The sequence below is a fragment of the Ursus arctos genome, unplaced genomic scaffold, assembly GCF_023065955.2.
Source record: "Ursus arctos isolate Adak ecotype North America unplaced genomic scaffold, UrsArc2.0 scaffold_15, whole genome shotgun sequence".
Lineage (NCBI taxonomy): Eukaryota > Metazoa > Chordata > Mammalia > Carnivora > Ursidae > Ursus > Ursus arctos.
In genome coordinates this window covers 36,087,185-36,231,363 of record NW_026622819.1, presented here as the reverse complement: position 1 = coordinate 36,231,363, position 144,179 = coordinate 36,087,185, and positions in this window count along the sequence as shown.

Here is a 144,179-nt window from a genome sequence, read left to right as displayed (position 1 = left end):
ATTCACTATGATTCACTCTTTTAGAATTTTGAGAAGAAACAAACTGGTGGAAATTTCTTTACTACATTCATTACTCAGAAAGCTCTGTGAATAACAAGATAACTGAAAATAAGATCAAGGTGGGTAAAAGTCAGAGTACATATTAGGGGACTAGAATCCAAGCTGCATTCTAACATGATAGAGATCAAGTAATCAGTTACTCCTAGAAAACAATGGAGGTAGGCTTCTCCCAAAGATGTCAAACTGGGTGAAAGATTAGAACTCTAGCTCCTAAGTAACATCGGGAGAGACTGTAGAAACAAAAGCATAAACATTAACCTCCCATAAAACATCTGCTACTGGAGTAAATGGACACATCCCAAAGTAAAGCAAATATGACCAAAGGATAGAGATAAAAGGATAGGCTTATCATATTACAATTCTAACTTGTGGAGAAGGCATAGATGGAGACCGGATGTCAACGGGACCCATAACATTATGAAAGGGGATGCATTGACTTACATACCCTTTCCTGGGGAAAAGATAAAGTATAGAGACATTTGTATAGGCTCAAAATACTCAGCTGGAAAATAAAGTAATGGTTTAACTTTAAAAGGCAAATTGATAGATACAACTCTTCATTCTATGAAATAATGAGGAAAATGTATGTGGATAGGAAGATAACTATTAACAGAAGTTAGAAAACTTAAGTGAAATATGTTTAACTTTCTATTATCAACATGAATATCCTCTCTGACCTTCTACAAAGTAGCTAGTTATTTCCAGAGACAAAATATCAGATTAGATGGACCTTGTTTACTCAGTATAAAATTAACTATGGTCTATGCTTCATGTGTATTTCAATTTTATTTCCATCCATAATTCTGTGAATTCCACCCCAGGAATTCTTTTAGATTTTACACAAGTTATAGTTGCTTTGATAAGGTGAATTACAAGTATGTAAAAAGTGATAAAATTATTAAAGGATGGGGATAGATTAAATAGATAGATGATAGATAGATAGATGATAGATAAATGATAGATGACAGATGATTTATATATGACAAAAGTGAGCAATTAAAGAATATTCATCTTTTCTATGAGCAACACATTTTTATTTTAAGATAAGATAGCAAATTGGGGCACCTGGGTGGCTCAGTCGTTAAGCGTCTGCCTTCGGCTCAGGGCATGATCCTGGGGTCCTGGGATCGAGCCCCACATCAGGCTCCTCCGCTGGGAGCCTGCTTCTTCCTCTCCCACTCCCCCTGCTTGTGTTCCCCTCTCGCTGGCTGTCTCTCTCTCTGTCAAATAAATAAATAAAATATTAAAAAAAAAAGATAGCAAATTGATATATATGTTGCTTGCCATTGATTGTCAAGTTTTTCAAAATTATGTAGATTTCTTTTTTTATTTCTCTTAACAAATATTTTGTTAATAACAGGCTAGCAAATTCTTCTAGCTACTTTCTACTTGTAATTTAAGTACTTTTACAGGCTATATTGATTTTCAGGTCACCAGGATACCACTTAACAAATGGAAATTTATTCCATCATATTCTAAATGGATTTAAGTATAATATATTTGATGATGATTTAAAGGTGTGAAAAGGATATATATGTGTATATATATATATGTGTGTGTGTGTGTGTGTGTGTGTGTGTGTATATATATATACTTTAGCATTCATCATGTAAGAAGTATATCTGTTAATGAAAGGAATATTGTACCTGGAAGTGTATCCGGTAGACTTTTTGTATTTTCTGTGTAAACCACTAACTTGACACATAATCTTCTTGTTAGTAACAGTTAGTGTAAAGTTACATAGCTTTACAGTATTACTGAAATGATGATAAAGCTATTTATAAAACACTACCCTCATTCCCATTCTCCTTAGTCTCTTCTCTTTATTCTTCCACTGCTGCCCTCTTTTTCCATCCTGCCCTCTGAGCCCAGATATAATTTTGAACAAAATATTTTTTTGATTGTTACCCTCCTCTCAGACTACCCCCCCATCACCTCCTCTTTTATCTAAAGCTTAGTTTGTCCTAGAACTTTCCCCCACCCTAGAGTCAGGATCTTCTTAGTTCTTACTATGGCATCTCATCTTTTACTCTTATCCCCTCTTCTGGTTCCCTATGTACTCCTCTGTGTTACTCCCAGACACTTAACCTCATCATATCACACTTGAAACAAGCTCATCAGTCTTCTTCATTGCGAGGCTACCATTGTGTGCGAACTTTTGATAAGAAGGGCAGTCAAGGTATATAAGGAAATGGCTTTGGGGTTGTCATCATAAAATAAAAGTAGTTAACTTAGTAAATTCAACCAACTGGACTTTGTGGAAGAAGAAAGAACTTTCAGGTATTCTCATCTGTGAGCTCTCCTCTGACTTTATCCAAAATTATCTTTAGATAACAAATAATATGGTCTTTTATCCATTGTTTTAATATGTTGGCTTTGGTATTACTACATGAAAACAAACCACAGTACACACGAACACAAGACAAATTGAGTAAGTGCCCTTTACCCTGTTGCCAAGGGTTTGGAATCATCCTGCACACTACTGATTCCACTGCTTTTCCTGCTTAGCCACCATGGGGAGCATTCCTTCTTGTCTTCTAATGCCCCTTATCTTGGCTGGTCTTGAGCTCAAGTTTTGTGACTTTCTGGACACCAGTGTCCTTCCGTCCTTTCAAACCCACTTTTGCCATAGCATTACTTATTGAGTTCCTTCACTTTGTTTCCTTCTGAAATCTGTTCCAGCACCAGTCTCCAACCACTGCCTCCCTTCTTTCCTAGTCTCTAACACTCTTACACCCAGAATGCCCTTTTCTCAGTCCATTGTTACCCCTCTAGTGTTTTTCTTTTCCCATTGACCCTACAATAGTTCTTCAACGATAAGCACCAGTATGTTCAGGTTATGGCCCTTATATTTTCCAACTGCACCCATAAGACAAAGCTTCAACGTTGGATCAATTGCTCCATTTGCCTTTCCATTTTCATACCTCAGCTACCTGCAGGTAGGGCAAACAGTATTCTAATGGAAGAAATGTTAGCCAATTACTTACGGTATGCCAAATAGCAACCAGGAAAAAACAATATGCCCTGCCCTAAAAGAATTTATGATAACCCAGTCATGCAGATAGAAGCTGAACTTTACTATTCTATTTTACTGCTTCTTTATCTGTATTTATTAAGTTCTCTCTCTTCTATTCATCACAGAAACATCACCTTTCTTTAAACTATCAATATCTCTCAAGAAATAACCTTTTACCCTTCACCGAGAAGATCAAGGTCAGTATATATGAACATATTCAACTTCTTTCCCATCTTTTTGTTCAAGGTTAATCTTTTGATATGTTTTAAGTCTCAGTTTCCTCCCTCCACACTCTACCACCAACCTTTACTTGATCAGTTATTTCTTAGCTCTATCTTCAATTTTTTTCTTAATATTGTTCTTTTCTCATCAGAATGTATTTATAAATATTACATTTTTTAAAAGAGTCCATTTTCTAGCTAGTTAATTGAACACTTAGTACATGCCAGTCTCTGCGACAAGTCCTTTACATATCTTATTTCATTTTCATAATAACTCAAGAGACGTAGAATATTATCATTATTTTGTAGATGCTGCAACTGGGATTACAGAAGTAAGCCCACACAAAATAGCAAAAATGAAATTTGAGCCCAGGCCCTTTGTTCCAAAGGCCAAGCTTTTAACCACTTTGGTATTTACTTATTCTTTTGTCTCCTTGATGATTTCATCTACTAGTGTGGTGGTTGGTTTTACATCTCAACTTGGCTAGGCTGTAGCACCCAATTATTTAATTAAATACTAATTTAGGTGTTGCTGTGCAGCTATTTTCTAGATGTGGTTAACATCTAGAATCAGTCAACTTTAAGTAAAGTAGATTACTCTCTATAATATGCATGGCTCTCACCCAATCATTTGAAAGGCCTTAAGAGCAAAAACTGAGGTTTCTTGGAGAAATAGAAATTGTCCTCAAGACTGCCCTACAGATTCTGGACTTGCTACACCCATAATTATGTGAGCCAATTATTTTTTAAAAATCACATGCACACACACACACACACACACACACACACTTCACTAATGATTTTATTTCTCTCTGGAGAACTCTGATACATATAGCAATGACTTTTATTGATAGCTTCAGCCCTTAATTCTTTCTTGCTTCCATATCTAGTTATTTAATTCTCTATTGTACTTCTCCATATAGGTGACCAAAGGAAATTAAGCCCATGTCCAAATTGTGTTTTTATCTCCATTTCTTTCCCAGTATGTTTCTCCTCCTATGGCTCAAACTTGGTGAATGGCAACACCTACTTGACTGTCAAACCAGACCCTCTCTCTTGCTCTGAATCACTCATGTGTTGTTTCAACAAACATTTCTCCTTTGTCTCTTTTTTATCTGTTGTCCAGTTTTCAGTCAATTTGCCAATAACTTTGCTTGGACCACCACCATTTTTGTCTTCATTATTGCCATGACACCCTCTTTCTTAGAATGGTTTCAGTTTTCCTGACTGAATCTGATTTAATATACTTTTCAAATCATCCTCAGTTTGAGACAGTTGCTCCTTCTGGCTTATATCTCCCATGGTTTACATCTATCATAGTAATTATTACGCTGGCTTATAATTGCACCACTAAGAGTTTCTTTTTTCCCTAATATACTGTAAGCTTCATATTTTGTTCATCTTTTTACCACTAGTGCCCAACACAGTCCTTGGCATCCAGAAGGAACCAACAAAGATAAATTAGCAATGAAAAAATATTATTTAATATTTAAGTAAGAAATAAAGAACAGATTATACATTTCAGTGAATGTCTGTAATATCCACACAGCTAGCTACCCTCAAAATACTTGTTCTCCTTTATTATTTAAAGTTGCTTTAAAGTTGCTATGTAGCTGGCACCATATTCCCCGGCTTCCCTTGCAGGTAGACATGGAAATGCAATTACTTTTTCCCAAGAAGCTGTGGGTTTTTTTTGAGAAATAGGTAAGACTTCTCGATGTTCTTTCTCTCCTTGTTGTATATGGACCCTGATCATGACAAAACTATACATTGGAAGGATCCTAGAGCTCTGAATCACCACATGGAGGAAAGCAGCTGCTGACTGCATTGTAAGTTTATGTGTGCAAAAATCAAACAGAGGTATCTGTTACAGCACTGAAATTTTGAGGAACTACTTGTCAGAGCAGCTATTTTTTCTAAATTAGTATAATATTCAACCTAAAATTTAAAAATCATACATTTATAATTTTTGATTCAATGACATTGCAGATATAAAAGTGTCCCCCAGTAATCAGCCTTCATAATGTCAATATCACCATCTCATTCAACTTTATCTAAACTGAATTTAGAAGGTTGAAAAGCCACTGATTTTGGTAAAGGCATCTGGATGTACTCCCATTCTTTCTCCACACCACGTGGTTGTTATTAGCTTTTGAGAGCTAACACAGAATTTAGCCAATGTCAGAAAACATAGTTGAAAATTTAAATTTTGTCATTATCAGAAATTACCTTATTTCTAAAATGATAAGAGCTATCCTGATTGGTTGTCCCCAAAACGCCATTTTTAAAACTCTATTTGAAAATTTATTTTGAGAGGTTTCATTTGAATCTTTTCTTTAGTTCAAAGGATACTCTTTTATTGAATTGTTACCAAAGGAAAAAATAAATTTTATAAAATTGAAGTAAAAATGATGAACTATTCAGAATGAGTAATTTACTGAGAAGGTCAGTAATGAAGTTAAACTTCATTTAACTTGCATATATTTCTTATATCTATGAAATATCAAAGGCAGAAGCCCAAAAAAAATGCTGTCAATATAGTTTCTATGTATAAAACCTTATAGAAACCCTTGTGCACATATCACTCAATACCTATAAGTTATCTTGATATACGGTTCCAGTGAACATTCAAACAAAATAAAAAGATTTAGGAAAAATTGTTAGTGGATCAAGGATGTTCTACTATTTGTACTAAGAATTTGCACCATATTCTAATAAATACCTGGTGAATCATTCAATCTCATCTTTGAACAAATTTTAAAAGAATGCCAAGAAAAATAAGAAAGCTTGTACAAGTCTGTTTCTTTGACTGAGTCAAAGACCATTTTTTCCAAATTGAGATGTCATGATTTCTCAAGGTAGTTTTTAGGGGAGAGGCACCTGGAAATATTGCATATGTTTTGGCTAAAACTACTCACGATACATGTTCAGGAAAAGGTCCTGAGAATAGATTGCCAGAAACTTCTTCTATAAATATCTTACTTTTCTCCAAGTCACTTTGTGGTAGAAGCCCGAATGGCAATCTTGACGGACATAGGCAGCTAACTAATGTATTGATGTAGGATAGACCAGTGATCCTGTGCTTTACCTCTTTTCTATTGAATTTAGAAGATATAATGCATGTAAATCCCTTAAAACTGTTCTGGCAGAGTAAGCATTCAATACTGGAAGAGGCCATATATCATAAAGTTTAAGTGCACATGCTCTGGAGCCAGACTGCCTGGGTGTGAGTCCCAGTCCTACCACGTCTCCCCATGTGACTCTGAGCAAGTACTTAACCTCTTTGTGCTTCAGGTTTCTTTTCTTTTTCATCTGTGAAGTAAGGATAATAATCTAACTACTTCAGAGGCTGGTTGGGAGGATTAAAATAGTAAATGCATGTTAAGTGTTTAGAACAGCACCGGTCCCATAAGGGCTCAATAAATTAGCTATTATTACTTAGTATGTACATGATGCTTAATAAATGTTAGTCTCTTCCTCCTATCACAAAAAGAAGTCATTTTATTAATTGTAAATGTAAGTCCTTGTTTTCTTTTATACTTTTTTTTTTTAACATACTTAAATGCCATTTTCCCTTGGCTACTTCCCAGTGGTCTTTTTTTCTTATCACACCTTAAAATAAATTATTATTTTTCTATACATGAAAGATGTCCTAAACATTTAAAGGAAATAATTATATACATTTAAAATAAATGATTTCTATTAGAATCTTAAAAAATTAATTAGATTTACATTTGAAATCAGACTACATTTTTAAGGCAGCTTATTTCTCCTTTAAGGATGATGATATAGAGAATTCATTTTGAGCCTTCAGGGTATAAACAAAGACACTATTCAAGTTTCATAAATTCTTTTAACATGCCAGATGTAAAATCAATTAGCTGTAGTAGAAATATGGCCTCATATTTTAAGGGCTGCAACATTCTAATTGCTTGGTCTGCAGTTTTGGGGTTTTTTTTAAACAGTAATATAAGGGGATTTGGGCTTAAACATTTTTCATTTCTAGAATGTTCCTGGTTGACTTTTGAAAGTACCCTAACATAAATGCACTGAGAATCTTCTTTGGACATTTAAAAACAGAAAAACACATCTATAATTTCAAAAGAACATCTCAGAAAGTCCCTTACCCCATAATAAATAAAGGGCCATCAACAGGATTCATCTATGATCCTTAAATATTTGTTATGAGTGTTCAAAATTGTAAAAGTCTATTCTAGAGACACTCTAAAATTTATGTTTTAGAAAGATTTCAACAGACTGAGATTGTTCAGGTAGATTAGACCTTGCCTAAGAAAAGAGAAAATAATACTCTTAAAAATATAATCATAGGCAGTAATGATGAGACAGTAGCTTACTGGAGTGGCCAATTAATGATTTTAGACTGGAGAGGTCAGGGGGTTTGACTAGACTTAGTTCTACATACCTAGACTATGTAAACCTCGGTCACATTATCAGAAAAATAAAGCATGGACAAATTGCTTGACTTAAATGGGTAGCTCACAACTAACATCTATTAGCAAAGCCTGTTCTAATGGACAGGTCTGTTTACATTAGTTTTTTATCAGCTCCTCACTGCCCTTTTCCAGATCAATTACTTGCTGATTTTTAGACAAAATTCAAAGTACTTCCTACCAAAGACACTTTTAACCATGCCTCTAATCTAAATCAAAACCAAGACATTTATTTTTCTTGCTCAAATGTGATATAGTTTGGCAATCACTTATCTGAAATATCTGAAGCCAGTTATGATTGGAAATTTGGGGTTTTCTACATTTTAGTTCTAAAATGTAATCTATATATAGTATACTTCATACTACCTTCAGCAGAGTGTGAAGCAGGATATCCTAAATAACAGCATTAATATATCTTCAGCATAAATATGTAGATATTCACAGTAATTAGAATAAATAAATAAATAACATAAAATAACTAAGTCAACTAGTAAGTTAACTAAAAATGTTAGTTTTATAGAACATTAGAGATTTTGGAATTGTAAATGAATTATTGTGGATTATAAATAGTGGATTGTATAGTATAAAAATAGTGAACTAAAGTGATTCCTGATAATAAATTATGGTTGCTGAAATCACAAATTTAATAAATCAATAAAAGAATAATGCAAGTGTAGTTTTTATTATAGTAACCATCCCACTAGTAATAGTTCTAAACTCTGGACAAAATGTTTTTAAAAGAAACTTTACAAAGGAACTGGAAATCAACTAGCAGTAAACAGACCTGGAGGTAATATGACCTTTGAAAGGAGGGAACCAACTAGGTGAGATGCACAATTATACATGTTTTGGTCCCATAGGGACATTGGCTGGCTCTTATTTTCATGCAGAATGAGTCTGAGGAATCAGAGGTAGAGTTTGGGCTATCTAGACTGGCTGGAAAATGACTGGATAATGCCAGAAAAGAGATAGCCACAAAGAAAAAAGGGATTTGAAAACAAAAAACAAACAAACAAACAAAAAAACACCTCTCTTCAAATCCAAAGCTGATACTTGAATGGTTTATGCATGGAGTGAGACTCCAAACACCAGAAAAAACAAGAGCTGGATACTTGAGAGCTGAAAAGAGACTTCGAAAATCACCTGTCGCTGAGGGTTTGGATTTAAAGTTCTACTAAACTAGAGGACCCTAATAAACTTGGCTTTACATTGAACTCTGGAAGGAACATGAATAAGAAATAAAGACCGAATCCTAAGAGTAGGGACTTTGGCCTAAGAATAAGGGCACAATATAAACAGACCTTCTCTAATAAAGCCTAAAGCAAACCTTCACAATATTATGGTACTCTATCAGTAATTTAATGGTGTACCAGAATAAAATTTGCTATTTTTTTATTCCCTATTCTGTACCTTTTATCCTCATGACTTATTCATTGCATAACTAGAAGCCTATACCTCCCACTCCCCTTGACCCATTATGCCAACCCCCCCCCCACACTACTCCTTGGCAACCACCACAACCACTAGTTTGCTCTCTACATTTATGTGTCTGTTTCTGCCTTTTTTTGCTCATTTTGTTTGTTTTGTTTTGTATTAGATTCTGGATATAAGTGAAATCATATGGTATTTGTCTTTCTTTGATTTATTTCACTTAACATAATACTCTCTAGGTTCATCTATGTTGCTGCAAATGGCAAAAATCGCATTCTTTTTCAGGGCTGAGTAATATTCTATTGTGTATCTATACCACATCTTCTTTATCTATTTAACTATCAGTGGACACTTGGGTTGCTTGCATATCTTTGCTGTTATAAGCAATGATGTAATCAACATAGAGATACATGTATCTTTTTAAATTTATGTTTTCATTTCCTTTAGGTATATACCCAGTAGTATAATTACTGCATCATATGGTATTTCTATTTTTAATCTTTTGAGAAACCTCCATACTGTTTCCCACAATGGCTGTACCAATTTACATTCTCACCAATGGTGTACAAGAATTCTTTTTTCTCCATATTCTATCCAATATTTATTACTTATTGTCTTTTTGATTCTAGTGACTCTGACAGGTATAAAGTGATATCTCATTGTGGTTTTGATTTGCATTTCCCTGATGATTAGTGATGCTGAGCATTTTTTTTTTAAGATTTTATTTTATTTATTTGACAGAGAGAGAGAAAGCCAGCGAGAGAGGGAACACAAGCAGGGGGAGTGGGAGAGGAAGAAGCAGGCTCCCAGCAGAGCCCGATGCGGGGCTCGATCCCAGGACCCTGGGATCATGACCTGAGCCGAAGGCAGACGCTTAACGACTGAGCCACCCAGGCACCCCGATGCTGAGCATTTTAATGTGTCTCTTGGCCATTTGTATGTCTTTGGGGAAAAAAATGTCATTCAGGTCCTGTGACTATTTTTTAATTGGATTATTTGTGTTTATTTGGTGTTAATTTGTATAAGTTCTTTATATATTTTGGATATTAACCCCTTATTGGACATATCATTTGCAAATATCTTCTCTCCTTCAGTAGATTGCTCCTTCATTTTGCTGATGGTTTCCTTCACTATGCAAAAGCTCTTTATTTTGGTGTAGTCACAATAGTTTACTTTTGCTTTTGTTTCCCTTGCCTTAGGAGATATATCTAGAAAAATGTTGCTAAGGCCAATGTCCAAGAGATTAATGCACATGTTTCTTCAAGGAGTTTTATTGTTTCAGACCTCATCGTTAAGTCTTTAGTCCATTTTTACTTTATTTCTGTGTATGGTGTAAGAAAGTAGTCCAGTTTCATTCTTTTGCATGTGACTGTCCATTTTTCCCAGTACCATTTGTTGAAGAGACTGTCTTTTCCTCATTGTATATTCTTGCTTCTTTTATCATAGATTATTTGACCATATAAGCATGGGCTTATTCACTATTTTTCAAAGGAAGATAATAGAATTCACAATTTCTGCAACATATCTTCCACATTGTTTAAAATACAACAATAAAAACTACCAAACATAGTAAAGAAACACAAAACCTTAACCCCCGTAGACCAGAGTGGAATAGGGTAAGGCATGGAGAGAGAATACAACAACAATAAAAGCTACCAAACATAGGAAAGAAACACAAAAACTTAACCCCATAGACCAGAGTGGAATAGGGTGAGGCGTGCAGAGATTTCAAAGATGTTGAAATTAGAAGACAACATAACCAGTATGTTGAAGTTGGCAGACAATATTTCATAATTACTTAGATGAGAATATTAAAGAATTTACAGGAAAAGATGATATAATGGTGAATTTCAGGACAGATATGGAAGCTATAAAAAAGAACCAAGTGAAAATCCTAGGGCAAAAAATATATCTCAACTGAAAAAATTATTATATAAGCTTTATAGCAGATTATATGCACATACACACAAAGAATCAATAACCTGTTTATACCAATCTATAGACTATACAAGTGAAAGCACAAAGAGAATACAAAACTAAAAAGAAAAACATAGAACCTTTATGATCTATGAGATTGTATCAGGAGATTTAACACTTGTGGCAATGGAGTCCAGACTAAGGCAGTGTTACTTGGGATACACTGGAAGGGAAACATAAAAGTGCTCTTAACATACCAGAGTTGTCAACAAAAGTCTTTCATTTATTAAGTCCTTACTGTGTGTCACTGATTTTGACTTTGGAGATACAGTAGTGAACAAAAATGACAAGATTTCTGATTTCATGAAACTTACATTCTAGTTATGGAAAACAAACACTGAACTAAAAATTTAAATCATATGTCATATAGTAATAAGTTCTCTGATGAAAATAAAATAAGTTGATATCATGGAGAATAGCCAGTTACTACTCTAAATAACATTCTGAAAGGTCTCTCTGAGGAGATGACACTTGAAATCTGACACAGAGAAAGTCCTGTGATTACGGGGGTAATTTAGAAAGAGAAAATAACTAATGTAAAAGGTCTTAAAGTAGAAAGAAGTTTCACATGTTTTAGGAACAGAAAGATAACAAGTGTACTTGGAGAGCACTAAGTTAAAGAGACTGTCATAGGAAGTGAGGATGCAAAGGCCAATCAGGTCAGGCCAGGGAAAGGAGATTACAACTGCTTTCTGTATGCAATAAGAAGACATTGAAGTGTTTTCAGTAACAGAGGTGGGTACCTGCCATGCCATGCCATGATTTCTGCTTTTAAAGCGTCAATATGGGAGGAAAAAATGTTACAGAGGGGAAAAGTAAAAACAGGAAATTTGATGTTAATTACACAAGGTAAAGAGGCATAAATTTCTAACGAGGAATAAGGAAAAACAGGACTCAAGAATGAGTTTAAGTTTGGGGCTTGAGAAATTGGCAGATGGTAAACGTGAGATAAAGAAAACCATGGAAGGAGTTTGAGGTAGAAATTAAAAGTTCTATTTTGGAATACTAAGATTAAGGTTCCTTCTAGGTATCCAAGTGGAGAAATCAAGTAAGTAGTCAGGTATATGAGAGTAAAGTTCAGGAAAAAGTTCAGGACTATATTTGTAAATCAGGGAGTCCATGGAATAAATATGTTCAAATCCATGAATCTAGGTAAGATCACTTAAACTATGGTTACAGAAGAGAAATAGCTAAGAATTCAGTCCTTGGGCACTGTGAAATTTAAATGTGACTAAGAATTCATGGGCAGTAAGGTAGAAGCAAAAACAATAGAATATAGTAAAAGCCAAGAGAAGCAGGTGTTCACAAAGGAGTTCTTTTATTTATTCAAATATTTATCAAGTATTTACCATGTAACAGCCAGTGTTTCAGGACTTGGTATACATCAGTGGATATTAAAATGTATAAAAATCTCTATTATTATGAAGATTATTTTCTCGTGGGAAGACATACAAAACAATAAGTATAATAAATTTTAAAATCATATTATAGAAGATGATTTTTATGAAAAAGATTTTTAATTAATTTATTTTTAAAGATTCTGTTTATTTTTTGAGAGAGAGAGCGAATGAGCAGGGGGAGGAGCAGAGGGAGACGTAGACTCCCCACTGACAGGAAGCCTGATGCAGGGCTCAATCCCAGGACCCGGGATCATGACCTGAGCCAAAGGCAGATGCTTAACCAACTGAACCACCCAGCCCTCCCCTCCACCCCCCAAAAAAATATTTTTTAAAGTAGAGTATGTTAGCAAGGGTATAGAGCACTAGGGGTAGTAGAAGAAGCGGTTTGTAATTTAAAATATTGTGGTCAGAATAGGAAATTCTTAACTTGTCAAAGACTACTGGAAGATTAAAAGAAAAACTGAAGACAGAGCAATGACTTCTAGATCTGAGGTAATTGATAACTTTTGATGAGAGTGGTTTTAAATTACGATGTCGATGGAGTGGGTTGAGAAGAAATTTCAAAATGAGAAGATACAGATAGTTACTGTAAAAAATCTTCTCAAGATTAGCTTCCAAAAAGAAAAAAAACTGAAGAAATTATTGAAAAAGGATGTAAAGCCAAGACAACACTGTCTAAATTTGGAAGTACTGAAGAAGGGGGGGTATGCTGATGGAAATGATCCAGGGTGGATAGAAAGAAATTGATGATACAAAGCAACAGGAAAAAAAATGCAGAAGTGAAGCAGTTGGGACACTGAGAACAGATGGTATCTCAAAACATGGTGAAAGTGATTGCTTTGGATACAAGTTGGTACAAGTCATTATGCCCAATTATTGTAGTCTGGTAGAAGGAGAATATGGCAAATTTGAGTAGGTTAGTAGGTATAATATGGTTGGAGAAATTGGATGAGTTCATTTGATTATGTTTACTGATCCTATGGACCATGAATATAAGCCTGTGAAATAATTTCAAGAGAATTTCATGGTATGCTCATTAGGTATCAGTCATACCTATTTTCTTCTGGATTCTAACCCAGAAAGGACAGAAACAAGAAGCCAAATAGAAAAAGAACTATCAGGGGTTTTTTTTCGTTCAAACAGTGAAATGATACAGTATGTACAGTTAGATATTTGGATCTAGAGTTCAAAGAGAAGCCTGAGATGGAGACGAAGAGTTCATAGTCAATGGTTAAAGCTTTGGATTCGAATTAGATCATCTAGAAAGAAGATATAGTGAGAAAAAAGTAGAGAACTGAAAATGGAACTCTAAGAAAAATTCATATTTCAGGTGCAAAAAGAAAAAGCAGGTTTCTAAGAAATAACCAGAAATTCAGTAACTCAGAATTTAACATATTTAGTTATAGTAGCAAATACCAAAGAAAAATTAACTGAGATAAGAGAAGATAACAATTGGAAGTAAGAATTTTAGTGGACTAGATCTAAAGCTGGACTCCAATAGATTGAGCACTAAAAGGGAGGGAGGGAGAGTAATGATGTTGAGGTGGGTCTATTATTTCAAGAATCTTGATTGTAATGGGGAAAAGAGGGAAATGAGAATAATTAGATGGAGTTGACTTTTTGTGTAGGTTTTATACATTTTTAATAATAGAGACTCAATCTAGTTTATTCTATAAGAGCAATGAAAAGTAGCAAAAGGAGTTTACAGACATGAGAAAGAATAATCAATAAAACAAGTATCTCAAGGGTATAGAGGAATGGTGGCCATAGCAGAAGGTGATAGATTGAGTCACAGACAAGTAATTGTATTAATTTGGTATGTATTGGTAGAGGAAACAGTGATCTCTTGCCTGAAATTTTCAGTTTTCTTGGTGAAATTGGAACCAAGTGAAAATAGAACAGATTAAAGAAAGGAAAATAAAATCAAATGAGATTCTTTTTCCTAAGTGGTCTACTCAACCTGGCCAGAACCCAGGGTAAATAGAACAAAGAAATGAACATACAAATCTATGAAATGAGATACTAAACAGAAAGATACCTGCAGAAATTAAGATTTTCAGGAAGACAATTCTTATTCCACAGATGAAAATTACTTTCCCATCTCCAGTCCCCCATGAAGAGATCAACACCTAAGAATCTCTTAGATGAATTCAGATTTTTTTATAAAAGAAGAAAAAGCACATGCAGGCAGTACAAGACACATGATTAACTAAGGGCAGGAGAAAACCAATGGCTCATGTTTATGAGTTATGACTTGAATAAACTTTTAAAAATGAGAAAATAAGGAGTTCTTTTCCTTTTCTGATCACTAAAAGAAATCACACCAAATTAGCCACAGTTTCTGGTATGGTCCTAGTAGATTAATGCCATACATAAAGTATATGAAATACAGGCATTTGATGGAGACTTCAGTGAGATTCTTGATGCACTGAGAATAGTGAACTTGACAACTAGATTTATCCAGGGGAATTGGTAAGTAACAGAAAGATTGCCAATTAATGGATTGATACTGGCCGGTAGGAAGGTCTCTAAGTGGAATGTTAGGAGTGAAGTTTTCAACCTTACCATTGCAAACATCTTATCGATGACTTGGATGCTGTAACACATGGCAAGTTTATGATGGGAAGAGAAAGCTAACAAAAATGCATGTGAGTGTGTGTAAGATAGAAAAAGAGAGAAGGAAGGAAGGAGGGGAAAAGAAAAGGAAGACACCAACAGAGGAAAGGATATCTATCCACTCGTCTTCAAATCTACTGCCATCATTCTGATCATAGTTATCATAGTTATAATTCTTGTCTGAAGGGCAGCATTACCAACCTATTTTCTTGCCATCACTTTTACGGTTGCCAAATTTATGGAAATGTAAAATCAGAAGGCAGATAAAAACAGGATGGTGGCATAAGAAGGATTAGTGACAGCATGAAAATATGTGAAGATGGTGACCTTTGAAGCCTGACAAACGTGGGCTTAAATTTTGACTCTCTAGTTACTAACTACGTGACTTGGTCAATTTATTTAATCTTTTCGTGCCTCATTTTCTTCCTCTGAATAAAAGACATGTCTATCATAGATATCCTGATTGAGGATTCAATGAGATTATGTAGATAAAGTGCCTGGGTGATTTGTTCCTATTAAGTTGTTGCAATGAATACATAAAAAACTGTTGTAGGAACTGACAGTGATTAGCTTCAAAAGGGAAGGTGGAGAGGACAAGAGAATTGTCTTCAAAAAAGTAATTGTCTTAATACCTGAATACTTATTGTTTCAAGTATCATATATTTTAAAATTTGGTTTATATAAAAACAATGGCCTACAGAACAATGGGTAATATATCATAGAATAAAGATTTGGACTCAGTATTAGAAGAATATTTTCTGACACATAGAATTGTGAGAAAATATATAAGCTGCCAGGGGATATAGTGAAATTCCAGTTATTGAATGTATTCTAGCAGAGGATAGAAAATACCAAAGCAATCATTCAGGAGCTGCATGTGTATGCTAGAAGACAAGATAAGATGGCTATAAAATTCCTTTCTACAATTTGACATTTTAAAAATTCTACAATAACAATATAATTCCTTCTCATTTGGAGTAATTCATATTAGAGATTGGACTATAAAATGCATTTTTATCTTAAAACAGCTGCAATATCACTATGCACCTATAACAGAGGGTTTGATCACAGGTACATCATATATTTGAATCAAGGAATTTTGATGCATTTAAATTTTTTATCATCCACTCACTAGATACACACATTCACACACACATACATAGTAATAGCAATTATTTTAACCTATTTGACATATACATCTCTCTGAAAAGACTATCATATTGCTGATAAAATCATAAACAATTCTTTGGGCTTATTTTACTTTTGGAAAATCTTAAAATAGAGGATTATCCATCTCATCTGTATGTACTCTTTAAGTCTAAATTCACAAAGAATTCACGGACTCAGAGTTCTATTTTCTTTAAAGCTTGTAAGTGCGTATTTAGAAAAGAATAGAAATGAAGAAATTTCTACTTCTGTTTTTAAATTATTTTTTCCTTTTAAATTATTGGTCTGAGAGGGAGAAAAATAATCACTGCTATGCTTGGCATTTCTGCTTACTGATCCATAAAAGGAAATTGTGTTGAATTTTTTTTCCAGCCTAAAAAATAGCAAATCTATAGCTGTGTTCCTTCTTCTGTTTACCTCTCTTTTATGACAAGAATGAAGATAATGACCAAAATATATGCAATACTTAAATGTTGTCAGATATTCATCATATTTATATTCTTTACCGACTCCACTGTCCATAGTGATTTAATACTACATTAAAGTCAAACCTGGGAGGACATCATAAACAGCTCTTGTTTAAAGGGCATTGTGAAGGAGAGCCTTTAATCTGATTGATGAAATAAATGGAAAGTAATCTATCCTCTATTCAACAGCTTGTTGATGATATGAAAGAATTCCTACTCAAGCAAGCAAGGCTTTAAAGAGAAAGACCTCTTTCATCCTGTCAGCCTCTCATTTTTAGAAAAAAGTTAAGTTTTTCATCATGGTTCAGGGGAGTCCTTGTAAAACGTTCATTGAAAATTTAAGAGCAATTACAGTGTCAGACAGCTAGAAAAATTGCTTTTACTGAGTGAGAGTTCTCTGACAGATGCATTGTGGGAGAATTGATTCTTTCTAAGGGATAAGTGAATTGTCATTGTTAGGCTCTTCTCATGACATCTAGCTAGATGTCATCTGCTTTGTAACAGAAGATTTGAATCAGACAACTGTACTCAACACTAGACAGTGTCTAGATTAGTTCTGCAAAGAAATAAGGCTTTGCTCTGCATGGCATCAACTGAGCTTTTAAAGATTACAGATGAGCAAGGGTTTCAGAAAAAAAGTTAGAAAAATCAAAAACAAAGCTTTATAGCCACTTCAGAAAGCCTGGATGTTTAACCTGTAAGGAAGTCTGTCAAATCCTTGTGGAAACCATATAGAGAAAAGATCAATAGGATACCTACTGGCTCCATTAGCTTGATGTAAAAGGGGGAGAGGGAAGCTGCTCTTCCACAAGAGAAACTACATTATTCCAGGGATTATGCGGGATCAGTTCACTTTGCAGAGAAGAAGAAGAGAAAATGAATGAAGATTCTTGGTGGGCCAGGACTGGAGAGAAAGGGCTTGTCAGGTAATATAACTGGTGATAAGAAAGCGGCTTATTGACTGGGAGGTGTCTCTAATTAGACGTTCATTTGCATAGGGGAAGGTGCCAGTTCTAATCTGGAGTGAGGCTGGAGGAGATGTGCAGAGAAATGGCTGTCACCCAATCTGCTGCAAGCTAAGTCTAACATAATTCGTGAATTTTGTACTCGCTCGTTATTTACACTGACTTTCAGAGTGAGGGAATATACTTGCTGTGGAAAAATATGCATTTTAATGAATAAAATAGCTCTCTACATGTCATAAATGTTTACAACCTCATGCACGTTAGCCCTTGAATTAGGACCAAAATATTTGGCTCTGTACACACGAATAAAAATATTTGGTACAACTTGATGGTATAAAATGAGAATGAGAAAAAAGTTTCAATGTTTGTAGAAAGATTATTTCCACAGTGAATTTCTTTTTATTTGTTATTTTATTCTTTTCTCTTTATGTTTTATTATAACACTTTATATTTAAATAAGTTTATTGTTAACAAACATTTTTCACAAAATTAGCTTTTGAATATTTTCAATTAAACTCAGTCTAACATAAACAATACTATCCGGTAGGTAAGCCACGGGTAATTACCGTTTGGGGGACATGGTTGGCACTGGCCAAAATATATCTGGCTATTCAGAGAATGGTTTGGAAATTCTTAAATTTTTGTACAATTGTGTTTCTAGTTCCCAGTAACATTGTGCACTTAAAATCCAACAATTTTAAAGTAGTATTTTTAGAAATTTATCTCAGCTTTATCAAAATTGCAAGAGATTAATTTATTTAACTTTCTCCTTTGTTTAACTTATTTCATTTGTCTTAAGTTTTTTATGGATTAAAACATTCATAAGAATCTGTAGAGACACAAAGCGTCAGCACACCCTTTGCAAGAAAAGCTTTTGTCTTCCCCAAACAGTGGCCTGTGTCTGTATTCCTGTTCCGAGCATTCTTGCCATTTATGTTTCCCTGGAGCCCTTTATCAATGTTTATTTGACTCTTCAAATGAATTGATAATGATTCAAAAGGGCAAACTTGAATTCCGCTAGTAGAGTGCAGTTAAAATTAAACAACACACAAATCTGACAGCGTTCATTTCTGTATTTTCCTTTTAATATCCCCACACATTTGTTTCACTCAGGTTGGCAAAGTGCGTTTAAGTAGTTTACTAACAACTGAATTATTTCATGTGTCTCCACCCTAAGCAGTAATACATTATTCAGTGAATTGCATACATGGAGAGGAGTATGTTATCCAGTCAATGGTGTTACAATTCAAAGTGTTTGGCATGATCAATATCACAATATATACTAGGTTTAAAAGAACTTACTTGATTGCATAGAATTTTGTAAGTATAAATCTGACAGTGAGATAATGTGGTTAAACTAAATGCCACAAACACACAAATGTTGCATCTATCAGATATTTAAAAACGAATAGGCAACAGAAATTATGTTTTTTCAGCCTTCATAGAGTGCATTCCTATAGGATGCTTGTGTAATGAGATCATTTACAGTTAGCAAATGGCAGAAATAAACTGAATAGAATATTTTACAATACATTATAAAAGATAAGCCAATTCCAAAGTGTATAAATAGAAACATGCTATTCTTGTACATAAAATTTGTTTTTAACTTGTTAGAAAACATTGTAAGGTATTCTCAGTCCCAAAGTAAAGGCACTTGAAAAGGGGTAGGGCTGTATTTGGTCATGTGATCTAAGTGCTCCTTAACTCAACGATGTGAAATATAGAACAAGCACAATCAAGAGGCATTTATTCATCAACAATTGAGCAATCTAAGGCTACTCATGAGAAGACAGATGAATGAACTTTTGAAATCAATTTTATCAGTGCTCTTAATAATCCATGTAAAATATGTTATGATCATACATTCTGTTAAATGGCTATTTTCCAGTGGAAAATAGATTTCACTTCCGTTTTGCCTATTGGCTCATTTTACCCAAAATTATTTCTGACTAAAATTGACAGCAATTAAAGAGTATTATTTTTCTCCTTTCAGATGCATTTCAGTATACATAAGTGGATAGAATTCTTGAGTTTTAAACACTTTATGAGGAAAAAGCAAAATTTTAATTGAGGAAAAATGTAACAGAAGATAATTATTTTAATAGTCACCTTAAAATTTTCAGAGAATTGTAAAAATTGTTCATTTTAATCTATCACTCTTAATGCATAGAAAGAATCGGGGCCCCTGGGTGGCTCAATTGGTTAAGCATCTGATTCATGATTTTGGCTCAGATCATTATCTCAGGGTTGTGGAAACAAGCCCCAAGACAAGCTCTGCACTCAGGGGGGAGTCTGCTTGAGGATTCTTTCTCTCCCTCTTCCTCTGCCCCTCCCATCTACTCAGACTCTCTCTAAAAAAGTAAATAAAGAAATAAAATCTTTAGGGGCGCCTGGGTGGCTCAGTCGTTGAGCGTCTGCCTTCGGCTCAGGGCGTGATCCCAGAGTCCTGGGATCGAGCCCCACATCAGGCTCCTCTGCTGGGAGCCTGCTTCTTCCTCTCCCACTCCCCCTGCCTCTGTTCAGTCTCTCGCTGGCTATCTCTCTCTCTCTCTGTCAAATTAATTAATTAATTAATTAATTTAAAAAAGAAATAAAATCTTTAAAAAAAAAAAGAAAAAATGTATAGAAAGAATCAATAAGTATCAGTTGATGAGTCATTCCCTTATAAGTCCAACATCCTTTATTACAATAATCACCATTGAGACTAGATATGTTTCACATTACCATTGTTATTAACAAGCTATTGTATTATATTGGGGAGAATCCTCTGCAATTTCTGAGAGGCAGGTCAGAAAAAAACAAAATTCCTAATATTTATTGTGAGATTTTTATGGTGACTCCATGTTTATAAAGAAACAAAATAAATGCTGTCTTACATTTATGGTGGAATGAATGGCTTTACTCAGCAATCAGCTGCCCTAGTTGAATATGAAATAACTTGTCTGTATCTATGTTTGTATAACTTTACCATCTGTGGCAAAGTTCTAGTGTCACATCATGAAAGTCTCAGTAGAGTAGGCTTTTTTCTTCCCCAATATGAGTACAAGAATTACTTTAATCTTTTTTCTTCTATGAGAAAAGATAAATGTTATCTGCTGTATATACCTGATGAAACACTTATCTATTTTGATAATTAATGAATCCATTTTAAGCACATGTTATACTATCCATCTTTTGCGGTTCAAAAATGGATGACAGTGTGATTATGTCTTTGTGAGATAAGTAAATGTGTGTATTCTTAGATCATCTGGCTTTTAAAATACCAGCAAAGTAAAACTGTGGCAAATTAGTTGTTTTTCTTAATCTGGACTTCAAATTTGGAACTTCTGTCTATCTTATTGAATGAGGATATATTCCATCATAGCTAAAAATCTAAAAAAATTGAACTACACTGAAGTTGAATATACTAATGATTTATTGTTATTTTATATGTTTATCTATTTTTCTAAAATGTGTAACATAATATATTTCTCTGGGCAAGGTTGATGTAGATATGAGCAAAAGATGTAGTCAACCCTATTTACTCATCTGGGAAGAAAGTGTTGAGAATGGAAGCCACATGGACCCCCTCAGAGTGCCACTCATGCCAGTGGTTCTAATGAGCAGGGACTTAGAACAGTCAGCATTTGTTAATAATGCAGCCTTCACTCTAAGTGTGCTAAACTGTATGGTTAGCCAGCACAGTTGTGACCTCAGCTTGAAGAGGCAGGATGAAACTAAAAATAGTGCTTTGAAGAGTTTGAAAATATTTATTCTTAAACTTAGAAAATTAAAGATAAACTTGACACTATTTGATATTCCTATAAAGGAATACCACAACTAGATGAATGAAATTGTAAAATCTAATACCACCATTAGACATATCTAGGAAACCTGTTTATATATTTAAGATAATAAAGACCCAAAAAGTATTTTTGTAGGATCCAGTCTCTCCTCATCCCATCCATTTAAGTCCTATGTAAAATTTTGAAAGTTCTTCCCTAAATTCTTAGAAACACATTGTCCCTGGTCACATACCCTGTACTTGAAGTTAAAAAAAAAATATTCACCACTGGAAAGCATTATAATAATGTTCCAAAATACAGTAAAAGCAGATGGTGTAAGAGGTAAAAGTATGTCAAACTAAAAATTGTACCAAGAACTGGTCATCAAGTTTTGAACAAGTTGGAATTAATCAATTAAATTAAACTTTAAAAAAGTAAATTTTTTCCTTCTTTTAAAAAATATTTCTCAGTGTGTAATCTGGAAATTTCAAGTTACCAAGCCACATAGTCACATAGGATGTGCTACACATGTCCACATCACAAGGCAGAGCAGCATGCACATAAATCGGTTGAAAGCAAAGACAAAAGGTGAAACATGCCCAGCCTGTCAATTTGTGTTTAATATATTATAGAAGTGGCAATGTCTTTTCACTGAAATATATTTTATGTGGGGAGAGGAGAGAAGAGGACTTAATATAGTCCAAGACTTACTGAATGTCTCTTTCAAGCTACTTATGTTGAGCTCACTCACTCACTTTGTTTTTTTTTTTTTTTAATTTTAACTAGTATGATGGATTCTTTTTCTTTGAATCAGTTAGTTATTTTACAACGTTTAGGCAGTAGAGTGGGAAATGGTGAGAGCAAAAGCAGTTTAAACGTTGAGCGAACGCCTTTTTGTTATCATCTTCTGTTGTAATGGTATGCTACCATTGGGATTTGCTTTCCCAAAGTGATTAAAGAAATAGAGAGATAGAAAGAGGGAACTGGTTACAGTGGTGATAACAGGCTATCTCTATGGGTTATATTTAAAGCTGTGATGACACTAAATTCTTCTCTTAAAAATACATTGTTCTTTGTGATGTGTCTTACAGACATTAAGAATGACAAATAGTGTATCATATCAAGAATTCCTTATATAATTGTGAATTACTTTATTCATTGAAAATTACTATCTAATTAAAGAGAGCTTGGTATAGTTTTAAATTATGTGTATGATCATATTGAAGAATGTCCAATATTTTAACTGCTGATCAACAAGAGCTTCGATTATGCAGCATTTCCAAAAGTCATTTGACTTAGATATTTTATTCAAAGAATGACTAGTTGGACAATATTTCAGTGAAACACGTGTTGGAAAATGCTATCCTATTATAGCAGTAGATGACAAGGTCTATACCTTGCAAGAGACACAATATGCACACATAAGGCAACTTGGGGGGAAAAAACCAAAGCATTCGATCACACTGCAGATGGTTCTAAACTTTAGAGAATACGCAAAAAAAAAAAAAAAAAAAAAAAAAGAATTTTCCAAGGTCTTGACTTTGCTATGGAAAACGTTCCAGAAGTTCTGAAAGAACTGGCTGGCATGCTTTAAATTCTATGTTTTATGAGTATAAAATTCTATAGAATTCATAGAAATATTCTTTTTTTTCCTTCTTCCAATTCTCTTCATCAGGTACTTAGCACTATATGCTTTAAAATAGTCTCTTTGCTTCCAATTACTTCCTCATCAAAAACTGTCTTACCTTTCATCATATTAAACTTCTGAAGATATTTTAAGATAATAAATAACCAAGGACTAAAACAAGTAGTGAAGATTATAAGACCTCTAAGGAAAATAGAAATTACTGTGCCCGGAATGCTTAGCAAAGGTCCTTAGGAAGAGTGTGAGTGAAGGTACTACACAAATGCTAAAGTACAGGATATCATGGTCAGGAACATGCATGAGGAAGTTGTCTAAAGACTGTCCGTATATAAACTAAAATGGTATGACAATGTGACCACAGTGTGGTTTTTGGTGTTGTCAATATTTGATCACTAAAGCGATCTTGAAAATCTGAGCTAAATACAGATGAGAAGAACGTCTCTATGCTTCCTGTTCCTTGATTGTCCTTTGTATTCTCCTTTATCCAAGAATACAATAGGTTCCTATTACTCTGATCCTTGGATTGTGTTGAGAACAAGACATCGGATGGAAAGGATTCTTGTCTAAGTCTGCAAATGTCTATGCTTGAACTTGAACTCTGTTTCTATAGCCCTGCTTATGTCTGTCCCCCGAATTATGCTGAGCTATGATAATGTATGCCTGACCCTATTTATTAGGAGAGATTTATAGAGTGCCCTGTTTCTTAGGAGCAGAACACAATCTGGACTGAACCCTACCACAAAGAATTTTTCCCTTTCTACTTATTTACTATGCCACACTTTCAAATGCTACTCACCGTCCACTCTACTCAGCCATTAGTAGTTTGAGGTTTTGTTCATAAACCGTCCACCTTAATTTATATATTGTTTTATAATCACAGCATTGCTTTATAAACTATTGACAATTAAGCTGTGTTTAAATGAACCACAGAAATTAAGGTAGTAAATAGTTTCCTATTTAATTAATTTAATTAATTAAGACCTGAGTAATCTTGGCCTTCAATCCCTAAATTTCCTCATTTCTCTTTTGCTATGCCTTTCATTTACTACAAACACACACACGCACACACACACACACACACACACACACACACAACTTGCTGGCTAGCCTCAGTCTTCAGAAATTATCAGGTTTCCAGAATCAGTTTTACATAAAAACAACGTAATAAGAATCTTGATGGTTGATATGGTCCTAATATAACCAACAGTTACAAATATAGTTCAAAATGGTAAAAAAAAAAAAAAATGGAGGCTATATTTAGTGAACTCTGATCAATATTCTTTATGGAATAATGTGGTGGTAACATCCTATGTGCAACAGCTACACATCATTACACAATAGAGTTTTAAGAACGGAGAAAAGTGATCAACTGGTATGGTAAGCTACAGAGATGAGAAAGTGGTGGCAGCTGTGACCACAATGAAAGTGATTTGCAAGAGGGTTGGTGGCAATAATAGCAACAACTGTTTCTTATTCCAACCAGTGCCAGGCAGCAAATTGCAGACACTCAGACAATGGAAAGTGTTAAAAAGATAAAAGATAGAGCAGCTTGGCACTTGAGTAGATAACTGGATGCTGGGAAGAAGCAGCCAATTGCAACCTGATACATATCCCCTAAAAGGCTCCAGTGTGTCATCTGTGGGCATGCCAATCACTGGAATTCAGAAGCCTTGAAGATACACAACAGTGCAGTGAGAGACAACGAAGTACTTAGTAATGTGAACCTGGGTTTGGAAATGAAACTCAGTTACTTTACTAGCTTTGTCGCTTTGGGCCAACCTCTCAAGCCTCAGTTTCCAAATCTGTAAATTAAGATCAATTTATATGCCTCTTCCGTTTATTATAAATACAAAATGAAACCACATATACATAGTACAAAGCAAAAAAGCAAGTAGTAAATGCTTAAAAAACAGTATTATAGTGTCATTTAGCTCTGGGCTCCCTGCCATTTATTAGAACTATTGATTTTTCTTATAGAAAATACTTTAGAAACTCCAACAATAAATTCCTGTTAATAAGTGTGTTAATTAGAAGTTATGTTGAACATCTACAATGTAAATTATTATTTAAACAAAAACTGCAGAAATTCATTTATTCATTCAATACCTGGTCGTAGGTACTCAATGTGAATAATTTAGAGATAATTGGAGGTTATCTTCTTATATTTATAATATATTTTGGTCTTTTGGTATGACAACCCCGTAAAAGTGAACTTTTCCACATTTACCTGGAAAAAAGTCAACATAATGAATTAGATGTCTGTTTTGGACAAATAATGCCATAAATAGCTACAGATTACTGCCATTTGAAGGATTTTTAATTTTTTTTGTCTGATTCCAGGATTTTTTTTTTCTTTGTCTCTAGTCTTTGCTTCTCACCAATCGTCAAGTACTACTAAGTCTATGCCTCCAAAATGCAACTCAATAAAACTCCAAAGCACACATACAAGCATTCCACTGACACAAACATGCTCCTTCTCAGTAAGTGGGATCCATCAGCTACCAATTAGAAAACCATAACTTGTTTAGATTTTTGGTAAAATACAAGTTCACAGGATTCGATGAACAGAAATGTGAAGACATTTTTAGGAAGTTACACAAGCTTTGATGTGGAGAATTAGGATTTTTATTTGACGTCTCACACGACATTTTTTTTTCTTATCTGTGGGTTCTTCGCTGTGTTCCAGAGAAGCAAGTATACCAGATGAATAACCTTCAGGCAGGTGAATTACAACTATCTATTTGCTTTGGTGTAATAAAAATAATTTGCTTGTCTAAAAACTACAACATTATTTGTTTATTAAAGCAAAAGTCTTCCTCTTATATTTGTAGAAAAGGCTAAATAATTCTGCACACATTTTCATACATCAGCTTGTACATATGTTTTTCCAAGTGTTTTTTGGGGGAAAAGCAATTGGCAAAAAATGTGCAGCCTATAATCACCCAGACAGTTTGGGAATTTATGTGATTCTTCACAGTAGGTCAGTTGACTGTGTCAAATTGAATAGAACAAAAGATAAATCTTCAAGATTGTCTATAGGGCATACATAGATTACATAATATTCTGCTGAGCTTTTAGAGTTTCCATTTGCTGCTTAGAAGGTCCCTTGACCTTAGGATTTGGCAGCCACTATGAATACGTTTGTATCACATCCATATTGAGTCACAGAAATTGAACCTGTGTGGGTGGACCAGGTTAGGGCCTTCGACTTTCTCGGACACATTCCTTGCATCCTGAGTAATATAGCGCAAATTTGTTGTTTCTAAAACACCAATCTGATCATGTTATTCTCTTTCTTAAAATCTTATAAAGATGAAAAATGGTAGAAGAGTTCCTTCATTCTTGGCCACAGACGATCGTCTAGATCCATTTCTCACTGCAGCTCCCCTCCACACCCGCCTGACACAGGTCACACAAACACCTTACTCTCCAGTTACATCAAAGCGCCTAGAGTCGCTGAACACTGAACACTATGTCTAGATGCTTTCAAACATGTAGTTTCTTATTCCTAGAAATCCTTTCATTCTTCATCCTCGTTCTTTCCTCACCTTGCTATGCTCCACTCCTGTGCCCCCTTCCCCTTCTACCTATGACTGACTATTCTCTATCTGTCTTTTGAATCTTATCTGGAAGGTCATATTGTCTAAGAAGGCTTTCTAACCCATTCCCAATTGCTAGCTGGATTCAGCGATTCTCCAATATTCTGTAATTTCTTATGCTTAACTTCATCATAACACCCAGAACAATACAATACAGCTCCATTGGTCTTTCTTGATTTTTTTTTCTCTATTAAACTGTGAGTCATCTGCAGGCAAGGACCACATTTCAGTATTTTTATGTCCCTTACGCAGTGTATGCAATGTAGTAATGTTCAGTAAATGTCTGTTGATTGAGGGAGTGAATCAAGAAGAGATTTTTGTTAAATGCCATTGAAGGTGTCTTCTTTCATTTCTTCCTTCTTATACTTAACCCAATCAGATTTTCTAAAAAAGATTAATTTGTAAATTACTGTCTAGAGTTTATATTTATTCATTCAGAATGGCTAGTGGTCATTTTCTAAACCTTCGTATTCTCTCTTTCCTTTTAACATGTTCTCATTTTAGTAATTATAAAAGAATTTCAAAGGTAGTGTTCCCTTTCTTCTAGAGTGGATTAGATGCTTACAATTCTAGGAAAACATAAATTATATCTGCAGCAGTCAGCCAAAGGAGCAGTGAGGAATGAAAAATATAATCCTGTTAACCTCACAGCCAAAGCTAGGGTCAAATAAAGTAGTACCTGTGTATATTACAAATGCCCTTGGAATTATTAGCCTAAAGCAAGAAAATAAGAAAAACTCTTTGGAGAGGATGATTTTGATCCATATCTGAAGAAGAAAATGTTTGTGGATGGGAGAAGAATAATGATGTTTTCTAAGCCAAAGAAATAAAGATTCTAAAAAGTTGAAGAAAGATGGTACAGAATGAGATTAAATTAGTTGCATGATGAAGGGGGTTGAAAATTTCCCATCTTTTACATTCTTTTTCCATTTTTATAAAACTCAGTACTATTCATCATATACACAATGCATATTTCACTAGATTATCCATACTCATGCTATTAGTCACTCAGAGTCCTAAAAAGCTTTTGGCAGTACTTTTGTATATAGCTTAATGATGAACACTTATTCTAAAGTGAAAGCATACAAAAGGAAGAACAAATACCATATATTAATTTGTTTTTATCTTGGGGCAAAATAAATTTATGTAACTTTCACGTCCAGAATACTAATGGGAGTTGATCAATACACAAGATATGTTTTTTTAAAGATTTTATTTATTTATTTGACAGAGAGACAGCCAGCCAGAGAGGGAACACAAGCAGGGGGAGTGGGAGGGAAGAAGGCAGGCTCCCAGCGGAGGAGCCTGATGTGGGGCTCAATCCCATAACACTGGGATCACACCCTGAGCCGAAGGCAGACACTTAACGACTGCGCTACCCAGGCGCCCCATTACACAGGATATTTTTGACACAATAGGCATAAGATGTGCAAAAGTTCTCACATTCATATCCCCTACTTTTCCCACCCCCAAATCACAATCTTCTTGAAAATTAAGATGTTTGAATTTCTGGAGCAGTTCCACGGTATGTACTCTTGGAAGAGTAGAAAGTCCCCTTAACTCATAAATTCTGGTGGCTCACTCCACCATGACAATAAACTGCCTGTGAGATTTTCCTTCCTATGTCTGATCAGACTGGTTTCAAGGGGCTGCTTTCCAGAAATTCCCTGCTAGAACAGGATCACCTCACACTCAAGTCTGGACACAGAACCACCAGACCCAAATTTGCTCAAGAGAAATAGTCATTTGGTCTAAGTGCAGACAGATGAGATTGAACACTATCTTCTATGGTAAGAAAAGAATATAACTAGGGAGAGGCAGAAAAATGCTGTAGAATTCAAATGATGTCATAAGCCACTCCACATGTGAAGAAATTGAAGGGTAGACTGTGGGGCACAGAGTGAAAATCCTCCAGGAGAGAAAATCTGGAATTAAATGAATACCAGTGACAGCTCTGAAAGGAAAACAAAGTCCCAGAACAGAATCCCCCAGAAGCAGAGATGAAGTCACTCCTGTAAAAAGCGCTTTGCTAGGGTCATTTAGGTATTTGTCTGTATCCTCTAATAGACTAAGACCTGTGATGACAGAAAGAGTGTTCATTTTGTTCATTTTTGTACCTTCAATACTTAGCACAGAACCCAGCATATGGATACTGTTTAGTACATATTAAGTGAATCCATGAATGAATGAAGGATAGATTCACTTTAGCCTGGAAGTCTACTATGGGTGGGTTCTGTGATAAAAAAAAAAATTATAATGACAATTATAACAATCAATTCGCACGCACTCTTTTTTATTGCCAAGCACTGTGTTAAGCACATTAAATGCATTATCTGACTTGACCTCACAGGGATAAGTTAAAGACTATTAATATCCCCATATTACAGATGAGAAAATTGAGATTTAGGGAGTTAAGAGAAATTCCCTATATCACACAGCTTAATAAATTTGAAAACTGGGGAGTGCCTGGATGGCTCAATCAGTTAAGTGTCTGACTCTTCGTTTCAGCTCAGGTCATGATCTCATGGGTTGTGGGATCAAGCCCAGAGTCAGCCTCTGTGCTCAGCGGGGAGTCTACCTGAATATTCTCTCCCTCTGCCCCTCTTTTTCTGTCTCTCTCTCAAATAAATAAATAAATCTTTTTAAAAAATTGGAAACTGGTGTTCTGGTGGGGATCAAATAATTTCAGAGGCTGAGCTCAACCTTAGTTTAATACTAATCGTTTCTGGCAATTTCTTGATATTCTTAGATATATTGATAAAATAAAATAATTATTTGTTAAGAACTTACTACGTTTGAATAGCTGTGCACAAGATTTTATTCCAGCGACAATAACTGCCTTTCCTCCTGTATTTACCTTTACTGTTGTACAGTTAGGAACTGTTGTCACAAACCTGGCTACAAGATCATCAGCATGAAAATAAAAACAGTTCATGCATCAGTAGGGATTAAAGTATAAACTTTTATTCATTAAAATTTAATTCAAGATTATACTTCCAAATTGCTGATTCTTTTTACTAATGAAAGGAAGACACCAAATGGGGGCCCTCTGATGACTAGGTCCTGAGCAGCACTCCAGCGGTGTGTGTAAAATGAGTGTATTAAAATAGTGGAATTTCAGCCAAATCTGAGTGTGAAGTGAGAACAGCTCCAGTCCATATGCAACCATTCATTCTGGTGTCAGAAAGATGGCACGAGAGCAGGCACCAGGGTAGGTCTCAGCAGGAGCGCCTCCCAGCCCAGCTCAAGGCTGGTTCTTTCAATATTGTAGTCTGAAGGGAAGTGCAGAGTAAGGGCTCATCTACCACCTGTTGCCTGGCACAGTAAGTGATAGCGAGAGCCTTAGGGATTCTGATTACTAACTCTCTTTGGTAGGAAGTATTTGAACAGAACTTTTTTGTTGTCTTTACAAAGAGATCTGTTCTGTCGATTCTTATTGAACTATACAGATGAACTTGGGTATCAGGATTTCGAAGAAACAGAATCTTCAGGGCTGGATAAAATAGGTACAGGAATGAAGATGAAGCAACAGAGGAAAGAAATCTCCAAAAGCAAATCTCCTTATTCCAATTCTGGAGTTTCAGGCATCCAGGTTAGTGGCAATGCTATTATCGCAGCCTCAAGCCACGTGTAGCTCTTGAAAACCTGAAATGTGGCTTGCTTGAATTGAGATGAACTCTAAGTGAAAAATACACACTGGGTTCTGAAGACAGTATGAAAAAAGAAAAAGCAAAATATTCATGAAAATGTTTTCTGGACTACTTGTTGAAATAATATTTAGGTATATTTGGTTAAATAAAATGTTATTAAAACTAATGTCACCTGATTCTTTTTAGCTTTTAATGTGACTGCTATAAATTTTAGATTTACATATATGGCTTTTATTTGCAGCTTATTTTACATGTCCATTAGCTAGAACCAATTTATAAGATGGTTATATAAGTTGTGTTTAGGATGCTGTATTACTTTTATTTAATCTTTCTTCAGCGGGATCTTGAATCCTCTTTAATCTCTAAGTTTTGATTTAGGCAGTCATTAAATCTTTAAATGAATTGCAAATGATGTTATCGATCTTCAAAAAAATCTACTTCTTTAGGGGCACCCAGATGGCTCAGTTGGTTAAGCATCCAACTCTTGATCTCAGCTCAGGTCTTGATTGTAGGATTGTGAGTTCAAGCCCTGCACTGGGCTCCACACTGAGCGTGCAGCCTACTTAAAAAAAAAAAAAATCTTTTTAAACTTCAAAATGTTACATAAAAGGATTATTCCTCTTGTATTTTAATATTTTTTGCTTAATGTAACTTTTAAAAACTGAACTCCGCAATTGTAAACTAAAGGATGAACACTTGATAACATCTAGTGTGAAAAATTTTAGGCACGGAGACCTTAGCATTACGTTAGTCCAATCCCTCCACTTTTAATCATTGGAAAAACTGAGAGATTTGATATTAAACTGCTCACCCAAGGCCATGCTACTGGTCAGTTGTTCAAAAGATTAAGCACTAACTCCACCATTGTGCCAACCCAAAGATCTCTTAATGTAATGTGAAGGTACTCAGACCAAGAATGAACTGAAAGTTTAAAATCACAGTCTCTTTTATACAAATGATTTTGGTATTGTCTAAGACACTGTACTGGTCGAATAATGTCACCCAAAATTTATGTCCACCCGGAACCTCACAATGTGAACTTATTTGGAAATAGGGTCTTTGCAAATGTAATTAGTTAAATTAAAAAAGGTCATTCTGGATTAAGATAGATCCTAAATCCAATGACTGGCCTCATAAGTGAACACACAGAAACACAGACACACAGAGGGAAGAAGGTTATATGAAGATGGGGACAGATTTGTGGGTGATGCTGCCACAAGCCGAGGAAAGCCTGAGACCATAAGAAGTGGGATGAGCCAAGGAAGGATTCTTCCAAGAGTCGTCATAGGGAGCATGGACCTGCTGACCTTTTGATTTCATATTTCTAGTCTCCAGAACTCTGAGAGTATCAATTTATTTTAAGTCACTTTGTTACAGCAGCCTTAGAAGAGCAATACAGGATATGGCACAAAATAATATTTAAATGTGGTAGATAATGACAGAAATTCTGTTCACTGAATGTATTTTCATTTCACATAATCATTTTATTATGATATATATATATGCACACACACATATGTTCTCTTTTTCACTATAGTCTTTGGATTTGAATTTTGAAGATGCCAATACATAAAGAACTGCTAAAATGACCCTTCTTCAAAATAAACTGTAACTTACTGTTTACAATTATGTATTTCTAGAATCATACTCCCATTATATCTATGCAACATAGTTACTCTCTTTAAAAAGGAGTAATAGTCAGATATTAGGTGGTAAGCATCACAGACGCACGGATGGTAGCACATTGAGAACTGTTGGGTGTATTTCACTAACTTAGAGAAAAAAAACCCTAATGTCAGACTTGCAAAAACTTAATATAAGAAGCCACAAAAATAGATTCTGTAGTATTGATATTTTACATTGTTATAATAATAACTGTTAATTGTACGTATATTTATATTTAAACTATTACAGCTATACCTCTGTTTTCTTGTTATTTAGGGACAAATACACAAATACTGGTGTTTTTCCACAACCTTATTTTTGTGCTAAGGTATTTTTAAAGAACACTTATAAATTTAGTGCTTCATGAGGGAGCCTCTTCATAAGTCTCATTGTTGTTCATGCTTGAGCACGCCCCCAAAAACAGATTCATTTTAAGCATGGGTGGTTCCTCTTATCAGTCATGTTAGAGTCCAGAGCTATAGTTATGTCTCAGTTACCTTCCAAGTAGAAAGTTTTATCTAACACCTTTTACATCAAAAACCGAGAAGGCTGTTTTAAAGAGATAATAGAATAAAGCAAAACGTTAAAATGAAACTACATGGAAACAAAAACATAATAGTTAATGTAAAGCTATATTGAAGGGAAAAATGATAAGCTTGATAAAAAATAAAATATCAAAGTCACAAAGTAAAGGTGGGTTCATAGATCTACTACTGAGTCAGAAACTCAATACAAAATTGCCTTTGGGCATGCATGTATGTGAGAGAGAGGGAGAGAAAAAGAGAGCAATAGAACTTTTCTAAAAAAAATTTCCACTAAAAAAACTCTGGAAAAAAATATTTGCAATATATCCATCTGACAAAAAAAATGTAGTTAGAATTTATAAAGAATTTCTACAAATCAACAATAAAAAAGTGAGCAACCATTTAGAAACTAAGAAATAACTTGAAAAATTACTTTATAAAAGAAGAAATGAAGTGCCAATAAGCTCTTGAAAATGTGGTCAATATTATTGGCATAAGGGAAATGGAAATTTAAACCACAGTGAGAGATCACTCAACACCCATCAAATGCCTGAAATTCAAAAAGACTGACACTAAATAGTGATGGTGTAGAACAGTTAGAACTTTCATATACTGTTGGTGGGAGTAAAGCCTGGTACAATATTTTGGAGACTTGTAGGATAAGTTCTTATTAAGTTAAGCATACATCTATGTTATAACCCAGCAATTCCACTCATAAGTATCAATCCAAGAGAAATAAAAACATAAATCCACAATAAAGACTTGAAAAAAAAATGTTCCTAGCAGATTTAGTCACCATAGTAAAAAACTATAAACTTGTGTGTGCCCATTAAGGAGAAGAAGGGTGAATAAACCATAGGATAGGCACACAATGAAAGACTGATCAGAAGTGAAATGGAATGTCATACTGATATATGAATCAACACGGATGACTCTTACAACAGTATGCTGAGTGAAAGAAACTTGACCTAAAAGAATACATTCTGTATGTTTCCATTTGTATGAACTTCTGGAATTGGCAAAAGTAATCTATGTTAATAATGTAAGAAAGAGACATAAGAATTTTTGACATATATTTTGTGTGACAGTTAAATTATTGAATACTAAAGAACTGCACATTTTAAAACATCCCAATAATACTTTGATAAAACATGTTAATTATAATAATATTTAAAAATAAAGAGAATATATATAAAATAAATCAATTATAAAAAATATAAAGAAAATTCACTGATCATATCTTCAAAGAAAAGACTTGAGATGGAGACTAATAAACTTTCTTATATTTACTGCATTAAGGAAAAAAATAAGGAAAGGATATTCACTTTGGGTTAACCTAATTATTTAACATGTAAAGTGAAAAGTTTCTTCAACACTCAACAACAACCAAATGGTATCTCACAAGATAAAGAGAATGTCAGGCTGACTTCCAATTTTTGGTCCATATTAAATGCAATAAGAAACTGGAATCATACCAATAAAACTTAACACTAATATGTCTTATATTCTACATCGAGCCAAGTTATAATTCCTATATGAAAGCAATGCAAAGATATTCTCAGATACGTTTGAACTCAAAACATACTCTTTTCAGATGCTTAAAAAAAAAAACTCTCAAGAATGTCCTTTAGAACATTTTTTTTTCCTTCCAAACAGGTAGCAATAACAAAGAAAAAATTCTTGGGTCTTATCCCCAAGTGGAACTACTGAGGAAACGTTAGGGAGGGGTGGAGTTTGGGGGTGGAGGAAAGTTGTTTTCGAAAAGGGGGGCAAATTAGTATGGTGCCATTCTTAACTTTGATAAATTGGTGTAAGAAAACTTCACAGTTTTAATATAACTACTTATGAATATTTACCTAACTGGCCATATTCTGAGATAGTTAATAAATGAAAAGAAAATAGCATCAACAAAACCCAAACACTTGGAAATTTTTGTATGCATCCTTGTAAATAACAATCAGTCAAGGAGAAAATTGGATTAACACTAACAGAATAAGTAGGAAAAAAACCATACCCATCAGACTTATGAGTGCAACCAAAGCCACATTCAGAGCAACTGTTATTTTCATTATTTTTTTTTTAATTATTTATTTATTTATTTGACAGAGATAGAGACAGCCAGCGAGAGAGGGAACACAAGCAGGGGGAGTGGGAGAGGAAGAAGCAGGCTCCCACCGGAGGAGCCTGATGTGGGGCTCAATCCCACAGCACCGGGATCACGCCCTGAGCCGAAGGCAGACACTCAACCGCTATGCCACCCAGGCGCCCCTATTTTCATTATTTTTAATATAATGAAATATTCTATTAAGGAGTTTTCAAGAGATAGCAAGAAAAATAAGCAAAATCTAAGTAATTCAGAAGTAAGTAAGGAAACTTCAAGCAGAAATAACTGACATAGTAAAGGAATGGAAATAATAAATATGAGATTTTTATAAGCAACTATATAGAAAAACTCTGGTTAATCAAATTACTTCAAAAATTAGAAAAGAAATATTTTAATAGCTATAGAATACATTTTAAAATTAGAAAAATTAACACTGATATATTTAGTAATCTCAAGAAAATGGACAATTTTTTAATGGAAAACATATAAGTAGCAAAACAAATTCAACAAGAACTCTAAAAAGAAAAAATAAAGCAAAAACAAAACAACAACAAAAACAAAACTGGAAACTGTCAAAAACTTAGTACAAACAAAAAAGGACCTCCAGAGACAGATACTTTTACACTTGACTTACTCTTAAGTTTTCAAAACACAGATAATGTCTGTGCTACAAAAATTACTGGAAAACATAGATTTAAAAAAGGAAAGTTACCAAATTCACTTTACAAAGCAAGAACAATTCTGAAAATAAAAGCTGACAAAGATACACAGAAATCTATATATCCAATTATTTATGACTATGACCATAGAAGAAGCAAAATCTTAAACAGACTACAGCAAAATGGTCTTTAGTCCAAGAATCAAGCTATTCATCATTATGAAATCTATTAATAAAATTTATCACATAGACAAGCTGAATATAAAAAATAATAGAATCTTTCCAATTGGATGCCCAAGACTATAACAAAAATCCAAGAACCATTAACTAGTATAAGTTTTAATATACAGAAATAAAAATGCTTCCTCAACATGATGAAGACTATCAAGCTTGATCCAAGAGACACTTAATCCAAAGCTGCAGGAAGACACTGTTACTATTGAACATTGTCCTAAGTCTAGCTAGTGAAACCCGGAAAGAAGAAGGCAAATACTTATTTGCAGATGATATGATGTTAAATCAGGAAAACCCAAATGTATAAAAGATGTAAAGCAATGTAACACTTGAACGACACTTAAAATGAAACATGCATAGAAAAGGCTTAAAATACAAAGGGTATCTTTATAGAAGTGTAGTATCTACTTTTTTGCCCCCTTTTGCTGATTCCCAAAATTTCTTAATGTGCATATACTGAGTAGGCAATGTAAACACAAACAACAACAAAATTATCTGTGAACGATAACACTAAAACATATGGAAAAGGGGTGGGAAATAAGCCATGATGCTGAAACTGTTAACAGCCTTGTGTACAGACTTGTACATTGTGTGTATGATACACATGCATGCACACAGGGAACTAGTAATGTAAACGTATCTGTGTGTGTGGACTCAGACTATATAAAATGCTGTTTTCAACTTGGAATGTTATTGACTTCATACATCATGGGCATCACTTTATATAAATATATATATATTTAGCCCAATCATTTCAACAGCCATATATATTGCAGATTCTGTCTTTCTTTTTTTTTTTTTAAGATTTCATTTATTTATTTGACAGAGGAGAGACAGCCAGCAAGAGAGGGAACACAAGCCGGGGAGAGGGAGAGGAAGAAGTAGGCTCCCTGCAGAGCAGGGAGCCCTATGCGGGGCTTGATCCCAGAACCCTGGGATCATGCCCTGAGCCAAGGGCAGACGCTTAATGACTGAGCCACCCAGGCGCCCCCGTATTGCAGATTCTTATATGGATTCATGAATGTATTAACTTGTCCCTTATTAATGGAATTCAAATTGTTCACAGGTTTTAATTTTTACACTTAATGTTTCAATGAGCATTCTTGCATATATGTCTTTTTGTGCTTGTTTTTACAGTCATCTATTACCGTATAACAAACTACCACAGAGTTTAGCAGCTTAAAAGAGTGAGTTATTTTATCTCAAGGTTTTGTGTGTCACAAATTCATGGGTTGTTCTTCTGTTTCACATGACGTGAATGAAAGTCACGCAGTGGAAGTAGGTGCCAAATGTGCTGTCTGGGGTTTGAGGCAACTTCCCTCTTATGATTGGTGGCTTGACAAGGACGATTAGAAAGCTGGGCTCAGATGGGACTGTTGACAGAAATGCCTACATGTAGGTGATTCGGCACAGCTGTCTCAGTGTATTTGGTCATCTGCGTAGCAACTTGGAGCTCAAGATAGAGTCTTCCAAAGGGCCCAGGTGGTAGCGGCAAGATGTTTTATGACCTAGCTTTAGAAGTTCCCTAACATCACTTTTGCTACTTTCTACTAGTCAAGGAATCTACTACAGCCAGCCCAAAGTTAAAGGGAGAGAAATTAAACTCTAATCTCAACAGCAGTACTAAATAATGGCAGCCATCTTTAATTTGACACCGTGAGTAAATTAGAGTTCCTGGAAGTGTAATTACAGGATCAAAGAGTATGTGCATTTTAAGTCACTTTCCAAAAAGTTCATTACAAACAAATTTTAAAGAAATTTTAGTGTGTACTTTTAAAATAGGCAGGTACTTTGAGAAGTTAATTGTCTCTGAGTGGCCTTTAGAGACAGTATTTTCTATTGGGCTTTTCGTTAAGAGTCAGTTGATGGTGTCAAACATGCAGCTGAGCAAATGAACTATGACTTCTGATATAAAGTATCAGGAAATTAAGAAACATCTTCAAGATACACAATTAAGAATTCTCCTTTATATGTAAAGTTCAATGAAACTCTAAACACACAGATGGTTTGGAACATTGTTCATGAGTACCTTTTAAAGGCAAATAATTGATCTGTGCTGGCAGGGAAAGCTTTTAATGGTAGGATTAGCAATATTATAATTAGGCCTATACCAAGAAAATAAATCTCTTTACTCTCTGAATCATCTTTAAATCATCTCCATGGATTGCTTTGTAGATTTCCATATATGTTTTCCCCTTCCCTGAAGCTGGTAAAGTAAGAATTGGGAACCTTCCTCCACTTAGGTGGAGATGCTACTCACATGCTTAACACTTCATCAAAACATGTCATTTAGAAATGACAACTGCTAGGGGCACCTGGGTGGCGCAGTCATTAAGCAGCTGCCTTCGGCTCAGGGCGTGATCCTGGCGTTCTGGGATCGAGCCCCACATCAGGCTCCTCCGCTGGGAGCCTGCTTCTTCCTCTCCCACTCCCCCTGCTTGTGTTCCCTCTCTCGCTGGCTGTCTCTGTCTAATAAATAAATCTTAAAAAAAAAAAAAAAGAAAGAAAGAAATGACAACTGCTACAAGCAATAGACTTAAAACATAACATTTATTGTTAACAACAAACCCGAGATGTGTGGTCTCAAGATAGGTCAGCAATTCCATGATATTCTCAAGGGTTCAGTTTCTTTCTCTCTTTTCACTCCACACTATTCTTAAATGTTGGCTTATTGTCCTCATGATTATTGCCTCAAGGGGGAAAAATGGCTCCTTTAACTCCAGATACAATATTCATATTTGAAATTTTAAAAATGGAGAAGGAGGGGCACCTGGGTGGCACAGTGGTTAAGCGTCTGCCTTCGGCTCAGGGCGTGATCCCGGCGTTATGGGATCGAGCCCCACATCAGGCTCTTCCACTATGAGCCTGCTTCTTCCTCTCCCACTCCCCCTGCTTGTGTTCCCTCTCTTACTGGCTGTTTCTATCTCTGTCAAATAAATAAATAAAATCTTTAAAAAAAAAAATGGAGAAGGAGCTCTTCTGCCATGTTATTCTCTTTTGTAAGGTAGCAAAAACCTTCTTAAAAGCTCCCCAGTAGGCATCTTGCTGGTCATATGTGGTCATCCTAGTTCCCAAGGATGCTGGGAAAGACATTACCTGACTTTTCAGTCTCTTTTGTGAATTGTTAAGAGAGAAAGAGATTAGAGGGCATGGCTTTCTATTAATGAACCAGCAATTCAGCCACACAAGATAAAACAGAAAGCAGGTTAAGTCTTGGGAAAAGTTTGAAGAAGTTCACTGAAGAATGCTTCTAGAATAGAAATAAGAAGTCTTTTTTTTTTTAAAGATTTTTTTTTTAACTTACTCATTTGACAGAGACAGAGAGAGTGAGTGAGAGCACAAGCAGAGGGGAGGGTCAGAGGAAGAAGAAGTGGGTTCCCCACTGAGCAGGGAGTCTTATGTGGGGCTTGATCCCAGGACCCTGGGATCATGACCTGAGCTGAAGGCAGACACTTAACTGACTGAGCCACCCAGGTGCCCCAAAAATAAGTATTTGCGGGTTACATATGGTCCAATCTAATTTCCCAATATAGGTCTCACAAGTAATGGAATTCAAGATTTTTTTTAAAGATTTTATTTATTTATTTGACAGAGATAGAGACAGCCAGTGAGAGAGGGAACACAAGCAGGGGGAGTGGGAGAGGAAGAAGCAGGCTCATAGCAGAGGAGCCTGATGTGGGGCTCGATCCCATAACACCGGGATCACGCCCTGAGCCGAAGGCAGACGCTTAACTGCTGTGCCACCCAGGCGCCCCTTCAAGATTTTTTAAAAGATTTTATTTATTTATTTGAGAGAGAGAGATAGCAAAAGAGAGCAGGAGCGGGGCGGGGGGAGGGGGCAGCGCAAGGCAGGAGAGGGAGAAGCAGGCTCCCAGCCGAGCAGGGACCCTGATGGATCTAAGCCCCTGAGCCAAAGGCAGATGCTTAACCAACTGAGCCTCCCAGGTGCCCTGGATTTCAAGATTTTCTTAGTCCTTAAGGCTCACTTTTCTAAGAGACCCAACAAGGGTAGATTTTAGTGAGCTTGTTGTGAACTAGGGAATTTAGAATTCTCTCTCTTCCTTTTCTTTCCTCTTTCTCCTTTAAATCTGGCTTTAGTATCTGCTTTTCATTTGTAAAATTTATGTTTTTTTTTTTTTAATTGTTGGAGCAAAGAACAAAGAAAGTTGTCAGGGAAACAACACAATGTAGAAGGAAAAACAAGAATTTTGGAGACCCTGGGTAAGGAATCAAGGCTTTATTTCTGTATCTGCTTCTAATTATAAAATCTGGGGCTCTTTCCTATCTTATTTAAGTCTTAGTTTCTGCATCGGTAAATGAGGAAGTGGCAAAAGATTGCATTCAGGGCTGTATTCTATTATTTCGTCATGACTACATCACATAGTAGCCAAAAGCATGATTAAGCTTAAAGAAAGTTGGCTTATTACTAACTGGAGTCACATCAATCATCATCTCCATCATCTTCGTCACCATCTTCACTGAGCATGAAGTGCCAGGCAATATGCATAATATTTATGTGGATTATATCATATAATTCAAACCTTACAATAACCTCAATGCTGAAAATTTTTATCTCCATCTTTAGAGATGATACAGTTTGCCCAGAGTTGCTTGGAAATTTACAAATCCTAGAATTAAACAAAGTTATCATTGATTACAGAAGCTAACTACACATCGCACCATTGATTAACTGAGGGGGATCTCAGTGAGCTATAAGATTAGTGTAATTGTTTTGACTTTCAAACAAAACTTGCTTATTAAAATGGTACCAAAATAAGAACATACAAGCCTTTGATATTTTGCCAGCATACTCTGGCCAGAATGATTCAACACCGGGACCTGTGTTCATTTTGAATGTTTGCAAGCCATCCACACAGGATCAGGAGATGCAAGGACACCCAAGAAAGGCCATTTACAAGGCTGCCTAAATATTGATGAGTAAGACAGACTGATTTTTTGGATAGTTTTCTAACTCTCAATACTGAGAGATAAACTTAAAAAAAAAAAAGTGGCAGAACAGCCTATGATAAGATAAAGTAATTGAAGGATTTGTTATATTCCCCTCATGCGCTAAGTAGATTAAAAGGTAGACCTGGTTGGAGCAGAATGATAGGCAACAAATCGAATAGAACAGATACAACAGGAAGCTTGTAATAGCCTTAGGTTGAGAAAGAAACAGATCCTTTGCCAAAGCAAACGGCTGCCAACGCTACTTCTGCACAAAATGGGTTGGCAGTGAGCCTGCAGTGTGCTGTTGGGGCCAGGCTCCCATGAGGGGATGGTGTGGAACTGCTACTTACATGCTCAGAAAGTAGAAAAGGCAAGCCTGGTTTTTTTCTCTTTTTCTTTTGTTGCTATAACTGAATAGGAAAATATTTTTATTTTCTGCACAAGGCTTGGAAGGGTGCTCCAGACAGCTGTGCAGAGACATTTGCACCTGAACACAAAAGAAACCAACCCCAAAGAGAGAAGGGGTGCTGATGTGAACAAAAATTTACCCCCTGTTTAATGACAATTTGGTGAAAATATCTGTTTTCAGAGACAGCGTCTCTTGAAAAGCTTGGAAACCAGCTGGGCCCAGGAGTATACACCTGAAACCTAACAAGCAAAATAGGAAGCTAAACAATTTGTAAATAAAGGTTTTTCTTTCCTGTTTAAAGCAAGATTGGCAAATATTTGTATTTTCCATGAAAAAATAAATGCATTCACTGAATGGTATTTCAAAGCATACTGGATAGAATTGCAAGTTTAAAAGCCATGTACACCCTTGTACACCATAAGAGCAGTTCATTTACAGCAAGAGCCACAAATCTTTAATGAGTTTGAATTTGAGGATGAGAAAACAGAAGAACAACTGGTGTCTCCATAGGCATAACCATGGTGTAGATCGGCCAACACCGGCACTTCGGAGGTGTGTCTAAACAGTGACTTCACCTGCCAAGGCATACAGGACTTAGATGTGGGAGCTCTTGCCTCGAGTAGCAAGCAGATGGGCCCTGAACAATCAGCAGAGGAGATGGAAGTGGAGAGAAAAACATATAAGAAGAGCGGGACTGAGAACTTTCTCCTCCACTTTCATCAGTGTTCTGCTTGCTTATTTGGAATCCCCTAGTTGGAAAAAGAAATAAGAAATGAGTCAAAAGCTCACTTTCCATCAATAGAGATAACAATAGTCATTATCTCTAGAGACTGAGCTACTCCAGGCAGCGCTGTGTGTAAGGGGCGGGGGGGGGGGCAGGGCAGCGCTGGCGGGGTGGTGGTTGCACCGCATGCTGAGATCTTGAGGTAGACTTAGGCCACTAGAAGGATGATGCAATGTCGGTGACCAAAGGTGTAGTAACCTTAATAGGTATTTTCCTGAAATGGAAATCCTACAAACCAGGATTACGTAGATAATTTCCAGGGGTACTTAATTTTTTACAACCTGCATTGACATTTTCTAGTACTTGTATTTTACAACCCTATTGGGAAACTGAGGTGATTTCTTTTTCAAAAACTAAACCCCATACATTTTAAAACAACTCTGAGTTCATTAGTTTTTTCCAACTATTAAAACACATTATTTATTTGGTGGAAATGACCCTATGTCTCCTTTTTATTGGAATGTCTCAATTTGGAGAACCCAAATCAGAGCCAGTCTTTTGTATATGTTAGACAGGTAATCACCCAAAGGGTATGATTTGAAGAATGCCAGAAGACTCCCTAAAAAAAAAAAAAATGCTACCTTCTGTACTGCCTGAGTGTCCACTATGTGGTGATTCGATGACCTCCATAGTCCAGCCTCCAAATGTCCTCAGTTACAGAGCAATTACCATTTCTGAGATAGGTAAAACCTTGGCATAAGAGAAGTTAGCCAGTTATTTGGTGTCTATGCTGTCAATACAGAAACAGATGGCCTTTTCCCACTACTCCAGCGGGCAAAATCATTTTTGTCTTTCAAAATCCAGTTCAAGGGTATGACCTCAGCATTTCTGCTTCAAGAGAAATCAATTAATTATTCCGTTTTTCTTGGCACCACAGACTTTATATTCACCATTCTCACAGTATGAATCCACATGTTTTATAACTTGTTGTTTATTTGTGTCTGTTATTCCCATAGGATTGTGACTTCTTACAGGCTAATGTGTAAAACTGGGTGTGATTCTTATTTATCTTTATATCCCCAGGATCTACTGTAGCGCTTTAATATGTAGCAGTGTTTTCTAAAAAGAATTAATGGTGTAAGAAGTGCTAAACACAGGTTAATTCTTACTTTACTCTCTTGTCTAGGGTATAAGTCAATCTTACATCTAATCTTGTGTGAGTTCAGTCAAAATGGTTGACTTTCTATTCCACATACATTTACTGAGCAAAATTCAAGAAAACACATTCTCCAGATATTAGATAATCAAAATACAGTTGTGTACCAAAAGAGGAGGGATGGAATTAGTTTACTTGGGAACTACTCATTAGTTTACCTGGGATCTACTCATTATCTGGGTTTGCATTATACGTAGAGAATTTTAAAACAATAATGAACCATCTAAACACAAGTCTGTCTTTTATTATAGTTATCATGTGCTGATAATTCTAAACAATCTTAGTATTAAAGTTAGCCTCCCCACTAGGGAAGACTATGCCCTTGACTCTTCCTCCTTGTTACACCAAAGTGTACTGTTACCATTTATCTGTTCATTTCATTACATTTATGCTTATGTTCCAAGGCCGACTCTAATTTCTCAACTTCATCACCTGTATAGTAATTTCAGATTAGGTTTTTAGGTATTTTATTGGATCTTCTGTTCCACTAGGTTTAAGATTTGGTTGGGAGATATTTTGAATCTCTATTTTAAGGTAATTTTACTAGGCTCCATTTTCTACTCCAACTTGAGTGAATTATACGATTAATTAGAAAACATGAATTAAATTAGTTCTCATTCAGTCCCACTAAAGTCACTATCAGCAAGTCAGGGGTTATGGGTCCAACATTTCTTCAGTCATATTTTTGTTTATAATCTATCTTAATTTTTAAAAAATTCCCATTAAACCGTGTAAGTCTCATTTATATTGGCAGGGTAAATCAGTTAGTTGACAGAAATGAGTAAGTATAGGAAATGTTGGTCATTAGGGGCTGCTCAGCGATCTCAACTTGGACAGTCATTCCTCTAACAGTGGAAACCATAAGTGAAAATGTGCAAAATATTTTCAAATACCTACATATACTGTCACCAGATTACATGTTTAAAGGAGACAAAGCAGTGTCTCTTTACCTTCAAAAAACGTACGTCCTAATGGTAAAGATAGAGAACATGTATTTATCAAATAATTTCAAGACAGAATTTGAATAAAGGGAATATGTATGGCTCACAAGAATTGCCAAACTGAAGTCATCCAAGCAGTTGTTTGGTTGCCAGCTAAGGATATTTCGTGAGAGGATTTTGGCATCTTTGTTGATAAGAACCTTATGGGTTAAAGATGTCTTCTTTCTTTGCAAGTCCTTCATGTATCTTTTCTTCAAAAAAGTAGTTCAAACACTGGCAGGTTAATATTTTGATATATTGGCCAACAGGATCTCTCCCTGTAATTATGTGTACCTCATGACCTTTCCCAGAGCTCTTACAGCTAGGGTCTTCCAAGTTCATTTCTCAGGGAAGAGATATAAGAAGAGAAATCCAGAGCCAATGGAAGAGTCAAATTACCAGCTTTTGAGGAAGCCTGGATTTACGAATGGGAGTGAGAGGCATGAGTCCAGAAACTTCAGAGACGTAAGAAATGGCAACTAGTTTCGTCCAGCTGGGACAGAGCGCTTGCTCTGGAGTAATCAAAGCTGTACATTGAATACCTTGTGTATCAGTGTTTGAAGGCTAATGTAGGTAGATTTGGATTTAGTAGGAAAAAGAACTAGGATCATATGCATAAGCAAGTGCAATTATTTAAACAAACTATCTAGTTCTGAAAAAGCCTGAGGGCAGCTGGAATGCTCATTCTCAGCCAACTTCTTTGACTATTCTGTGACAAATATAACTATCCTAAAATGCTGGAATCTGGAGGAAAATTCAGGTATATCTAAAACACAGACAGGGTCCTCAGGATGTTAGGTACAAGTTGGGTGTCACTGTTTATACTTAGGGGAAGTTCTGAGAATAGGCTTCTGATAAAATGCCTTATATCAATGATGACAAGCTCCCTGTGCTGAGGAAGGTATCCTGGAAAAGAGCTAGTACTGGCTGAGGACAAGCTTTATCTGTTTCAGCCTGTGAACAGGGTAGTCCTAAACCCAGATGCCTGAGCATTTGACACCAGTCCACAGGTAAAAGAACCTCACTTTAAAAAAAAAGAAAAAAGGAAGAACCCCACTTAATTATACACTGATTGTTAATCTGTCTGCTCTAAGGAACCACAACAGCTTGAAAAGAACCATACTCAGGAGGCATTAGAGTGATTTTGTTAAGTCAAGGCTTCTGGAATCTAATCACCAGACTTGAAATCCTAGCACTTTTCTAGAATCACGGTGGTGTGATCATAGGCAATTAATTCACCTCTTTGTGTCCCAGTTTTCTCATCCAGGAAACTTTAGAGTGTTATCGTGAGAATGAGAAATATGTGCACATGGGAAGGGCTTTTGGACATAGGACTGTGAGCTCCTGCTCTTCAAATTGCCACTATGCAGCCTTTGGCTACCATGAATAAGATGGAACCTCATAGCTCCTTTTAGTGGGCTAAATAATGCCCCTCTAATGGGTCCATGTCATAATCTTCAGAATCTGTGTGACCTTTGAAGGGGACCTTTAAATTAGATTTTTTAGATGTGATTAAAGTAAAGATCTTGAAATGGGGGGATTATCCTGGATCCACTGAGTGGGTCAATATAATCACAATGGTCCTTATAAGGGAGCCGGGAAGTCAGAGTCGGAGGGGTAAGCAATAAGATGACAGATTCGAGATCGAAATCATGCTCTTGGAAGAATAGCCCATCAGCCAAAGGGTAGAGACCCCACAGGAAGCTAAGAAAGGCATGAAGATAAGTTATCACCGGAGTGTCCTGAATCTTCAAAGGAAGCCTAGCAAGGTATTTTTATGCCCATTTTATACAGAAGATAATGAATTTAGAGAGCATTTGTAACTTGCTCAAGGTTAAGTGTCTACAAAGTGGGGAACGGGAATCACTTTGGGATTGCCTGATTCCAAACACGACACTTGTGATTCGAAGGTGCTCCTATGGAGACTCTATCTCAAGGTCCCATCTTAGGGAAAACCAGTTACTTTATTACAACATATTAGCATATCTATAAATGGAACATTATTCAGTCACTTACTTCCAAATTCCAGCTTATTTTCACCAAATTAAAAACAGGCATCAAGAGGAAGTCTCCTATTAATACATCAGCAGCTCTGAGGATCAGGGGCTATAGTCAAAAGATTTGAGGTCAGAAGAAATTTGATTCCCAAATTGGCCACACCTCTGCTATGTAAACAATAATTCTCTTAATATCCTAGGTAACGTAATCATGAGGATTTGAGAAAAATTAAAGAATTTCATCAACATTAAAGTTGTTTATGTGACATGCACATAATTGCAAACATGTTTAACCTTTACTGAAAGCTGATTACATGCCTGAAACTTTTCTAACCACATTACATGGATTATCTCATTTAATTTGCATGTAGGCATGCCTGAGGCAGTATAAATAATGATTTATTTTTTATTTTTTTATAATTTTTATTTTGTTATATTAGTCACCATACAGTACATCCCTAGTTTTTGATGTAATGTTCCATGATTCATTACTTGTGTATAACATCCAGTGCACCATGCAATACATGCCCTCCTTAATACCCATCACCGGCCTATCCCATTCCCCCACCCTCCTCCCCTCTGAAGCCCTCAGTTTGGACCACAAACTCACAAGCCAGACTGTGGACTTAGACTACTTACTTAACTTCTCTGTGCCTCAACTTCCTCATCTATACATCGATGATAATCATTCTTTACATTGTAGGGCTGATGTAGAAGTGTGTGTGTGTGTGTGTGTGTGTGTGTGTGTATTCAGCTTTAAGAACTATGTATCTGCCACAGAATGCTTACTGTGTACATGTTTGCAGATATTATCAACCCTCGACTTTACAGATGAGGAAATGACCCTCAGGGTAATTAATTACTCCTCCAAGATTGAAGGGCTTGTAGGAGCTGGGGTGCTGGAACCAAGATTCAAACCCACAACCTTTCCATGTTTTTTCCCAGTATAAGAAAAACACCTAGTGTTAATATAATAAATATGTTATATATTAAAAGTGATATCAAGAATTATAAAAAGGAATTTAAAATGTATTTACAATGAGTAAACGGTGTGGAGTCTTTGTACAGGATTTCTCTCACTAAAGACTTTGAATTCCACTAATTCATTTATTTGTGACCATTAGAAATTCTAAAAAGAAAGGCATCTGTACACAGATGTTTATAGCAGCTTTATTAGTAATTGCCAAAACTTGGAAGCAACCAAGACACCCTTCAGTAGGTGAACAGATAAATAATCTGTGATACATCCAGACAATGGAATATTATTTAGCACTAAAGAGAAATGAGCTATTGAGCCATGATAAGACATGAAGGAACTTTAAATGCATTTTACTAAGTGAAAGAAAACAATCTGGAAAGACTATGTACTGTATGATGCCAACTACATGACATTCTTGAAAAGGCAAAGTCACGGAGGCAATAAAATCAGCAGTTTCTAGGTGTTTGGGGGAAGAACAAGATACACAGGTAGAGTGCAAAGGATTTTCAAAGGTGTGAAATGATTCCGTAAGATACTACAGTGTTAGACATACGTCCTTATACATGTATCAAAACCCTTAGAATGTACACTAATAGTGAACCTTACTGTAAATTGTAGACTTTAGGTGATAATGATGTGTCAGCATAGGTTGTGAATGTATTAACGAATGTACCACTCTGATGGGAGATGTTGGTAATGGGGAAGGCTGTGGTGGGGGGGCAGAGGTTTATGGAAATTCTCTGTACTTTCTGTTTAATATTTCTCTGAACCCAAAACTACTCTAAAAGAAAGTCTATTTAATTTTTTAAAGCCTTTTCCGTTTAACATCTGTTAAATTTTCCCTACTTTTAAATTATAATTGCCCTAATTTGGGGCTTCTGTGTTGTGATCTATAATAATATCAGGTCAAATGCTTATGATTCTTTTTAAACTCTATTTAGGGTACTGGAAAGCCCTGTTGAGTTAATAAAATATATTTCACATTTTTAAATGTATATTTATAAATAAAATATAATTTACACAAAAGTTAAAAAAAATTAAATCCTTGGATGTATTTGCAATCATTATCATTCTGGAATTAAAACAACTCAAAGAAAATATTAATAATTTGGAAAGGCATCCAGATGTAGCTGCTGCCAAATCTGATCTGATTTTACTTCAAATTAAATTACACCCTGAGTCCTACGTCTAGAATGTTAGGTTTAAAGGGATTATAATTTATACTAAATTCAACCACTTCTTTGCTGTTTAAACTCGTTTGTTTCATGATGTCACACTTCCAGAAAAAGGGGAAAGCCAGTGACAGTCAATTCTATGCTTTATCACCATCATTCCTTCTTCTGCTCTCAGGAGTATCACCTCAGCACATGCTCATCCCAGGATCTTCTTTTCCTTCCCTTTCATTAGGGATGGTATCAAATCCCATAGGGTCATTTCATTATATTCTTCTTCATTAATTCTGCCATCCTTTCAGAAGCATCTGTCCTATGCCAATACTACAGTAGGTGCCGAGAAACGTTACCATTTATCCACTCTATCTTTGTCAATCATCTCCACTAGATTTTGAAGAAATGCTTAGGATTTGTTTTTCTATCCCTTGTTTTTAATTCACAAACTACTTACTGGTAGGGCAAATGTCAAAGCAGATTTGGTCATTTTTCCAGCACTGGATTTCCATAACTAATTCTTTTTTCTTCTTTCTCCCTTTCATTTTCTTCTATTTCACACTCGTCTTGTTTCTCTACCTCTGTTTTTTCTATTCCTATAATTTTTTTTTATAATATCTAAGTTTGGGAGCCACGGAATTAACAAAAAATTTTTTAACTTTACCAACTCTAATGGAAGACTGTTCAGTGATTCCAAGGATAGAAACCTCTCCTAAAAAGATGGTCTGCAGTGTGGTCATATGTGTGTCTTGGTGTGCCCCTTGGGTACACCAAGGGTAACACAATTACATGTGGTTGATATAAGACTTGATACAGAGCTAGGGAGAGCTCACACTTGTATAATGTCATTTCTCCAGTTTTTTCTTGAATTCTTCAAGTGTAAACAAAAGATACACAAAGTTCTGTCAAGGTGTAAAGAGAAAATTTACCTTTTTTTCTTTATAGAACCAAGTAGGGAAACACATTCTTCCAAGGTGAGATGGAGCTATTAGGAACTGAGAGTGGCAGCATTCCTCAAAACCCAAGAATACTTCAACTTTTCAGAAGACTTAATAAAGGGACAACTTGGGATGGTAGGACATTTTTGTACTAACACCTATTTTCATTCAGAAGAAGTTGACAGGCTATTATCATTTTTGGCTGAGACAGGGCAGCATATCTCTTGTTGCAGCCGGCAACACACAAAGATGGCTGAACAAGATGTTTAGCTCAGCTGTTCACCTGTAGCAACATGTCTAAAAGCATCACTTCTGACTGAAAGAATCACTTAACCTGAAACATTTCCTGGAAATAGAAATCAAGTGGTTAATTCATGTATCAGTTGAGACCACCCACAACTTTTTCTCTGATTGTTGTGTAGACAAAGATGTAGTGACCACCTTAGAATATGAACCCATCAAGAAGTAATATTAGCAGCAAGTTAACAGAATTTAATATAAATGAGATTAACTAGGAATATATAATTTTTTTAAAAAGCCACTCTTTGTAAAATGTAGGCAGACTACCTGATTCTTTTCCTACAGCAATGTTGACTATTATACAGAATAGTAAAAACAAAAGGAAAAAATCAAAGAATTGGCCAACTGCGGGCAAGAAAAAAATCAAGTTAATTAAACGGAAATTATAAAACTGGGTTTGTTTTCATATGGCAGTGTCTAAGCAAATGCTGAGTTCACAATCTAGAGACCTTTCTAAAAGTAAGGTTTATAGGTTTGTAAGAGACTAAAAAAAGTGATATTAATACATTTTTAAAAATGGGTAAGTAATAATCATATCCTTGGGTAGTCTGAAGTATGAGGGTATATTATAATTTAAGCTATTTACAATTTGAAAATCCGCATGCTCTGTGATGAGAAATAAACAGCCAAAGAAATATTTGAAAATTCAATGAGCTCATTCGTCCACCGTGAAACTGCAATACTTTAAAAAGTGTGAAAAGTGGAATTGGAAAGCATGTGAAACCTTTTTTTTTTAACTTTTCATAAAAGACACACTTGCAAAGAAAATAGAAACTTTGGACTGCAAATGGCTAAAATTAAAAAGACAACAACAACAACATAAAACCAAGAGGCTGAGTAGGTGCAAAGCTATTTTTCTCTTTCTCCTAAAGCAGATTAACTAGTTGGGTATTTCTTTGAATAGCTTAAAAGGTTCAAGTTATATCTGGCAGAGTGAATAGGTAATGATATATGCCTCATTCACCAAAGAAACAAATGTTTTGTTTCCCAACTCTAATTCTGTATTTTGTAGTAAGCTAGAGTGATATAATATACACTAGTATTATTGTAAAACAAGAGTTTATTACTCGGCTAAGTAAGTTGATCTTTGGAAAAGTGTACAAGTGCTTTGAAATAAAATAAAAACTACTTAATCCAATCTTCTCTCATACAATTTCTTTCAAGGAGAACAGACACAGCCTGTTAAAATAACAAAGAATGTAGAGTTTCCATTCATGGCCAAAGTGTCCTCATTCAAAGTCCCACTCTAAAGCTACCTTGCCCTCCTTCTCAACTTTCTTTGCAGTAGGGAAATGTGATTCCATGAAACCTCCGGGATTTTTGTTTTATGTTAACTGGCAGAGCTTTTCACGTCTCACAGACCCGATGACACCTAAATGACACACACTTTGGATTGTCTTGTTGTGTGGAAAAGGCAGATAGAGGGAGGAGGCGAAACCTAACACAGGTGGGCACAGGCAATGTGGCTGTCCCAAAGGCTTGCTCCTTAGATGGGGGCCAGGCTTAGGATCATTTGGGAGATAAAACAATCGCTTCAGTGAAATGATTTCACAAGAAGTGTTACTTTACAAACCTGAGAGTTCTCCAAAATCTGGCAGCCCTGGAATGAAGTTTGCAAAGGGAAAAAAAAATTAAATCTTCAAAATCTTTAGCAAGGATATAAGCAGAGAGTCCCATCATTTAAGTGGGATTAGAAGACCGTGTCTTGTCTGCAAACTGAGTGTGGAATTGTGTCCACTTTTTACACGTGATGGAGACTCGTGTGAAATGCCGACATCTCCAGCTGCACTGAGGGATGAAACTGAGTATTTTGGAATGGAATTCTATTTGGCCAAGCGTCTAGGTCACTGCTCCAGTTTAGCTATAGACTTTTACTTGGTGGTATATATCTATTTAGGTTCTTTGTAAGAAATCATGAATGATGTATGTTTTCTAGTTTCGGAGTGATTTACAACAATAGATTTCATCCTGATTTGGTCAAAATATTCTTATACCTTCTGACTTTCTAGCAATGTCTTTAATGTATTCATTAAAGTCATTCGGGAATGACTTTTTTTAAAAGTGTGTTCAAATGAAAAAATCATAAAAGGTTGAGATGTGATTTCCGCAAGATTACAGAATGTAAAACAAATGTCAAAGTAAATTTTTGCAATTGCTTTTGATTATAGCATTTTGAGATTCTAGAGCCTTTTAGGAAATTCTTAAACCAGCATTTTTTTTTTTTTAACTAAACATAACCTCCCTTGAACCCAGCCACATTTCTTTCCCCTCCTGCCACTCAGTTCCTTGTACTTCTTTGGAATCAGGATTTGTAAGACAGGCCCCTAGGGCAGAAAGCATTTGTTGGGCTAGCTCCCATTATAAAAGGACTTTTCTGAGGGATCCTCTTCAGCATTAAGAAAGTAAGGCCTCTTCTAGGAGGTCTATTTTATCAGTCTCCTCGCTCCCACTGTTAATGTGAGCAGCTCACAACTTCTGAGAGAAAGAAGGAAAGCAAGTGTGAACCAAGGCTACAAACCAGAGCTTTTATAGTAAATGAGAATATTTATTTCCTTCTCTGAAAGTTTAGTGATGGCTAGAATTACTAATGGTACCGATCATTACCAAAACACATCTGTATCATTAGCTGGGGGTTTTTCCCCCAAGTTAGGAACACAATTGTATTATACTACAACAATAAAAAGCCTCCTTTCAGCTAATGAGTTCAAAATGGAATCTAATCTTAGTAGCTATATGAGTAAAGCAGCGTGGCTCACTCCCTTTTAGGAGAGTGTTTCTGTGTATCACAAAAGAAGGGCCAAGTGGGAATAAAACGCATATCCACCGAATCCCTTCTCGGTATTCCAGCCACCAGGAAGCACTAGCTCTGAGTTCCACTCCATCGGCTGCTGATTTGACATCATGATTATACACATAAAGTTATAACTTTCTGTTTATCAAACACCATAGATTCCACGAGGATTGTAATTTCAAACTTGGTCTATTTGTGCCAAATTGCCTGAAAATAATAATTAGAGACAATTTAACATAATGAGTACAGTAGTTTCAGATAAATTACCCCTACAGAACATTAATTGTATTCATTAAGCAGAAAGGGATAAAATTCCAAGGTCATATCTATTATGGTTTTATTTTTAGAAAGCATCTTCAGTTTCTTTCTTTTAACTTATAAGACATTAATTTAGACAGAATGAAGAGATATCTAGCTAGTAGAATGATTGCATTACGATGTTATTTTTAATTAAAATTCCACTTAAATTCACCAAAGATCACATTCTAGTTATGTTCCTATGATGTTTCTTTTTGCATTGCTTTGGGTTTAAAATCTTTTTAATATCTAAGCAATAAAAGATTATTCAAGTTTGAATTTTTCCCGTTTTCTAGTTTCATTAGCCTTAATGAATGAATATAAAAGTAGATACATTGAGAGAAGCATACTGAATACCACATTGGGAAGTCTAGCTAGAACATCCTTTTGGAAACTAATGATTAAAAAAAATTGAAACAAAATGAATGTCCTTAGACATCCATTAAGTTAATTTACTCTTTTTATTATTGTCATTGTTGAACCTGGAGGATTTACCAAAGTTTAATCAATGTCAAGGTATAGCCTTAATGACTAGACTGAAATGTGACTTTTACAGTGAAAGCTGTGAATTGTGTCTCTTTTGACCTGAGGTCAATCTGTATTGACACAACACAAGGAGACAGTATATGTTATAAACTGAATATATTTGGCACTAGGAAGTTTTAGAAAATTTGGTACTGAAGCAAAACTAGTCATCCATGCTTTTCTTAATGAAAAACCACATAAAATCATGAGATTCCCTTTTCTCACATTGCAGATTCAACCTGTGGCCTTCTTGTTGTTAATTCAATTATTGCTGCTAACTAACTAGCAATGTGGAATTCCGACCACTAGTCCTCAGTTTTAGTTTTTAGTTCATTCTTAGGAATTGAGTTAATATCTACTGAAATGCTTTGTCTTATCAACTCAGACTGACACGTTAATATCACGGTGTATACTTGCAAACCCGGACCTTTTAACTCCATCAAAATGTCTCTTTGCTTCTAGTCTGAATAATATATGTATTTGCTTATCCAATAGGTATCACAAATTAATATGGCAAAAATAGAAATTTTGGCTTTCGACTCCAGATCTGTTTCTCCATATAAGAAAGTGGCACAGCCATCCAACAAAAAGCAAACACACCAGAAACTATCCCTGATTCCTCTCTTTTGCTCACTCTACGTAAAATCAAGCAGTCTTGAGTGATTCACCTTGCAAATATAACCCATCTCATCCACTTGTCTCCATTGGTAACTCTCTTGTTCAAGCCACCACCATCTGTTTGGTGACTGGACTCCTTCTATAGCCAACCAATAGTCTCCCACATCCTTTCTTGTCCTCCACTCTACATACTCTATGGAATGATTACTTCCTAATGTAAGTCATGTGGGAACTTCCCTCTGTTCAAAAACTTCCAGGAGCTCCCATGTCATTCTTAGCATAAGTGAAAGTCTATAGTGCCTTACATGATCGACCACTGGCTCCCTCTGACTCAGATTTCACCACTCCTTCGAGAGCTCACCATGCTCCAAGAGCCCTTGCCTCCTTGCTCTTCCCCTCTAATGCCACCACCTGTATGCTTCATATCTTCTGTCTTTGCCATTTTAGCAGTCAAGATTGCTCTTTTTCCAGAGAACTGCATCTTCCTCCCTAGGTCTATTCACACGTCTACTCAGACTTTCATCCCCTCACAGATTTTCATCCCTTCCATGACCACTCCAAGTAGAATAGCAATCCCCTTTCCTACCTTTCCTTTACCCTGCCTGTTTCTCCTCAGAACACTTACACTGCCTGAAATAGCAAGTGTTTATTTGCTTGTTTTTGATCTGTCTCCCACACTAACTGTAAAGACTATGAGAGCAGGTCTTAGCCTGTTGTACTCAATGCTCTATTTCCAATAGTTAGAACAGTACCAACTTTAGAGTGTAGGTGATAAAGATAACTGTTTAATAAGTAAAATAATGATTTGTTCAAATGGACCAATGGGTCTGGCCTGGGCATTTCTAATCTGATGATATCACTTGGCCCACAGAGCATTTTTTTTCCCTGCATTTCTTTATCGTTCATGGTAATGTACAACAATAGGTCCTTATTTAGGTCTGGTGCTTTGGTCAAACCATGCTGAGTGATTTGCGTGTCCCATTACTCCTGATATGGTTTATGTCCTCTATGAACCTCCTCAGGAACCAGCTGTCTCCAATACCCTCCTCAGTCTGGGTCCTCCTGGCCAATATCTCCCAAGTTACCTTTTGAAACTCAATTCAACAAACTTCTCTCGAGTAAAACTGATGACTCTTCTTTGTAACCTTACAAGCTCTATTCATAAATTTTTAATACCACCAGAATACATACTGCTCTTATTTGTATACTGGTGCATTTCTTTCTACTGGGCCATAAGTTTCTGGAGATCAGAATCTGTGTGTTAGTCATCTTTTAATACTTGATCAAAGAAGTACTTCATTTACTCCACAAATAACCATTATGAAATATGTTCCCCACATGAGTTTGCTGTGTTTAAGTGATAGAAAGAACATCAGTGTAGCTCAGAGAAGAGACAACAAAGCGGAGGTGGTAGAAGATGGGACAGACCAGAAATCAATCATATTGAGTATTGTAGGAAAAGATAAAAAGCTTGTGTTTCATAATTCTATGTCAAATAAGAAAGTTTAGAGGTTTCAAGAAGAAGTTATGACCAGATTCTTTTTTTTTTTTTTTTAAGATTACTCTGGCTGACGTGTGGAGAATAGACTTTAAAGGATCATGAAGTTAGGAGATGTACCAGAAAGTTCCTGAGGAAATGAAACCAAGAGATACCAGTAGGTCAGAACAGGGTAGAAGTATAGGAGATGAAGAGATTTTGGATTTGTGCTTTGGAAGTAATATGCTAGATACTGGAGATGAGAGAAAGAAAGAAATCTAAGATCACCAATAGAATTTTTGGTTTGACCAACTGAGTGTATTATGGTGTCATTTACTAAAATGACGTACGTAGGAGAAGGATGTTGGGCTGTGTGTATGGAATTGAGAGGTGTTTCTGTTTTGTTTATGCTGCCTTTAATTTTGTTTCCTTTTTGAACATCTAAGCAAAGATGTCAGACAGGCATTGGATATGGAAATGTACAGTTCAAGATTGATGAATGAATGATTAATGAATGAACACCTTATGGAAGGTTCTCAATCTACTTTTTATTAGAACACCAATGGGTTTTTGATTGTACAAATTATATAAATGTAGTATTTATTCCATAATCAGAATAACACATTAATGAAAGAATTTTCTCAGGTGTAAATTTTATCCTAATATATTTTTCTTAAAGTTCCATATCTATAGTATATATGTATTTATATACAGAGATACATATATATACACACACATTTATACATATCATTTAATGCTTTTATTATATGTTTAATCTTTAGTTCTTTATGACTTTCTACCAAGATAACAATGTCTTTTAAGTAATAAATCACTTGAACACATTAGAGGACCACTATCCCAGGGAGTTGAAGGAGTGTCCCAAGTACCTAGCTGTGATAATCTACATGATTCCTGCTTTCTACTCTGTATTTATTCCCTTTAAAGGCTTCGGAAATGAGTTGCACCAGATCCATCATTAAAGACAGTGTGCCCTTCCTAATGATCCTGAAAGGGAAATGATGGAGACTGGGCCAATTTTCAGAATGTCTGTAATGGAAGTTGCCATTAAAAAAATCATTGCTTCAATCACTAAGATCTTACCAACCATATGCTACCATCAAGATACAAGAATTATATTCAGAATTAGAAATCAAGAAAGGATTTTTACAAGGAAAAAAAATGCTACCCAGGGGCACCTGCATGGCTCACTCGGTTAAGTGTCTTACTCTTGACTTCAGCTCGGGTCATGATCTCATGGCCTGGGATCAAGCCCCACATCAGGCTTGGCACTCAACAGAAGAAGGTGTGGGTCTGTTTGAGATTCTTTCTCCTCTCTGTCTGCCCCTCCCCGCTCCTCATGCCCCCCCCACATCTCTCAAATAAATAAATCTTTTAAAAAAATGCTACCCAAAGTCAAAGTGAAAGTAGAAGAGGAGAGAGTAGATAGATTTATTTATTTATAGGCTTATTTAACTGCACATTGTTAATTCTAAACAAAGTTGTCCCCCACCTCATAATGTTCACACCTGGTGTTGTAAAAAATTCATAGAATTTTCTGGGCTATGGCTGTCAGTGCTTCAATAATTTTGATTCCTCTATTGTTGATGTTATTGTTTGAATAGAATTTAGGGAATATTTACATCTTATTCAGCAAAATTTTATTTCCACATGAATTTTCCAGTGGCTTTAGACTATGATTAATTTTCTTGTTGGGAGATTTCTAAAAATTTTCCATCAAAAGGGGGGCAATTATAAAAACTGCTAGACATTGACACTGATCTCATTTGTTTCAGTAAAAAACAGATAAATCCAGGCAGTTTGATTTGAAAAGGCTAAGGAACCTATTTAGAAGCTATATTAACAAAAAAGAACAAAACGATGGGGTTTATATATAAAGGTAGTCCATCAAATTGAGTCCTAGATAACATGTCCACATGAAAGAATGTGAAAGTGTAAAGAAACTACTGCTTCCTCATTTCCTGAGCAGCAAAATGATGTATGTCATTCTTAGATACATTTTAAATTATAAAAAACAATTTTATACTTGTTAAAAATTATGTACATATTAAAAACAAATAAAACACTAAAGAATTATGAAGATTAATAATAATATTCCATCCCATTTGTCTCCTAAAGGTAATCATTCTTAATATTTTTATAAGCATTCTGCTAGATTATTTTTAGGTATTTAATATTATCTGTGACACAATGTATGTATAAATATCTTTATAAAGGGAGTATATTATACATGTTGGGTACCCTGTTAGTTTTCAGCTTACCAAAATATCTTTTTATTTTTTATGCATACGTCAATTTTTGCATTTATTACACAGTTTTAATAACACATAGTGCTTTTTTGCAAGTAGTCTGTGGTTCCAAATCGGTGATGTATAGTAAACAAGGCTGCTACCATTTAAATCCCTTTACTTCCTCAGTTATGGAGACAGGCTTATAAAGAAATATATGTTATGCTCTAACCAAATACATTTGGACAAACAGATGGACAGATAGACAAATAGTGGGGCAGATGTCAGGATTCAACAGTTGCCAAACTTTTTGTAAAATATTTCTCAAAAAACTGAGATAATACAGAGTCCAGATGGAGTTGAATTAATCACTTTTTTGATATTAGATGTTCGTCAGCACAATCATGTTGTTTTTCTAGATATGCACAAAGTTATTAATTAATACTTGGGCTAAACATTTATACTTGTCATGATTAGCCCAATTCTTAATCCTCTTTGTAATTAAGCATCTGTCTTGCTCAAATGTCATGGTCAATAAATATCTGCCCAGAAAAGCAGAATTTCTCTATATCGCTGTATGGTGTCAAACACATAGTGTATAATGATTAAGATAATGTACAGTCTAAAAGGGGAGCATGGGTAGGAATAAGCCATGTAAGATTATTCACCAAGGAAACTCTGATTCAATCTTACTCCCAGAGCAGGACTTTTTGTAAATAAAAATTAAATCCAGAAATTGTTAACAGGCCATTCTCTACAAATTGTGTAAACATCACTAAAATGAAAAAACAGGCATGCTATAGAAGCACCTCTTTTATCTCCAGATACAAGCAATGGTGAAGAAATAAGGTTAAAAACAAAAGATGAGATGTTAAGCTAAAAATCAGGAATAAAGCAAGCATTGTCTTTAGGAATGCTTGCTTTATGCAGAATATTTTATATTTCTTTTATATTTCTTATTTAAAAGTAGGTAGTAAGCCATTTGGGAATGTGTTGAGGGTGAAATAATACAGCAACATTATGGGATGAATGTCTTTAGTTTAAAGATAACTTCTGTTGCTCTCCCACAATGATGTAGCTAGCAGTCTTGGTCATAATATCAACATTGATGTAAGGTTTTTCAAAGCAAGAACTATGAGAATAATACAAATGAGAATGGCTATGTGTCTTGTGGATAACAAAATCAAATTAGGCCATCCACACCAAATGTGAGGTGGCAGAAAACACAGCAGATTCAATGATTTCTCAGTTAAGATGGTGAAAATTTATTACAGCTGCTATGTGGATCACTGAGTGTTAAAGATATAAAAACAAGAAATGGACTTCAACTGTCATAGAGAGATTTCTTTAAGACTGATGGCAAAAGCTATTAAATTCTGAGTTTCAGAAAAAAAACTTGGAATTTCCTTCCTGAGAAGAATTTAAGTACATGGGGGATAGCTGTTTGTAGTGAGTATTTTTGCCATAGCTTTGCTGTGAATGCCACTTCCTACTTTATCACTGTATTACCCCATGATTTCTCTTCTTGCTCTAGGTCCTTTCAACCTAGCAGCTAGTGTGTTTTTAAAATTTTTTCATGTTTATTACAATCGAACTTTACAGAGTTCTTAACTATCCAGTGACAACTTACTAGCAATATCCATCTGTGAGAGAGTGGAAATGCTCAAAATTCAGACACCAAGTCCTTGCTGATTTTGCTAAATGGGTTAAGAGAGAAAAAGGAATTGTTTCTTAGAGAATGTTCAAAGAGACTGAGTTAATCATCATGTTAATACTCCCAGTGTTCAAATCCAGATTATTCCTAAAAATTTTGGCAATGACTTATCTTTGAACCATTAACTGATATTCTCAGAATTTCCTTAAGAATTGCCCATCCATATACTGTCTTAATCCAAGATCAGAAAGGAGAACATCACAAGAGGATATGGCTATAAACCAATTTATATTCTTTTTATGTTATTAGAACTATAGATGTATACTTGTTTAAGGAACTAAGAAGGTAGTTGAAATACTAAATAGTCTACAGATGCATAGAGTATCTTTAGAAGAATGTCTTGTAAATCCAAAATAATATCATCTCACATGCTTCAGAGACATTACATTTTCACAAGTTTATGCACATCTGCAAGCTGTTAATCATGAATTTGGTTGTGAACTGGGAGGATTCCCACCTCAGTATCAATGTTCTTTCATAAGTTGAATGTATTTATTGTGAGGTTCAGAGGCAAGGGCCATCTTGTTTTTATTATGCTCCCAGTAGTAAACAGTATGGTTTTCTCTAAACACTAGATGTTTAGTAGATCCATATTAAAATTAAATGACTTCAGTTTAAGAATGTATGAAATATACCTCTTGGGGCACCTGGCTAGCTCAACCAAAAGAGCATGCGAACCTTGATCTCAGGGTCATGAGTTTGAGCCTCATACTGGGTGTAGAGATCACTTAAAAATAAATAAATAAAACTTAAGGAAAAAAAGAAATGTACTTCTTCATTTATCATAAACATAAATGTTGTTAGTTCCCAATATTTTAACCTACTTTTTTTCTTCAATGTTTCTCAGATTTTTTTTGTCTTAGGTTGGGTTTCTCGGGAAGAGTATCACATGCAGCGAGTTTATGGAGAGAGACTTCAAAAGCAACACCAGAGGGAAAGGAAAGTTAGATTGAGTAAAAGGACTAGATGATTTTCAATGCAGTCATAGCAAAAACCTCACTGGGTACCACTAATGGCTCCAGATCTGGGATGGTCCCGCACAGCTGTCCCACTTTAAGGCCTTCATATCTCCTTATTGACTAGTTTTGGATGCAACCTGCTTCCAGAGGAGGCAGCATGACCTTGGGAGGGTGGGCATTCTTCAGCCAGGGGCAGTTTTAGGAAAGAGACTCAACTAAGAGCTGTCAACCACCAACATTGTCAGTGGCTGGAAGAGTGAGAACTTCAGTCCTGAAGGAGAGTGGGGTGGTATACTGCATCATTCTCTACACTATTTTTTATCTTGATCCTGTTTCTTCACTCACTACTCTACAAAAAAAGGGGGGGGATTCAAAAATCATTGATTTTGATTTCTTCTCCTCTTTATCCAATAACCAGCCTTTAGATAACAATTCTTTCTTTGTAATTAGTCTCTTTTTTGTTGTGTTCCATTTCCTTTTGTCCACAAGATGTTATAAATTACGATAACACACTCCTACAAGGTCTTCTCTTCTTAAACCTTTGCAACTTTCCAGTATTCTGTATACTTAAACCATAATTTGGGAAATGAGTCTTCCTACAACACATCTTTAGCATAACTTTTACTGTCAAAAGCTACCACACTCTTCCAAAGCCAAGCAAACAGAATTCTTTCTTTGGCCTACTGCTCAGGGCTTTCAAAAAACATTAAAAAATAAACGAATATTTATTGAGCAATGACTATGTGGCATGAACTCTTTTAGGCACTGGGGTACAGCAGTGAGCAATGTGGACAAAAATCGTTGCTTACATCTAGCCAGGAGGTAAGACAACAAGTCAAATTAAGTAATAAAGCTATACAGTATATGTAAATGATACATTTCTAGTGAGAAGTGCTAAGAAGGAAAAATAAAGCAGGGAAAAGGCTGTTCAGTGTTGAGATGAAGGTGAGATTTTATACAGGGTAGGACTGACTGATATGGCGACTACAAGTAAAGCCCTGAAGGAATTAATAAGAGCGCATGTCCTATGGATATCTGGCGAAAAGGATATCTTTCCTGTTTGGAAAGAAAAAAAAAAATGGCAAGACCAATGTGACCAGACTAGAGGTGAGTGAGGGGGAAACAACTAAGAGATGAGGTCAGACAGACAAAGGGTTCTAGATTAACAGAACCTTGTGGGTCCTTGCAAAGAATTCAGTTTTTACTCTGAATGAGAAGGAAGTCTTTGAAAGATTTTGAGCAAAATTGTGACATGATCTGACTTTCATCTTAAAAGCAGCTTTGCTGAGAATGCACTGAAAGGTAGAGGCAAAAGGACAAGTTGGGAGACCACACTAATCTAGGAAAGAGATAATGGTGCCTGGGAGCAGCGGGTATAAAAGAGAGAGAATGGGTTGCATTCTGAATATATTTTGAAGGTAGATCTAACAGGATTTACTGATGGATTGAATGTGTGACAATGAGGGAAATGGAAATCAGAAATGAATCTAATTTCCTGAGCAAATGTAATAATAGAGCTATAATTTAGTGAGAGGAGGATACTACAAGCGAAGGGGATGGTGGTGGAGACATACATTTGGAAGAGTTCAGCTTATATATGGCATATAAAGCAATGCACTTGAAATTACACTACTGTTGGAATAAGTATAGAAGAACCAGGAAAGAAAACTAAGGAGGAACGTCCAGAAAGGAAAAAATAAAAACTTGGCATGCATAGTGTCTTGGAAGCCAAGTGATGAATTTGTTTCAAAGGGGAAGGAGGGATCAACTCTATCAATGGCTGGTGATAGGTCAAGTAAGATGAGGGCTATAAACTGATCTTTTAATTTAGACTGTGGAAGTTATTAGAGGCCACTAATGACAAACCAAACTCTCATCCAAATTATTTCATAAACATTTACATACACAGTTCTTTTTCAGTCAAATTTGCTTACTCAGTGTCTTATGAAAATGACATATTTGCTTATTTTTTTCTGTACTCTTAGACATAATTCTCCAATTGAAATAGTTGCTTTTCTGCCTATTCAAAAGCTATCCATCTTTAAAATTTTAATTTTATCATCCATTGACCCTTCTCTCCAGCATACTTTATACTCCATGTCCAGGACATCAGAAGGTTTGATATCATAATCACATGTTTCAATTATTATAGAATGTACTCTTTGATGGGGTATATATTTATGAAGAAGTATAAGTAGTAAATTTCAAGAATATTTAGACAGGATTCCTGCATGTTGTTGACCTTGAAGTCCTTTTCTTTCCCCCTAAGTTTGCATCTAAATCAGAAGACCCATTTCATTTAAAAATTTTTAAATTTAAAGAAGTTCTTATTTGTATAAGTCAAGCCCTGCCTCCTTTGAACTTAATCTATATTACTAGTGAGTCTCTTTGTGACAAAAAGAAAAAAAAATCCTCTTTATTTTGTTGGTCCTGTAAATGTTTAAAGATAGATGGCTATCATGTTCCTCCAACCAATCCACAGCCCCATCATTCTTTCCTTTTGCAGACTAAACATTCCAGTTTTTTCTAAACATTCCTTATGTGACACCATGTCTAGCCCTTTTACTATCTTGGTTGCCCTATGTATTAGATTCAATTTGTCAATGTCTCTCTTATAGAATGGCAAACAAAACTAAGCCCAGCACTCCAGCATGCCTCTGGTCAGTGTGTACAGGAGGAATGGGAATCTGCACCTCAATATTCCAATCACTCAAATTGGCGAAGGCAGTCTCAGAGTTAGCTTATTATTGGCATGCTAATAACTTACTGTTGAATCTTTCCACTGACTTACAGTCAACTAACATAATGAGTGCATTCCAATATCAGTGACATTTAATTTTTAATCATAGATGGAGGAAACTACACTTGTATACATCATTAAATCTCCCTTTATTTATTTCTTCTTTACTCTGTGGTGTTTGATGACAGTTGTTAGTTGTTTGTAAATTCACTGATCACAACATCGAAAACATTGTAAACTCAAATAATCATTCTTACAGTCATATAACATAAGGTCAATATAAAAATAATACCTTAAAGAGAGGATTTAAAGTGTAAGTGATAAGATGTAATACTCGTAGTTTAGGTTCAAATCCAAAAGTCTTTTTGGTGATAGAAAAGAGGAGGACATAAAAATATGTAAAATTCATATCTTTCAATAAATGAGGAGCTCCTATTGGTATCTGTAAATATATTTTTAAAAAGCTTGATTTTTAACTACAATATAATCATAATCATAATGATAGTCCTACACCTCTAGAAATTTAATAAGAATCATTAAATTGTACACTTACAATGAGTAAATTATGGCACAGTAAAGCTACAAAAAAAGCATTTTTGACAAAAGACTTGTATCCAAAATGTATAAAGAACTCTCAAAATTTATAATAAAAAACAATTAAAAATGAGAAAAAGATTTAAACAGAGCCTTCACCAAAGAAAATATACCAATGACAAACACATCAAATAGTCATTAGTCATTAGTCATCACAGAAATAAAATTTATAAAACAATAAGATATCACTACAAACCTATTAGAATGGCTAGAACAAATAAAAACTGAAACCAAGAAGTGGCAAGAATTGCAGCCCCAATGGGACAGTCAGATATTGCTGATGAGAATGCAGTATGGTACAAGCACTTTGAAAATGAGTGTTGCAAACTTACATCCACACAAAAACCCACACGTGAGGTTAAACATAGTTGTATTCTGCAATTCAGCAATTGTTCTCCTAGGTATTTACCTAATTTGAAACATGTCCATACAAAAACCTGCAAACAAATGTTTATAGCAGCTTTATTCCCAAAACTGGAAACATTGAAGATGCCCTTCAAAAGATGAACTTATCTTGGGGCGCCTGGGTGGCACAGCGGTTAAGCGTCTGCCTTCGGCTCAGGGTGTGATCCCGGCGTTATGGGATCGAGCCCCACATCAGGCTCTTCCGCTATGAGCTTGCTTCTTCCTCTCCCACTCCCCCTGCTTGTGTTCCCTCTCTCACTGGCTGTCTCTATCTCTGTCGAATAAATAAATAAAATCTTTAAAAAAAAAAAAGATGAACTTATCAGCAAACCACTGTGCATCCATATAATGAAATGCTATTCAGTGATAAAAAGGTGTGGAATCAGAAGCCATGAAAAACATACATGAATTTTAAATTGATGTTACTAAGAGAAAGGACAGTCCCAAAACACTACTTACTGAATTATTCCATTTATATGACATTCAAAAAAAAAAACCTGGAAAGATTGTGAAAAGGTCAGTGTTAGACATGGATTTGAGGAACTGGGAGGAGTAAGTAGATGGAGCATGAAGGTAAAACTACTCATTATGTCACTGTAATGATGTGTACCTGACACAGCATTTTTCAAAGCCCATGGAACTGTATAACATAAAGTATCAAAATTAATCTATGCAAACTTAGAAAAATTAAATCATTTAGCAAGTTAGAAGATATCAGGATGGAATGAAGAATGTGACAAAATAGTCTAATTGTATTATTAAAGATTTGTTTATTTATGAGAGAGAGTGTGTGTGCACGAGTGGGAGGAAGGGCAGAGGGAGAGAGAGAATCTTAAGCAGACTCCCTGCTGAGCACGAGCCTGACTTGGGGCTTGAACCCATAACCCATGAGTTCATGGCTTTATCTGAAATCACAAGTTGGACACAACCAACTGAGCCACCCAGGCACCTGAGAATCTAATTATATTATAAATTACATAACATAACCTCAGTAATGGGGTTGGGGAAAAATTGCTGACCTGAGTAATTTTGAGGATGAGTGGAGATGGTAAGACTAAAAGCAAAAGAAACTGTACATAAAACTATATTCCACTTGATAAAGTTGTTTCCCATAAACATACAAGTTAACAGTTCTAAAACCACTATACACATATGCTAGAACTCAGTTAAGTAAATGAATGGAGGATGATGGGAACCAGAGTTCTCACTTTGGGAGTGGGAGGGTATAGAAAATAAGGACAGTAGGCTAGAAGGATCCATGCAATACTGGATTATGGTAGGGGATATCACAATGAACCATGCTTAGCATAATAGAGACAAAGATAGTAACAGGGGAAGTATTTATAGACATCTATATACACAGGGATTAATATACGTGTATATATATCTTCTTGCCCTGTCAGCTAAGGGGACCTATAAACAATACCCCAGGAGCAACTAGATTTTGGTTTCAAATACAATTTTCTTTTTCTTTTTTTTTTTTAAGATTTTATTTATTTATTTGACAGAGAGATAGAGAGCACAAGTAGGCAGCGTGGCAGGCAGAGGGAGAGGGAAAAGCAGGTTCCCAACACGGGGATCAATCCCAGGACCCTGGGATCATGACCTGAGGCAAAGGCAGCTGCTTAACTGACTGAGCCACCCAGGCGCCCCTCAAATACCATTTTCTAATTAAAAGAACTATGGTTCCTTGGGGAAACAGCTAAATCTAAGACAGGGCAGGGAATATACAAAATAAACTGGGAGCATTTTGTAGTACCAGAAAGCAACAAAGTACCAAAAATCCAGCAATGGGAGTATGTCAGAAAAACACAGGCACCAACTAGAAATGTTCTTGGTGGCTACAGCAGGGACAGTGTAGTAAGGTAATGTAGTATCGGATCATAATCCAAAGTATAAAATAGATATTCATGAACCTATACTGATATAAATAAATAACTGAATAAGTAAATAAACCAGAGGAAATAGACAACGCTTCTATGGAAAAAAATCTCTAAATAATGTATGTAGATACTTCCTGTCAAAGAAGCTAAGCAAAACTCCCTACCCCTTGAATGTGGACTGGCATAGTTACTTCTTTCCAAAACGTACAGTACATAAAGCAGGTAAAAAAGAGAAATTTTATAGTGAAGAAACTCAACAAACCTCAGCCAGGTGATCAACAGTGATACCGTGTTAATAATCTGTACTCTTGATATAATGAAATGAAAAATGATACTTCACCTGTGTTGTCTTTTTCCTCAAAACCCAATAACTCCTATTGAATCATGAGAAAAACATCAGACAGTCAAACCTGAAAGACATTCTATAAAATATCTGACCAGTACTTCTTGAAACTCTCAAGGTTATCAAAAACAAAAAATCTGAAAAATTATCATAGCCTAGAGGAGCCTAAGAAGACATGATACATGAAAGTAATATGATATTCCAGATAAGACCATGGTCAGTAGAAGGACATTAGGGAAAAGGTCAAGAAAGGGTTGGGTAGTAGGGAAAAGGGTGACAGTGAGTTCATTATCATTAGTGCTTCTTCAACTTCACAATTGTGCCTCTAGAACCCCTTTGCCATTGTGGGGAGAGGAAGGTCATATTTAGGAACTGCGTGTCCTTTTTTGCCAGCAACATTTTTATAGCCAAGTTTCAAAAAATCAAATCCTGCTCTTTAATATAGTCTATACATACCACTTATAATTCAACTAGAAGGAGAAAAGACAAATGTCATTGTCCAGTGTTCTTCTCAGTCCAATGTCCTAGCATAATTAAAAGTCAAAATACTCAATTCCTTCCACATTCTCATGGTTTCACAAGTGTCCTGCAGTTAGAGTCCTTGTAATTTCAGAATGGAAACGCTGGATATTTTATGACTTCATTGAGATGTAACAGGGAATAAGATTTTATTTGCCTAACTATATGAAAATTTGTCCTAATCTATTTTTAAGTAATGTTGTTTCAGTGAAACAAATCATTTCCATTTGACTACTATAGAAAAGTTTTTTTAAATTATTTTAGAAGTTCTGGATGACTTACACACAATTATACAGCAGAATACTTGAAAAGTGTTAACCAGAAGCAACAGGTGAAAAGGTTATTAGTTTTAATTTACTATTGAAACTTCTTGATTCCAGAATCCTCTCCAAAATGAAATAGTAGGACTTCTTGATTCACTTTGTAGTCCATTCCCACGGCTAAGGAAGCCCACCAGTCTATTTTGTTCACAATATTGTGTTCATGCAAGCTAACCAGTACTTCGTTTATATGATCCTTCCAAGCAAAAACAAATTTGTACATGTTTTTCAATCTAAAAGTGTACATCTTTGTCTGGGACATTTTAATTTGGCTTTCACTGTGATTAACAGAAGTGGTATTCCAATAATGACATGTGGTCCTAGATCAGAACCACTGCTGGGAGGAAGCAGAGGCTTGAATAGTGCAGATGGGGGAAAATGGCTTTTTTCCAAGTAAAATCTCCCTTAAACACATACTCTCAGAGCATATTAAAAAGAACTAGAATGTCTGGTTAGTGTTAGGTCACCTTATAAGGTCTGACGTGTAGGCTTTAGATTTTGTCCAATAGTAGCCCTATAATAAATCCACTGGCAATTTTAATCTTCCTTAGGTTCATTCTTCTGCCCATCATTCAGAGGATCTCACTTGATTTCATTTATAAGGCCACTGTGGAATCTCTCCACTTCTGGATGCCTCAGAGTGGGTGGAGTTTCAATTGAAAAGCCAGGAAGCAGCAATGTATGTGACAAGAATCTTCTGTTCAGGGGTGGCTGCGTGGCTGGGTGGCGCAGTCGTTAAGTATCTGCCTTCGGCTCAGGGCATGATCCCAGCGTTCTGGGATTAAGCCCCACGTCAGGCTCCTCCGCTAAGAGCCTGTTTCTTCCTCTCCCACTCCCGCTGCCTGTGTTCCCTCTCTCGCTGGCTGTCTCTCTCTGTCAAATAAATAAATAAATAAATAAATCTTAAAAAAAAATCTTCTGGTCAAAGCCTTGAAAAACATAACTCTACTACCATGATTGTTAATTTTCAGACAGATACTTGAAACATTTTCAAATTTGATTCCTCTATAGTAATTTCAGTTAAATTTAGAAAGTATTTTGTGACACTTGGTCATTTCATAGATATGTCATAAAATACTATAATCAGTGAAGTGTGTATTTTGGTATGGCCATGAGTTGTCACCATAATAAAACAGATAATCTTTAAATTTTTTTAAATTTATCTATTTCAGTGTAGTAATATTTTGCTCATTTTCCAAAGGTAAGGAAAGTTACTTCTTTTTAAATTAATTTTCAATATTTTTTCCTAATTTTTAAGTGAAATTAAGTACAGAATCTTCATACAAGTTAGCATGAACTTTTAGATAAAGATCTAATCCCATTGGGGTTTTATCCAAACCTGCAAATCTTCAAAAGTTCATGTATCCCCACTCTTTAACTTGAATTGGAACTTCTAGCCAGGAGCAGCAGAGGACAAGAGCCAAATGAATTATAATACCTAATAGTTATTACACTGGGAAGAACTGGTTGAAAAGCTGGGCCTGGAGCCAGGCAGCTTTTAGACCCTAACCCTATACACACAATGGTCCATATTTTCAGCACAGGCTATAGGAGTATACAGTAGAGCTTACAGATAACTCTCCTGAAGAACTAAATCAAGGTTGGCTTATCTCTAATTAGAACTTGACAGAAATCATTCTGTTTCATCTGCCAGTTTTCATGCTATTTTAGTATTTTAGGAAAGTATACTGATGATTGTTAGCTCTGATGGGTCCAATGTCGTACCTAAGAAGTATTCATAATAGCTCATGCTTCCCATTCAAAACCATTTTACTAGCAGTAAGCAGTTATTACATTCGAACCTTCTGGTTTTAAGGACAAGTGTCCTTTTGTGGACAGAGATACTAGTTGAGTATCATAAACTAATGGAATATTGTAGGCAAATTAATTTATAAATAAAGAAAATACTACATAAATGTTTGCATAAAGACTCAGTGGTACAGTAAGATATGAAGTACATTTCCCCACTTTGAATTAAAACCTCACTATTATATTTAAGCAGGACTGATAAGATGTATGAGATCTTTTTGGTTTTGTATTACATATTTTTGGCTTCCCACCTCATTTACCAATCATGCAATCACAAGAATTCAGGCCTTCCCCTAAAAATATAGCCATGAAAGAAGATCAAACCATAGTGCAGGCACATTGATACTTATTTAGTCATTAAGCAAAGCAAAAGCTTTCAATGTTCAAGAAAAAAATAGTGCATACTAATATTAAAATATTAGACATAATTTAGATAAAAACATTTAGACCACAATGAATTTGGATTCTATTCATTTCTCATCAAAAAAAAAATTTTTTTTCCTTACCTTGATACTGTCATAGGTAAACTATATGTATAAAATGAAATCAGAAGTATGGTACTGTTTAACTTAAAAAAAAATAATCCTGGGTGGCAAGGTTTTTCCAGGAAGATATCATGGAAACAATTAAAAATTTATTACAATTTTTTAAAAAAATTGTATGCAATAAGAAATATACTTGCAATAAGAAATGCAATAAGAAATAATACTTTCACTTATGAGAGGCAAAGTGCTACTGTCCTTAATTTTAAAAGACAACTTGCAATTTAATAGCAAAAAGATGCTCAATACAGTAGAAATATGGGCAAAGGAATAAATAGGTAATGGGAAAAGAAGAACCAATGGCTAGTAAACCTGGAAAAAAATGCCAATACTCTCACAATTAAAGAAATGCTCTTTAAAGTGCAATACTCTTTTTATCTATCACATTAAATTTCATGAAGGAATAGGAAAATAGGTGTTTTCATACTACCTTAGTAATTGGTACAATCTCTATGGAAGATATTTTGTCAATATCAGAATTTGAAATACTTGAAATTTTTGACCCAGTTTCCAATTCTAGTAATTTATTCTGTGAATATGTTCCCCACTGCTACATATGCAAGGACTGTGAAGACATAATTCAATAGTAATAACAAAAAGTTGGGGGAAGAATTTATTCGCTGATTAAGGAACTGATTAAATTAGTCATGGTACATCCATACATGGGTTTCTAAGCAACAGCTGAAAACAATGAGTTATATGTGTTAATGTGAAAAATAACCAGAATATATTATTGTGTTAAAAAGCAAGTTGAGAACAGTATACACTGTAATTATATACTATAATCCAATCTGTAATAATATTTTAAGAGGTATGTGTGAATATGTGTATAAAGAAGAATCTGGTAGAATAGTACATTTGAGAATTGGGACATGAAAATATTCTATTTTTTTCTTACTTTCTTCAGTACAGTTGGTATATTTAAACATCTCTTGTACAAATACTGTTTCATGTCATACTTGCTATTTAAAGAAAGTTTTAAACAGAAAAATAATTTTTCTCCACCCTGACTTTATTTCCAAGTATAGACAAATATTTTAACATTACAAATAATTAAACATCATGGAATCTGTTCAAAATCAGTCTTTGCCCTTTTTTGAGCTTTCTATAGAATGCCTACATGCCTTTTAAAAACTAGTTTCTCTCCTCAAGTGCTATATTTTGTTATATATTTTTTTCTGATTTCCACAGTAAAATAAAACTTGAACCATACATGTGTCCAATTTTGACATTACGAATTATTTTTTTATATTAGTGATTAACTTTGGAGTCCATGATTTGGAGCAAATTTGTAATTCAAGGCATCTAATACTGAAATATCGTACATATAGACTTTAATGTAATATCAAATAAATAAACAAATCCATAACTGAGTATGTTTATATTTTAAAACATTCTCCCTGGTTTTATTTTGTCACATAGGGACCATTTTGGTTCACATAAATGCCATTCATATTAATTATGCAATAATTTTATTTGAACATAATAAAATTAAATACCTTGATATGCACATTTCTCTACCAATCATATGCGATCATATAAAGATAGTTGCTCTACTTTTATTTTAGGTTATACATTGTGTTTCCATGTTATATTAGGCCTTCAGTCCAGGCCGTACCATTTTTGCTCACAGAATGGTCTCCTCATTGCTGGGGACCAATACCAAGTGTAGTCCTCAAATGCCACCATGTAATGTTCTTTTAAACAAGTGTCTGCATATATTCTTTTCTTAATATTTTTTTTTGAATTCACATGTATTTTTTTTAGAGGTTTATTTATTTATTTTGAGAGAGAGAGATAATGCATGCACACAGGGGGAGGGGCAGAGGGAGAAGGAGAGAGGAGCTCAAGCAGACTCCCTGCTGAGCACAGCACCAAACTCGGGGCTCCATCCCACGACCCTGAGATCATGACCTGAGCTGAAATCAAGAGTCATATGCTTAACCAACTGAGCCGCCAAGGCGCCCCTCTGCATATATTCTTAATGAACATTTCATGGAATTAGAAACTAAGATATCGTAAAATAGTAAACAAGTTATTTGTAAAAAAGGATTAAAGTCATGTGATGAATATTTAAAACATGGTGAGAAACTCTTTGTAGTATGCGATGACCTGACTGCCTGCTGGGAAATTTACCCAATGAAAAGTATGACGAGGAAAGTACTGTGCTTATTCAGTACATAGTTTAACAGAATAATAACGAATATTTCATAATAGTAACTGCTGTGTATGAATTGTAAAACCTGTATATTGATGCTCACAAGAGACCTATTAGAACATCTCTTTACAATAAGAATTTATTTTAAAAAAGAATTTATAAAGAACCCCTGTATATTTTTTTCAGGTTGAACATTTATTTAAAGGGCGTGATGGGTATTAAGGAGGGCACATGTTGTAAAGAACACCTTTAAAAGAAAATTTTATTTTTATTTTAAAATATAACTACTGTTTTTCAGATAAAGAGAATAAAGACTAAATGAAGTGTATCTGGAAATCCTAATCAATACTTGTCTGGATTTCAATTGTTAAAGAAATGACAAATAATGAAGCTAATTATCTTCAAGGATATAATAGCATTTTAGATTTTTCTCAATATTCACGTTACACTTCAATTTATTGGACTCAGCTCTGCACAAAAAATCTTGATAATGATGTTGGCTTTTGACAACTTTCTAAACTTTTCTCTATTTTTTAACTACTTAGTGCTAGACATATACTCGCAAATTGTTAGATACTCATGGAGTTTTATTTTATTTTTTGAAAAATTTTTATTTATTTGAGAGAGAGAGAGCACCAGTGGGGAGGGGGGGAGCAGAGGGAGAGGGAGAAACAGACTCCCCACTGAGCAGGGAGCCCAACACAGGGCTTGATCCCAGGACCCTGAGATCATGAACTAAGCTGAAGGCAGATGCTTAACCTACTGAGACACCCAGGCACCCCTGTACTCAGGGAGTTTTAAAGCTATTTCTTTCACCTCTAGCTACAAGCACCAGGAGGAATTATGCAGTATACAAAGCATCACGGGAAATGCTTCTGAATTTTAGTTTTTGAATATGGTTTTTAATTTAATTTTCCTTTCTTTAATACAATCAAATGCATTTGGTAAGAATATGATGTGCTTTCAAAAGTTTTTTGAGCTTTCTGGATCTTAAGGCTCATTTATGCAAATATATATGAATCAACCTGAAAATTTAACACAATCAGGTCCACCCATGCAACATCCGGTATTCCAACCCTGACAAGAAGCTGGGACAGAAAACAGTGAGGATTGAAGAGCTCGTAACCTTTTTGGAGTCAGACACCTTGGTTTACAAGGCCAGTTCCTCCACCTACTAGACCTCTCACTGAGCCACAGGTTCCTTATTCATGCAGTAATTAATTATGGAGTGTCACTATGTGAAAGCATCTCATAATTACACTTTCTAAACAACTTTATTGGGGGGGTTAAATATCAAAAAGGTTATTGATAAAGCACTTCACACAGTCTGGCTCCCAGTCAACATTATACAGGGTTGATACTGTAATTTCACTGTAGAAAGTGATTTCATCCTTCTTGCAATCAATTTTACCTAGTCTATATGGCTTCAAAAAATCATTTTCATTTGCTTTCTAATCTAGCATGGACTTATTGGGCATAAATATATCTGAACATTTTAAAGTTAATTTATTTTCAGTCTACAGTGTCTCTGTGAGCAAGGAATCTAAGTTTATTATTCACTAGATAGATTTGTTTTCTCCATCAGATGCTTTAGCTCCCAATGATCCACCACTGTATGCTTAGAATAATTGAATTCAAGGTCAATAGACAGTTCCTATTGACTAATGCTTATTGAGTACAACATGCCTCTCTGTAGGCTTATACATACATAGGCTTATTCCATACACTGAGTTTTAGTTTACACTGAGTTCTAGGCTTATACTTTCCATACACAACTTCCTCTGTGTGAGTGTGGCAAAGACTGACCCAATGGAGGGTGTCAATTCAATAAAGTGACATCATTTAACTTTTGATGTGTCTTCTGATTATCTTTGTCCCCAAATACACTTTGCTACACTTCGAAAGTAAACATCAACCCTGAGTCAAGGACAGCATTACAAAGTGACAAATACTTGTGTTACTAGGAATAAACTGGTGGCAGAGTGCTAACTGGGAGACTAGATCATCATATTAGAAAATACTGTAATATTTCTTAGAAACTGGAGTGGACAGCAAGAGATCTGAGTTCTAGTCCTAACTCTGATAGTAATAACTGTGACCCTTTTTGACCTGATCCAGAGATTTTATATCTATGAAAACAAAGGTTTGGATTAGCTGAATTTGAAGATCTCATTTTGATTTAAAAAAAAAATTCTCAGATCTTTAAAGTGAGCAGAATTGTTCTCTGAATGTCTTAGCAAACAGCTAAAACAATCTATAGACCTAGATTCTTGAACCTATGTCTATATTGCTTCAAGAATTTCTGAATAAATACAGAACTACTTTTGATTAAAAGCTATTGATTATTAATAGACCATAAGGCAATGATTAGAAATGATATATTTAATAAATAGAGAGCTCTCCTAATTGCCAGACACTCTTTTAAGTACTTTATAATTGTTCATTTATTGAATTTTCATAACCACTCTGTGATGTACTACGATAATCTCCATTTTATGGATGAGAAAATTGACATAAGTAACTCACCCAAGGTCACACAACTAGTAAATAGCAGAGCAGAGATACAAGTTAAGGCAGTGCACTTCAGCATACACACTCTTAAACACTATTCTATGCAGCCTGCTCAGGCTTAACAAGAAGCAATTCCCTTTCCTTTATCCACTGTGTTAAACCAGAATCCAAATCCACAGAGTTGGGTGGTTACAAAAATCTGTGGCATTTCCCAGAAGTTTTACAATCTTCTTCTGACCACTTGGAAAGAAACCCAGAGAAGGAAGATTATACAGACTATGGAAAGAAAGCCTTCAGCAACGGACAAATATTTTCTGGACCAAGGTTTTTGCAAATAAAACTCATGAGGGGCACCTGGGTGGCTCAGGTGGTTGAACGTCCAGCTATTCCTATAGGGTCAGGTCATGATCTCAGGGTTGTGAGATCGAGCCCCCCTTCAAGCTCCACCCTCATTGTGGAGTCTGCTTGGGATTCTCTCTCCCCTCTCCCAGTGCCCCTCCCGCTGCTTGCACTCTCTCTCTCTCTAAAATTAAATAAATCTTAAAAAAAAAAAAGCTCATAAGAAGTGTTAGTAGGGCATTTTTGGTATAGTTGAACCATTTTTTCCCCCATGATGTCAGACTACCAGGTATGGTAACATTACACTACAAAAAACCAAATCAAATCAAAACAAAACAAAACAAAAAAGTGGCCTTGTATATTGGTCAGTTAGGAAGATCCAATCTATTGAAATGATTATTTATTCAGGGAAGGTCAATTTTAAATGCGTTGAAATACATAACAATTTTAGGGGACAAAGGGGAAGATAGAAAGAGAAAAAATGTAGTAAGTTAAATTATATTGGCTATTTAGTTATTTCTTCTGATATTTTTATGGCATTAAAGAAATTTAAGTTATTAATTTTCTCTCACATGGAACCCCTTTCTGCTGCCTTTACTTACATGATCAGAGGGAAAACATGCCTTTCTATTTATGTAAGTGCAAATAATAGCAATAGAGCAAGCTTGCCTTCATGGTACCCTTTAAAAGACTAGGATTTTAAAAAATTGTCGTCATTTTCTTAAGTCATTTATGTAGCAGTTCACAGCTTAAAAGACTTTCCTACACTTTATCCCCTTCATTTGAGGACAAGTAAAGATCACCATAGAGTCCTACTTTCCATGCTCAGCCCAGAACTCTACTTTCCTGAAGGAGTCCAGAGGGCATCCTGTTACTTGAAGGTGACTAGGTTTTCCAATGGTGAGAGACACTATAAAAGAAAAATAATTTTTGAGAGGGTGATTTGACACTCAGGATACTAAGCTTAATCTTCCCTCGATTAATGGAGATTTTGAAAACTGTCCCAATGGGAGGGAAGAAGCAAAAGGACAGGCAGGAAACGGCATGGTTAAATCTGAGTCTGGAGTCCCAGCATTTCTATTCAAATCTTGGCCATTTACTAGCTGTGTGAACCTTATCAACCCATTTAATCTCAATCACTCTTTATCCTCTCATCTGTAAAATGGAGATGACAAGAGTGCTATTAATCAACAAATGAACATAAGCTGCCCATTCAGTGCCCAACCATTGGTTAGGTATAAGTTATTCTTAAGCTATTATTCAGTCAGCTCTTCTCCCTCCAAATCCAGTGCTCTTCTCTGCACCTTAGAATTGTTTCTTGCAACAGTCACTACTCCAACATATATGGTGGTTAAAGAGGAGCAGAAGCTTATACTTCCATCCATTTCCCTAAGGTGTGGACTTTAATTAATATCATAAACATGATTATAATATAAAAATTGATAGAGTATTTTACCAAATAGATTGTTTCTGTGTAAATAAAATGTCTCTTTATATCCCATGTTATAATTTATCTAAGACAGTACATATTCTCTGGAATTGGGCCAGGTGACCAGTAGTAAAGAAAGACTCATGCTCCTAACTGGGAAGAGCCAGCTTTTATGTTTATTAAAGGGAATGGACTATGGCTTCCCTGCTGTTCCACTCACAGTGGTGCAAATGACAGGGCTTACACACAAAAACTAATGTGGGTTTAACCAGAAAGGAGTTGGGGGTTCTGAACTGGGTCAAATTAAAGGAGATGAGTAGCTTGGGAAAATGATCTTGTAGGGACATTGGTTGAATCTTACTTCGGGGATCTTCTAGTCCTTGACAGGGAAGGCAAGACTTTGCCTCCCTTTGACTGGTCACAAGTTTTAAGACAGACCGGAATTGATAAATTGGATTGTTGTGAGGCCTCAAATGGAGGTGGTTATGATGTTACAGGAAGATAAAGCATAATCACTTGGGAAGGCAATAAAGGGACTCCAGAGTGGGCAGATCAGGTTAGAGACCCAGCTTCAATATGTGCTAACTGTGCATCTAAGCAAGTTAAAGTACTGCTTTTAAGTTCAGTTTTCTCATCTGCAAAATGAGGATAATTATGGTATCATTTAGGAATGATGTGAAAATAAATAAGATACTGTTTATAAAATGCTTACTACAACACTCAGGAAACAGTGAGTGTTCGATAAATGCCAGTGTAATTGTAAGGTTATTGTGAAGAGTGCTCTAAAATGCTTATTTAAATGTTTCTATTTATCTTTTTTTAACAGAGAGCACTCTCGAGTGTTGGGGGGAGGGGCAGAGGGAGAGAGAGAATCTTAAGCAGACTCCTCGCCCAGTGTGGAGCCCCACTCAGGGCTAGATCCTACAACCCTGAGATCATGACCTGAGCTGAAATCAAAAGTCTGACCCTTAACCAACTGAGCCACCCAGGTGCCCTGGTTTCTACTTAAATAAAATTAAAATTCTATCTTTATCCATGTCCATTCTAAACCATGTCACCATCAACTTCGTCTGAGCTATTGATATCTCTGCCTAACTAGTTCTTGTGCTTCCAGCCCTATTTCCTAAGTCCATCCTCCATGTAGTGATCGGCAGGACTTTACAAAACCCTCCAATGCCTTCTTACTGCTCTTAGAATAAAATGCAAATTCCTTCCACTAGCCTCTAAGATGCTTCATTTTGTGTGTGGAAAACTAGACTGAACCCTGCTTTGGGATCGTCACACTTAGTTTGTCTCTTTACCTGTGATAGTTCTATTCCAAGTTATCGTTATACAGCGGGTTCCTCCCAGTCACACACATCTCAGTAAAAATGATCTCATCCCTTCACTTACGTTCTTACAGCAGTTTATTTGCATCATAGCACCTGATTATGTCCTTAATTATATAACTTCTAAATTACTGTATCTCATGTCCTTCATGATGGGAAGGATTGTGTCTCTAAAATTTCCCACCTTTAGTGGATCTTTCTGATCCATCTACAAATATGTTATTTTTACCAATCTTGAAAAAAAAATCCTTTCTTGATTCTTTACTCTCTTTTACTTTATGGCGAAACTCCTTGAAAGAAAAGTCCAAACTCATTATCTTAAATATCTCTCATCCCATTTCATTTTCTCTTTAACGTGTTTGAATTGGACCTTTCCCCCCATGATTCTATTGCTATTGCTTTTTATCAAGGTCACTAATGACCCCCATATTTTAAAATCCAATGGTGATTCCCAATTTTTCTGTTACTTGACTTAGCAGCATTCAACATAGTTTGTCATCCCCTCATCCTTGAAATAATCCTTCACTTAACTTCGAGGACAATGTACTATTCACTTTATTTTCCAGGTACCTGATTAGAATAACCTTTCTCACTGTCATTCACTGGTCCCTTCTCATCACCCAGACCTCTGAATGTTTCAGTCGCTCACAGAGCAGTTAGGAAAAGATTTCTATTTTCAATCTACTCTCATCACCTTGCTGATCTCATCCAAACACATGGCATTAAATATTCTTATGCTCATGATACGGACATTTTATTCTCTAGCCCAAATGGTCTTTCTGAATTCCAGAGTCGTAGCTAGCTACTCCAACTCACAATTAGCATGCCAAAGCTAAGCTCATGATTTTCATGCCAGACCTGTTCCTCTCAGCGTCTTTCTCATCTCAGGAAATAGTAAATTCATGTATTCAGTTGCTCAGGCCAAGATCTTTGGAATCACCCTGCCCCTCCTCTGTTTCCGTGATATCCCACAACCAAATGGCCAAGTTCAGTTTGATACTTTACCTTTTAAATATATCTTGAACCCAACCTTTCCTCTGCACTCTGGTCTATTCTACCCACATCTTTCCGTGAATTATTAAAATGCCTTCTAAATGGACTTCCTGTTTTCACCATTCTCTCTTCAATCTATTCTTGACCCAGCATCCAGAATGATCCCATTAAAATAAAACTCAGATCTTATCCTTCTGCCACTCAAAGCCCTTCAGTGACTTCCCACTGCCCTCTAAGTGAAAGCTAAGTCCCTATAATGCACACAAAGCTCTAAGGAAGCAGCTGCCCCATCATTTACTCCTATCTCTCTCCGACTATCCTCTAAGACATTCAGCCTTGTCAGATTGGCACCATACTGATGCCTGCTTTGGGGTCTTTGCTCTTGCCCTTCTTCCTGAATAGACTTCCTTGCTGCATTTCCCTGGCTCATTCTCTCATATCTCTTCCCAGGCCTTTACTCACATTTCATATTCTCCATGAGGACTTCCCTAACCACACCATCAAAAATGGCAAACCCTGTCACTATAACCACTACACACTCCCTACACCCCTCCCTTGCTTTATATTTCCCCCTTAACCCTCACTATCATCTAACCACTTATATTTTATTTACTATCTTATCTATTTTCTACTTTCCTTCTCACAACATACACACAAACCAGGCTGAGATTTTTGCCTCCCCCCACTGACCCTGCTATTTAGCCCCAGGGCCTATAACAATGTCAGGCACATAAAAGGTGCTTCATAAATATTTTTGAATAAATAAATGTCTTGTTCAATGCTATGTAACTAGAACCTAGAATAGACTTCACCATTTGGAAGGCAATAAATAAATTCCTGTCAAATAATTACAGTTCTCCCATATTGGAGGTATGCTGAAAGTGAACCTAGAAATGTAAACCCCACTTCAATGTGTGAAATCAAAATAGTTGGAAGTGCAGATTTGTCACAAACCTAAGCTTCAATTTAACTGGAGTATTTGGTACGTTTCCATTATGTTTGAGTTCAGTTTTAATTTAGGATGGTATATTACCATTTGGTAACAAATTTTAAAGGTTTTAAAGATCTGTGTAGCTATTTTTAAATTTGTCTTTGCTTTAGGTTTTATTTTCTACTCATAGATAAATTTTATTTTACCGTATCAGTATTCTACTTCTTATAGATGGTATTTCTTAATGAAAGAAGAACCTCTTTATAACATATATGTGAAGGAATAGTTTTAAGTGAATGCATTCTGCCTAATGAAATAATTTCAATAATCTAATTAGTGTGTCAAGTGCAGGCATTTGCAGTTTAGTTGCTTCCTAAAAGCTAGTAGACCATATGTAAGCCTAAATTTTCCAACATTCCCTCTAGCTCCATTTTAGTGCTCTCAAACTTGAACTATACGGAAGGAGGAGAAATATAGTGTCCCTCGTGATACGTTGTAATTGCCAACTTTTACCTTTTAGAGATGGGCAATGAATAGACTAGTCTTCAAAATGGCTCCACTCTAAAGGAGTATTTTAAGACCCTCTAAATAGATTCATGACAACGGAATCCTCTTAGATATTAAGTACCCTCACACCACACGGCCAGACAGGAACCTCCATTTTAAAGTATTTAACAGGGAATCAAATATCACAAAACAAATAGAGTATCACTTTCATGGATTAGACAGTTATAATGCACACTCAGCTAAACTTGATTCACTACCTCACGGCTCATGCCTGAAAGCTTTTAAAGGAGACTCATATATTTTTAAAAAATCAAAATGCTCAGGACAAGGACATCCAAGTGATATTTTCCTGAACTCAGAGCCAACTTACACAATTAGAAATATACGACTCTATGACCACACAATTTCCCAGGCTGAAAAGATACTACTCATACTTAATCCACTTGCCTCCCTTCTTGCTATATAAAGAACAAATCTGATTTGAGATCCAACATGAATTATTCTTTGTTGTATTGTTATAGTTATTTTCCTATTTACAATGTTTGTCGATTAAAGAGATTATGTGCATTTCAAATAATGAAGGAAATTTTCTAGAATCAAGCACCGTTTTGGAGAAAACTTCAAATAGCAGGAGGATTTTCTAATAGCTACATAAATCTGTAAGATGAGAAGATATGTTTCTAAAACTTTCGATTTTTATAATAAATAAAAACCTGAAAATTTTATGTATATTTAGAGTATGCATTGGTCATATCAAATATGTTTTTACTTGCTAATTCATTCATTCAAAAAATACTTAGGATTTTTATTCTTCCCACCCCCACCATTGAATTTTACCTGTTTTGGAAAGAAGTAAGGAATAAATTTACATTAAGTAATTATATATTTACCAGCAACCTCTACTAGCAAGATTTAAATATATATACTTTTTTCCATTTTATGGAACAATCAAAAAAAGATAATGTAGGTTTAAATAACTTACCCAAGTGAAACACATTGAATTAGTTATTGTTATGGGACTATAACTTACTATTGATTTTGTGATATTAGAAGCATCTCATTCAAGGTGAGTTTATTTGTTTCTATCAGAAATTTTACCTGCAGACACTGGCAAAAAAATAAGACTGCATTAAATTATTCACTCTTACAGCACTAAATTTCAGGTGCTAGGATAAGCAAATTTAAGTGTGAAGTAATTATATTGTTCTTTTACTTTTTTACATTCATCAGTATACTCAGTTTCTATTAGCAAAAACGGTGCAAGGTATTTTTGTAAATATTATAATATTAATTAATAGATTTATATTTATATAAATTAGGTTCATGTTTTTGGCCTTTAAAATTCCTTTTGACAACATGCACAAAACCTTTCATACAATGCATAAGTGTAACTAAATTCAATTTTGCCCTTTACATGAAAAAAAAACACGCTTTCATTAAAAATGTGCAGTCCTTTTTTTTCCTGAATTATATTTTCTCCTCAGTTTCCTAAAGGAAAAATGGTTTTTGCTATAATAGCACTCCTGCTGAAGTTGTCACAGGTACTTAAATAAATTAATAGGCATGTGAAATATATTTCATGTACATTAAAAAATACATTGAAACAAGACAAAAAGCCTAAGGGAGACTGTCAAGTCACAGTAGAAAGCCAGAGACCACAAACTGGAATAATAAACAGGAAGGGCTGATCTTGATCCAGGTTCTGAAGTTAAAGTCCACATACCAACTGGAATCGGCAATTCAGGGCAAGGACAATATGTCTGTCCTCACTACTGTAGGTCACAGTTTATTATAAAAGTAATCTATCCATGGAACTAATGAAGATAAAGTAGCAAATTACCATAAAGACCAAATTATAAGAGAGTTCCACCTATACCTAGTTCCTATGGGAATGGATAGTGAAGATGGTATTTTAGAGAGACTCTAGAAATGTATCATGATATTTACAATGAAATTATATTTTAAAAAATCCTACTATTTGAAATATTGACTTAAATTGGGATAATAATGCCAATTGATAAACAGATATTTAATAAAAGCCTATGCTGTATACTGAATGTAGGCATTTCATGAAGTATTAGACACTGTTTCTGCCCATAGAAATCTTACACTCTTTTTGCGTATGTATTATGTGAGGACACGTACACACATACACACACACGCACACACAGATAACAAGCAATAACTCTTCTGGAGTCCTGTTAATGCTGGATGAATATGAGCCATAAATATCAATTAACCTTTAAGAAGCAAGAAAATGTGTGTCCTACTTTTGTCTTCCATACAGAATTAAAAATCAACATGATCAAAAATGTTCCCTTTTCTCAAGCCCTTGAATCATTCTAAATTTCTCTTTCTCCCTCTCAGAACTAATCACCACGTTTTGTTAACCTTTAATTCCTAGCTAATTTTCCTGTATGCATATCCTTCTTTTTTTTTTCTCCATTCTTTTTTTTTTTTTCACAGCCCTGGTTCAGGCTTGTCTTTCTCATCAATAACTCCCAAACTGTTTATTCATTCATTTATTCAACAAAAATTCATGGAGCACCTGCTTAGTTTGCAAGTGGTTGTGCCAAGTATTGAATGAGATGTATAATTTTCCTGCAGTCCTAGAGCCTAGAATCTTTTTCCCATTACTACACAGACCAACAGCACACTGCAGCTAGACATCAGTTTAAAATACAAACACGGGGGCACCTTGATGGCTCAGTCGGTTAAGCATCGCCTTCGGCTCAGGTCATGATCCCAGAGGCCTGGAATCAAGCCCCACGTTGGGCTCTCTGCTCAGCAGGGAGCCTGCTTCTCCCTCTCCCTCTGCCTGCCACTCCCTCTGCTTGTACTCTGCCTCTCTCTGTCAAATAAATAAATAAAATATTTTAAAAAATAAATAAAATACAAATGTGATTATGCCCTACCTCTCCTGAAAACCATTTAATGTCTCAGTAGCTGGTGTACTAACTCCAAACTCCATAAGATGAAGATAAGCCCCCCTCTGTTTTGACTGACCCCTGTCTAGCTCCATAGCTTCAACCTTCTAGGCTCCTCCATTCACTTCATACTTGACACTCTAAGAATTTCAAAATCCGTGTGTTCCTGCAAATGCTACAGATACTCCTGCCTTTTGCTTAGTCTCTTTCTACTAAAGGGTGTTGACTCTTTATTCTTCTCCACTGAGCTGAGTGAGACCTCATCCAAGAAGTCTTGCTTAAATGCCTGGAAGACCCTTCCCTGTGCTCGCAGGAATCCTGCATGTGGTGGTCCTTTCTTACAATTTCCATTGGTATTTTGAAGTTATCTGTTTATTTCTCTACTTTGGGAGGTCATAAAAACCTCAAGGTAAGAAGTAGATATTATCCATATGTGTACCCCTGACTTCTGGCTCTTAAAATGTACTTAATCAATATTTACTGAAACTCTTAGAACCATGTCGTATATTCTCTCCCAAAGAGTGATTGCATATCTCTCTTTTTTAAACTTTTTTTTTCTTTGAGTATAGTTGACACACAGTGTTACCTTAGTTTCAGGTGTACAACACAGTGATTCAACATCTCTATTCATTATGCTATGCTCACCACAAGTGTAGCTGTCATTTGTCACCATCCAACGCTATCACAGTATTATTGGCTATATTCTCTATGCCATACCTTTCAGCTCCATCGCTTATTCATTCCATAATTGGCTGTTTCTCCCACTCCTCTTCACTCATTTTGTCCATTCCCTCATCTCCCTCCCCTCTGGCAAACATCAGTTCATTCTCTGTATTTATGGGTCTGTTTCTGTTTTTTGTTTGTTTACTCATTAGTTTTGTTTTTTAGATTCCACATATAAATGAAATTATATGGTATTTGTCTTTCTCCATCTGACTTATTTCACTTAGCATAATACTCTCTATTTCCATCCATGTTGTTGCAAACAGCAAGATTATCCCTTTATTTTTTTAAAGATTATTTATTTATTTATTCAACAGAGACAGAGACAGCCAGCGAGAGAGGGAACACAAGCAGGGGGAGTGGGAGAGGAAGAAGCAGGCTCATAGCGGAGGAGCCTGATGTGCGGCTCGATCCCATAACGTCCGGATCACGCCCTGAGCCGAAGGCAGACGCTTAACCGCTGTGCCACCCAGGCGCCCCATGATTATCCCTTTTTTTATGGCTGCAAATAGCAAGATCTCATCTTCTTTTTGTATGTATATATATCCCACATCTTGTTTACCCATTTATCTATTGATGAACACTTAGGTTTCTTCCATATCTTGGCTATTGTAAATAATGTTGCAATAAACATAAGGGTATATGTACCTTTTTGAGTTCATGTTTTCATATTCTTTGGGTTAATTGGAATTATTGGATCATATAGCATCTCTATTTTTTTTTTTTTTTTTTTTTTTTTTTAGGAAACTCCATACTGTTTTCCACAGTGGCTGTACCAATTTACATTCCCACCAGCAGTGTGCAAGGATTCCTTTTTCTCCACATCCTTGCCAACACTTGTTATTTCTTGTCATTTTTATTTTAGCCATCCTGACAGGGGCAAGGTGATATTTCATCGTGGTTTTGATTTACATTTCACTGATGATCAGTGATGTTGAGCATCTTTTCATGTGTCTGCTGGCCATCTGTATGTTTTCTTTGGAAAAATATCTATTCAGATTCTCTGCCCATTTTTTAATCAGATTGTTGTTTTTCGGTTGTTTTTTTTTTCCTTTGGTGTTGAGTTGTTTAAGTTTGCAAAAATCTCCTCCCCTTCAGTAGGTTGCTTTTTCGTTTTGTTGATGGTTTCCTTTGCTGGGCAAAAGCTTTTTATTTTGATTATATATCTCTTTTCTCTATACTGAATACAACACAAGAAAACAAGAGAACGAACAAGGGTACAATGTTTTTACTTCCAAATGTTTAATGCAACCAACATAAATGTGCTGGCTTTTCTTATGCTTTGAGTATAACATCTACACATTTATCATTTCTACTTGAAAGCCACAACTTGTAGAATAATTGTTTCATGATTTGGTATATTTTGAGGAACACAAGACAGTCATAATGAGCAACATAATACTTGAGAACTGCTTGGATTCTGTACCAATTTTTCTGAGTGAATAAAATCATAAAAGCTTTTTATGATCTATCCTGAGCCTGATCCCTCTAAGGTGAAGCTGTTGTCTCCAGTTACATCAAACTACTCTGTGCTCTCTGAATATGTCATCTTTGCCCACTTCTTTGGATCCTGACTCTTTTTCTCCTGTTGTCTGAGTTGTTCCCTATACTCACCCTTTACTCAGCTTTTTACTTGGTAAGCTTCTAGTTATCTTTCAAGGCACAACTAGGGTATTACATCTAGTGCCAAACCTTCTTTGATCCACTATGCAAAGTTGCCCCACTTATTAAATTCTTGTAGCATGGTGTTCATATTTTTACTGTTGCGCAATTCCATCGTATCTTCATTATTTATTTCATTGCATGTCTTTCATATTGTGTAAGAAACTCTTCATACATGTTTTTAGCCCACATCTCAGCATAAAGCACATTCCCATAAATGTTTATTAAATCCAAGAATGAATAAAAGTTATATCTTAACTTGTTAAAACAGCTGCACTAAATCTTTTTACATCAAAATATATTTTATTTATCCCAAGGGAAAGAAAATATTTAAAATAAACTCTTCCAATCATATAATAAAATGTGCTAGGTATGTATGGTTGTTTTTCTTATTCGAATCAGTGCATCAACATTAATAAGCCTAGTTTAATTTTCCAGGATGTTCATATTAATTATATGACTGTTTTTATTTTCATTTGGTAAGAGGATACAGGTGAAAGTGTTCGAACAAGCACTGTCAGAGATTCAATTAAATATTTGAACGGTGTATTTTTAGTACAAATAGCTTCCATTTTATTTTTCTCTGCAGACTAGAATATTTTCCCATAATAGAAAAGTTACTTATTTTATATGAGGCTATTTATAAATTATTGAAGATTAAAAATTGACTGTCAGCGGAAAAGAACAGAAACCTGTGAGCTAAATACAGCTATGATGTCCCCTAATCTCAGCACCACATCATTTTTATTGCCTTATAATCTTTTGTATGTAATTAGTTATGATAAGAAGAAAAATTAATTTTATGTAGCAGTTTACTCTTCTGAAGATGGAAGAAGGAAAAGTAGATTTATTTATTTTTTAAATAGAATTATATGTTGTAAAAAGTTTGATAATTATTTAGAAAACATATTTAATTAGCAATAATATAAATGCTTCTGGTAAAAATTGGAATCCACTAAAATTGTGAATTAAATAATTCTAAATTTCAAAACTCAAGAAGTATAAATTAAAAATTGGTACATATCATGAGCAAAGTGGGGCTTTATTTCTTTTATAAAAATCTTTACAGGTGCATTCTGTTTTAAAAGGCTAATATTGGTAGACAGAAATGTATATGGGAATTTCTATAAGATTATTTATCCCTCAAGGGAAAGTCACTTACATTCCAAAATGGGGGTAGGGCACGGGACCTGTCAAAGAGATTAATCAATTTTTTAAAAAACAATCACAAGATCCTAAAAGAGTAATCTAGCTTATTCCACTGTCTGTTAGACTTCTCAGGCCAAATTCACACCCTGCATACTCACACAACTCCCACTGAAGCTAAGTGGAGGACAGAGATTGATCTATGCTGTCTGACATTAACCTTGGACATCATTTAATAAAAAGCAAAGCTTTCCTGTTCTAACTGGGTCACAATTAGTCTGGCTCCTCAGAGTCCACAAAATCAGTCTTCTGTGGTCACAAAAAACTAATTTTAAAATGGAATCTATTTCATTAGAATTGCTTGCAGTGAAGACAATACAAAATAGAAAGTTTTGTTTATGAAGATTTGCATTTTTCATTAGAATTCTAATATTTAAAAGAATATAGTCGCAGTAATCAAAATGCCATTCTCTTCTTTTTCTGTCCTTTGCTTATCCATCAGAAGTTGGAATGCATTCGAAATTAACAGAATTGAGGGAGATTTAGAGATCAATGTGACTTAAAAGAGGACTAAATCTAAATGAAACCCAGATAATTGTTTATCTCTTGTCAAAAACCTTCCTTCCTTCCCTGAGGAAGATTACAGAATTCACATAAATATGTTAGCAACATGTAAAAGTGGGAGGTTTAGATCAGAGCTTAAATAATTAGCAAATATAAAAAGCTTGACAATAAAGTGAGGAAAAACCAAATTTGAGTTACCTAAGAGCACAACTAAATTTCTCATATCTGAAAAATCAATCACATTCTAACTTAAGAGTTAGCTAAAATATGGTATTCTCTTGTTGGACCCTTCTTTTCCCCCTCATAGCTTATATTTCTTCAGAGCACTCATCATCACCTGATATACTATACTTATCTATTTAGTTTCTATTTCTTCTATAAGTTAGGAATTTTTGTCTTATGTGTTCACAGTCCTAGCTCAAATGTCTAGCATAGTGCTTATCATAAAATAAGCACACAAAAAATCATTATTGAAATAAACAATTAACTAATTAATTAATTTAAAAATACATTGAGAGTAACATTACCAAGACAACATCATAGATTATTCCCCTTCAAAGAAGAATAACCAGCAGATATTCAAGAAAGCTGAGACATAGCCCCTCTGCTGTGAAGAATATCTTCAGGCCTTATCTGATCAGAAGGGCTGGAGACAGCTCCTGGAATCTGTGCAGTCCAGTGGCACTTGAGTTGAGAGGTGAGTGGGTAGAGCTGATAGTTTGCAGAACAAAGCCAGTGGCCTTTTGGTCAGAGAACTTGGGGTGCAAGTCAGCTTGAGTTAGCCAACAAACACAGATCTTTATCATCTTTAGAGCTGTTTCTCCCCTCGCACCTGTGCAGTGAATCTAATTCATGGCCCTCTTCATCACTGAATATAGCCTTCAGGCTGTCCAATCAGAAAAACTGACCACAGCACCCTGGAAGCTGTATAATCCATTCAATGGCCCTACATACAGTGACACTTAAACAGAGAACAAAACCCATGTATTCCCCTGTCTGCAGAGCACACCCTGTGGCTTCACACAACCAGGGAGGTTAGTGCACACTCTGATCTGATTCAAGTACCCAACCAGTGAGCTGTACAGACCCTGAGTCCCATCCTGATGCTCTCCTAGGGCAGGGAAGCTAACTCACAGCCTCATTTACTACTGAATATAGTACCCAGTCCTGACTAGTAAATCTGACCAGAGAATCCAGGCAAATGTGGGGTTCATCCTCTAGACTCACTAGGAAAGAAAACCAAGCCACTAGTCCTATCCAACTGCTCTCAGTCAGGGGCACATCCCCCAATCTCCATCTCAGAGCTCAACAGTTGCCTCATTCAAAAGCAGACCGTAAGAGCACACCCCCAACTGCCCAAGGTTATTAACAGCAGATACACCAAGAAACCCAAATTGAGTTGACTGGTGAAGAACTGTCTTTGCCAAAGCTCACCTATAAAGTCTGAAAGAGGTACCTAATTACTCAAATGTGCAAATACAAACAGAAGGAATTAGGGATCATGAAAAATCAAGTAATTATTATAATACTAAAGGAAACTAATAAAGTTCCAATAACCGATCCTGAAGAAATGGAGATCTATGAACTGTCAAAGAATTCAGAATAATCCCCTTAATAAGTTTAGTGAACTACAAAAAACAAAAACAAAAAAACACACAGACAGATGACTAAACAAAACTAAGAAAAGAGTTCATGAGCAAAATGAGAACATTGACAAGGCAATGGGAACCATCAAAAAACAAAACAAAACAGAAATCCTAGAGGTGAAAAATATAACTAAACTGAAGAATTCTATAAAGAGTTTCAAAAGTATACCTGACCATACAGAAGAAATGATCAGTGACCTAGAGGATAAGCCACTGGAAATTACCCAGTCAGAAGAGCAAAAAGAAAATTAAATTACACAATGAAAAGAAACAATATTTGCATTATGGGAATTCCAGAAAGAGAAGAAAAAGAGAAAGGAACAGAAAGTATATTTAAAGCAATAGTGACTAAAATTTCCCAAACCCGGGAAGAGAAATTGACATTCAAACCATGAGGCAAAAAGTAGCCCAAACACATTGACCCTGAAGATGGCTACATTGAGGCACATACAATTAAATTGATAGAAATTCAAGGATAAAGAAAGAAATTTAAAAACAGCAAGAGAAAGGAAAGCAGTTACATACAAAGAAACCCCCATAAGATTATGGGCCTTCAAGTCATGAGAGAAAGGGATGGCATATTCAAAATACTGAAAGAAGATCATCGTCATCCAAGAATTCTATACCTGGCAAATCTGTCCTTCAGTAATGAAGGAGGGATAAAAACTTTCCCAAACAAACAAAACCTGAGAGAGTTCATTACTGCCACACCTGGCTTATGAGAAATGCTAAAGGGTGTTCTTTGAGTGTAACTAAAACAACACTAATTAACATCATAAAAACATATAAAAGTAGTGTATATATCACTAGTAATTGTAAATATACAGTCATAATTAGATTCTGCAATATGGTAATAGTAGTTTATAATTCACTTACGACTCAAACTCGAAAGTTAAAAAAAGAACACAATAAAAATAACCATGACTACAATAATCTGTTACTAGTTACACAATACAAAAAAAAACCTAAAATGTGAGGGAATGGAGAAGTAAAAGTGTAAAGTTTATGAATTGTTCTGAAGTTGTTACCAGTTTAAAATAGGGTGTTATAAATTTAAGATGTTTTATATAAGCCTCATGGTAGCCACAAGGGAAAATCCAATAGTAATTATGCAAAAGAACAAGGTAAAGGAGTCCAAGCATACTGATACCAAAAGACATCAGAACACATACAAAATTAAAATAGCAGGATAAGAAACAAGAAATAATGGATCGAGAAAATAACCAGAAAACAATTAACAAAATGGCAATTGTAAGTTCTTACCTATTTATAATTACTTTAAATGTAAATGGATTAAGTTCTCCAATTAAAAGACATAGAATGACTGAATGGATAAAAAGCAAAAGAAAAACAAAACAAAACAACAACAACAGCAACAAAAAACCAGATCAATAACACGCTGCCTACAAGAGATTCATTTTAGTCTTAAAGATTCATATAGACTGGGAGAGAAAAAGATATTTTCTGCAAATGGTAACTCAAAAAAAGCAGAGGTAGCTATATTTATATATCAGACAAAATAGACTTTAAGCTAAAAAGAGTGAAAAGATATAAAGAAGGTCATTATATAATGAAAAAGAGTTCAATACATCAAGAAGTTACAGCAATTGTAAATATGTGCCAAACTTTATAGCATCTGAGTATATAAAGCAAAAACTAACAGAGCTAAAAGGAAAAATAAACCATAATACAATAATAGTTAGAGACTTTAATACCCCACTCTCAACAATGAATAGATAATCCAGGCAGAATCAATAAGGAAAAAGCAGCATTGAACAACACTATAGACCAAATAGACCTAACAGACATATATAGAACATTCTATCCAACAACAGAACACACATTCTTCTCAAGTGTACATGGAACATTTTCTAGGATAGAACCTATGTCAGGTAACAAAACAAGTCTTAGCAAATTCAAGATTTAAAGGATACCAAGTATCCTCTCTAACTACAATGGCAAAAACCTAAAAACTAATAAGAGGAAAACTGGAAAATTCATGAACACATGGAAATTAAACAACAATAAATAAATGGGTCAAAAAGGATTAAAGAGGAAATAAAAAAGTTTCTTGAGACAAGTGAAATGGAAACACAACACACCAGAACTTTTGGGATGCAGCAAAAGCAGTTACAAGATGGAAGTTGATAGCAATAAATGCCTACATTAAGAGGCAAAAAAATGATCCTAAATAAATAACCTAACTCTAAACCTTAAGAAACTAGAAAAAGACAAACTGAGCCCAAAGTTAGCAGAAGAAAGGAAATAGTAAAGATTAGAGCAGAAATAAATGAAATGGAGAATAGAAAAACAATAGAAAAGATTAACTGAACTAAAAGTTGTTTCTTTGAAAAGATAAAATTAACAAATCCTTGGCTGACTAACCAAGAAAAAAAGAGGAGGGACTCAAATCAACAAAAGTATGAATGAAAAAGGAGACATTATAAACTGATGACACAGAAATTTAAATGATTATAAAAGGCTACTATGAACAACTCTACACCAACAAACTATATAACCTAGAAGAAATGGAAGCATGCTTAGAAACATACAACTTGTCAAGACTGAATCAGGAAGAAATAGAAAATCTGAACAGACAAATCATGAGCAAGGAGCTTGAATGAGTCATCAAAATTCTCCCAAAAAAGAAAGGTCAGGACAAAATGGCTTCACTAGTGAATTTTACCAAACATTTAATGAAGAATTAATATCAATCCTCAAACTCTTCCAAAAATTGAAAAGGATGAAACACTCCTAAACTCATTTTATAAGGCCAGTATTATTCTGATATGAAAACCAGAAAAGGATATTACTAGGAAAGAAAACCACATGACAATACCACTAATGAATATAGGTGCAAAGAGTCTCAATAAAATACTAGCAAAGCAAATTCAACAGCACATTTAAAGGATCATTCACCATGATCAAGTGGGATTTATCCCTGGGATGCAAGGATGCTTCAACACATGCAAATCAACCAGTGTGATACATCACATTAATAGAATGAAAGAAAAAAAATCATATGGTCTCCCCAATAGACAAGAAAAAGCATTTCACAGAAGTCAGTGTCCATTCATCATAAAAACTTAACAAATCAGGCATAGAAAGAACATATGTCAACATAATAAATGTCATATATGACAAGCCCACAGTTAACATCATGTTTAATGATGAAAGTTTTGAAAGCTTTTCCTCTAAGATAAGGTATAAGACGAGGGTGTCCATCCTCACCGCTCTTATTGAACACGATACTAGAAGCCTTAGCTCCTACAATAAGGCAAGAAAAAATAATAATAAAAGGTATCAGAACTGGAAAAGAAGAAGTAAAATTGTCCTCATTTGTAGGTAGCATAATTATATGTGAAGAAAATCCTGAAGACTCAACCTAAAACGTTAGATCTAATGAATGAATTCAGGGAAGTTTCAGGATACAAAAGTAACATACAAAAATCAGTAGCACTTCTATACACTAACAAATTGATCCCATTTACAATAGCTTCAAAAACAATAAAGTAGTTAAGAAAAAGTAAGGAGGTGAAAGATCTCTACTCTGAAAACTATAAGACACAAAGAAATGGAAAGGTATACCGTGTTTATGGTTGGAAAAATTAATATTATTAAAATGTCGGCACTACAAAAGCCATCTACAGATTCAATGCAATCCCTATCAAGATTCCAATGACTTTTTTTTTTTTTTACAGAAGTCGAAAAACACTCCTAAAATTGATATGGTATCACAAAAGACCCAGAATAGTCAAAGAAATCCTGAGAAAGAAGAACAAAGCAGGAAGCATCACACTTCCTGAGTTTAAGCTATCCTATAGAGTTATAGTCATCAAAGCAGTATGGTACTAGCAGAAAAATAGAGGAAAGACTAATAGAACAGAATCAAAAGCCCTGAAATAAACCCAAGCGTATCTGGTCAACTAATATTTGACAAGGAAGCCAAGAATACTCAGTGGAAAAAAGAGTCTATTCAATAAATAGTGCCGGAATGGTTGGATATCCACCTGGAAAACAATGAAACTGGACACATCTTACATACTCACAAAAATTAACTCAAAGTGAATTAAAGACTTGAATGTAAACCCTGAAAAATAAAACTCCTATAAGAAGACATAGGAATAAAGCTCCTTGACATGGGTCTTGATAATGATTTTTTGGGTATACATCTAAAGCACAAGTAACAAAATAAGAAATTAACAAGTCAGACTACATCAAACTAAAAAATTTCTACACAGGAAAAGAAACTATCAACAAGGTGAAAAAAAACCCTATGTAGTGGAAAATAATGTTTGGAAACCACATACCTGCTAAGGGGTTAATATCCAAAATAAAAAAGAACTCTTAAACTCAGGAGCAAAAAAAGAAAAGAACAAAAAAAGAATAACCCAATTAGAAAATGGGCAAATGACCCGAATAGACATTTCTCCAAAAAGATATACAAAAGGTCAACACTCACATGAAAAATGCTCAACATTACTAGTTGGACCTTGAAGGCTTTATGTTAAGTGAAATAAATCATGCAGAGAGAGACAAATTCTTATGATTTCATTTTTATGTGGAATCTAAAACAAACAAACAAACAAAAACCCCAACTCATTGAAAAAGAAACCAGACTTACCAGAGGCACAGGGTAGAGTGAGGAAGGTGGTCAAAAAATGCAAGCTTCTGCTTATAAGACAGAGAAGTACCAGGGATATAATATACCCCAAAATGACTACAGCTAACCCTGCTGTAGGATACACAGGAAAAGTTTTCAAGAAAGTAAACACTATGAGTTCTCATCACAAGAGCTTTTTCTCCCCCTTTTTTCTTTTCTTCTTTCTTTTCTTTTTATTGTATCTATATGAGAAGATGATGTTGGCTGAACCTATCATGGTAGTCATTTCACAATATGTATTGAATATACATATTCAATCACAAAATGAATATATGTAAATCAAACCATCACGTTGTATGCTTTAAACTTGCACAGTGATGTATGTCAATTATTTCTCGATAAAATAGAGGAGAAAATAGAAAATGCATATAATTGTCTCACGAGACTATTTTTATGTGATAGGTATATATTCAAAATATGAAAACACATTCTACCTTTCGATTTCTAGCCAAGATACAGTCATAAGATTAAGGACATTTGGGAAAGAGTATGTAATCCTCTGTAAATTAACTGAATAAGATGACCAAAAATCCATGTATAGTCTTCTTAGAAATGTGCAATGTTATTTATCTCCTTCAATAAACAAATGCCAGTTTAGGACCATTATGAAGACTACACTGATCATGGGGCGCCTGGGTGGTGCAGTCGTTAAGCGTTTGCCTTCGGCTCAGGGAGTGCTCCCAGCGTTCTGGGATCAAGCCCCGCATTGGGCTCCTCCACTGGGAGCCTGCTTCTTCCTCTCCCACTCCTCCTGCTTTTGTTCCCTCTCTCACTGGCTGTCTCTCTCTCTGTCAAATAAATAAATAAAATCTTAAAAAAAAACCAAAAAACAAAAAAACTACACTGATCATATAATTTAGAGAAAGCATTGAGCCAGGAAAGGATGGATTCTAGCTTTTGGACATCTGTTAGTGCTCCGCATAATTCCCTCTTACAGGTTAGAGGAAGGACCTTCTGATATTTGTGACAGTTTTTCTGATATAAAACCAGCATGATACTTAGTATTACTTGACTAGTAAAAGGTAGTTCATACATTATTCACTTCCTCTCATATCATTTTTCCTAGAATAAAATATTTCTGTGTAAGCCAAATCAGAACATCACTATGAGTATAGCCTGATCTAGACTTACCTTTTCTTTTTTAAGTAGAAGAGATTCAGTGGTTGCATTGGATCATTAGTCAATGTGGCATGTTGAATGGCACCAACCAGTCAAAAAGGACAGGAATGGATTATCTTAGTGAAAACAACACAAACTGGGAGGTTTAGTGGCCTTTTGACAGGAATGCCAAAGGGAGCTTCTGACCACTTACAATAGAATGTTAATAGCTGATGCCACTTCAACACTGACAGCTCTGAAGTGAGAGGCCACTAATCTCTGTTTGTAATATCCACAGTTGAAGGAAAAAATAAGTATTTCTTCTTAAGCATGGGATAAGCATTAACTGTCTAAAAATTTCGGGAATGTTCTACATGTCTGAAAGTCAGAGAAAAAAGAAGACAGCCACGGACAAGGAATCAGGTTTTTTCACTCCTGAACCGAAATATATGATTAAAATGGAATGTAGTTTTCAAGACCAATCAATTCACCAGTCAGTTCTTACTGAGAATAGCTGTATGTATACGATGAACAATTTACACATAAATTTTGATGAGAATTTAGCATCTATATGTAGACAGGGGTTGTGCTAAGAACGGTCTCTATGTTTGGAATTAAAAAGAAAAATAAGCCAAATCATAAAGGAATCTTTGCTAGGGAGCTGATGCTTCAAATCTGAAATGGAATCTGTTCATTAGTTCTACATTATTCAGGACTATAAAAAGGAGACATTTTAACAATCCTGGGCTCAATTAGGCATCAACTGCTATCCTGGCAGAAACCTGGCATGCATCTTGTTCCTAGGAAGTTTGGATGGCGTTATTTACAATTTGTTCCTCAGGGAATGCCCTGAGAAAAAGAAGTCTGGTTGCCATCATAACTTATGTACTAACCTCATAATTCTCTACCTGACGGCTCAATTGTACATCCTTCATTCAATCAGATGGCAATACACTAACGCTCAAATGGCAGCTACTCACCTCTCAGTTTTCAAGAATCAAGGAAAAGAGTGTATATTTATGAAATTATAATACCTAAGCATCAACTGTCCTTTCAAGTACTTTAACGCAAAGGTGAGCATTGAAGAAGTCAGAGTCAATAGTATAATTACTATAAAAAATTGATCTAAACTTGAAAATTTCCAAAGCTCTGTTCAATATACAGATGAATCCAATTGAAATCATTACATTGTTATTAGCCTTTACTTTACCTGAATGTTTGGGTTTTGTTTTTTGCTTGGAATCTGTCCTTTTGCTTGCTGCAACGCATCTAATGATCCGACTTGCCCTTTGAGCCATATAAAGTGTCTTTCTCCAGGGCATTGGGTAAAGTTGAAGTCAAGAGGTTTTTAAATACCACACAAATGCAAAATAATAAGAAAAGAAACTGCCATTTGTGTTTGACAACTGATATCTTAGAAAACTGACTAGTAATGCATTTCCATTATTACATTTTATGTCAGAGTCATCTATAGGGTTAAATTTTAGAAACTAGTTAAATTCTTTTTATTTGTGCAGATTTTACTTATTGTTCCTTTTCCTTTCCTTTTAGTCTTACTTTAGTTCATTAGATGCAGTAATATCTCCCTTGTCTGTGACAATTTCCATTAATATCTCAAAGGCAGCTATTAAGCCTCATTACAAGAAAAGATTATAGAAGGATACTGCACACAATAATCGTGAAGATAAAGACAATAGTCACATTTTCATTTGTTTCTTTGTTCTTAAGATGCAAATCAAATGTGAAGCTCTTTTTAGCCTGCTTTTCTCAGTTTATACTTTCAAAGCTTTTAGAATAGGAAAAACCTCCACAGCTAAATAAATTCTAGTATTTGGATTATTCCTTTCTCAAAATGCAACAAAGACACGTACCTGCTGTCAGAAATTTGCCACACTTATTACTCTAAAAATCTCATTGTCAGAGAATTCAGAAAAACTACTAGAGTTTCATCATTTACATAAGTTATTCGCAGGAATTAACTGTGGGCTATAATGAAGCTAATTAGTGGTTGTTGCAGAGACACTGTATAAAGTGTTCATTATTACCAACAATAGTCCATCATTCCATCAAAATACTTAAAACATCAATTCTTAGACAATTATCTAAACACATCCACGGAAAATTATGTCTGAGGAAAACTCAGTCAAGCCCCTAAGAAATAAAATGTTTATGGGTTTTTAATCTAAATTGATTCCTTTAAAATAAATGTATTGTGGCTCATATAGGATGTTTGATATCCAGGTTTTGTGACAATCTTTCTTTTCTATTTGAAAGATATTGAAATACTGATAATAATGATAAAATATCAACACCAAGTGAGTTAATTTCCACTTACCTAGCTAAAAAGTGGCAGAATGAGGAATACGTATAGGTCAGGGACTTGACTCTGATTGTTTGATGACAAAGCAGATTTATCCTTCTGTATTTTTTAATTATCTGAAATATCTTAATTTCCTTTGAACTTCATTCTAGACTATACACTCAGTAATGATATGGATATAATCAGTCACTTTCTAGATCTCTCACCCATCAATAAATAAATGTTGAATTCTACTATTAAAATTAATAAATGATGAAAAGAAAACTTTAAGTTCAATGTTATGCGTCAGAGTCACCATTAATGATAAGAAATTCTGCAGTGGGTGTGATTTTTACCTGTGAAATTAAATGTTTTTGAGCTTCTCTGCTAAGAATTGACAAAGGGAAATAAGGCTATCCTGAGGCACTTCAGCCTCCATTTCTGCCTTTTGTCTAGAAGAGTATGTGGCCTTCCTGCATCCTACGCTCCACTTTGGCTTCGGTCTCCACTTCTGTCTCCTTCCATCTTCTCCTCCATTTGGAGTTCATTCTCCTATGTTTCCAGCAATGCTCGCAAATTCCCCACCCTTTTTTGCTATCATATGCAGAATATAATTTCACCTAAGAAGAGTTGGCATTTGTTGCTTTTTTTCTAACCACACATTCATGCCTCCACCATTTGCTGCCCAGACTGTTTTCATCTTTCATCCAAAGGGGCTCACTTGTAGGTCAGTACTGGCATTCTCAATCCAAATTTGAGAGCATTAGTTCCGTATGTTCCTACTTCACCCACCAGGGCACACAATTAGGTTTCCCTCTCCTTGGTGGACACAAATGCACTCTTCAAATTCTACTTTTTCAGCTTCTTTGGCTATTCCTCTTGCCCTTATGCATAAAGTTTGCTTGCAGTTGTGTTCAATTTTTAAACTTTTTCCTTCAATAATTCAATCCACTCTCCTCAGTGATTTCAAATATCCCCAGATACACTTCCCAACTGCTGATCAAATATATTTATTTGACTATGTCCCATCATAGCATTGCTCTTAGAAGCCTTTCTTGCATAAGATGTTACTAGATATTTTGAGATTATAAATCTACATTTAATGTATAGCTAGAGATTAACATATATTATATTATTATATGCTTTATGTGTATATGCATACAGAAAGAAAGAGAAAGAGATCCCTTGGTCCACAGTCAAGGAAAACTTCGCATTCTCTTAGGTCTATACAGTGGGATGAACAGAGGCCTTACAAAAAACAAAATCGATAAAACTTACTTTACCCATATTTCTTAAAATTTATTTAATCATAGAATGATTCTTTGTTTTTGTTTTTGAACATCTTTTCATATCTTGTGGAGCACAGTGTTCTGTGCAACGCCGTTCATTTACATGTTAGTCTTTCAAAATCCACTCTCTATTCACTCACAGTTCTTTCCCAATTGCAAATCATCTTCTCCTGGGAATGTTTTCCAAGAAATAGTTATGGAAGTCATACTTGGAATAATGGATACATTCATTCAAATATTTTAAGTTACATTTGTAGGCATCTTCTTCCATCCAAATTCTTCAAATTTCCATCAACTTGGTTTCCCAAAAGGACTTACCTTTATTAGAAATATTCAATCCTGGGGTGCCTGGGTGGTGCAGTCGGTTAGATGTCCAAGTCCTGGTTTTGGCTCAGGTGGTGATTTCAGGGTCATGAGATCGAGCCCTGCATCAGGTTCTGCACTCAGTGCACAGTCTGCTTAAGATTCCCTCTCCCTCTGCCCCTCCCCACCATTGCACTCATGCTCTCTTTTTGTCTCTCTCAAATAAATAATAAATATAAAAAAAAAGAAAAGAAGAAATATTCAATCCTGATCCTAAGAAAAGAACTGAGTCCCTTTATCCTCAAATATGTTTCTCATGATGACAAAAAGATTAAATATAGAATATACTTAATTTTAAGTATGTGGCATTTAGGTAGATGAAACACTAATGAATGAAATCAAGCTTATCTAAGATCTCTCATTCTGTTGACTTTTATTTTGTCTTTCATATTATTTCTTTTCCTACCACTGCCACCCAGTTGTCTAAAAGTCACAAAAACACCTCCTTTTTCACTGATGGCCCTCTTGTAGAGGACACTGGAAGAAAGAAGTAATGAGCACAACATTTGTAAGCACATAGTTGGCATTTTTGAGTGAAAAATAATAAAACTCTTACTAAACATCTGGAACTAAGACATCTTTTGCATAAAACCAAGATCACTTTGCACAATAAGGCTGATCTCAGCATCCTCAAAAAGGGCAAATTCTCAAGAGAGCAGCCCAACATGGATTACTGCAGAAATAGGGAGTCAGATGAATGGCCTAAGGATTAGTGCTTTCTGTAATATGATAAGAGCGTGACAGTATCAGAACTCTGCTTAATATGGCATGATCTCTCCCCAGAAAAAAGCAAAGAAATATTGTATTCCATCAAGGGGAATTGCAAAGCTGTAAATTACATTGTGTCACAGCCAGAGGTATTAAATACCAAGTTTTTAATTAGGAGTCTTAATTTTATTTTGTTATCAAGATATACTTCTACAATACTCAGAGGTACTTTTTGGTGAAAACATATCTACTCAGACATAAAGTCAAGGAAGAAAGACCCAGGTACCACAAGTACGACATATGATTTGGCAGTGAACAAAAATTATCGGTAAGATAAATAGATTTTTTATTTATAGTGTACCTGTTTCTAACGTATCATGTTAAATCTAAAAGCAATAGTAAACTAAGATGTTTCTGACTTTAAGGATTTTTTCCAGGGGTGCCTGGGTGGCTCAGTTGGTTAAATATCTGCATTCAGCTCAGGTCATGATCCCCAGGGTCCTGGGATCAAGCCCAGCATCAGGCTCCCTGTTCAGCAGACAGCCTGCTTCTCCTTCTCCGTCTGCAGCTCCCCCTGCTTGTGCTTTCTCTCTGTGTCAAATAAATAAGTAAAATCATTTTTTAGAAAAAGGATTTTTTTCCCAGAAATATTAAATAAGTCATTAAGAAAATATGATCCAGTGATTGTGTATTATAAGAGCATGTGACTACTTACATATATATTCTCAATCTCTTGACTGTTACAATATTCTTGGGTTGTTTACATTGATTTAAATTGAGGAATCAAATTGAGGGCTTCAGAGGGGAGGGCCGTGGGGGGATGGGTTAGCATGGTGATGGGTATAAAGGAGGGCACATATTGCAATGAGCACTGCGTATTATATGCAAACAATGAAGCATGGAACACTACATCAAAAACTAACGCATGGTAACTAACATAGCATAATAAATAGATAGATGATAGGTAGGTAGATAGATAGATAGATAGATAGATAGATAGATAGATAGACAGATGATAAACAAAATCATTTAAAAATGTGAAAAAAAATTTAAAATAAATTGAGGAATCAATTGTATTGAAATCATGGAATCAATCCCACTACTTGGTTGCCAAAATAATTTCATTTCTTTGACCTTATGGTGCAAAAGTGACTTCATACCATTAACCTACATCCTTGTGACTCTTGAGCAGGGTGCTACAAAGAGACAAGTGGGAAAGTGGATAAAAATCACATGACATAATGAAGTTATCTTCCAGTAGAGCAAAGAATAAAGGCTTTAAACTGGACAGTCGATTGTAAATTCAGGTTTGGCCACTAGCTAGTTTTGAAAACCATGAGACAAGGTTTCATATTTCATTCTTATTATGAAATAAATTCCAGTTATGTCAAAAACTTATACATGGGGGCCTTGGTGGCTCAGTCAGTTACGTGTCTGCCTTTGGCTCTGGTCACGATCCCAGGGTGCAGGGGCCAAGCCCCGCATCAGGCTCCCAGCTCAGCATGGAGTCTGCTTCTCCCTCTCCTTCTGCTCCTCCCTCCCCCACCGTTCATGCTCTCTCAAAAAAATAAATAAAATCTTTAAAAAAGCTTTATACATGAACTCTAACAGCATGAAATTATTAAAAGAAACATATTTTGCTTTTATTGTTTTTATTGTAAGATATCATAAATATAGAAAAGAACATAAAAATGCATGAGTGTTAAAATCTAACTTGAGAGTGAAAACCTATTTAACCACCATCCAATATGGACATAGACAATTGTGATTTTTCTAAAACCCTTAGTATCCCTCACTTAATAGTATGCTGGTAAATATTTAACAACTAGTTCTCCATAGAAAAAATTACCCAAAAGCTCTGATTTGTAGCATTTTCTGATTTCCATGGTGTACATACTTTCATAAGGATAAATTTCAAGTTACCAATGGTTAACAAATTCCTGAAGAGTTAGCAATCAGCTCTTGCTGGCTGATAGGAGCCACTTCAGCTCTCAACAGCAGTGCTCCCAGTGATCCTGAAAGATAGTCGTCACTTTGCCCGGTTTTGAAGTGTATGTAAATAGCAGCATATAATGTATTCATTTGTGGTTTGCTTCTTTATACAATATGTTTGTGGAATTCATGTATGTTGTTGTGCATAACTACAGTTCCTTCACTTCCACATTTAGCACATGCTGCATAGCATCCCTTCCTAGGAATGAGCCACAAATTCTGTGTCCATTTCACTGCAGTTGACATTTCAATTAATATTCTAGTACTGGAACTCATTGGAAAGTTTCTCTAAGATATATAGCAAGGAATAAAATTATTAAGTATTACCAAACTATTGTCCAAAGGAGTTTACTTATGTACACTCCCACCAACAGTAGAAGAATTGCTGTTGCACTATATCATTCCCAGTACTTGGTACTTTTGGAAAGAGGGAGAATTTGTAATGGTATCTCATTGGGGTCTAAATTTCAATTTCCATGAAGATTACCATTGAGGTTGATGTCTTCAAAGTTAGCTACTAACAGCCTACTGTTGACCAGATGCCTTACCAATAACATAGTCAATTAACACATATTTCATATGTTATATGTTTTATATATAATATTCTTAAAGTAAGCTAGAGAAGAGCAAATGTTATTAAGAAAATTATAAGAAAGAGAAAATATATTTACAATACTGTACTGTATTTTTCAAAAATATACACATATAAGAGGTCTTGTATAGTTCAAACCCATGTTATTCAAGGGTCAATTGCACTATTATTTCATATATTGAGTTTTATTTAGACTTATGTCACTTATTTAGCTTTTTAATTCTTCCATGTCACACTTTATTTGGATTCAAATTTCTTGTGCCTGAAGTACATCCTTGAGAATTTCCTTCAGGTAGGTACATTTGTGGTCTGATTTTTATTTCAACCTCATTCTCTCATTCTTTTTTTTTTTAAGATTTTATTTATTTATTGAGAGAGAGAGAGCACCGAGGGAGAGGGACAACCTCATTCTTAAAAGACAATTTTGCTTATAGTGGGATTTGAAATTGACATTTATTCTTAATTTGAGGTGGTAGTGACTTTATCTAAATCGTCCTTCTTTGAAGCTAATTTGTCTTCCCTGATGGCTTTCAACGTCTCTGTCTTTCATATTCTTCAGTATGCCTTTGACGTATCTAGTGTGGATGGATTTCTATACTTCTCCCTTTGGATTTGTTGGATGTTTTAGTTTACATAGTGTAGAATATTCTGAGTTATTATCGCTCCAGATAGAACTCTTTGATCTCTTTAGTCTTCAGAATTCTGTTTAGATAAATGTTAGAATATCTTACTCTATCCTCATCTGTTAACCTCTTTGGTATTTTCCACCCCTATTTTTCTGTGCTGCATTCTAATGGCTTTCTACTAAGCCATCATCCCAGGACACTCCAGCTGTACCTAAACACATCATCATTACGTTTTTTTCATTCAATTATCTCATTCTTCTAGTTTCTAAGCTCCTTTCCAAATGTTTTCCAAACCTCTCAGTGACTATTTTAGTTTCCTTTTCCCTGGCTGTATTTTCTGATTTGTTTTTTAATTTTTTAATAGAGTATAGATATTTTATGATCTGTGTAACTGTGTCTAATAATTCCCATACCTGAAAATTTTGCAGCTTTATTTATAGCATTCTTCTTTCTACTAGATCTGAGTTTATAACTTTCTTTGTTTCGTTTTATTTTGTTTTGTGTTTGTTTTTTGTTTTTTTGCTGTTGTTTTGTTTGTTTTTTTTTACTTTGAGCTGCTCAGCTATTTACAAAATTATTTGGATCAAGGATAAAGATTCTTTACTGCACAGGGAATTTGGGTTTGCTTACTACAGGCCCTTGGAAACTCCACTAGCCAGAGATCACTTTAAAAACTGGATGACTCGCCATAGTTTTGCACCATCAGGTGATAGAATTTTTTGCAGCAGATCCACACAAAGACAGGCTAATCATTACAACACTTTGTGGACTTTCATCCCTTCTGCACTCAGAATCAAATCAAATTCCCTTGCATATTGGGGGGCAGAAAGTAGAGAATTTTAACGTCACTTCATGCTTTTACAAAGAACATAGCCTTTGGAATCCTGCCTTAGGCAGGGAGAATCTTCCATTATATTCCCCACCTTGAGTCAACCCATGCATTAGCTTTTTGTCTTCCTTTCCCACAAGACCATGGGAACTGAATCCTTATTACCCCTGGTCTCAAGAATACCCTGGGGACAGAAAGAGATTCAGTTTTTCTCTTACCTCTGGGAATTCCCTCTTCCAAGTAGATTTTGGCTTTATCATTTCTTACTGTTGTGTTCATTATTTGATACTTTTAAGACCATCTTCAAAAATAGTTTTGCCAGCAGATTTAATGTTTTTTGTGGAGGAGAGTTTGTCCAAATATCCATGTACTTAAAAACAGAAACTTTAAAAACTAACCTTGGAGAAGAAAAAGATATTCTGGGGCACCCGGGTGGCTCAGCCGGTTAAGCGTCTGACTCTTGATTTAGGCTCAGGTCATGATCTCAGGGTTGCCAGATGGAGCCCTTTGTCGAGCTCTATGTTGGGCTCTGCGACGCATGTGGGGCCTGCTTAAGATTCTCTCTCTCTCTCATTCTCTTAAAAAAAGAAAAAAGAAAAGGATTTTCTAGGTATGAGCTGAAACTCAAATATCATAAATTAAAAGCCTGATAAGTTTGACATAGAAATTTTGAAACTGTCCACAACAAATTATTTAAAAGAGGAATTAAGGGACACCTGGGTGACTCAATTCGTTAAGTGTCTGCCTTCGGCTCAGGTCATGATCCCAGGGGCTGGGATCAAGTCCCACATCAAGCTTTTAGCTCAGTGGGGAGCCTGCTTCTTCCTCTGCTTGTTGCTCCACCTGCTTGTGCTCTCTCTCTCAGACAAATAAATAAAATAATTTTTAAAAAAAGGAATTGATTATCTCCTCTTCCTTTTTTTGATGGCTTGTTATGCAGAAGTTTTTAAACCTATATGTAGTTAAATACACACAGATACACATATGAAAGCACATACAAGTTAATAAGAGCCTTATAGATAAAAAATATTATCTAGAGTTTTATAAAAGAAGGAAGGCTGGAAGGAGGAAAGGAAGGGGAAAGGAAGGAAAGGAAAGGGTGAACAAATCATATATAAAATAAATGCTTAGCTTTGCTCATTATTAAAGCAGTGAAAAATAAAAGATAAATAACATATATATATCAGCAAAAAATAAGGAATGGGGAAACAGACACTCTCATACTTTATTTCAGAGGTACAAATTGGTAAAAAGTTTTAGGAATGAAATTTGAAAATAACTATTAAATTGTTAAATGCATTTGCATACTTACCAAGCTTCGTAAATTTTAGGAATTTATCTTGCAGTTACAAGTACCCATGCTGAAAGATATATGGATCAAAATATTTTTGTAATGCTGTTTAATAGAAAAAAAAAAGGAGAAAACTTAAATGAGTATATGAGGAAAATAATTAAATATATTATGGCATTGAGCATGCATAGAATATAATGAAAACATTACTAGAAATAAATTATCTCTTAAGGTTCAAATATGGAAAGCCCTCAAGGAAGTTTGAAAAACTTTATTTTAAAAAAAAGATAAGGTACAATATGTGCAAAATAGTTTCATTTTTAAAAAAGAATGGAAGGATTCATAAGAAACTGTTAATGGTAGAAATGTCTATAATTGAGATCAGCATCTGTGGGAAGAAAATCCTTATTCATTTTAAACTTGTCTGTGCTGTGTGATTTTTTTTTTTTTTAACCAGGGCCATGTATTACATTTGTAATTAAAATCCATTAAAAGAAAACCCATAAATGTATGCAATAATTTATGCACATGAATGCTCACTATAGTTGTAAAGTAAAACACTGACAGCCTAGTCTAAGTAATTATGATATTTAACCTATTGTAATATCATGTTATCTCCTATCATTAGTAATCAAGTTTTCAAGTAATATTTGATAACATGGAAAATGCTCATGATGAAATGTGAAGAAGTATTACACACACATGTATAATATGGTCTAAATATTATCAAAATAAGAAAGGAAATGCACACATATATACCCCTATTGAAAAAAAATTTTCAAAATGTCAACTATCTGAGCGGGAGCATTTGTTTATATTTATTTCCTTCCTTAAGTTTTTTTCCTTATTTTCAGTGTTTCGTATGGAATATCTATTATTTCAATAATTTGTAAAAAACAAAAGTATGATGACCATGAGTGACACATATAGAGATTTAGAGACAAAATAAAGGCTGTAATAAAAAGTTGCCTTTCTTCTCCTAGAAAGCATCATGTTTCCTATTTTAACCTTTATAAAAGTATATAAGTAATAGAACATAAGTGAAGTTCTACAATAGGAGAGCCACATATTTAGAGTTCCAACAGGCAGATTTGGGTTGATTGAAAGGGCTGACTAGGCACAGTAATGTTTATCTGCTCTTGTTGTTTGTAGCAAAAGCATCAGAGGTTGAACAGTGTTCCCAGTGAACACACAGAACAGGTGGTGCAAATCTCTTTAAAAGAACAGTACGTTCAGGTGTGTGTGTGACAGTTTCATCTCTGCCAAAGAGAGGGGGTGATGGATTTGAGAACCACTACTTTGGTACATTTGGGAGTTCACCCCCTACCACATATGTATTATGAACTTCTCTATTTTTTATCAGTTATTAAAAATGATGAAGAAGGGGTGCCTGGGTGGCTCAGTCGGTTAAGCTCTGACTCTAGGTTTTAGCTCAGGTCATGATCTCAGGGGTCGTGAGATGGAGCCCGCCGTTGGGCTCCACACTCACCAGGGAGCCTGCTTGAGATTCTTTACCTCTGCTCTTCCCGTCTCGCTCCCCCTCCCCGCCCGTGTATGCAGGGGCATACACGCGCGTTCTCTCTTTCTCTCAAATAAATAAATACATCTTTAGAAAAAATAAAGAAGGAAAAGGAAGAGAAAAATATTTTTTAAAAAAATGTTTCTGAAATTTGCATAGTAATCACAATTAGGGAAATAGCTAAAAGATTCTAGGGTGCCAAAAATTGAAGGTTCACATGATATATTCTCATTCTATTTGGAAACATCACAATTCTGGTTCCTAGTTTGTAATTTTGTAATGTGTTCTTCACAGAAGAAAAACAGCCATATGCTGACCTGATATGTTTCAATTCTCCCTCTCTCTCTCTCTCCCTCTGTCTGTCCTTGGTGACAGAAATCTCCTAAATAAAAATAAACTTCTTCATTCATTATTTTCATCACAAGTTGTATTAAGTGGCAAAATAAGATCTGTTAATCATTATTCAACAAGTTATCCAAAGTATTTTCTTTTAATCCATGAATGTCTATAAGCATGTGTAAGCATGTGTAATTTTTCAAGTGTTTAAAAAATAATGCTTCCTTCTTTAGTATTTTTAATTGCACCTTGTTATTTCCTATGAATTTTTATGTAAAATATCATTAATCATAGTTTTGTTGACAGTGCAATTGCTTGCATGCAGAGAAATTCTTTGAAGCTTAACGTTTATATTCATTCTCTGCTTCAGAGAAGTTTTAAGAGAAAAAGTACATACACACCTGAGAGGAAAAAGTCCATCTTCGGTATGAATAGGGCTCAAGGAGTATTTGAGAAAAGGGGGTCCCTGAGCCAAGCAAACCTGAAAGCTTCCTGACTTAGGTTAAGTCCTCAGAGATTGATCTTTTTGCTTCTTGAGAAGGGAGTTCCCTTACCGTCAGCAATGCCTGCATCCAAAATTCACATTTCACACGTAAAAAAATGAAGCTTTATGTACGTTTCTTAATAATATGGTATAACTGATATTTATTATATATTCCTTATTGCATTCATTGTAATAAGTTCATAGATTTTGAACAGATAAGCTCTAGAGTTGAAATCAGTATTTAAATCAACTTTTTGCAGTATCTGCTTTCTTCTACTTTCAAATATTTGGAATAATCTAGTATTATGTACATTCATTTCTCATCCAATTCATTATTTTTATTTATCAATACAATTCCCTTTGCTTCAAATACTCAAGAGTTTGTGTGATAAATAAATTCATGAATAAATAAAAGTTTGTGAAATGAATACATTAATAAATGAAGGAATAGAAACATTGAGATAAAGGAAGACAGCCATATTACCTTCCATCAGAATCTTTACTATTAAAAAAAAAAGATATAGTAGGGTCTAGTTACTCTACTATTTGAAAAGAAAATAAGTATTTTTTCTTTCTTTTTTTTTTTTTATTTAAATTTCAGTTAGTTAACATGCAGTGTAATATTAGTTTCAGGTGTAGAATTTAGCAATTCAACACTTCCATACCACACCTAGTGCTCATCACAACAATTAGATGCTTATACTTGAAGAGAGAAAAAATATTATATTTAATATCTTTTTCTCTAAGAGTGAACTTTTGCAAATGACCTCAATGTCTCCACTTGGGGGGGGAGGTAAATGAGTTTTATGAGAATCTTTAAACTAATAGGTACAAAAAAATGAATAGTCTGTATTCATGTTTACACAGCACTCACCTGTTTAGCTGAACAACTCTTTAGCCCAAAACCCACTTTTCTATGGATATATATATAATAAATCCCCCAAAATATTACTTATAGGTGGGGAAAATTTATGAAAGGCAAATATTTAAAAGTGTAAAATGCCATGTCCTTTCAAAATCATGACACCTTTACCTTAGGAAAATTTAAAACAATTTGGTCGTGTCTATTTCCCTCTTGAGTCTATTCTGGTTAATATATTTGGTTATCAAAAGAGCTTATTACGAAAACTGACTTGCTGGGGCACCTGGGTAGTTCAGTCCTTAAGCATCTGCCTTCAGCCCAGGGCGTGATCCCAGCGTTCTGGGGTCGAGCCCCACATCAGGCTCCTCCGCTGGGAGCCTGCTTCTTCTTCTCCCACTCCCCCTGCTTGTGTTCCCTCTCTCGCTGGCTGTCTCTCTCTCTGTCAAATAAATTAAAAAAAAAAAAAACTGAAGTGCTGCAAATATACAACATAAAATATAGTAAACCTTAGATGTGTTTGTGTTTATTTGTCATACATTATAGTCAAAGATGATAATAAAATATAAGATACCAATAAAGAGAGTATTCTTAGATGAGAAGGAATTATAACAAGTTAAAATAATTTAAAGAAGTTTACAAAGAAAACTTATCTATAATTATAATTTTTGAATTCTTAAAGGTCTTACTTTTCCCTAGAAAGCAAATGCAGTTAACATTGAAGCTTAGGATTTTGTCTTAGAATTTAAAGCGTTAGTATTTACAGTGGTTGTAGTTAACTCTGAAAAAAGAAAAGTAAGCTTATAACTTGATTTTTGTCAGAGCAGCTTAATCACTATTTTTGAAAAGATCTTCTTAAATAATTTTAAATTTTCACAAGTTCGGGAAGGTGGCTTTTTAAATATTGTGTTATTTGTTAACTATTTTTCTTTTTGCCATTCCATACAATTTTCCCATTTAAAGAAAAATAAAGAAAGATGATAGTGTCCGGCAGCAAGATCTGGTGTTTTTATGCCTTTCCAAAGAAACCGTAGCAGAACCAAGATGGTCGAATGGTCATTCTGCACATTGTACCTATTTTCTCAGGTATCTAAAACATATTCACAGCTTGTAATGCTAAACTTCCAGTATCATGATAAACTAAGACTGTTTCACATATGTGTAACCAATACTTTAGAGAATATTGGGAAATAAAAGAAACCAGCACCTTATCAGGCAGGGAGACAATTCAACACTCTTAGAAGTGAACAACGGTCAAATTCTAGAAGGCTCATTGTGTATAAAATATTATTCTCATATATCCTTATCAGTGGTTTACTTTTAAGGGAAAAACAGAGACAATTTGTAGTTTCACTGAGAATATTTTGGCTTTATAGGAGGCCCTTCCTATAGAACCCCATTAGGGTGATTCTGTCCTTTCCTGCACCTTTGAGAAAGAAGCTGTTTTCTCGGGTGAGTGAAAGATTGTGCTGATTAATTTGTGCCCTATATGATAGCAGCAAACCCAGCTGGATTTCGCCTTAGAATCTCAGTACAGGTAAGTCTTTGTTAATGTGACTTGCACCAACTGTTTTTAACTTTGGGAGAAACAAGACAAAATTAGCCCTAAAGCAGCAAAAACCTCCTGGAAATCTGTAAGTTCGGCTAAAACCCAAAGGTACTTGGCTCTGTACAAGGAAAAATATACCCTCAGATGAACAAACTATGTTGTCTAAACTTAGGCAATAATTTCTCTAGTATCAAGAAAAAGAAAGAAAACAATTGCTATTAAAAAGGATCATTTAATAATGGGAAAGGAGGGAAAAAACAGGAAAGCATTTCTTTTGCACAAAGGATTTTATTGCATTCCCAGTGTTAGTAGAAACCTGTAAATTAGTTTTTGCACCCCTCCAAAAAAACATAATCTTTATCAATTTGACAATACCACGAATTAATATTTGGCAATAATTATGTTGGTTTAATACTGTGCAGCCGTAATGTTAAGCTGATTTAACCATACCTCGTGCCTCAGCTCCTCAGAGTGTTGGACCCAGCACTAGCACAAGCTGAGGACGAGGTTTTTGCCACGAGGATGAAAACTAGTGAAGCAAAGAGATACTTAGAGTTGAAAGTAGACAGTCAATTTTAATGTCTTCTGTTCTTCTAAGTCACTCTCAAGCCATAACTGGCACTAATAGCTAAGGCAAGACAAGTAACTATTACTAAATAGCAGGTCATATGAAGTTTTATGCAGCAGTTTTAAGGTATTTTCAGAAAGTGACTTAATACATGAAAGATAAAAATTTATCTGGATTTTATAGCATATAAGAACAAGGATGTATAGACCATTCTGATAGCAAGTGAGCCAACTTATGATCTTCTTCTAAAATTACAGTTGATTCAAGTTAATTTTTATCTATGGTTCAACAATTATTTTTGTTTTATGATTACCTCTACTTGTCTAGACCTGACTAGAAATGCTGGATGGAAAAGCCACCACAGCAATTCACATGCCAAACACGGCTACTGCCTTATGAAGAACTCCTGGTAATCATATAGCTTTTATTGTACGAAGTTCAGGGTTTTTTAAGCTCTTAAGTCAAAGGATGAAAACGAAGTTCCCTGATACCAGAAACTGTTTTTAAGCCACGTAGCTGAAGGACTGAGAACTAGCTGGCCTTGTGTCCAAGATCACTCTAGCACTCATCCGCATGCTGTCCACCTTATTCAACTACCTGCGAATTAATTGGAGAATTTTCCCCAAATGTAAAGGTAAAGATGTTCCCTTCTCATATAATTAACTATGAATTATTCTGCAAATAAATAACAAATGACATTCTTGCTAATTTTGTATTTATGACAAGAGGTGAAAATTTTTAGTCTTAATACCTCAAATATTTGAGGTTTTGAAATTAAACTGCAGTAATTCTTTATAATTTCTTCCCTTTTCATCAGAGTGCCTTCTTTAGGTTCATTAAATCCAGATGAACTAGCTCTGAATTTATGGTATTTTTGTAATGTTTAAATTTTGTTCTTACTGGCAAAATTATTTTTCTTTTTGTTTGCACATTTGAATATCAGGGTCATTTTTTCTGGCTATGAATAACGGGAAGATCGTGCATTTTTCCCTGGCGCTGCTGAACTCAGTAAGTACATGTACCTATCATTCTAACTACGTAGCAGCTTTTGTGTTTATATTTTGCATCACAGATGACATACATAACAACACATGGTAACATGAAACTACAGGTCATAAGCTAAACTTTTCCTTTGTGAACACAGAATAGAACCGATGCACAACTGGCCACTTTGCATGAGGAGAATTCTCACAGTGGGAAAGGAAGTGTTCTCTGGACCCTACAGATGGTGGAGTTAACACTTGGTAAGGCTCTCCTCGTTATAATATGAGACTTCCATATAACAGGATATTTGTTTTCTTTGACAAAGTCAAGGGACTTGAGGAATATAACCAAACACTAGAAAATGATTTGATCAAAATACTAAATCATTTTTTTAATTCTGAAATTCCACATGATTCTTCTCCTCTAACTTTCAACTGAAATGGAAAGTTTTTTTTCTGAATATGAAAGTATTGAAGGAATTTTATATGTATTAATGATTGAATTAACACCATGCAATTCATGGTTTAGTGGACTTAAAATGTAGTTAATTAGTTGTTGCAATATTGTGTATCTTAGAGTCATCTACTTTATCAATCAGTCCCAAATCTGAAGAATGCTTTTCAAATTGAAATTTGGGGGGAATTTTTACATTTAATTCAAATCTATTAAAAACAGTTAATATTTCTATATGAAAAATTATTTATTGTCTATCAAATACATGAAACAAAGCTTTCAGGAATATCAATAACATGTAGAAAGGCATCCAGATGACTAATTACTGTTTACTACCCATAGATATGGATGTATCTTAAATAAGCCTTCTAACCCCTAAAATGTTAACAAGAAGAATCTTATCCCACCTGGAAACCAAGATATGTTTTTTTATTATTCACAACATAGCTATACTGAAAGAAAATGAAGCCCTTTAATAGGCTAATGCTGGTTTTAAACTCATGTCTTCATACACTGGTGTATTCTTCCCCAATGCATTTGTTGTCATGGCGATGGAAACTTCAGTTTTCCTAATCCAATCACATACTTGTATTCCGTGTGTGTGTGTGTGCGTGTGTGTGTGTGTGTGTGTGTGTGTGTGTGTTTCTTTTGATGTCTTCAATACAGCCAATAATCTGACTCTGTCTAGGCAACTTTAGAAGATAAGATGTTCCCAAAGATTCTTGTTAGACTAAATCACCATAGTTAATATAGACTCCCTAAAATCTATGGGCTTTCTATACAAATCACAGTGGTTTCATAAAATCTCAAATTATATACAAACACACCAATTGTATATCACAAGTACATACATGCATAAAACCTCACCAAAAATATATCTTCAAAAACTACTCGTGGTATAGGGAAAGAACATGGTGCTGGAATTCAGACAGAATCCAGTTCAAATCCCAGATTTGTCAGATGCTAGGTCATCGATTTTAGATTTTACTTAAACTATCTCTGTCTCCATCTCATTCTTTCTAAAATGAGACAATAATACTTATATCTTGAGTTTACTTAAAGAATTAAATAATAAAATAAATGTAAGCATTAAACTCTGGGCCTTCACGTAGGGGCTCGAGAAAAGATGACTACTATTATTACACATGCATGTAATTGGTTCCAAGCAACACATAACAATTATAATCAAAGAATATCACATCTTCAGCAATTAGTATGCCAACATTCATTGTACAAATCCATTTGATATTAACACACAAAACATATTTACAAGTTAGTAATTTTACTGTTTTATACCCATGCCTTTAATAAAATGTCTCAGACTTCAATTTTTTATTAGATTGTAGCTATCAGACTTATCAGTCAGTTTATCGAATTGAAAATAAAGAATAGAAAAGGAATGAGTAAACGAAATCAGTCAATACCTTGAAGAGAAAAACCTTAAGGGTTGGTACAGTTGTATTATATTTAAAAATACTATAGCTTTGCCATGAATTTTGTGTTTTCTGAGCCAGTGTTCTGGAGAATCTACCTTTACATATAAAGATGGAGTCCTCGAGGCCCTTATATGTAATGCCAGCAATTCATGGCCAAATGTATGCTTAGGAGACCACAACTTTTTCCCAGAACTTTATTCTCCAGTAGTAAGGTTGTCTGCATAACCCACATAATCTGTACTCTACTTTCTTTGGTGATGGTTGTAAATCTAAAAAGAGTAAAAACAGTAAGTTAGGATAAAATGGCAGCAATGATAAGGGTGTTAAATAAAATAATTTCACCACATTTGAGTCATGTAGTATTGTTACATTTGTGTTCTAAATTTAAGTTAGAAAATGCTAATTGCAAAAAAAAAATAAGGCACACCCTGCATAAATGTTCACAAATATTTCTTGTAGTTTTGCAGTTTCTTAGAATGTCACTTTAGAACAGGTTAAATACAGTATCTAATTACTAACTGCTAAGCCTTATGTTTATAAAACATGATACTTATTTTTTCTACTTGAACAGGCAAAGTGGTCATCTATGTGTAAAATCATGGTGTTGAGTTAGAACGGATTCGTTAGTTCTGTAGAAAATCAACAAAAATCAAATAAAGTATATGAAAAAAATGGGAGTCCTCTGAATAATGCTGATTATGTGAAATCTCGTTTCTTATTCTCTTGAACATTGATAAAAACATATACTTTCCCTAGGAAAATCGAGTTTCCCTTTGAACAGAGAAAGACACTTTCCATTACTCAAGGTCATTCTTAATCTCCCCATCAAATACTGACATGGACTGAAAATTTTTCTTTCATTCTGTGGTCACACAACTTCTAAGCTTTCGCCAAAGATAAGTATTTCAAGTCTGCTCTCTTACAAAGTGACTGGGACAAGACAGAGGAGGAAACGAAGACTAATAAACAGCATTCGAGAAGGGAAATTCATCTTACAAGATGTCAGTAGACATCGAGAATTATTTAATAGTTTTACATTTTGAATCTACCACAAAGAGACAATTTTCTCTGGTCCATTGTAACCCTGGCCTCAACCAGGCATGTTTTGGCCGACAGGTCCATTCTGTGACGATAAACCCCAGAATGTCACCAGTACTCCATTAGTAATTAACAAACAAACTCTGGGAGGAATTTCCCAAATGTCTCTTTTCTATATTGTGCACAGTATTTTCTTTCTTAAGAACAACTGACTGCTTTGTAATAATCTGTTTTGACAGTAGTTACGTAAAAATATTCTGTTAAATATTTTTAGTCACGAGAGAATATGGACATATGGGTACGGTTGCGTGGGTCTTGTCTAATTATATGCATTATACGATTTACCATTGTTGGGGACCATCTTCCATTCATTTAATAATGCTTTTGCAAATTGGCAGATAGCATTTGGGCTAAAATACACACAGGATATTTGCAATGAAAAAGGAAAAAAAAAAAAACTCCTCTGCCTTTTCTCTCGTGTAGAGCAATTTGTCAAGTAATTAGCCAACCTAATTAAATTTTTGTAGCACTAATCAAACGAATATGCTAAAATTTTCTTTGCACAGCCAGTTTGCTGTCTGCTTGCATTTAACTTGATGGTTTGAAAGGGGCCCTACTCAGTCTGCCACTCCACTTAATAACCTAATTTGCATTTTATATTGGTAAATCAAATTAAGCACCAGTGGCTTTTAGTATGATTGACTGTGGTCAGGCCTGTTCAGATGGGACTTTTTCACAGAAAATTAGGCACATTTTAATATGACTAAGGCTGTGCTTTCTGTGTTCAGCAAACTGCATTCACTCAGCTAATTAAAAGTGCTTCCCCCCCCCCCCCACTCCCCGCATATGATAGATTTACCCAGCTGGTGTGTCCATTTTCTTTTGTACAATTTCTTGATGGAAGTTTTTATTCCTAAATATAATAAGATTGTCTAAGCAACACTTCAAACCAATTTGCATGAAACATATAAACAATACTTTGTTAGAAAACAATTACTTTGAGAGGCGGGTGCATCTGTGTGTAAATACGGGTCCATGTGAGGGCTTGTACGTTTTAGTTTACCTACTGAGCAGTCTCAGACTTGGACAATTTTCAGTGATTGGTGTATTATCAGTAACCAACGTGGATGTGTCATACATCATGCCATATTAATGAAGACTTTCTACTCTGTTTTTGTTGCTGTTTTAAGAAAATTATTCACATTTTCAGAAAGAAAAAAGGTATAAATACAAGCTTTAAAACCTCCCTCTTACTTAATAAAAGCAAGATTCTTTCTTTAGTCATAGTTAACAATATATTTTATCCTTAAATGGATATTATTTCCAGTCCACAAGTGGGAAAAATGAGACAGAGAGATTAAATGACTTGTCCATTAATACAAGCAGATCTGAGATTTGATTCTAGTTTTCTTGACTTTCAATCTGTGTTCTTTACAATATCCCACGGTCCTTCTGCATGTATTTTAATACCAATCACTTCGTTTTCTAAATGATATTTACAACACCCCATTAGAAAAGTGACAAATTCCTTTGGAGTAAAATAATTCTTTGCACCTATTTCTCATTACACCGTTTTTATTTGCATTAGTAGGATTGTCAAGAAGCTAGTTTTAAGATCTCTTCAGTAAACTTCACTTGATCCTGCTTTTAACAACAGTGACAACAAAACTTTGTTCCATGCTAAGTGTCTATTTGTTGTAAGAGAACACTTAAAAGCTTGAGAAAACCGATGGTCTAAACACCACATTAACCCAAATCTTCAGCAATGAGTAAAAATCTTCCTCCACACACTTGTGGAACAACTGTCTTTAGTTTGAGACTTCTTTCTGGTCAACTCTGCAGCCATCAGAACCTTTTGGAAGGGATGGAAGAATGATTCTTTACACATTAAGTCTTAAGATTAGAGAACAAAACTATGCCTAGAAATCTGAAGAAAAATGTGCTACATTGTCTTACCAAACCTTGGACTCTGACTTTTCCTTACAAGTTCGAGATAAGTACAGTGACTAATACCATGGCTCCAACTATCTTAAAACAGATCATTAAGATAATTCTTTAATTAAAGAGACAATTAAGATTATGAAGAGATGAAGTCAAATACGGCAATCACTGGAGACACGCTTGGGTTTTCCATTTTAATTAAGGTAATGGTGTACATGTTCTGAAACCTCAGTTCAGTCCATTTTTTAAAAAAAGTCATACTTCTGAAAGAAAATGGAAGAAATGACCTGATGGTAGTCCTAGGCCTAAAGGAAGGCCAAATTCAAACTGCTCAGCAGCTCACATCTCCAGAGCTGTCCCTTTGAAAAGTTGTATCTGTAGGCTCTATGCCCTTTGCCTCCCCACTGAAGCTGCTGTTCCTGGTTAATACATTTGAGGACCTACTCTGTTTTCCCCTCTATGAACTACAAAGCTCTAACTGCTTTTTTTCCTTCATATGGACACTATATTTATTGCTTTTAGCCTCTTCTTATTTTTATGGATTACCAGCCCAACATCTGTTTAAAATGTTCAGACCAAAATTTCATATAACACTCTTACTATTTCTGAGCATGAAAAGATCATTGGCATCATAATACTTTATGTCAGAAACACATTAAGAGGTTATATCATTATTATGTTATAGCAATGAAATGTGATTTTCTTCTCTAACTGCGACTGCACAATTTTGTGTTCCATTGTCAAGAACTTATGGATATGTCCAAACATACTGAAGATTAACCAACTTCAGTGTAAGCAACCATCCATGTTTAAGGATTATTATACATACTATTATTCTTTCTCTAGATTGTTGACATGAAGTTGCATTTTTCATGTAAAAAATCACTCATTAGCCATATAAGTTTATTAATTCCTTTATTTCTTCATCAAAGATTCCCATATATGTGTAGTTATAGTTTTATATATTAGAGTTATTTGAGTTTAAATGAGATGAGATAACATATCTTAAGGTAGGTGATATCTACAATAAACAAAAGGTAACATTTTTTATGCCTTTAATTTAAGGTGTGGGCAATGTGAAGATTAGTTTGAGAAGTATCCAGCAGTCGAAGGAGAGTGACAGTTTGCAGGATAATACTCTGGTAAGAGAACATCACCTCAAAGATTAACAAGAAAAACAAATTCCATCATGCATTTTCCAGAGAAAACTTGCCCATTAATTTCTGTTTTACAAATTCCCAGAGTCATTTTTTGTTTGTTTGTGTTCTAACCTACTAAAACTACTTAGTATCTTGGTATTGGCCTACCATAAATCAGGCGCTGTGTTTCAATATTTTGGCACGAATTACTTAGAACTTACTTTCTAGGGTTGTCATGTTTCACAGTATCCAAAGGCAGGCAATCCTGGGAAATTTTCGTTCCCCAATAATATTACAATGCACCAAAGTTTGATTGAAAGAGCACATGAAATTCTAAGATTTTTCCTAATTTTTAATTTTGAAATAATATATTCACAGGGAGTAGCAAAGATAGTACAAGAGATCCTGTGTATCCTTTACACAGTTTTCCCTGATTTCACCTTGATATCTGAATCTTATGTAACTATAGTACAATATGAAACTGGGAAATTGACATTGGAACAATTAGTATGTATAGTTCTATGCCATTTCAGTACATGCATAGATTCTGGTAACCACCACCATGATCAAGATACAGAACAATGTCATCACCGTAAAGATCTCCCTCAGGTTACCCCTTTAAAGTCACATAGCCAGGGTAATGCTGACTTCATAAAATGAATTTGGAAGTATCCACTTTCATGTTCTGGGGGAAAAAAATGTGTAGAAATGATGTTAATTCTTCTTTAAATGTTTGATAGATTTCTCCAGTGAAACCATCTAGGTAGGCCTGGGGATTTCTTTTTCATGAGCCCTTAAATGATGAATTTAATTATGTTAATAGTTACAGGGTTATTTAAATATGAATCATCCAATTCATTGTATCAGTTGTGATAGTTTGTGTATTTTGAGGAATTGGCCCATTTCATCTAACTTATGAAATTCATGTGTGTAGTAATTCACAGTACCCTCTTATATCCTTCTGTTCTCAGCACAGTCTGTAGTGATAGCCCTTGTTTCTCCTAATACTGGTGATAGCTGTCTTCTCGTTTTCCTTATCAGTAGTGCATATGTGTTAGTCAGAATTCTCCAATCAAACAGAATCAACCGGGAGTATAAATATAGAGAGAGTTTTGTTTGTTTGTTTGTTTGTTTAAGGAATTGGTTTACACAATTGTGGGAGCTGGTAAGACCAAAATCTCTAGGGAAGGCTAGCAGGCTGGAGGCAAGTGTTGATGTTGCTGTCTTGAGTCAGAAGGCAGAATTCCTTCTTCCCTGGGGATCTCCATCTTTTTTCTTAAGACCTTCAACTAATTGAACAAGGCCCAACCACATTATGGAGAGTAACTGCTTTATTCAAAGTCTACTGATTTAAAGATTAATCATATCTGAAAAATACCTTCAGAGCAACATCTAGAGTAGTTTTTTACTAAAAACAAGTACGAGGGCTTAGCCAAGTTGACGTATAAAATTATCTATCACAATAAATGTTTGTCAGTTTCATCAATCTTTTTAAGGAATCCAGTGTGTTGCATCAGTTTGATTTTTGTTTATTCAATTTTCTCTTTTGGTTTCAATTTCTTTGATTTATTCTTGTATCTTTACTAATTGATTCCTTCTTGCTTTGGGCATATTTTGCTCTTATTTTCTACTTTCCTGAGATGGGAGTTTAGATTATTGATTTGTGACTTTTCTCTTTTCTCATCTAAGCATTTCCTGCTATAAATTTCTCTTACGACTGCTTTAACTGTGTCCAGAAAGATTGATATATATTGTATTTTCATTGTCATTAAGTTCAATGTATTTTTGTATTTCCCTTTAGATTTCCTCTTTGGCCCACAGATTATTTAGAAGTACATTATTTATTCTTCAAGTATTTGGAGATTTTCTTCTTATGTTCCTTTTTTTTAATTTCTATTTTTATTCCATTGTGATTAGAGAACAAGTTTGTATAATTTCAATCCTTTTAAATTTGTTGAGGTTTGTTTTATGAAGCAGCACACGCTCTATGTTGGTATATGTTCCATGGGTCTTAGAAGAGAGTGGATGGAGTGTTCTGTAAATACTGATTAGATTCTGTCAATTGATGCTGTGACTGAGTTCTTCCATACCTTGCAGATTTTCTCTCTGGTTGTTCTATCAATTATTGAAAGAGGAGTGTTGAAGTCTCCAACAATAATTGTGAACTGGTCAGTTTCTTCTTTCAGTTCTACCAGGTTTTGCTTCATATATGTTGCGGCTCTGCTGCTTGGTTCATACACATTTGGAAGGCTGTGTTTTCTTGGTGGATTTACCCTTTAACATTATGTAGTGTTTGTCTCTGGCTCTGGTAATTTTCTCTGCTTTGACGTTCACTTTACCTGATATTAGTATAGCTGGTCCTCGTTTCTTTGACTAATGTTTGCATTGTATTCTTTTTTCCACGCTTTTACTTTCAATCTACCTATGCCAGTATAGTTGAAGTGTGTTTCTTATAGATAGCATGGAGTTGGGTGATTTTTTCTTAGCTACTCTATCATTGTCTTTAAATTTACATTGAATGAAATTATTAATATGTTAGGGCTTAAGTCTGCTGTTTTATTTTTTGTTTTCTGCCTTTTCTTCTTTTAAAAATTTGTTTTTTTACTCTTCCTATGGGATACTTGAAAAATTTATTAGAATTTCATTTTGACTTATAATCATGTTTTTTTGTCTTCATATAGCTTTGTTAGTGGCTGGGGTACACACATATACAGTATGTATATACCCTACATACATTGAGAACCATGTCTGACAGCATTACAATTTTACTTCAACTATCCAATATAATTTCCAAAGTTCAAGAAGAGAAGGACAGTCAACTGGATTTATGCATATTTTCACTCTGTTATTTATTCTTTCTTCCTTCTTAATATTCTAAAATTCCTCCTTAGATCATTTCCTTTCTATGTAGTGAACATCCTTTATCCATTCTTTTAGTCTAGATTTGATTTGCTGGCTACAAATTCTTTTAGTTTTATTATCTGATTTACCTTAATTCTTAAAGGATGTTTTCCTCGTATATAGAATTGTGGGTTGACAGTTCTTTTCTTTCAACACATCAAAAATAATTGTACCACTTCCTTTAGGCCTCATGGTTTCTGATGAGAAATCTTCCATCATTCAAATTATTTTCCCCATGTAGGTAAGGGGTTGCTTTTCTTTCACCACCTTCAAGATATTTTCTATTTCACTAGTTTTCAGAAGCTTAATTATAATCTGTCTTGGCATGGATTACTTTCCATCTTGTTTGGTGTTTGTTTGGTTTCTTGGATCTATAGATTTTTGTCTTTTGACAAATTTGGAAAGTTTTTACGTAGAACTTATTTGCAAACTTTTCAGCAGCACCATTCTTGTACTCTCTCTCAAGGATTCCAAAGACAAGAATCTTAGATCTGAGCAATAGTTCCACAGATCACTAAGATTCTATTTTCTTTTCCAGTATGTTTTCTCTCTGTTTAGACAGATTGAGCAATTTCTATTGCTCTATATTCAAGTTCACTTATTTTTTCTTCTGCTCTTTCCATTCTGTGAATTAGCTCATAAATTGCATTTTTATTTTGGAGATTGTATTTCTTGGCTCCAAATTTTCCATATAATTTTTATATTTCTTATTTCTTTGTTGAAACTTTCTATTTTTTCATTCATTTCAAGTGTATTCCTAAAAGTTTAATGAAGCATTTTTATGATGACTACTTTTAAATCTTTGTCAGATAATTCTAACATTTGTTTCATGTCAGTGTAGACATCTATTAATTGTTTTCTTTTTCTCTTTTGAGTGATTTGTTATTAAAATCTGACATTTTGGGTATGTTATGAAAGTTCAAATCTTATTCAAATATTTTGCTTTAGTGGGCATCCTCTGGCAACACTCTGTGGAGAAAGTGAGGGGTGCTGGTGGGTTATTGCTAAGTGAGTAGGAAAGTCCAGGTTTCTTGCTTGGTCTCCACTGACACTTGGGGTGAGGTGGAGGGAGCCTGCTAACTGTTGTTGGGTAGCAATAAGAATTCTGGCTTCCCATGTGGCCTCCACTGACACCAGGGAAGGATGGCCTCATAACCTCCAGGTGGTGGTAAAAGTTCTGACCGCCACTAGGTCTCATCTAACACAAGCAGTGAGGCAGGAATATGGTTTCTTGTTACGTTTAGCTCAGTGTTGGGAAACCCAAGTCTAAAAACCCTATGTGGTCTCTGTTGGTACCACATTCCATGTTCTTTTGGAAAGAAAAGGAAAAATCTAGTCCTGAACTAAAGAATTCTTCATATTTCTGGATGATAATTGCCAATTATAAGCAAAAAAAATGAAAATGCTATCCTTTTGCTCTGTTGTTTATCCCCTGCCCCCCCCCCACTCATTCTTTTAAGGTCCATTGTTCTTAACAGAGCTTTACAAATGTGAGCTATATGACTAATTATGGAGTAGAAAAGCTACATAACTTGTAAAGAAATTGTAGGTGATAGTCAGCATATGGAGAAAATATGTAGAAGGGCAGGGAGTCTTCCTTTATCCTCTGACATCCTCCCCTATGGGGAGTAAACAATTCCAGTAGTAGAATCATTTTTCTTAGAAATAATAAGTGTAGTCAATGTGGATTATAGAAATAAAATATCTTTTGCTTTTTTAAAACTTGGAACTTTTATGTGACTATTTCAAAGTTGCAAGATTATAAGACTTAATCACATCAAAAGCTTACTAACTAAAAAATAAGTAGAAGTAGACTTTATATACATTTTTAAAGATTTATTTACTCGACAGAGAGAGAGAGCACAAGCAGGGGGAGTGACAGGCAGAGAGAGAAGGAGAAGCAGATTCTCCATTGAGCAGGGAGCCTAGACTTAAGGGTAGTACAATAAAACAAGAGACACTGAATCAACAAGAGGCAGAGAATAACAAAGAGACAAAGGTAAGGTGGGTAAGGCAAAAGTCAATCAAAGAAATCACAGAGCTGAGAAATATAAATATCTTTATGTGAATTGGTAGAGTGAGAGTATCAAAGGAGAAGGTAAGAGTCTCTGATTTCACAAGGAATGAAATATGAAGACCTTGTTTATATTGTTTTATTTGCACAACAGAAACACAATCACTTCTGGTCTACATGAGATTCTTCTGTTTTATTATTTTTTCTTCTTCATTAACAAAGCTCACTCCCATTCTATACACATTCTATTTTTATTTGCTATATGTACTTGGTAATTCCTGTATTATTGAATAAATGCTCTTTTGTATATGTATGTATTTAACTTCGTATGTGGTGTGAGGCTATAAATGCTCTATTTCTTATGCTTTTTCACCCAACATTTGAGGATCTATTCATTTTGCTGTATGTCAGTTCATTGATTGTAACTCCATCATAATACTACATTGTCTGTATCCACCATCTTTTTACTAATCCATTTCCATAGTGATAGACACCTAGTTTGCTTCTGTATTCTTGCTACCACAAACACACACACACACACACACACACACACACACACACACAAAGGCAACAATAGGCTATGCGAAAATTTCTCTGTAAATACCCAGTAGTAGAATCTTTGGATGATAGATTATATGCATACTGAATTTCATCAAAACATGCAAAATATATCTCATAGAGTTATACCAGTTTACATCGTCATTGGCAATGATTAAGGAATTGTCTTTTCTTACATCCTGGCCAATATTGGTACTTTCTAAATTTCAATAACTGGATGCATATAAATTTCTAATTGCTGTGTTAATTTATAACTATCTAATTAGTTATGAGATTAATCATCTTTTCATATATTTGTGAGCCATTTGGATTTCTTCCTTCTTCTTTGACAATTTTTATATTCAGTTTCTCGTTTGTTTTTCTTATTGACTTGCATGAGTCATATTTTAGATATTAAAACTTTGTCATTTTTAGAACAATACCTGCTACAGTTTTAGAATAATATCAACCTCTACTCATATTCTCAAAGCTGCCCTTTTTTTAGTAAAAATCCTTAATTGATTTGTTCAAATCTCTCATTTTTGCTTTATGGTATGTCTTTTGATTTAAGGAATCCTTCACTACAAATTTCTAAGTCTTTCTCGTTTTACTTTTTGCATTTATGTTCTTAATTTACCTAAGTATGCCTTTTTATATGTTCAACAAATTGATTTTTCCTGTACAATGAGCTAGCTATCTCCAATTCATTATATTTGCTGCTTTAAATAAATATTTTAATGGCTCAATAAAATATAAAAATAGGCAATTGTGGAATATTTTAGAAACAAAAAGAAAACTAAGATATAGGGTGATTGTAACAAATAAAGAAGGAAATGTAGTTTGTAATTTTGTTTAGATTGTTAAGTAGGGGGACACCTGGGTGGCGCAGTTGCTGAGCGTTTGCCTGTGGCTCAGGGCGTGATCCCAGCGTTCTGGGATCGAGCCCCACATCAGGCTCCTGTGCTAGGAGCCTGCTTCTTCCTCTCCCACTCCCCCTGCTTGTGTTCCCTCTCTCGCTGGCTGTCTCTGTCAAATAAATAAAACAAAATCTTAAATATTGTTAAGTAGGTAATTTTTGTTCTAAAGAACAAATACTTGTCCCTTTTCTACTTTACACCATGACAGAAAAAAATCATTATATCTTATTTTGAAGTGAAAAAACAACTTTAGAAAACAAAAATTGTTTTTAAATGATAAAAATGACAAAAATATAAATGACAAAATGTAAGGTGAAGTGCAAATTTGGATGAGTCGAGAAAAAGTTGTTGTTTTTTTTAACTTCTATCTGCATATTTGCATCTGAGATGAATTTGGGACTTTATTTATTGAGATAATTACTTTGATTCTTTATTTTATTTTACTTATTGGATCCAGACTCCAGGGAAGAGATTTTTATATATCTATTTGGGTAAACTCTTTAATACTTAAACTCATTAACTGAAGCTTAACACTTTACTTCGAGCTCAATTCCCCAAGCATATTTTAGCCCTGCTAATGGAGTTATTTACCTATATAGAACAAGTCTCAAAGTCAGAAAGTTCATAAGAATCAGAAACTTTAAATAATATAACCTAACTATATACATCATTTGAGAGGAAACTAGGGTAATTCCACATGTAATCAGGTTTTTAAAAAGACTTTATCTGAAAATATACAGTAATGAGAAAAAAGTACTTTACTTCAATTATCTGAATAATTGGCTCTATTTTCCTCTTCACTTTACTAGTTTAGACTTGTCCTAACACAACAGAATAAATTTATGATAATAGAATTTTGTGCAAAAAAGCAGGATTTAAGAGATTTGAAGGAGTGTCATTAATTGAAATACTGCAATCCCCAAAGAGCTAAATCTTTTCAGAGATTGCGTGTTTTTTTCCTCCAGGACATAAATATAACAAATTTATTTCACTGCTTTGTGTAGGAGAACATTCTTCCTCAATTTCAAAGTAAGCACAATCTAGTGCTTCATAAAGTCAACTGGAGTGTTGTCAATTAGTTAATTAAATGTGTTTCCATCATGGGACATAGTGGAGAAGTCATAATGTAAAAATTGCCCTGGGCATAAGTAATTCACCTGCCTGACTTTGGAGTTTACTTGGTGATTGATAATGATTTGACTATACTGTGTGGTCCTAGCTTACAACTATATTTTGTCGTTGTTTTACATTAATAGTTTCATAGTGAAAAAGTTGAATTATTTCAGTTTCCCAGCTAGTGTTGTGAAGCTATTATGATATTTACTAAATGATTAATATGTGAAAGCACATTAATAAAGGGAGAGGAAAAGAAAAAAAAAGGTCTCATTGCCCTCAACAGATTTACAATCTAATGGTGGACCCATACAGAAATAGTGAGATGGAATGAGCAAAGGTGATGGAAAAGATAATTCCTAAAATTATATGTGGAATTAGCCAACGTGGGAGTTGAATTTGTGTTACATTCGTGTAACATTTGTGTTGCAGTGTAACTATTAAAACAGCCATAGCTGGGTGGTGGATGTTAGAGGGTGTAACCTTAGTTAGGCAATGGGAGTATGAAAGTCCACTAAAAACGCCATCTTTAAACTTTGTTGCATCAGCAAAGTCGATGGTTGAGTGCCCTCCTGTTTCTAGAAACAAAAGACAAAAAACAACAACAAAAAAGGATTTAATATATAATTATCTGTGCCTGGGGGAAATGTTCTACCCAGTTCTGGTACTTCCAGCGGGAGGAAAACTCAATAGAGCTCAAATATAAGGCCTTGAGAAATGTCTACTACACAAGAAGTGATTTATAATTGACTCCTAGAAGAGACAGTTGGGTTGGATCTTGCTCACTTAATTCCTTTGACATTGTGAGCCCAAGACATGAACTGTGATTTCAATTGCAATCTCTCCAGATTTCAAGTGCTATCTCTCCCTACCAATGGAGACTATATTCTCATATTGAGTAATCTCTTTGAGTTACAAGATAGTATTCCTCAGGATAGATAATTTCCACACTGGGAACTACCAAAATGCAGTCCACCCTAATGATTCTTAATCCAAACAGGCTGCATTCCCATCCCATGCCTTGGAGATTATTGTTGAAACATGATTAATTGCATTGAAGCGACCTTGTCAAGTTCATAAATGTGTCATAGGGGGAAAAAATAAATCCAATAACTATGGATTAAGGTACATGTAAGTGGAAACTTTCTAAGAAATCTTGATCATAATGTTATACATTATACATGAGTCTATCTATGCTCAGTACATCTTTTATACGTAATTTTTAATGATATCCCCAAATGTTTATGATAGGGCTCTCTGATATTCCAAAACTATAGTATTTCTGCCAGTCTTGACGTTCCAGAATGTTTCTTCTACTACACAGTAAGACATATTTACTATTTTCTAAAGCCATGTAAAACCAAAGGCTCTCTGCTCACAATTGACCTCTTCTATTAATCCCCAGTAACAAACCACCTTCCTCAAGGTAAATCCTTTCCTGAAAGCAAAATATGCACACTGGCAGCCCACAGTTCACATGTGGTAATGCTGGCCAGCAAGCCCAGATGGCAACAATCTGTGGAGCTAATCCATTTATATATAACACCTGCCCACTGGCTTTCTACTTCCCCCCTATTTTAAATTAAATTGTGCCCCCCCCCAAAAGAGATATGTTCAAGTCTTAACAACCAGTACCTGTGAACACTGACCTTATTTGGAAATAAAATATTTGCGGAGGTAACCAGGTTAAGATGAGGTCATACTGGATTAATATGGGCCCTAATTCCAATGACTTGTGTCCTTACAAAAACAGAGATCCGAAGATGTAGAAACATGCAGAACAAAGAAGGCCATGTAACAATGGAGACAGAAATTAGAGTGACACAGCAATAAGCCAAGGAAGAGCAAGGTTTGCTGGTCACCACTAGAAGCTAAGAAAAGTCAGAGTTCATTCTTCCTTAGAGCCTTCAGAGGGCTCTAAGGACTGGGGTGGGGAGAGGAGCAACCATCTTCAATCCAAACCAGAAATGGACCTGAGTGAAGGCTGGATTGCAATTTTTGCAAGGCTCCATTGACATCTGATTTTTCCTTGGACCTAGCATTCCTTCAAGGACCTAACTCTTGGTAGGGCCTGAGTACCAATTTTTGTCTTCTCAGCACTGAATGGCTATGAAAAATTCACTCTGTTTTTCGGAGATTTGAAGATTATTTTTATTAAGTCTCTTACCCTGTGAAGTTTCAGAATTCAACCAACTTCTTGAGAAATAAACCAGCCATATACTTAAGACCTTTTAAATACCCCACCCCTTTTAAAAGTTATTTCATCTGCACAAGAGTGACTAGAGCTGTTTTCTCCCTCCAGCCGGCTTCTTTGTCCCTCAAAGCGTCCCTTTTGTCTAAATAAAGCCTGGATTCTCACTCTCTTGCCTGTACTTCAGAGAAGCTAGTAGCCTCCCCCCCCCCCCACTTATTTCCCAAGGAAAAGTAGTTGTAAATCGTCAGCTCACTTCTGATGTCTCCCCTCACTGAAATATTATCTCCCTAACCTTCATTTTGCTTTGGCAGTTCTCTTATAACTTTAAATATATGATTTTTGTATTTTTCCAGTATTTCTACTTGTTCTTGATGGCACTGTTCGTCTGAAGCAAACTGCTCCAGCCTACTCAGAAGTTTCTTATTCCTATAATTTTGCTTATCAACTTCTAGAAATAACTCCCAGATTTTTGTCTCCAGTCCTGAGGGTCTTTTACATATTTTGATAACTTCACTTATTCTCTTCATTAACTCAAATATGTATCGAGGATTTATTATGTACCTATACAATTTCTTTCTTAAGTATCAAAACCTAATTTATCAACTCCCAACAGTTCCTCACGATACTAGGCGCAATCTCCCATCTAAGCAGTCACAAGTTAACTGATCCTTTACAGTAGGTCTTAACTACATTTCCTTTCTTTCAGATATCATTCTCAGTGCTTCTACCTCAGATCTAGTTCTTATTCTTTCTGTACTGGGTGAGCCAGTCTTGCCTTCTTTATTGTATCTTATAAACACAAATGTGATCCCAACATTTGCTTGCTAAGCAGCATTCAATGAATTAGATTTCAGAGAATGAAATCCGAATTCATTACTCTGGTTGGTACTGGACTCCTCTACTATGTCCCTAATACCTTCATCGAACTGAACAACTCCAGGTTTCTATATCCTGTCTTCTACTTTGCCGCTTTCAAGCCTTTGGTCTTGCCATTCTCTCTGCCAAAGTCCTCTTCAAGTCTTAACATCCTCTATATTCAGTCGTGAGACGGACCAATACTGTTTATCCTATAAAACTTTCAAAGATTTATGCCCAGCATAATGTGATCATTATCTTTTTTGAACAGCCATAACATTTTATATATATTTAGCAAAGATCATCCCTATTCTGGACTTTGAAAACAAACTGAGTATTTTCAATGAATAATGTGCTTTTCTCTTGTATTAGAAAACTTCAGGGGCGCCTGGGTAGTGCAGTCGTTGGGCGGCTGCCTTCGGCTCAGGGCATGATCCCGGCATTCCGGGTTCGAGTCCCACATCGGGCTCCTTGGCTAGGAGCCTGCTTCTTCCTCTCCCTCTCCCCTGCTGTGTTCCCTCTCTCGCTGGCTGTCTCTCTGTCACATAAATAAATAAAATCTTTAAAAAAAAAAAAAAAGAAAAAGAAAACTTCAAACTTGAGCAAATAATTATTTATTCAGCTCCTTCATCAGCTTGGCACTTTGCTCCTCCCCTCTGATTCAGAACAAAATTAACCTCTACTCTCTAAACAAGAATATAGATTATTGCAGTTTTATCTTAATAACCATTACATTTGATCTGGATTTCTTAGATCCAAATTGTTTCAACACAAGACAGTTAGTCAATGTCCTCAATATTTTCTAATATAGTTTTTGCTAAAAATCTCAGTCAATTCTACCTTTTGTGAAGACATCCTCCTCGATTTCTCATCCATTAAACTCAACCATGCCAAACACTCATAAGTCCTTCCCCCAACTTGTCTAGACACACTCTAAGTTAGGATCTTTTATCTGCACTGGTTTCTCATACCTCATTACTTTTTTTCATTCTCCTAGATAAATTTTGTTTAGGTCCTTATTTCTGTTCTGAAGTCATTTCTGTGCCTACCTATTTGAGCCATTGTTTTGTTGTTTCATATAAGAGACATGGGTCATTTATGAGTATTTCCCAAACCAACAGCTTACATATAGAAAACTTATCTACTACCAAAAATGTACAACCATTAAATAGTCTTGTAATGGGGGAAGGACAACATTCACACACCTGGTTTTTGGCATAGATACCAGAGTTCAAAAAGAGATATCTTTGAATTTAATGATCATTCAAAGTATTGAGTTTATTAGTTATTTTAACTTTACTTTCACAAAGAATTTATATTTGTCTGCTAAGGAATCATTAGTGTGCTTTTCTCTGCTACTGATTGCCCTTTCTATATAGATTTCATTTTTGGAAATATACAGAGAGAATTGGGAGACAGTATGCAGATTAAGGCAAATTCAATCTCTATATGTTTTCATATACATGTATGAGTCTATTAAAATCTCCTGAGTCATTAAGTGTCAGGGGCTCCACTAGGCAAGATGAAAATGGGACCATCCCTGTCTTCTAGGTACTTGCTATGTATTTGGAGGGAAAAAATCACTTAAGTGTGTGTTTTCAAAGATAGAGATACAGATGATTTGGGAAATATGTAAGAAAAGCATCAGATAGCCTGTAGAGATGGCACAGGAGGGCTCCAGAATGGGGTCTTAGATGAGAAGATTGCTTAAGCCAAGGCTAATGCATTAGTGGTTCTCCAGAGAAAGAACCAATAGAAGAGATGTTGGATGTATAGACGATAGATGGATGGATGGATGGATGGATGGATGGATGGATAGAAAGATGGATGGATAGATAGATAGATAGATAGATAGATAGATAGATAGATAATATTATACTAAATAAATTTATTATAAGGAAGTGGCTTATGTGATTATGGAAGCTGAAGTCTCAAGACCTATAGGCAATAAGCTGGAGACCTAGGAGAGCAGATGGTGTACTTCTAGTCTGAGTCCAAAGGTCTGAGAAGACAGAGAGCTGATGGTGTTAAGTTCCAGTCCAAGTCCAAAGACAGGAAAAGACCTCTTTTCCAGCTTGAAGACAGTCAAACAGAGAACAGACAGCCAGGCAGAGAAAGTATATTCTTCCTTACTCAGCCTTTTTGTCAGTCAGCTGTTTTGTCAGTCAGACCTTCAGTGAATTCGAAGAGCCTCCCTCTGCCAGACTGGGGTAGGCAGTTTGCTTTACTCAGCCTACTAATTCAAATGTTAATCTCATCCAGAAACACCCTCACAGACACCCCTAGCATAATGTTTAACCAATTATCTAGATACAACATGGACCAGTCAGGTTGACACATAAAATTAGCCATCACTTCAAGTTTTTCCCAAGATTTCATTTCCTGCAATGCTTTTACAAACTACTTGGAGATTGAATCAATATAAACTGATATTAAAGACAATTTTAAATGTTCTTGATTTTTCTGTGTTAATCATTTCTGTAACAATAGAAATTTCACAACGGGGGTTCCTGGGTGGCTCAGTCATTAAGCATCTGCCTTTGGCTCAGGGCGTGATCCCAGGGTTCTGGGATCGAGCCCCACATCGGGCTCCCTGCTCCACTGGGAGCCTGCTTCTTCCTCTCCCACTCCGCCTGCTTGTGTTCCCTCTCTTGCTGGCTGTGCCTCTCTCTGTCAAATAGATAAAATCTTTGAAAAAAAAAAGAAATTTCACAACAAAACTTTATTCGTTTTACATTCATAATATACACACTAAAAGTATAGAAAAATAAGTTTTCATTATATGGAAACTTGCTCTACTCCTCCTTTAAAGGAAAAAATGTGTTATCCAGTGAAAAACAGCTATTGGTATATTTTACCTGTATGTTAACTATTATTTTTATTCATCTATTACAAACTCGTAAAAATTGACTGTTCTTATAAACACTTGGTAACTAGGTCAAATATTATTAAAAACTTAGTATAGCTATTGATAAACATTAATTTACATGTATTAATATCCTTTATGATAATTTGAATATATATCAAATGTTATTAAAACTTTCATTTTTGTTTATTCCAATTATATGTTTGTTCCACAGAAATTTTATTTTCCCTGACAGAAAAAAATATTTTATGAACCATCAGTTGTATTCTGTACTGTCATTTTGAGACACTTCTATGGATATGATATTAGTAGGAATTCTACAGAGTAACAGCCACCAAGTCAAACAGTAATGTGCATGTACTATTTGTGTGATTTTTTTGAAAGCTTTATTAATAATGAAAAAGCAATAACAGTCTATGAGTAAAAATATAAGGAAATAATATGATGATGTAGCAGATAATGACTCAGAAACATTAAGTAATTCAACCCTTATAATAAATGATCTCTCATCATTTAAGACATGTTTCTATGCACCTGTTAAGAATGTCAAAATGTTAAGTGTATAAGTTGTGAAGACATATTTGTCAGTTGGGTACTTAGAGCATTTCTTACCAATACATTACAATTGCAGAAAAACTAAATTGAAAAATTATACATCTGCTCGGTGACATCCAAGTGAAAGAATATTACATTTTCATTTAGACATTGACTAGAACCATTAGACCATAAAGGAAATGACTCATGGAAGGGAAAATGATGACCATATTCTACCCCTGTGATTTGGTAACCACACCTTAAATCAAGAACAAAATTCTTCAATGAAGCCAACTCCGTGGCCTCTATCTGCTAGGAGGCCTCTTACTGTTCTCTTCTCTCCCTACCTCCACATTTTTTAGGCCCATATTTTTTCATCTGCTGACAGGCTCTCCTATTGGTATTTGAACCTGTTAGAGAGCATAAATGGATTTTTAGTAGTGCTAATTACTGCCTCTGGTTTCTCCTTCAGGTTCAGTGCAACCATTTCGATCGAAATCGCCACTTCCTGGATTTCAGGTGTAACGATTACATGTGTCTGTGTAAACCAGCTCCTCCTGCATACAGGCAGAAAGGTCATCCCTGTTCTCAGGGTGGAGCAATCACTTTACCAAAGAAAGCATCTCACCAATGAAGCAACCACTCCTGGCTACCTCCTCCATATCAGAAAAAAGCAGGTAGTCCAAGTTATGTCCTACCTCAAATCTAGGTCTAGCTCTACGTATTGGATGAAAAGGTTGCTGTGTACTACTGATTACAATGGGAGATCCAATGGGGAAAATTCGTTAAGTATAGAATAGTTCTTTTCCTTAATCAATTACATTCTAATTAGGAACATAAAATTATAAACTTTTTAAAAAAGTAAGAGGATGTGATTAATGATTATGCTTAATAAAAGATGAGGTGTATAATAGGAAATGATAGTTAAATGAATTAATTATACAAAGATGATCACAGCTAGGCAGCTTCCTGTTAGGGCAGTCAGAGAAAGAGTAATTTTGAATGCTTACTAAGGGAGGTGATTTTTTTAAGTATCTATTTATTTATTTATTTATTTATTTATTTATTTATTTATTTTAGAGAGAGAGAGAGTGTGGCAGGGAACTGGGGGTGGGGGGGGGGGTAAAGGGAGAGGGAGAGAGAATCCCAAGTAGAGTCCATGCTAAGCACAGAGTCTGAGGTGGGGGCTAGATCTCACAGCCCCAAGATCACGACCTGAGCCGAAACCAAGAGTGAGAAGCTAAACTGACTACACCACCCTGGGGAGATGATTCTTGAAAAATTAAGTAAAAGGGCAATTTAGTAGTAATAGAATGGGATGTATAAATATCATGCCCAGAGAAGACTCACGGTATTTTCTGGACTCTGGGAAATCAACAAGTTTAGTTGTAGGACCAGATGCTTTGGAATGTTAGAAAGCAGAAATGAGTGTTTAAAAACTGAGAATGGCATTGATGTTACTGAAGATTTATCAGCAATGGAAAGGTATGATTTCTAGAAGACTTTTGTCTCCTGGTGATTGGAATACATACATGGAGAATTTGTGAATGAAGAAGGTGGACCAGAGTGGGGATCTGCAAACTCAGGCCCATGGCTAAATCCAACCTGCAGCTGGTTTTGTAAATAAAGTTTTATTGGAACCCAGCCACACGCCTTCCTTTATGTATTATTTTGGCTGCTTTTATCTCAGGTAGAATAGTGTACCTGCGACAGAGACCCTATGGCCCACAAGGCTTGAAATATTTCCTTTTCCCTACAGAGAAAGTTTTCCAAGGGCTGAACTAAAGAAAACCAGTTTGGATGTAGATTGCTGGATAGATGGAAGGATGAATGAATGACCATATAAAATGGATGATATGATGATATGTTGTGATATAGTGTAAATGCAGAGTTTCTGGGGGGGAAATTGTGAATCTGAGTCCAATTAAATTGAAGTTTATAGATAAGAAAGTAACACCAGCAAAATCAGATCTTATATTTATTAAGCATTGCTCAATGCAAGTCTGGGTCCTTGTGAAAATATATATAATAAATGGAATATAGTTTTTTCCTTGGAGAAACTTCATTTCAAATAAGAAACACATCTTGGTTTAATTAAAAAGAGTGGTATATATCAAAATATAATAAAATTCTAAATGTTTGCTACAAACACTAAGTTCTTTGGGACTTCTGAAAAAATGTGCAGCTAGGGCTTTTGTCACCAAGAGAAAACAAAAATAGGAAGTTGGGAAAACAAAGTGCTTAAAAATATTTCAGGCTCTGCTCCAATGTGGATATCATGTGCTGTGTTACCTAAAATGCTTGCTTGGACCTATTAAGATAATGTGAATTGCTTTCAAGCAAAGTAACAATGTCTAAGTAACTTAAGAAAACTGCTCCAGGTGGAATATTTTGTTTCTTAAGTTCATATCATCAACATTTCTTAGTCTTTTATGTGTGTTTCTGGCAGATCCACAGGGGAACATGGCTTCTAGATACAGTAGTTTGTAAGCCTAGATTGTTTAGTGCTTTGTTTAATGCTTCTTTTAATAAGTCCAGTTTCTTCCTGCTCTGGTTTTTGTGTAATCATTATGAGTAATGGGTAAAATTGTGAACTTCATTCAGAATTTCCCGTAAATTTTCAACTCTATTCTATTTCCCTAAAATTAGTTTTGCTTTACCTCCTCCATCTTGTGGTTGGTTGCTAAAGGGGCTTTACAAATGCATTGTTTAAAATTAGAATGGAGTTTACAGAACTTCATAAAAATTACCTCATAAGTGATTACATAATTAAGTGTAGCTCCAAGGTTGTGCTCTAAACTGCCTTACTAAACTACCTTGCTAAAATCTTTATCCTAAAATGGATTTTCCTAAGAAAGACCAACAAGTTGCTTGTGTTATTGTGTTCATTTGCTGGTACATTACAGCAGCACTGGCAAAACTGCTGAATATATTGATAAGGGGAATGAGAACTCGAAGATAAGTTTTGATTAATAAGTCATTATTATTATTACTTAATACTCATGTAAAAAAGTTCTATATGCGGGCTCTATCAGCATATACCATTGATTTAAGAATCATAAGTAAAAGATGGTGATCTTTAATTGATTACTTTTTAATCACTTATAATGCAATGTTCACTATAAAGAATTCGGAAAATTTTTTTATTTGTCAAGAAAAATAGTAGGAGATCATCACACATAACACTTCCACTTATAAATAAACACTGTTGACATTTTTTAAAATTCCCTTATGCTATTTTCTTATTAAAATACATAAGTTACAGCAATATCCAGAAATATATTTAACACACAAATATATTTTAGAAAACTTGAATTATACTGTGCATCTAATACTGTCTTGATTTTTCACTTAACTTTTGACATTTTTGATAACATAATTTTAAGTGACTGAATAAAGCTTTGTAGTTTTGATATAGCATAATTTAGGATATTCCAATTTTCCCCAACTATACATAATGTTGCAAGCAATACTGTGCAGAAAAAAATTCTGAATTTTCCTTGTCACCAAATCAAATATGTTCACCCATGTTTTCTTTTTTTAATCAGGCTTTATTAAGCAGGTCTATTAAGATATAAGTCACATAGCATAAAATGCACCCTTTTAAAGTGTACAATTCAGTAATTATTAGTCCATTCATGAAGTTGTGCTATCATCTACACTACTATTTCAGAACATTTTAATCACTCTTCCCCAAAGTACTCTGTACCCATTAGCCATCACTCCTCAACACCTTCTCACTCCAGAACGAGGTAATCTACCTGCTGTTTGTATGAATTTGACCAAATCGATAAGGCTATAGTGTAGTAACAGGGAATTAGAGTCGAAAGAACTCCAAGTCTCAGACCCTATTAAAAAAAAGTCTCTAGAGAAACCAGAGTCAAAAGAAGAGACAAAAACAATGACACAGAGGAAATTTTGACCTCTGAAACCACAGCTATAGCAGCAGTAAATACAGTGTAACTCCTAGCCACATAAACATAAAATCTCACACGAATGGTTTATCTGCTTCAGTTCCTTTTGCCCAACGCATCATGTCTGCTTTTGAACAACAACAACAAAATCCCAAGGCATGCTAAAAAGGCAGGAAATACAGTCAGGACATACAAAACAAGCATCAGAACCAGACTGTGGTATTGCAGAGGTTTTGGAATGATCAGACCTGGAATTTAAAAACAACTATGATTAATATGCCAAGGGCTCTAATGGAAAGGTGGACAAAATGCAAAAATAGGTGGACAATGTAAGAAGAGATGGTAAGAATCAAAGAAAAAAGAAAGAAACAAAAAGAAATAATACAAATACAAATAGTACAAATCAGGGTGCCTGGGTGGCTCAGTTGTTTAAGCATTTGCCTTCGGCTCAGGTCATGATCTCAGGGTCCTGGGATCGAGCCCCACATCAGGCTCCCTGCTCGGCGGGGAGTCTGCTTCTCCCTCTGCTGCTCCCTCCAGATTGTGCTCACTCTCTCTCAATCTCTCTCCCAAACAAACAAATTTAAAAAAGGATGAGAGGGAGAAATTAGGAAAACTCTGTCATAAGGTACCTATACTGCCTGTGAAGCATTTTAGTGTTACTTGAAAGTAGACTTACATCAGTTGTAAATGTATATGGCAAACTCTAGAGAAACCACTGGAAAAAATCTTAAAAGGAAGTATAATTTATATGTTAATAGAAAAGAGAATGTGGAATCATATAAAATGTTCAGTTAAAGCCAGAGAAGATGATCTTTAATTGATTATTTTATAATGACTTACAATGCAATGTTCATTGTAAAAAGTTTGGAAAATTTTTTAACTTGTCAAGGAAAATAGTAGGATGAAAGATTAAAAAAAAGAAAAATGAGTAGAAAACAATTACATATGGTAGACATTAATCCAACTATATCTATCATAATTTAAAATACAAATTGCCCAAATATACTAATTAAAAGATGGACCTTTCCAGATTGTATTTAAAAAAAAAACCTGACTTTATGTTGTCCGTAAGAAATCCACATTAAGCACAAACACACAGAAATATTGAAAGTAAGGTGACAGAGAAAGATGTATTGACACTAATCAAAGCTGGAGTAGCTATTATATTTTAGACAAAGTAGACTTCAGTAAAAGAAAAATAACCATGGATAAAGAGGTCAATTCTCCAAGAAGACATAACAATCCTCAATGTATATGCACCTAACAAGAGAACATCAAAATACATGAGGCAAAACTGATAGAACTGAAAAGAGAAACAGACAAATCCACCAGTATAGTTAGAGACTTCAACACCACTCAATCAGTAATTGGCAGATCCAACAGACAGAAAATCAGTAAGGACATAATTGAACTTAAGAGTACCATCAATCAACTGAATGTAATTGACATCTATAAACTACTCCATCCAAAACAGCGGAGTACACAATCTTCCCAAGCTCATACAAATATTTACCAAGATTGACTATATTCTGTGCCATAAAACACACCTTAACAAATTTAGAAGAATGGAAATCATACCATGTATACTCTCAAACCACAATGAAATTAAAATAGAAGTCAATAACATAAAGATAGCTGGAAGATCCCAAAAAATTTTGAGAATAAACAATACATTTCTAAATAATACATGGATAAGAGAAATCTGAACAAAATTTAAAAAATATTTTTAACTCAGGGTGCCTGGGTGGCTCAGTTGGTTAAGCCTCTGACTCTTGATTTCAACTCAGGTCATGATCTTGGGATCCTGGTATCGAGCCTCCCATCAGGCTCTAAGCTCAGTGGGGAGTCTGCTTCTCTCCTTTTCCCTTTTCCTCTGCCCCTCCCTCCACTTGCACACATGCTGGTGATCTTTCTCACTCTCTCTCTCTCTCTCTCAAATAAATAAATTAATTAATTAAAAAATAAAAATAAATAAAAAATAAAAATATTTTTAACAAAAATGAAAATGAAAATAAATCAAAATTCATGGGATGGAGAGAAATTTATAAAATTAAATATATTAGAAAGGAATATCTAAAAATGACAATCTTAGCTTTCACCTTAGCAAACTAGAAAAAGGAAAACAAATTAAAAGCAAAGGAAGCAAAAGAAAAGAAATTAAAAATTAGAACAAGAATCAATGAAATTGAAGACAGGAAATCAATTACAGAAAAACAATGAAACCTAACACTAGTTCTTTGAAAATATCAAGAAAATTGATAAAATTCTAGTGAAGCTAACAAAGAAAAAAAAGAGAACAGACATAAATTACAAATATCAGAAATGGAAGAGTGGTCATTACTACTGATTCTATGGACATTAAAAGCATAATAAAGGAATATTATCAACAACTCTATGCCCACAAACTTGATAACCTAGATGAAATTGACCAATTCCTTGAAAGACATAATCTACCAAAATTCACAGAAGTAGATAATCTGAGTAAGACTATATCTATTAAGGAAATTGAATCAATAATTAATAACCTCAAACAGAAAGCACCAGGCCCAGAGGAGTTCACTGGTCAATTCTACCAAATATTTATGAAATAATGATACCAACTTCCTACAATCTGTCCCAGAAAATAGAAGTGGAGGGACCACTTCCTAACTCATTCTATGAGACCAACATTACCCTAATACCAAAACAAACTGAAGACATTAAAAGAAAGGAAAACTACAGACCAATATACATTCAAGTATGCAAAAATCCTCAACAAAATATTAGCAAATTGAATTCAACAGTGTGTAAATTAATTACGGACCATGGACAAATGGGATATATTTCAACTATGTAAGACTGGTACAACATTTGAAATGAATTAATGTAATCCTGCACATTAACATTCTAAGGAAGAAAGATCATATGATCATTTCAATAGATGTATAGGAAGCATTTGATATAATCCAACACTCATTCAAAAATTTTTTTTAAAACACTCAGAAAACTTAAAATAGAGGGAACTTCTTCAATTTGATATAGAATATCTACAAAAACCTATAGTCAATATCATACTTAACAGTGAGAAACTAGATGCTCTCCCCCTAAGACTGAAAACAAGGCAAGGATGTCCCCCTCACTACATTTGTTCAACATCATAGTGGAAGTGCTAGTTAATGTAACATGACAAGAAAAAATATATATACAGACTGGGAAGGAAGAAATAAAACTGATTGAAGATGCCATGACCATCTATATAGAAAATCCCAAAGAACTGACAAAAACCTCCTGTAACTGGTTATAGTAAGTTTGCAGAATACAAGATTATTTCCATATTTAGGAAAGTATATTCACTTAAACATTAAATTCTGCTACATTCCAGGATATATGTTGAAGATGTAGAAGTAGCTAGGACACTCTTTGGTGCCCCCTGAATTTCGAGTCAACTGTAGTAGTTATCAAACTGTAGGTGGCAAAGAAATCTCCTGAGTAGCTTGTTTAAAAACAAATGGCCAGACCCAATGACTAGCAATCTGGACTATGTTGTGTCAATTTAGTCAGGCTTCAGTTTTTATAAGTACACCTACATGACTGTGACACATGGCAAACTAAGACTGTACTTCTAGAAACACTGGTCTTAGGAAAGGACTGAAAGCTAATAAAAGACACGGCCTCAGAGTTGTGTGCACCCACACTTTATTCTAGGTAAGTGACTTCCCACAGTGCTGTTGGAAGAGGGTAAAACATGAATAGTGGCCCTGGAGATGAGTAACTGAGTAGTACTGGGCATAGCTATGCACAGATGCTGCAGGGGACAGAGGGGCACTGATAGCAGGATAGTGAAGTCTTCACAGAAGACACCAAAGGAATTATTTGCCCAAGGAAAGAGAAGGAGGAAATTTATTGCAAAAATAAGTACCACTTACAAAGACCCAGAGGAGGAGGTAGACGATCTTATAAGGAACCAGTAGTTCAACTTAGCTATCAAACGTTATGGAGACCATGAGAAAAAAACACTAACATGAAATCTAGAGTTGGTCAGGAGACAGCTTCTGCATGACATGTTAAGGAGTTGGAGCTTCAGAGTGCGAAGGGGATCACCAAATGATTTTAAAGCAGAAAGATGGGAGTCTCAGATTTCAGCTTTAAAGGGCTTGCCATTTGGAAAACAGATTAGCAAGACAAACTTGGAGGCTTTTGCAACTATAAGTCATGATGGATTTCTTAAACCTTTCTAAATTTTTGTAGGAAGAAAACAGTTTTTAATTTAGACGCCACTTAAAACTTCTTCCTATCCAGAAATTCATTATTTACTCTGTCATACTTTCAGTGACCCCTGAAAGAGAGAAGCTAGCATTATTTTTGTCACTTAAGGCTTTCTGAGATTTTGATATTTATTCCTCTCTCTCTTATAATCATGTGTATTATTATCATTAGAATGAAAGAATATTTGTTATTAACCCCCAATAAATGAGGTGCTATATTTGGCTACAAATATTGAAAAATATCATCATAATCACTTCCTCGGTGTCCCATATAATTAGGGCACCTCACTGGGGATACAAAACCCCAGAAGATATGAATCCTTCATTTCAGTATTTAAATCATGATTGCAAATTTAGGGCAAACACTAAATAAAGATAGAGAATTCATAGTTACATACGCTAATATCAAATGGGTGGTACCAGCAGTGAGTACCTCAGGAAGTTCCACAAGCCAACTAAGGACTGGAGAAGAGGATGGCTACTTGGAAGAGGTTTTGTCTTCACCTGAGTCTTAAAAGGAAGACAAGAGGGCACCTGGGTGGCTCAGTGGGTTAAGCATCTGCCTTCGCCTCAGGTCATGATCCTGGAGTCTTGGAATCAAGTCCCGCGTGGGGCTCCCTGCTTAGCTGGGAGTCTGCTTCTCCCTCTACCCACCCCTTCTCTTCCCCTACTCCTCCCCCCGATCGTGATCTCTCTCTCTCACACTCTCTCAACTAAATAAATAAAATCTTTAAAAAAAAAAAAAAGGAAGACGAGAGAAGAAGAGAGAAAGGGGGTTTCTATTTTGGGTGACAACAAAGAGTGACAGTCCGAAAGGAAAGACTAGTAACATCTTTAAAATTGTTTCTATTCAAAACTGCTGACTATATGGCTTATGCTGTTTCCTTTCTCATTCCCATCACCCCTCCCCCAAATGATATGTTGTAAAGAACAGTTTTTGTGAAATCTGCCAATCATTTTAGCATGACATAGCTGAACTAGAGAAGAAATAGAGATGCAGCACAACTCAACAGGTTTATTCTTTCTAAGTGTTGTTTTTGTTTTATTCATTTTTGTTTCCAAAAGCATAGAAGAGAGCCCAACACATAGTAGATACTTAATAGGATGCCCACTGAATAAATGAATGAAGTCAAGAATTATTTGCAAGAAGTCTTCTAACAAAACTTACTATAAATTTAAATCTAAATTTTAATTATATGAGGCAAATCTCTTCAAATAAGAACACATTGTTTTAAAAGATGCTTTAAACGGCAATGCCTGAGAGAGAATTGAACAACTGTTTCATTATTCGAAGAGAGATCCCAAATTATTTTGCTATAGACTTTGAGATCGTCTAAATGTTTTTTAAAAACTGATAATTAAGGGAAAAGTTAACAGATTACAGCAAAAATAACCAAGAGAAAGATTATCACAGGTGTCTATCAATGAACAAATAGCATCAGGCAACTATGTAATTACTGAAACCTTATTTGAAGGGCAGAATTCGTTCTTTGGTAGGCCAAGTTCTCTTACCCAGACCCAGTTCCCTTTGATGAAATCATCATCTCCCTCCCTCCAACTTAACTGAAAGAGGGGCTTCATTGTAACCAGAATCCCAATTTGCACGCGCTGGAATGTACTGAAGCAATTCAGGTCTTTCATCTTATTTAACTGCTAAACGTGGGTTTATATAAATTCATAATTGTGATTCTACACTTCATGAAAAACATAAACAAAATTAGAAACTCTAGACAGCAAAGATAATAAATGTTCAAATGGTGCCCTACAGATAAATCATATAGATACAGGATTTCAAACATCAGCCAGTGTGTGGTTCCAAGTCCTTTGAAAAGAAATTGTTTCTCTGTGACAAGCTGATGTTAACATTTTAATTAATGGGAAAGGAGTCAAATAAAAAAACTATTATTCCGTATTAAATTTTTAAAATTAAGCCGCACTACTCTTGTGTTTAAACCATATTTTCCATTAATAAAATGACTTTAAGCTGTACATGTAACTTTCGAAATGTTGATATTTACATCACTCACTAAAGCATATTCTGAAAATGGCGCTTTCTCTAAAGTGCAGACTGCTGTAAGTTTCATGTTAACTGAAATACTTAAATACCACTTCAAGGTCATAAAGTTGATTCTCATAATAGAAAGTCCCTTTGTTAATTTTCATTTAAAAATTTTAGGAGCTCAACTGCCGTAGAGAACTCTGGTTCGTGCCCTGAGTATCCCAGTGGCAAAAAGTAACTCTTGCTTGATGTATCTTTATTGTTTCTCTGCCACTGTTATGGCTACTCAAAGGTCGGCCAGAGCCGATGGCACCAAAAGGTCATTTTTGTTATTCTAAAGAGAGAAGTTTTGACATTTGGTATATTATAAGGAGAACAGAGACACTAACTGATGTCCTGTAATGCTAATCATCCACATCTTTTATTTCTTTAAAAGAAAGAAGAGAGAAAACCCTTTGGTTTTTATCCAAAAATACTTTTTAAAACATTCAGAATATAAAAGAGATGAGTTGCTTTCTCTTCAGCCCACTTCGCGAAATTTATAATTTGGGTAAATATGTTAGTAATCTAAATTAAGGCATTAACTCAATTTAAAAGCTCATTTGCATTACCCCTGTAGTTTTTGCTTATCCACGATACTCATGTTTCTGTATTTATGAGTGTCATATCGTAGCTTGAGGAAAGAATTTCCGAAAATTATAGGCTCGTTACCAGAAGAAAGGGAAGCCAGTCCTTACGTGCTTCTTTCCCAGCCATCTTGTCCATTTTAAGAAAAGGGACTGTGCAGAAATTTGAGCTTAGGTCTGACAGTGGTCAATTTAGTGGCCATAGGAATGTTCTTTACAAACGACAAAGCAATAAATCAATAAGGTGAATTCTGTAATCTTACAGTCATTGTGATTGTTAAATATATATCTGAGGAAAAATATCCTGGGTTTATTTCAGTGAGGAACTAGCTGTATTATCACGATCTCTAAAGACCAAACTTGAGGGAGAAATCTTAATCTGGACTCTTCGGATACACTAGATCCTTTAGGAAATCTGTGAAGACCAGAAAAATCCAAAAGTTTATGTTCGCGGGAGCAAGTCCGTAGCTTTTGTTAGGTTTTCTAGAGGAACTATGACAAGTGAGGAAGTATTAGTAGCTGAGCTGTAATATGGAGGCCAGAGATTCCCTGACAGTCCGGTGTGCTCCCACTGAATCTTTTCTCCTTCATTCACAAAGAGGACACCTCCTTCAGTAATAATAATAACCGAATTTATAGCATGGTTGTTTCAGGACAGACACTGTACTAAGTGCTTTAGTTAACAAAGCACGTTTATTTGAAAACAGTGTATCTCGTCTCATCTGAGATATTTGTGCTAACACCCTGCCATGGAGCAGTCAATACATTTCCACTTTCTAAAAAATGTATCACCAAAAATAGGTCTGAAAAAATCTGCAATTGAAAGATTAGAATTTGATAAAGTATATAATTTGTATGAAATGTATCTATCACTTTATTGAAAAGTTGATGCATCTTAAGAACTGCTCTGCTTATCAGTACACCAAGCAGCAAAATGAAACCTGAATACATTTTTCTGCAGCAAGTTTTAGAAAACCCATTATTTCTACACTCTTCTCCGGTCTTCTCAGTCACTGTAGCCATCACCAGGTCCTTGCCGACTTGTTTAATGACGTGATGAAAACGTTAAATATTCTTTCTGTCTTATGTCTTTTTAAAAATATTTTCAAGTAAAAGTCGTTCTCTAGAGTGGCCTGTGTAATGCATCGTACAAAAATTATGGGAAATCTGTAACACCCCCCTCTTTCCTAGTTATATTAAGATTTCATATGATATTAGATTTCACTTTAATAATATCTTAGATGTGTACTTTTGGATTATCTCTAGATTATGTCACAAGACAATAGTATCAATTGTATTTTCATCACCTCTCGTCCTCTTAACATGCTTGTTGCAATGTCCATAGTGGAAGGATTAATAAACATTTTTCCTAATAGTGTGTGACTCTTCCTCACATCTAATGGATTAAGTTCTTTTGACAAAATCCACAAATGCACATCAATTGACATATTCAAATCTTGTTGTATTCATTATTATAACTTTATTGTTCAATATATACTGAAAGAGTATTAATAATATCAATGTTATGCTTTTTTGTGCTTCAAAATGAAATATAGGGCAATTTTGTAAAATGTTATTACACTAGACTCATTTACCTTTCAAAGATTTTTCTTTAATTTTTAATTTTTATTTATTTTTTAAGTAATTGCTGCACCCAGCGTGGATCTCATACTTATAACCCTGAGATCAGGAGTCACATGCTATACAACTGAGCCAGCCAGGTGCCCCTAGACTCATTTATCCTTTAGAAAGTGAGCCCAGAGAATGAAGGAGTTGTGTCTTCAGCGCATTTTGTGAGTTCTTAGGACACTGCTTCATTGGATGTGTGCTTATCAGTATGATAATAACAGCTGCATATTTAGTTGATATGTATAAACATGGTTCCACTAGTCCCATTTTTGAGCCTGGGTAGTATGATTAAATCTATTGTGAAATTTATTTTTTAAACTTTCCCTTTTTAATTACATAGTTTCAAGGAGTATGATTTCACTTTACCCTGAACCCACGTAAAATTTAGAAATTCGAAAGTTACTATAAGAGCACACCAAATTTAACTCAATCATAAATATAAAAAATAGACAAGAAACAACTCAAACTAAATTTTGTGTTATCACCATCTGAGCTTGTTGGAGTTAATATCATTGCATATATACGGAATATTAGCCAATTGGTCATTGTCATCACTGGTAAAAATAAATATTTATTGAGCATCTACCATGTGCAAGGACTGTGGTTCATACTGGAATAAAAAAAGAACAGTTTGGGTTCTCATCATGATGATTTTAATTTAAACATCGTGTCACCTCTGAACTGTCTTCACTGATCATTGAACAGAGATTTTCACTGGCTAAAAGGAAATAAAAAAATATATAAGCCAGTGCTTTTAGTATAAAACAAGCTCTGCACACTAGTATTTTCTAAGGATATAGTATAGAGCAGAAAAAAGAGGTGTATTTACTTCCAAGCTAATATTTTCTTTTTTCTCAGTGCAGGTAATTAGAGATTTTTCTTAAACATGAGAGTAGTTTCCTCCTCCACATCAAAATGCTGTTGAGAGAAAAGAAGTCATATTAGTTTGAGCGATAAGACAAGAACGATAATAGAGATGATTAAACGATGACATTTGCAGAGATTTGACTGCACTGTTATGCTGCACGATTTAACCTATACTTAACACAGCGATCGGGTAAATATACAAATTCGAACTCATCCAAAAACAAAAGTGCTCTAACTAACATATTAAGTTTCGCTGATCCTAAAAGAACAACAGGTTTTATTCCAGTGTTGTTCATTATAGGTTTGTTCTGAAGGAGAGAGGTGGCCAGACCTGTCAGGGGAGGACTGGTTTGGTCTCTTTGTGTGGTATTTATAGCCTGGTCTGGTTAATGTCAATCTTCACTTTATTGGTATTCTCTTAAATCCTGAAATTTTACCCAGACTTTTCCTTATAAGCCAAGTCTTCTCATAGAAAACTCTATGTATATTTTCAGTAATATAAAAGATTCCTGCCTTTTCTTCACGATTTTTTTTTTTCTTATTTGCCCCTTTATTGAGATGCTTGGTGTTAATCTCGCCAAGATCTCAAGTTCAATTTGAGTATTTGCTGTTTATATACATGTGTGCTTTTTTCCACTCAGTAGTAACAAAAATAAACAAAAATCCTTTTTCAGAGTCCCAAAGACTGAGTCTTTTCTGATAGCCATTGTTGGTAATGGAAGTACAAAAAACCATCAATCAGCTCCTGGGAAGCCAAGAGCTTGTGAGCGATGGCTTCTAGAGTCCAGACAGTGACTCCATTCTCCACTGGAAGGTAAAAAAGCCAAATACTTCATAACAGACAATAGGAAAAATAAAATCATATTCTGTTTACCTATGCCTTTGACATTTACCTAAATCTTTGGCAGTTCTTTTTTAAAAGTAAGTACCTGGCATACTCTTAATCCCTAGTGGGTTCCTTAACTACCATTCCAATAGGACTTTTTTTCCT